Raw genomic sequence first — 109,324 nt, 5'->3', positions numbered from 1 at the left:
AATGAATAAATAAGTGACCCCCCTAGGAGGTCTCCAGAGCCATCCAATTGTAGAACTTGTCAGACTCTTAGAGACAGAGCTAACCAAACAAGGTAAAAGGACTCCCTTGAATCACCCGAACTGACAGTAAAAGCTGGGCCTGTAATTCCACCAGGGGTCCCCATTGCCAAGTGAGGAGACCCCTGCATGCAGGAAATTGAGCTGAATAAACGCTCTTTGCTTTTTCATACTATTTGAGTCTGGGGTATCATTCTCTGGCAATCTTGCATGTATGTATGTATGATGTATATATGATAACCAGAGATACTTAAATAGGAAAAAAAATGCCATTCTTCCATCAGGCACCTTACAAATTCTCAAATCGAGCTTGAAGATGTTATAGAACACACCAACCTTCAGCCCCTCTCAAGAATGAAGAGTAAAGAGAGGAACATTTTGTAACTGCCATATAGTCCAAGTGAACTTAGCCTGAATTACTCTTTAATCCCCTGAGTCTTCTTATTTTCAAGGACAGGATGAAGATGGACCAGAAGGCCCTTGTGACTAAACCAGCTAAAACTGGTTGGATCCAAGATGGCTACCTGAACTGTAATAAGCCTCAAATGTTTAGAAATGAGGAATGACTTGGGAGGCAGAGGCAGGCGGATTTCTGAGTTCAAGGCCAGCCTGGTCTACAGAGTGAGTTCCAGGACAGCCAGGATGGCATAGAGAAACCCTGTCTCAAAAAAAAAAAAAATTGTTAGAGATGGAAAAAAAAAATCTCATCCAAGCACATGTGGCTAAACTCCATAATCTGTAGGAGGTAAAACGTGCCTTGTTCTCAGCACCTTACTCCGAAATGGCTGAGTTTAGAGGTTGGAGAGATGTTTCAGCTGACGAACACATTCCTCTAGCAGGGGACCAGAGTTTCGGTCCCAACACCTATGGATAGCTTGTAACTGCTTGTAACTCCAGCTCCTGGAGATCTGACATCTCTTCTAAACACCAGCAGCACCGTCACTCACACGTGTGCGTACCTCCCCACCTCATGCACACATACTGAATTTTACACAGAGGGGACTAGTTTTGAGAATTAAAAAAAAACCATTAAAAATAAATAAATGTTAAGAAACGAAAATATTAAAAATAAATACATCTTTTAAATTACTTTAATAAAATAAAAGCCATTTGGCAGAGCACCCTTGCAACATGTAACAGAATGACTTCCCACATCGTTACTGAGGGAGAAAACCTAAATAAACCTAATGACTTCATGTACTCTTAACTGATTTAAAAATCACGAGTTTTATAGGTCACAAAGATGGACCAAAACATCCTTAGTCTCCCACTAACATTGCTTTTGATAACACCTCTGATGTGTGGATTGAGATGATAACAGTTGCCTAGGTTACCTTTCAACAACTCAAGGCTGTTTGTGCTGAAAATACCAAATGTTCACTTGGGCCCGCAAGCAAAAGCAGCTAAATGGGATGAAACACGCAGCCCTCAGTGTGTTCTGTCTCATCGGCTGGCCTAGCCAGTGGGTGAGAGTCTCCTTATGTAAACATACTGATCATTTGAGAAATGTTTGGTCCCAAACTCTAAATCAGGGTTAACCTGACCTAGGCCTCCTCAGCCTGTCTCTCTCTCCTTCAAAGGTTAAAGGTAACGACCAGACATCACAAATGAAAACACCAGACTCCAAAAGCGTCAACAAGAGGGAGCACTGGGTTCCTGGAAGATCTCTGCCCATTTCTAGAAAAGATACGAACACTCCTCATTTTTATCAGCATGTCTCGATCCCTCAGTATCTGTATCCCATGTTCCTGACCTGTCAACTCCCTAGAAATGACGATGACGATGATGAAGAAAAAGAAGAAGAAGAAGAAGAAGAAGAAGAAGAAGAAGAAGAAGAAGAAGAAGAAGAAGAAGAAGAAGATTTTATTGTATTTCTGAGAAAGAGTCTTACTGTGTAGGTCTGGCTCTTCTGGAGCTCACTATGTAGACCAGGCTACCCTTCAACTCCAGAGATCCACCTGCCTCTGCTTCCCAGTGCTGGGATTAAAAGTGTGCACCACTATACCCTGCTATGATTGACTTGTGAGCAAAGCTCGTGTTCCTCGATTCTTCAGCCACGGCCCTGACATTCATATCTCAGATACGATTTTTTTTCTGTGGGAAGAGTTTCTTGAAGGAGGGTGTCCTGGCCAGTTTTATGTCAACTAGATACAAGCTTTAATCAAAAGACAATGCTTCCATAAGATCCAGCTGTAAGGTGCTTTCTTAATTAGTGATTGATGGGAAGGCCCAGCCCGTTGTGGATGGTGCTATCTCTGGGCAGAACGCTTCTGGGTTCAATGAGAAAGCAGGCTGAGCCAGTCATGCGGAGCAGGCCAGTAAGGCTCCTGCCTCCAGGCTTCTGCCCTGTCTGAGTTTCTGTTCTGACTTCCTTCAGTGATGGACTATGATGTAGAAATGTAAGCCAAACAAACCTTTCCCTCCTCAAGTTGTTGTTGGTTTCTTTTTCTTTCTTTCTGGTCATGATGTTTAATCCAGCAACAATAACTCTAAGTAGGACAATGTCCACATGTCTTAACAATAGCTAACATACAGTTTTGGTGATTAGGAAAAACCTTAAAAGAATTTCTAAAGCACTCTGGCTCTCCCTCCCCCTCCCCCTCCCTCTCTAGTAAAATGAGACCAAAGGCTGGCTCCTGAGGTGCATAGGATGGGACTGTGGCTGACAATACAAAACCACAGGGTGAGGACAATCATGTGCAAAGAGTTCCTGCAAATTAGTCAATAGAGACAAGCAACCGAACAGGTGAAGGGCACAGATGAGCACATAAGGGGCTGGAGCGATGGCTCAATGGTTAAGAGCACCAACTGCTCTTCCAGAGGTCCTGAGTTCAAATCCCAGCAACCACGTGGTGGCTCACAACCATCTGTACTGAGATCTGACGCCCTCTTCTGGTGTTTCTGAAGACAGCAACAGTGTACTTACATATAACAATAAATAAATCTTTTAAAAAAGATGAACACATAAGAACTAGGTATGGTGGCACACATGCCTGTAATCACAGAGCTCAGGAGACTGAGGTCAGAGAGTTCTGAGTTTGAATCAAGGCTAGTGTAGTGGTTTGAATGAAAATGCCTCCCCCCACCCCGCACCCCATAGGCTCATATCCCCAGCAGTCAGAACTGTTTGAGAAGGATTAGGATGTGGGGCCTGTTGGGAGAATTTGTGTCACTGGGGTGGGAATTGAGGGCTTTAAACGTTTTCTCTCTGGCTCCTACATGTGGGTCCCAGAGGCGAGCTCTCAGCTGTTCTTGTTCCTCTGTGATGGACTCTACCTCCTGAAACCATAAGTCCAGCTAAATGTTCCCTTCTATAGGTTGCTGAAGGTGTTTTTTTTTATCACAGCAATAGAAAAGTAACCTAGACAACAGGAACACCTAGTGGTCCCTGAGATGAAGAAATATGAATGCTGTCCACCATACACACTTATCCCATTTCAGTAATCGTGGAGGCAGGAGTTGAAAAGTGATCATTGTTCTCATGCAGATGAAGTTAAACCCAAGCCGGGCAGTGGTGGCGCAGGCCTTTGATCCTAGCACTTGGGAGGTAGAGGCAGGTGAATCTCTGAGTTCAAGGCCTACAAAATGAGTTCCAGGACAGCCAGGGCTACACAAAGAAACCCTGTCTCAAAAAAAAAAAAAAAAAAAAAAAAAAAAAAATCAAAACCAAAACCAAATCAACCAACAAAACAAAAGGAATAAGTTAAATACAACAATACTTAGAGAGTATACATAGTATACAGCACTACTGTGTATATGATTGGCAATGGTATACTATTTATTTATTTATTTATTTGGCACTAAGGATCAATCTAGAACCCCACACATTCTAGTAACTCGCTTTTCTACTGACTAGCATCCCCCAGCCCTCGGAGGGGTAAGAACGGATACAATCTTCCTAAAGGACATTTCACCAATTCCTATCAATGTTTAAAACAGGCTTTGTCTTTCATCCAACACTCATTCATTTGTTTCTTCAACAATTTTTTTTTTCTGTTTGTTGGAGACAAGGTTTCTCTGTGTAGCCCTGGCTGTCCTGGAGCTCACTCTGTAGACCAGGCTGGCCTGGAACTCAGAAATCCACCTGACTCTGCCTCCCAAGTGCTGGGATTAAAGGCATGAGTCCCCACTGCCCGGCAACCAGTGGTCTTAATTACTGTGCAATCTCTTTAGACCCTACAACGCGTATTTTGTGCCATTTATTTAACCTTAGTGTCAAATGAATAAATAGATAAATAAATTAACAGCATGCCATTGCCAGTCATTTCCACAGTAGTGCTCTATGTTGTGGGTACTCTTTCAGTACTAAGTGCATTTAGCTTACTCCTTTTGTTTAGATTTGTTAGCTTTTTTGGGCGGGTGTTGTTTTTGTTTTTTGTTTTTTTTTGGTTTTTTTTTTTTTGTTTTTTGTTTTTTGAGACAGGGTTTCTCTGTGTAGCCCTGGCTGTCCTGGAACTCACTCTGTAGACCAGGCTTGCTTAGAACTTAGAGATCCACCTGTCTTAGGAGATGGAAACCAAACAATGAAGAAGAAGAAGAAGAAGAAGAAAAAGAAGAAGAAGAAGAAGAGGAGGAGGAGGAGGAGGAGGAGGAGGGGAGGAGGAGGTGAGGAGGAGGAGGAGGGGGGTAGGGAATGAATCCTTTCAGGGTGTTTGTTTTTAGACAGGGTCTTGCTGTACAGCTTTGAACTCACAGAGACCTACCTGTCTGCCTCCAGAGTGCTGGGATTAAAGGTGGGGCATCACTGTGATGCTATGCTCGGTTGTCAACTTGACCACATCTGGAATTAACTAACATCCAAGCAGTTGGGCACACCTGTGAGGGATCTTTTCTTAAATCATTTGAAGTGGGAAGACTTTTTTGTTACTTATTTTTGCTTTGTTTTACTTTTTGTTTCTTGATACAGAGTTTCTCTGTGTAGCCCTGGCTGTCCTAGAACTCACTCTGTAGACCAAGGCTAGCCTGAAGCTCAGAGATCCATCTGCCTCTGCCTCTACCTCCTATGTACTGGGATTAAAGGCCAGAAGACTCACTTTCAGTCTGGATCCTTTGAGGTGGGAAAATACAACTTTAATCTAGATCTTTTGTTGTGGGAAGAACCAACTTTAATCTGGGCCCCACTTCCTGCTGGAAACCTACATAAAGGACGTGGAAGGAGACTGCCTTTGCTCTTTGCCTGCTAGCTCTCACTTTGCTAGCAAGTCTGTTCCTTCGCTGGCATTAGAGCCTGCTTCTTTGGGATTTGGGCAAATACTGAAGACCAGCTGCAACATCCATCCTGAACTGAACAACTGCTAGATTCTTGGACCTTCCACTGATAGACAGCCATTGTTGGACTAGTTGGACCACAGTCTATAAGTCATTCTAATAAACTCCCTTCATGAATACATGCATGCATATGTACATACGTACATACATACACGCTACATTTCTTAAGTTCTGTTCCTTGTGAATTTGTATTTAAACACTAGAGATTGTCAGTCAATTAGAAGGTAGGCTGGCCCCTCCTTCCCTCATCCTTCTCTCCCCCTCCCCTCCGTTTTTCTTTTCTCCATTTCCTGAGACACAGAGTCTCATTCTTTTCTCCTGGTTGGCTTTCAGTTGCTGGGCAAACGTGCCCCTCCCACCTCAGCCTTCCAAGTTGCAGGGACTATGGGCACTCACCGCCAGATGTAAGTATGTTTCTGATAGTAATATGAGTTACAGAAAATTCACATCGTTGGTGGAGAGACAGCTCTGTGGGCAGGAATACATACTGCTTTTGCAGAAGACCCCAGTTTCATTCTCAGTTCCTATGGATGGCTTACAACCACCTACAATGCCAGCCTCAGGGGGATCTACCCTCTATTCATGTGTACATACCCATAGACAGACAGACAGACAGACAGACAGAAGACAGACAGACACACATATACACAAGTTAAAAATAAAAAAATCAAATAATTAAAATAAAAAAGAATATTCACACGATACGTTGGAGGAAAAGTCTCTTTAGCAAATAGTGCTGGACAGCCATGAGGACCTGAGTTCTGATTGCACCATCTGAGCTGGGCCTGGTCTTTCACATGCGGTAACACTAGAGCTATGGACACAGGAGGATCACGGGCTGCCAGACTTGTGTGTGTTTGGTGGTGGAGGTGGGGCAGGCAGTTAATCCCAGGGTCACTGAGAAATCTTGCTGCAAAGGAATAAGACAGAATACTGGAGGAGGACACCTGCTCTGGCCTCCGTGAGCTCATGGATGGATATACACCTCTAAACACATGTGAACATGCACCTCACATAGCAACCAAACAAAAATAAGTCACACGATGATTTAATCAAATTACAATACCTCTGCACAGCCTGATGTAGTGCCACACATCTTTAATCCCAGCAGTTAAGAGGCAGGGACAGGCCGGGCATGGTTGCGCACGCCTTTAATCCCAGCACTCTGGAGGCAGAGGCAGGTGGATTTCTGAGTCTACAAAGTGAGTTCCAGGACAGCCAGGGCTATACAGAGAAACCCTGTCTTGAAAAAAAAAATCAAACAAACAAACAACAACAAAAAATCAAACCAAACCAAACCAAACCAAACAAAACAACCAAACCAAACCAAACAAACAAACAAAAAAGAGGCAGGGACAGGTGGATCTCTGTGACTTTGAGGCCAGCCTGGTCTATGTAGCAAGTTCCAGTCCAGACAGGGCTATGAAATAAGGGGTTTCAAAAAAAGAAAGAAGGAAAAGCTTTTACACAGAAAGGAAACCAACAGAGTGTGATATTCACCTGATACCCATTTGACAGGAGGTTACTAGCAGGAACACACATATAAGACCCCCAAGCTGAGGGCTGGAGAGATGTCTCAGTTGTTAAGAGCACACTGATTATTTCTGAACCCGGACTACAAACACCTGTATTTCTAGTTCCAAGGGATCTACTGCCCTCTTCTGGTCTCTATGGGTACTGCATGCATGTGGTGCACAGACAGGCAGGAAAACACATAAATATTTTTCCTGCCAAACATTAGGCATAGAGTGAGGCCAAACTGAAGAGCTTCATCAGGTCCTTCCCCTTGGAGCTCGGGAAAGCCCACGGCAGAGGGAAAGGAAGAATTGTATGAGTCAGAGGGGTCAAGGACACCAGGAGAACATGGCCCACAGAATCAACTAAGTAAGTTCATAGGGACTCACAGAGACTGAAGTGACATTCAAGCAGCGTCTATGGGGCTGCACTGGGTCCTCTGCATATACACTATGGTTGTTAGCTTGGTGTTCTTGTGGGACTCCTAACAGTGGGAGAGGGGGGGTGTCTCTGACTCGTTAGCCTCCCTTTTCCTCCTGCTGGGTTTCCTTGCCAGCCTTGATATGAGGGTTTATGTCCAGTCTTATGTAACCTGTTATGCTGTGTTCAGCAGACATTTCTGGGAGGCCTGTTCTTTTCTGAAGGGAAATTTCAAAGGAGGAGTGAATATGGGGGAGAGGGGAGATGTGGAGGCCTGGGAGAAATGGCGGGAGGGGAGGCTGCAGTAGGAATATCCTGTATGAGAGAAGAGGAGGAGGAAGAGGTGGAGGAGGAGGAGGAGGAGGAGGAGGAGAAGAAGAAGAAGAAGAAGAAGAAGAAGAAGAAGAAGAAGAAGAAGAAGAAGAAAGAAGCCCAAGCTGAACAGACAGTTTTCAACAGCCAATAAATACCAGAATAGATGTTCAACCTCTTCAGCCATTAGGGTAGCACAAACTGAAAGACAGGAGCGGTGTCCTGAATGCCTGTAATTTCATCAGTAAGGTGACAGAGGCAGAAGGATCAAGGTCATCCTCGGAGTGGGAAGCTCAAGGGTAGCTTGAACTGTGTGAGTCTCTCTCTCTCTCTCTGTCTCTCTCTCTCTGTCTCTCTGTCTCTCTCTCACACACACACACCACCACCACCACCACCACCACCACCACCACCACCACCACCACCACTAGAACTTTACAACAGTGAAAATGTACTTCATCCTAGTCCATATAGTTATTATCAAGAAAACTACCCGTGCCAGCATGCCGGTGAGGAAGAGGAGGAAGGAAGGATGCAAGTGTCCCCTTAGACACTGCCAAGGAGTGTTAACTTAGTCCAGCCGTTCCTGAAATCCACACAGTGGTGTTTCAGAAAGTAACAACACAACTATTACGTGACTCAGCTATGCTACTCCTGAGCACCTGAGCACACACTGCTGAAAGCGGCAGGTGGCAGAAGAGCTGCCAGGAACCCATGTGCACCGTGGCACTGCTCACAGTAGCTAAGTCACAGCATCTAGGCTCATCAAGGAAGTATATTCAGCTGTGACGAAGAACAAAAGCATGTCACGTGCAGGAGTCAGAACTGAAGATCATCATGAAACCAGGCAGATCCTGAACACAGGGTCATGTGGGCTTAAATGTGTAGAATTTAGGATTCTTTTTTCAAGTTGTGAAAGTCACTGTAATAATTGGGAAGAGAAAGGGGGACCAGTGTGTAGGGAAAGCAAAAGTCAAGAGAAGGTGATCGTTGTGAATATAACTGAAGTAAGTTATTTACAGACATGGAAATGTGCCCATGAGAGCCGGGTGTGGCGGTACAAGCCCATAGGCCCAGAACTTGGAAAGCTGAGGAAAGAGCACGCTGGTGAGAGAGTCTAAAGCAGGATTCATAGTGAGATGCTGTCTGAGGTGTTGGAGCAGGCGGAGAGCTGGGTGTGGTGGTGGTGGTGATGAATCTTTTAATACCAGTACCCAACAAGCAGAAGCAGGGAGATTGTGTTAATCCCAGTAAACGAGAACAAAGATCATTACCCAAATTCTTTTAGTTGAGTTAAGCAAGCTCATATTAGCCCCACAAACTGCAAGGATAGGAGATTTTTCCAAGAGTTTTTGGTTATGTAGGAACTTGCCAGACCATTTCAAAATTATTTGGCAGAACATCTCATCAGGGTGGAGATTAGGGTATAGGGTGTGGAACATGTCAAATTTCAGAAAATAGGTCACGGCATGGTCAAACCCAAGTCTCATAGAAGACAGGATGAGCTTAGTTTGACCTTGTAATAAGATGGCTTTCAATCTTAAGATGGAGTCAGGCTGGTTCATCATTTGCTGCAAGCTTGAGGTCAGCCTGGCCTACATAGAGAGACCTTGTCTCAAAGTACCTCCAAAATAAAATCTCCTTTCTCCATGCCTCTGTCTCTGTCTCTCTCTGTCTGTCTCTGTCTCTGTCTCTGTCTCTCTCTCTCTCTCACACACACACACACACACACACACACACACAATTGAAATGGAAGAAAAAGTCAAAAATAAGGACCAGGATTTAGCTCACTTGGTCAAATGCCTACGGAGCATGCATAAGGCCCTGGGTTCCAGCCCTAGCACAGAGGGAACTGGGTGTGGTGGCACAGGCCTGGGATCCCAGTGCTTGGGAGGGAGAGCTAGGAGAGTCAGAAATTTGATGCCATCCTTAATTTTTATTTATTTATTTATTTATTTATTTGTTTATTTATTATATGTAAGTACACTGTAGCTATCTTCAGACACTCTAGAAGAGGGAGTCAGATCTCATTACAGATGGTTGTGAGCCACCATATGGTTGCTGGGACTTGAACTCAGGACCTTTGGAAGTGCAGTCAGTGCTCTTAACCACTGAGCCATATCCCCAGACCCCATCCTTAATTTCATAGGAAGTTACCTTCAAGGGGAGGTTACCTTGACTTTAAAAGTGTGTGTATGTGTATGTGTGTGTGTGTGTGTGTGTGTGTGTGTGTGTGTGATAGAGATTGGAAGAAAAACTTTTCTAAGAATGGCAACAAGCCTGTCGGCAAAATTGGAAGTCTGTGCAAAGGCCTTGGAATTGATGTTGCTGGAGGATAGAAAGAAGGCTAGTTTAGTCCAAGACTAGGAGAAGAAACAAAACAAAACAAAACCTCAAACATCTCTCCACCCCTAAAACAAAACAACAAAAGACCAGAGGAAGAAAGAAGTGCTTGTACAGCCTGAGGTCAGGTGGTATAGATTCTAGTCTGTGTAGGGAAATATTCTTATCTTTTTTTGTTTGTTTTTTTGAGACAGGGTTTCTCTGTGTAGCCCTGGCTGTCCTGGAGCTCACTTTGTAGACCAGGCTGGCCTTGAACTCAGAAATCTGCCTGCGTCTGCCTCCCAATATGCTGGGATTAAAGGCGTGTGCCACCACCACCCAGTTAATATTCTTATCTCTAGAAGCTACAGAAGGACTCTAAACTGGGAAGGACAAGCTTTCTTGGCTCCAATCTGTAATGTCAGCATTTGAACTTGTGAGCCTGAGGCAGGAATATTGCCACATCATGTCTGAGGCCAGCCTGTTAAAAAGCAAAAACAACAAAACAAAGAACTGGCTTATATCAGAAAAGCCCAATTCGGCTTTTGTGTGGTGTACAGACTGCAGAGGGAGGAAATAAGGCAATGCTGAGGCCTTTGAAAGTGATAGGTTAGCCGGGCGTGGTGGCGCACGCCTTTAATCCCAGCACTAGGGAGGCAGAGGCAGGTGGATTTCTGAGTTGGAGGTCAGCCTGGTCTACAAAGTGATTTCCAGAACAGCCAGGGCCCTGTCTCAAAAAACAAAACAACTGTGTATAGTAATGTAAATACACAAATGACTGTGGGTGTGTCTTGGGGACAGAGTGACACCTCTGCTACTTTGTGGCATGTGCACTGTTTGAGCTTGTTTTTCCATTGTTGGAAAAGCAGTTTAGAACGTTCCAGATTTCAGACTTGGGGTTGGCTCCTTAGATAGGATTACTAAGCCCAGGGAGAAGGTGACCAGAAGCCACGCTGGACTGAGATCTTTCAGACTCCCGCGCCTTTCCTGCAGACCACGTGTCCGGCCTGCGCAGCAACGCCTCCGCCCCGCCCTACAGCGCTCAGCCCGGGTTAGCAGTTTGCAAGCCGCCCCAACGCTGGCGCTCGCCCACATTGCGCATGCCCCCTCCTGCCGCAGGGCGCCAGCCCTCATTCATCCAGCCCAGCAGGCCGCAGCCCCCTCCTCAAGACCCCTCCCCGAGCGGCGTGCGTCGCACTTATGTTTGCGTCATCACGCCACGCCATTGCTCGAGCCTGTGAAGATGGCGGCGGCCGTTCTTAGTGGGGCCTCTGCGGGCTCCCCAGCTGGGGCTCCTGGCGGGCCCGGGGGTCTCTCTGCGGTGGGATCCGGCCCGCGTCTGCGTCTGCTGCTGTTAGAGAGCATTTCCGGGTTGTTACAGCCGCGAACGGCGTCCCCCGTGGCCCCTGTGCATCCCCCAATCCAGTGGGCCCCGCATTTGCCCGGGCTCATGTGCTTATTGAGGCTGCATGGGACGGCAGGTGGGGCGCAGGTAAGTCTGTGGCTCCCGCGGTCACCGTGGAAAGGCTGGTGAGGCGGCTGGGCACCGTGGTCCCGCCTTCCTGAAGCTGACACTGGAGCTGTGAGCTCGAGGAGAGCCGAGAGTGGAGAATAGAGCCACTTAACCATTGAGGACGCGATCCACAGACTTCATTACCTGCGCGTTCCCCAGAGCAGTATTAGGCCCCTTTTCTGTTAGGTCATTGATAAGCACAAAGCAATGAAGGGGCTCGGTTCCATCCCAGGTCCCCTGACTAGTTCAGTCCTCAGCGAAACTTCTTTTGGCGGCGTTTTCCCAGGGTAATTGAACACAAACATTTACTAGCTCTCAGCCAAGGGCCTACCCCTTCCTACTCGGCGCTCCAATTCCAGTCATAGTGGCGATGAGCAAAATGCCATAACACGAAACTAAATCTGGTATGAGTTTCCTAAACCGGTGTAGAGAGAGTATTTAGAGATTTCTCCAAAAGACCTGGAGTTTAAGATGAACAGGGGTTAGGTAGTGAAAGAAAATTAGAAGGGGTAGTTGAAACGTTAGAGGAACACTCGTGTAGGACGGGTTGGAAAATGAGGGCAATGTTTGGGTTCGGGGTTTAGGTGGTTAAAGAGAGTGGGTAGAGTTGAGGCTGGTGAGGTAGGCGGTAGACAATATGTTGTCTACCTGGTTAGGAGCCTGTGCACAAAATATTCACATGCGTTCAGTTCCTACAAGCTAGAAACCCAAGTGCCATCCTCGATATGTGGTTTCTTACACACTTCCATAAGCAGTCTGTGAAGTTCTGCCTTTTTTTTTTTTTTTTTTTTTTTCTTATGGAGGCAAAGTCTCACTATGTGGCTCTGGCTGGTCTGGAACTATGTAGACCAGGCTGGCCTAGAACTCCCCGAGATCCAGCTGCCTGTGGCTGGGCATCCGCCATCTTGTTCAGCTGTATGTGTGTTTATGTTAGTGGTTATGGGCCAAGGGTAGCAACGGTGCACACATCAAAGTCATAGGAACGTTTAGGTCCTAAGGTTCCTGTGTCAAGACAAGGTCTCTTGCCAGTGGTGGACTGTCTAGCCCGAGTGTTTATGTTGATGCTCTTTGGTTTTACCTTGTGTTTCTCAGTAGGGGACGCTGCGATTATAGATGCTTATACTACTATGGCTGGCTTTCGGATGGGCTCTGGAAGGCAGGATTGGGTGGCTTATATTCATTGTACTCCTCAGACAGTTGGGAATACTACAGTTAAATCTGCCCTCCTAATGGTCTTTTGTTTGTTTTGTGTGTTTTAGAAATCTCTCTGATTTTTTTTCAGTGACCTGAGTTTTTGTTGTGATGCACTTTTACTTCAGTAAGCCCTGCACACATGTGCACACGTGTTCCCCAATAGGCAGTTGGCACGTTTCTATAATGTTATGTCCTCTTCACGACTGCTGTGATCTACTGTGGCTATCACCTGGGCTTTGGGCAGCCACTTGTGCTGCTTTCTTCCTGGTGTTACCTTAGAGGTGTCTGCGGCCTCTCTGTCTCTCTGTCTCTTTCTCTCTGACATACATTTATGCCGCAAAGCAGAGAAAAGGGGAAAAAAGCAATTCCTAGTGAATAATGCACTTAGATTTATGTGATGCATTATGGGGGAGTAGCTGTTGACCACTCTGGCCGTTGAACGTGCGTTTTATTATCCTTTGTGTGTAGAGATCGTGGAAAAGCTGTATCACTAAGGAGCTGAGTGGGTCTTTTTGTTTCCCCTGGCAAATGCTGAATAAATGTGAACCTGTGGGGTTTTTTTGTTTCTATTTCTATTTTTTTAGGTTTATTCATTTTATGTATATTTTGCCTGAATGTAGTACACGCACAAACGTGTGTGTTTGTATACTTGGTGCCCATGGAGGTCAGAAGGGCATCAGATCCACTGGAACTGGAGTTGCAGATAAGTTTGAACCACTACCTGGGAGCTGGCAATTGAACCTGTGTCCTTTGCAAGAGCAACAAGTGTTCTAGCCTTTGTTTATGTATTCCTGGCTGGGATTATCTGTGCAGCCCTGGCTGTCCTGGAACTTGCTGTGTAGATCAGGCTGGCCCCTGCCTCTGCCTCCCAAATGCTAGAATTAAAGGCTTGTGCTATTACCAGCACCTGACTTCACCTGTGTTTTAATGTCCAGTCAGGTGAGTCAGGTGTGGGGTTCCCACTTGAGTCTGGTCCCTAGAACTCACTCGTGTCTTGGTTTAGGAGCATTTGGGTTGTCTAGCTATGGATGCTCAGCCCGTGTTGACCGTATGGATTGTTTGTGTCCACTTTCCTCCGTCTGGGAGGTAGGCTGCCAGCACCTAAAGCAATGCTTCTCCTGGAGTAGCCGACTACATGTGTACTGGACAGATGGATGGACACTCTCTACATGTGTACTGGACAGATGGATGGACACTCTCTGCCACCTGACTAAGGACTTTCTTTCTTTTCTTCTGTTTTGGTTTTTCAAGACAGGGTTTCTTTGTGTTAACAGAGCCCTGGTTATCTGGGACTTGCTTTGTGGACCAGGCTGGCCTCGAACTCATAGAGATCTTCCTGTCTTTGCTTCTGGATACTGAGATTAAAGGCATGCGGCACCACAAGCAGGCTTTTTTTTTTTTTTTTTAAATTTAGAAGTCACATTTATTTTGTATACGTACAGGTGTATGCATGCCTTCGTGCACAAGTGGAGGTCAGAGGACACCTTTGGGAGTCGATTATCCTAGGATGTGGGTTCTAGGAATCACGTGCAGGTTGTCAGGCTTGGTGGCATGTGTCTTTATGTGCTGACCCATGCCACTGGTTGTGGACTCTTGTTTTATTCAGTTGTGCCTTCCTTTATCTGAGCGGTACTGATGTGGGATTAGAAAGGAGGGATGATTTGTGGCCTTTGGAGATGTAGGTCTCCTGAGTGGAGTCTGGTGCTTGGGTTATGTGTAAAGGGGCTGACGAAGGAACTTGCTTCTGTGTGAGGGAGGGCTTGGAAGGAGGATAGGTTGAGTCTGTGTTGGTGTGTTCTTGCCTCTACGGAAGGCAGAACCAGGAGGAAGAGACTTGTTTCTTCTAAGTGACTAAAGAAGGGTTATGAATGATCTGTGTTCATTCAGCCGGTATTCCTGGAAGTCTTTATGCTAAGGAAGGTCTGCTGAGGTGAGCAAGCTTTATTGTTGAAATCTAGTAGATGAGTTGGGGTGTCCTCTTGTTAGCCCTGAAGTCCCCCTCCCCCTTACACCTGTGGGGCATGAGGGAGGAGGCCAGCAAGATAGAATTTGAGAAAACAGACTGACAGACAGACAGCTGATGGCCTTTTTGTACTGAGAAGGTGCGCCTTGAGAAAATCTTCTCGGGCGTGGGGGTTGGGGGGGGCAATGAGGGATTGGTGAATTTCTTGTGCATCTTTAGTGACCTTTGCCTCATTCGCTCCTGGTTTTTCCCTTCCACATCTAGAATCTTTCAGCTCTTGGGGCATTGGTGAATCTCAGTAATGCACATCTTGGCTCCATCAAAACTCGGTAAGTCATTATTCTTTAATCCCCTTTCTTCAGGGCGATGTGCCTTTAGAAAGTGGGTTGAGTCGGGCAGTGGTGATGCACGCCTTTAATCCTAGCACTTGGGAGGCAGAGGCAGGTGGATTTCTGAATTCAAGGCCAACCTGGTCTACAGAGTGAGTTCCAGGACAGCCAGGGGCAGTGTGTGTGTGGGGTGGGTTGAGCGTGTATTTGCCTATCCTTTGTCCCCACTCCATGGATTCAAGAGATTTTTTTCCATTCCAGGAGCTGCAGGGAGTTTTCTTTTTGTGAGCTCAGCATTTCCATCTCCTAGGTCTCCTGTTCCTACATGAGATTGGCCCTGCCTCCTTCTTTGCTTGCTACTCTACCTCTCTCTGAGTCTTCCATGTCTTGTGAGGTAGAAAAAAATAGGAAATCTGGGGATGGAGTCTTATGAACAACAATAAAAATACAAGGAAAGTAAAAGGACAGTCAGGAGGCTTCTGAAGTCTAGCCCACATCCTCGTCACCCTCTTCTTGCTTGTCAGGTTTGAAGGCCTGTGTCTGCTGTCCTTGTTGATAGGGGAGAGCCCCACAGAGTTATTCCAGCAACATTGTGTTTCTTGGCTTCGGAGCATCCAGCAGGTGCTGCAGGTAAGGCTTTGCTGTCCTCTGTCCTGCCTAGTGTGGGTCAGGCATGGACATTTAGCGTGGACACGAGCTCCGGGGCAGAATGGTTGAACACAGTTTTCTGCTTTGTGGACAGAGGAGGTTAAGCTTCCAATAGAGATCTTATAGTTTTACCTGTTAGCTTACTTTACTTCGTTTGCCCTTTCACTCTCAGCTTCACCTGGCTTCCTTACCCAAGGAGTGACAGCTCTGAAGTTCCTTCTGTAAGGGTGTGTGTGTGTGTATTGCTTTGTTAATCTTTTCAAGTTTTAGTCTCTCTCGAATATCTGCTGTGCTTTCTGTGCTTAGCTATTGCATAAGCACTTTCTGAGCACATTGGCAAGCTGTGTACTAAACTCAGAGGGGCTTGGAGTCCACTTGGATGACTCTTAAGTCTAATACAGGGGCTGGGATATTTTCTTATGAGCTAGGACTTTGCAGATATCAATTTAGAGTCATGAGCCATATGGCTTCCATTAAATGCTATTTTTATATCTTTAAAAGTGGGGGAAAAACCATTCTTAGTTTATGGGCAAAACCAGATATTCACATTACAGTTGGTAAATTCTGTTCTAATGGAAGTCACTTGAACTGATCATGATGTAACCAACTGTGGAGTGACACCTGTTACAGTAAATAGAGACTGAGACTCTGACCCTATCCAGGGTAGTGTGAGTTAGTGATTAGAGCCATCAGTTTACAAAATGCATTTCTATTCTGATCAATACTTACTTTGGCTGTAAAGTATTCTAAGAGTGTAAAAGCCCCACAGGGGAGGAAGCTGATCATTGGAAGAGCTGCAAACATGGCAGATTGGGGAGGTAAAGGTGGGGTTGGGAAGCTGGCTGGAGAAGAGCCAAGCCATGGATTTTTTTTTTTTTTAATAAGAATTTTGGCTTTTATTCTTTAAGTAGTGGGAGTTCATTAGAGGTTCTAAGTAGATTTTTTTTCCTGCGATAACACAGTGCCACAGATTGAGCAGTGCATAAAGAACAGTTTTGTCTGAGTCACGGCTCTGGAAGCTGGGAGTGAAAGTTAAAGGGGAGGCATCTCTTGAGGGTCTGCTTGCTCCATTATAACATGGTGGATGACATCAGTGGGAAATGGGGCTGGGGTGGGAATGAGTGTGTGCTAAGCCTCCTTCTTTAGCAGACCTACTCCTGCAGTAACTGTCTCTCTGACTTAGGGGATTAAGAGTCCAGTAGAGGGAATTTGGAGATTGTGCAAACCATAGTGGTGACAGTGAAGCAGTAGTGATGACATTATCACATTTGAGAATTTCTCTCTGGGTTCTGGGTAAAGAACCGGAATGGAGAGGCCTGAAGCAGAGGGACCAGATAGGTGGTATAAGAGAGCACTGGCAGTGGCCTGCAGGAGAACTGATGGGTAGGTGGGTTTGAGGGAGCCAAGTGAGCAGTCTCATGATTGATTGGCTTTTGGGAGAAGATATGACCAGCGTGATCTGTGGTCTTCAGAACATTGGAAGGCAGCCAAGGCTCAGGGAATAAAGGAAAACACTGAGTGTGGCCTGGAGTGTAGAGTAGCAACCCTTTCAGTAGACCTGAAGAGGACTTCTGTTGGTATATTTTACTAGGGAATTGATTACCAGTGCTTAGCCAGCAGTGAGGATGGGGGTGGGTTTTAGTGTGTGTCCTGGCCAGAACTGGGCTCTAAGCGCAAACTGTGCTGAAGCACTCTGTGGGAGGAGGAGTTTTCTGCAGAGTCTGAGTCTGACACAGAGCAAGCCAAGAAGATAACCAGGATTGAGAGTTGGATGGAATCTAAAGGAAGAGGGAGGAGTGAGTTAGATTGTGGGGTTGGATGGACTCCAGGGAGAGTACAGAAGGAACGAGGGAGGGGTGACTTGTGTTTATACTCAGTAGAGCTGGAATAAGACTGACTTGGAGTCATTTTCTGTAAAAGCAAACTTAGGAGCCAAGCTAGACTGGATTGGGAGCAGAGGGATGGACATGGTTAACAGCAGTTCTTGGGATTTGGGGGGTGGAGTTTGTATCGGCTCAAGAAAAGAATTTCTAAGATGGGAGCAAAGTAAGCTTGTGCCCATGCCAGTGAGAAGAGAAGAAAGGATAGTATTAAGCCCAGTGAAGGGGTCAGTTATGGACAGGAGGAGGGGTTTGTAAGCCAGGAAGAAGGGAGACTAATGAGAAAGAATGAGGGAGAATGGGGGTACTTAAAGATCTCAGGGCTTTGTTTTGCTTTGTTTTTTACCTACATTTTCAGGTTTGGGAGTTATAACCTAAAGTAGCCCCTGTCTTTGGCTTCAGTTTTCTCTGCCATAATAAAGGCAAGACCATGCAAGGTGGCACTGGTTGGGGAAGTTGGGATTTGCAAGTTCATTGGAGAAAGCTAGCTAAAAAGAAATGTAGGATTGCTGGACAGTGTCAAAAGCTTGTTTGTAGTCCATGGCCCCAACTATTCTTTCATTGTAAAATTAACGGATTGGTTAAGATGACTCAGTGGGTAAAGCCACTTGCTGCCAAGCCTGGCAACCTTAGTTCAGTCCTGGACATGATAGGAGGAAAAACTGGCTCCTGAAAGATGTCCTCTGACTTCTGTGCTTCTGCCTTCATAAACAAACAAACAAACAAACAAACAAACAAATGGGGAGGAGAAGAAGAAAAAAAAGTAAGTGATTTCTGAGATAGCCCAGGCTGTCCTCAAAGTCCTGTGCACAAGCCACCCTCTTGCCTTAGCCCTTTTGATAGCTAGGACTACAGGCATGACAATATGCTCGGCTGTTCACCTTTCTTAGTGAACATTCCTGTATGTGTTGTTGGCACATGGCTTCCTCTGGCTTAGAAGTAGGTATATGCCAAATTATTTTTTTTTTCCCTTAGGTTCTTCTGAATTTTCCAGAAAGTCCTGAAACCCCTGAGTTCCAGGGTGGGTGTATATCAAACTTGGAGAGATGAGGCAGAGAAATGCAGTATGGGAGAATAAAGATTATTGTAATCTCCTAAGCACTCAGATCTTTTAAGTGTGGCTTTGTTATTTTTTTTTCTTCAAACAAATTCCTGGGACCCAAATACATTCTTATTTTATAATTTATTCTTAATTTTTGAGGTTCTGGGGATGGAGCCCAGTGGCTCCTGTGTGCCAGGCGCTGGGTACTAGGATATAAATACGTCCTTTCTATAGACACCTAGGTTCCCTTTGTAGCCTCCTTATCCTCTTTCCTGTCTGTGGTAATGTGATGGTAACAGTGACATTTGCTGTGGTGTTTCCATTTATCTTCTCTGTCTGTCCGTCCATCCATCCATCCGATTAATGTGCATTGGTGTTTTGCTTACATGTATGTCTGTGTGAGGCTGTCTGATCTCCTGGAACTGGATTTATAGACAGTTGTGAGCTTCCATGTGAGTGCAGAGAATTGAACCCTCTAGAAGAGCAGCCAGTGCTCTTAATCACTGAGCCGTTTCTCTACCAAGCTGTGGTATTTCTTAAAAGCCCTGTGCTATTGTTACCTCCTGTCCCTCTTCTGGTGACAGTGAAGGTAAGGTTTGCAGCATGGGTGCTGTTTTTAGTCTCAGGACTCACCGTCCACCATGGAGCTGGCTGTGGCTGTCCTGAGGGATCTGCTCCGACATGCATCCCAGCTTCCTACCCTGTTTCGGGACATCTCCACCAACCACCTTCCTGGGCTTCTTACTTCCTTGCTGGGCCTCAGACCAGAGGTGAGACTTTGCAGTTCTGGTTCTTGCTTATACTGTTTGGATTAAAAAATGTTATGGGAACTGCTTAGGGAGTAGGTGTAAGGATAAGAGGATAGTGACTGCCTGGAGAAGGGGCCTTATGGGCTGAGGATGGGATAGAAGTATATGGGCTATTGGTGCTTGGCCTCTCCAGACGGAATTCTGTTTTTCCTACAGTGTGAACAATCAGCTTTGGAGGGAATGAAGGCTTGTGTGACCTATTTTCCTCGGGCCTGTGGCTCTCTAAAAGTAAGTACTTCTGAAACTTTTAAAACTCTCAACCTTAGAGTCCATCCCTGGCATTTCTAAGTTCTTATCACAACAAGCATGGTATAACAATACTACCATGGAATAGTATCATTTAGTCCTCACAGTGAAGATATTGACTTAAATTACCTACTCAAGATGAAGAGGGCTGGAGCTTTGTCTGTCTGATGCCAGACCTTTTGTCTAACCCGTAAACTTCTTTCCTCATCTCTCCCTCCCTTCTGGCACAGCCCATTCATTCATTCACTCATTCATTCATTTGTTTATTTACTTATTTATTTTGGTTTTTCGAGACAGGGTTTCTCTGTGTAGCCCTGGCTGTCCTGGAGCTCACTTTGTAGACCAGGCTGGCCTCGAACTCAGAAATCCGCCTGCCTCTGCCTCCCGAGTGCTGGGATTAAAGGCGTGCGCCACCACACCCGGCTCCTTTTATTTATTTTTAAATTTAGATTTTTTTAAGTTATGTGTGTAAGTGTTTTGCCTGCATATATCTCTTTGAGCCTTGTGTGCCCCTGGTGCCTGCAGAGGTCAAAGGTGTTGGATTCCTCTGGAACTGAAGCTAACAGATGGTTGGTTTGTGAGCTGCCATGTGGGTGCTGGGAATCAAACTTGAGGCCTCTGCAAGGGCAGCCAGTGTGCTTATGGAGGAACCATCTATCCAGCCGCTACCACCTTTGCTCCCTCTTTTTAATGACCCCCACTGAGCTACCCTCAGGCCCCACCCCTCAGCCCCTTTCTCTTTCGGTCTTGCCTATTTTGGCTCTCTAGATCTGACTTTGTTCCTGAAGCACCAGGAGTTTCCTTCAGGAAGAACGTGCTACAGAGGCTCATTACCTCCTCACCCCAATTTCTGGTTTTGTTTTTCGTGATTTTAGCTGTCTTTGTTCAGGCAGCAAAAATAGCATGGATTTGTCATGGGTAAGAGACTTGCCACCAAGCCTGACTTGTCTCTCCCTGCCAATCCTACTGATAGAAGATTTGTTCTTACACTGGCTAACCTGCACTCTTTTCCTGTCCTCATTGAGTCAAAAACTTTTTCACCTTTTCACTTAAAGGGAGTACTTTATGGCTTCTCTTTAGCCTGCCTGAATTGACATCACTTGAGATCACCGTAAAGTAAAGTAAAGGTTGTGTGAGTACAGGCCCTGTGCTGCTGTAACTGTTTGCTAATGGAGGGAGCAGCTAAGCTGCTGAGAGGGAGTGGTCTCACTCGAAAAGTCGTCAGTCTGTTATAATTGTTCTGCTTTATTATTAAGTTGTTAAATTCTTTCCGTACCCAGATTGTGAGGTAAACTTTATGATAGGTCAGTGTGTACACGAAAAGTATAGGCTGGGGTGGTGGTACACTCTCATGGCTGAAGCAAGAGTTTGGAGTTAGTGTAAATTGTATAGTGAGATTAAAAAAAAAACCCAAAACAAAATAAACATAAAATCTATTAGTATTTGGGATTATTTATGATTTCAACCATTTGCTGGAGATGTTGATACATATTCCTTGTGGATACGGGTGTTTGTGTCACTGTTGCCTCCAGTATGTGACGCCTCAAAGCAGGTAATTTTAGTGAACCTATGTGTACTGAGTCTTCATTTGCATATGGCTGCTCTTATCCACAGCTAATAGAAGTTATAAGTGGAGCTGAGTGTGGCGGCACACACCTTTAATCCCAGCACACGGGAGCCCATGGCAGGCAGATTTCTGAGTTTAAGGCCAGCCTGGTCTACAGAGTGAGTTCCAGGATAGCCAGGGCTACACAGAGAAACCCTGTCTCGAAAAACAAAACAAAATAAAACAAAAAGTTGTAAGTGGGCAGGACAGGATTTCTGTTTTTTGTTTTGTACTGTGGAGTGAACTCAGTCCAATCACTGAGTTCTATCCTTGGCTCCCTCAGAGTTAAAATTTAATTTTATAAAACAAAAATATCTGGAATCACAAACTTTCTGTTTGTATTAAGTTCTGTTTCAATTAAAGTGTTCCAAAACAGTTTATAAAGTATTGATAGGGCTGGCGAGATGCTTAGTAGATAAGGCGTAAGCCCGATGACTTGAGTTTGATTCCCTAGAACTTCTGCATAGTGGAAGTTGCAGATGATCAGTCACTGTGGCAGATCTGCTCCATCTGCTTGTGAGGTCAGCAGGGTCTTGGGTCAAGCAAGCTAGATCTAGGGAGCTGGTCTCTAGTAAGAAGTTATGGAAAGCAAGTATCAGGCTTGCTCACATCAAGGAACTAGAACGGAAGGGAGACCTGGAAACTCGGGGTGGCTGAACCCTGCTTCTGGTAGGAGCAAGTCTAACATATTTACAATGGCACCATTACGGTATAGAGTTAGAATTCACTATAGAGCTAGGTGGTGTTAATTCTTTGATTTGAATTTGTGGTGCGTGTAGCTGGTAGGGTAAGGTGTTCCCTTTAGACTTGGAAAGGAACAGTGAGCTCATCACTGACAGCCACAGTCCTCTCATGAGCATAGCTGTTTGCAGTTAAAATGAGAGATACACTACATTTTACTTACAGGTCACTGAAACTAATGGTGGCCTTTTCCCTATTACTATTCACACGTTCATGAGCTCCTTTTATTCTACCCCAAATAAATTGTGGACCTTAGGTTGAACACTTACTCTAGGCTCTCTCGTATCAGGCAGAGGTTTGCTGATAGACAGTGGAAACTCTGAGATTGATTGCCTTCGTTTTGCTGTCTAGCCTGTCCTTGTGACCCAGTCCTCTATCCATCCCCCTGGGTAGTGCATTCATTTTAGCTGGGCCTCATTTATGCTCATCATGCAGAGTTAGTCTGTAGGCAGTTCTGTTTTTCAGAACTGTCATTTTGACTTCAGAAAGAAAGGTGACTGTCACTTGCAAAAACTAGCAGAGGGAGCCCAGTTGTTTTTATGGCAGGAAGGAGGTTCTTTCTCCCAGTAAGGAGGCTTAGAACCAGAGCTCATGTGCTGGGTCTCTACCCCAGAAACATACTGTTAATGGCTGTCATCACCCCATGGATGCATCATGTCTATAGGAAAGTCAAACCTCAGGTAGAAGGACTGCTATGGACACTCGGCATTGTTCCATGGCCTCTTCCTTTCTCCCCTCCTCCAGGGAAAGCTGGCTTCCTTTTTCCTGTCTCGATTGGATTCCCTGAACCCTCAGCTCCAACAGGTAAAGGGAAGGGAGAGGCACTAAGTACGGGGATCTGGTCTGAGGCATCGTTTACAGCTTATTCTTAGCTGTTAATTGCACAGCATTTGGACCCTCTTTTCAATTTCTTCCTCCTAACACACACAATTACTGGCTTTCGTACTCTTAGGGATTCTGCCTCACTGTTACTTGAACTTGTTGAGCTTTGTTTTCTGGGCCATTAGTGGGGTGGGAGACCCATGGCCAAGCTAGTCCCTCTCTGACCAGCTTTCTGCCCTTCTGCAGCTGGCCTGCGAGTGTTACTCCAGGTTGCCCTCGTTAGGTGCTGGCTTTTCCCAGGGACTGAAGCACACAGAGAACTGGGAACAGGAGCTGCACAGCCTGCTGACCTCACTGCACAGCTTACTGGGGTCCCTGTTTGAGGAAACAGAGCCTGGTAGGGAACAGGGCTGTAGTCTGGAGATGGGTTGGAGAGCGTGGCAGGAGGGAACAAGTGTGGTCCACAGAGGCCGGGCAGTGGGTTTCTGGGTGACATGGATGAGAACATAAGTGGGTAATCTAGCATAAATGAAAGAGTGGGGGCTGGAGAGGGGTTCAGTGGTGAAGGACACTGGCTGTTCTTCCAGAGGACTGGGAATTGATTCTCAGCACCCACATGGCAGCTCGTACAAAGGGAAAAGGAGGGATGGGAGAAAGGCAGAGTGTATAGGTGGTTGTATTGCTGCCCAGCTCCTGTGCAGAGTGAAGGCCCTGGAATAGAGATGCTGCTTTCCCACTCAGAAGATGGTAACACCCATGTCCTCCTCCAGCTTCGGCAGAGGTTTTCAGGCCTGGCCCGTTGCCTGGGGCTCATGCTCAGGTGTGTGGCTATTGAAGGGAACGGGCTTGGGGCTGGAAGGTGCGGTGGGTGTGTGGAGTCAGCTAGGGTGACTGCTCTGAGGGTCTCTTTGTTCTGGTTCTCTAGCTCTGAGTTTGGGGCTCCTGTGTCCGTTCCTGTGCAGGAAATCCTGGACCTCATCTGCCGGATCCTTGGTATCAGTAGCAAGAATATTGTGAGTGGATTTTGCCTTCCTTTGCATTGTAGTCTTGCTTAAGACCCTGGCCACTTGGACAATACCCAGCTGTCATCTCTGAAAGTGTCCCTGAGGCATATGCAAGTGTCGTGGACTCCCTCACACAGGGTAGAGCCACCTGTGGTCAGGGCAGACAGTGCTGGTTGGGGATGAGCCAAGGCGTCGTTAAAGGGCTCACTCATGGTCAAGCTCTCCTACAGGATGGGAGATGGGAGATGGGCTTGGGTTGAGCTGGGCCAGGGAGTTGGTTCATGTTATATAATCTGATATACCTGCTATGTTTCTGTCTTTCTTTTCCATCTTACTGTTGCTGAATTTCCTCCAGAACTTGCTTGGAGATGGTCCCCTCAGGTTGCTGCTGCTGCCTTCTCTGCACCTTGAGGCCTTGGACTTGCTCTCTGCCCTGATCCTTGCGTAAGTAAACTTGGTCATGGTGTGGAGAAGGGAACGAACATACTGGAAATGAAGGCCACCGTTCCGTCCTCTGCCCCTAGGTGTGGAAGTCGACTTTTGCGTTTTGGTGCCCTGATCAGCCGGCTGCTTCCCCAGGTTCTCAATGCCTGGAGCACTGGGAGGGATACTCTAGCTCCAGGCCAGGAGAGGCCTTACAGGTGATTGTCCACGAGGGCGGATAGAGTGGAGAGGGTGGATGAGAACATCAGGGGCCCCGGGGCTCTGGCATGTCAGCTCTCGTTCATACCCTGCTTTCCTTATTCCTTCTCCAGCACCATTCGGACCAAAGTGTATGCTATCTTAGAGCTATGGGTGCAGGTTTGTGGGGCCTCAGCAGGTATGCTTCAGGGAGGAGCCTCTGGAGAAGCCTTGCTCACCCACCTGCTCAGTGACATCTCCCCTCCAGCTGATGCTCTTAAGGTTAGTGAGACCTTGGCTCCTGTTCCCCTGGCTCCTGTGCCTATTTCCTGACTGACTGTCCTGACTTCCTGTTTGCCTGTACATGTGACTGTGTTTCCTTTTACCACAAGCTATGCAGTACCAGGGGAAGCTCTGATGGAGGTTTGCAAAGTGGGAAGCCAAGTGCTCCTAAGAAGCTCAAGCTCGATATGGGGGAAGCTTTGGCTCCACCCAGCCAAAGGAAAGGAGATAGGAATGCCAACAGTGACGTGTGCGCAGCTGCACTGAGAGGTGGGTTGGTGTGAGCTGGTCAGCCAGTCGGCAGAGTAGAGCACATAGGCGCAGAGGCAGCCGTGCAACCTTGAGAGCATTCTGCCCTGCTTTTAGTTTGGGGATCTGGTAGTTTCTTCTGATCTTCCAAGATCTCAGTTTAATTTAGTCAAGCACTTTACATATGCGCTGTGTGTGGCAGGGACAGTATGAGCACTTGTGGGTGGGAATCCAGGGATCCATGCCAGTGGGGTTCATGTGCAGGGTAGAGCAGGATGCTGGTGGGGATTCCCTGCATCTAATGCATCTGCGAATGGAGCCAGAGTTAGTGGATGCCGTGATGTTAGGTGACTCTCCTTCGGGTAGTCTTACTACCTGCTATCTCTCTCATTGTCCAAGGTGAGGCCAGTCCTCCTCAGTGTATACATGTAGTAAATTACCAGCATTATCTATCATCCCCATTTTATACTGGGGGAAGAAACTGAGGGTAAATGCCTTGCCCAGGGTAGACAGTAACAGAACTGGATGCTCCCTGCTAGGCTGTGTGCCCTTGCCTTCCTGTCTGCCTTTGACACACCATTCTCTTCTCAGGCCTCAGTCGGACCATCCTTATGTGCGGGCCTCTCATCAAGGAGGAGACTCACAGGGTTAGTTAGTAGGGACCGATCCTGATGGAGGGGAGGGGCCACTGTTCTGTGCATTGGGAGTGTTTACCCCAAAGGTGGATCCACTGAAAGCTGGGAACGAGGCACTGGCTTTGAAGGTGATGTTTCTAGACTCACACTATTTTCTTTTCAGAGACTTCATGATCTAGTCCTGCCCCTGGTCATGAGTGTCCAGCAGGGTGAGGTCCTGGGCAGCTCTCCTTACAACAGTTCCTGCTGTCGCCTCGGGCTCTACCGCCTGCTGCTGGCTTTATTGCTGGCACCTTCCCCTCGGTGCCCTCCTCCTCTTGCCTGTGCCCTGAAAGCTTTCTCTCTTGGCCAATGGGAAGATAGTCTTGAGGTAATTGCTGACTTGAGTCAGATCTGATCCTGGGTTCTCTTGTTCTGATGCTTGCTTCGTGAGACCCTGTGTTCCTGACATTCTTGCCTCTCCTTCCTTCCTTTCTCAGGTCTCCTCTTTTTGCTCAGAAGCTCTGGTGACCTGTGCTGCTCTGACACACCCCCGAGTACCTCCTCTACAGAGCTCAGGCCCTGCCTGCCCCACTCCTGCCCCCGTCCCTCCTCCTGAGGCCCCATCTTCATTCAGGGCCCCGGCCTTCCATCCTCCAGGCCCCATGCCCTCCATAGGTGCTGTGCCATCCACAGGCCCATTACCCTCAGCAGGCCCCATTCCCACAGTAGGCTCTATGGCGTCCACAGGCCAAGTGCCCTCTCGCCCTGGACCTCCAGCAACAGCCAACCATTTAGGCCTCTCTGTCCCAGGCCTGGTATCTGTTCCACCCAGGCTCCTTCCTGGCCCTGAAAACCACCGTGCAGGCTCCGGTGAGGATCCTGTCCTTGCTCCTAGTGGGACCCCTCCGCCTAGCATACCTCCAGATGAAACTTTTGGGGGGAGAGTACCTAGGCCAGCCTTTGTCCACTACGATAAGGAGGAGGCATCTGATGTAGAGATCTCCTTGGAAAGCGACTCTGATGACAGTGTGGTGATTGTACCTGAGGGGCTTCCCTCCCTGCCACCTGCACCACCCTCAGGCACTCCTCCCCCTGCGGCTCCTGCCGGCCCACCAACAGCCTCACCTCCTGTGCCAGCTAAGGAGGATTCTGAAGAACTGCCTGCAACCCCAGGGCCTCCACCCCCACCCCCACCCCCACCCCCACCGGCCTCTGGTCCTGTGACACTTCCTCCACCCCAGCTGGTCCCTGAAGGGACTCCTGGAGGGGGAGGACCCACAGCCATGGAAGAAGATTTGACAGTTATTAATATCAACAGCAGTGATGAAGAGGAGGAGGAGGAAGAGGAAGAGGAGGAAGAAGATGAAGATGAGGAAGAAGAAGACTTTGAGGAAGAGGAAGAAGATGAAGAAGAATATTTTGAAGAGGAAGAAGAGGAAGAAGAGTTTGAGGAGGAATTTGAGGAGGAAGAAGGTGAATTAGAAGAGGAAGAAGAAGAGGAGGAAGAAGAGTTAGATGAGGTAGAAGATGTGGAGTTTGGTTCAGCAGGGGAGGTGGAAGAAGGTGGACCTCCACCCCCAACACTGCCACCTGCTCTGCCACCTTCAGACTCGCCCAAAGTACAGCCTGAGGCAGAACCTGAACCTGGGCTCTTATTGGAAGTTGAGGAGCCAGGGCCAGAGGAGGTGCCTGGGCCTGAGACTGCTCCTACCCTGGCCCCTGAAGTGCTCCCCTCCCAGGAGGAGGGGGAGCAGGAAGTGGGAAGCCCTGCAGCAGGGCCACCTCAGGAGCTTGTTGAAGAGTCCTCTGCTCCCCCTGCCCTGCTGGAAGAGGGGACTGAGGGTGGAGGTGACAAAGTGCCACCCCCACCGGAGACACCTGCAGAAGAAATGGAGACAGAAGCAGAAGTTCCAGCTCCTCAGGAAAAGGTGAGAGGATTAGCTGTGGAGGACCCTGCGTGAGGAGTGGAGCTGGCAAGGCAGCTCTGCTGGGGAACCGGTACTACAGTCAGGCTGTGTGTGTGTATAGATACATACATATCTATCAGGTTCTGTGTGTGTGTATAGATATATAGATATCTATCAGGTTCTGTGTGTGTGTATAGATACATAGATATCTATCAGGTTCTGTGTGTGTGTGTATAGATACATAGATATCTATCAGGTTCTGTGTGTGTGTATAGATACATAGATAACTATCAGGTTCTGTGTGTGTGTGTATAGATACATAGATATCTATCAGGTTCTGTGTGTGTGTGTGTGTATGTGTATAGATACATAGATATCTATCAGGTTCTGTGTGTGTGTGTGTGTATGTGTATAGATACATAGATATCTATCAGGTTCTCTGTGTGTGTGTATAGATACATAGATATCTATCAGGTTCTCTGTCTGTGTGTGTGTATATAGATACATAGATATCTATCAGGTTCTCTGTGTGTGTGTGTGTGTAGATACATAGATGAAATCTATCTCCAGTTGTTGGGGACCCACATGGAGACTGAGCTGCAAGTTTGTTATGGGGGCAGGGCACAAAGGAGAATGTGATGGGGAGGGACTCTGGGAGGGATAGAAATAAATAAATGTAAAGGGTCATGGTGAGGGCTGGGGGTTGCTCCAGTCTGACTTCTGTGTGTGACTTTGAATTTTGTGCCTTTGTCCCTAAAAGGAGCAAGATGATACAGCTGCCATGCTGGCTGATTTCATCGATTGTCCCCCTGACGATGAGAAGCCACCACCTGCTACAGAGCCTGACTCGTAGCCCCTTCTGCACCCCGTCACTTTGTATCCAATAAAGTTCTGTCTGTAGACCCTGTGCTGCTTTGGCTCTGCCACACTTCCCAGCCTCAAGCCTGAGTGAGTGCTGGACCTGCTGCACCCCCTCTGATGTCCCCACTGTTGTCTTCAGGGACCCGAGGAAGAGCCGCTGGCTAAGAGAAGCACTCAGCCAACTGCCTGTCACTAAGTTAGTGTTGGAGTTTTCAGTTCTTGTCCTCTGCTCTTTTCTGCAGGTGCTAGCTATGTAGCCCAGGCTGGCCATAAATCCAGTCTTGGGTAAACTTTCCTTGTTCCAGGGGCTGAAGTTGTAGATGTGCCCCCGCGCAAGCATGTCTGCTTTTCTAATGTTATGTCTGAGCGGAATTGCTGGTAGGTAAGGCTGCGGAGAGGTCTGTTTTGCTTTTGTTTTTGTTTTTGTAGTGCAAGGCTAGCATTTTAAGGGGGTTAACAGTTGAATTAATTGGTTGAAAAGTGAATAGGTTTAAGGATAAAATTCTCCCCTAGTTATTTTGAAAAATTTTAAGTTTTCAAAGAAATTGTAAATATATTCAGTATTTATTCAGATTTCTTTGTCTTTACATAGGTGCTATTTACAGGTAGGCATATATATACACACACATACACACAATCTTATGTGTTTGCATCTTTTATCTTTGATTCCGAGAGTAACTTATGGACATCATGGCCTTTCTCCCTTAGGTCGTTAATGTTATCTATTTAAGACTGAGAACTTAGTACTGGGGACTGGAGAGATGGCTCAGTAGTGAAAGCACTGACTGCTTCCTCCAAAGGATGCAGGCTCAGTGTTTAACAGCTACATGGCAGCCCATGGCTGTCTGAAACATTAGTTACATCTAACACTTCTAGGCTCAGTGGGCACCAGGCATACAAATGGTATACAAATATACATGCGTGGAAAATACCCGTACATATAAATTTAAAACACACACACACAGCGTTCCCCCCCCCCCCAATATTCATACAAACAAGCATGGACTGGAAACACACTCAGTTGGTAGACAATTTGCCTAGCATGCATGAAACACTGGGCTCAATACCAACACTATACGAGCACATTAGTAATGCCAGCACTCAGGTGGAGGATCAGAGGTAAAGTCACACTTTAAACTCATTGTGAGTTTGAGGCTACCCTGAGATACAGGAGACCCTATATCAACCCCCAACCCCAGACAGAAAAACAAAACCTGAACAATACTATCATCAGACCTAAGAAAAGCTCCACAACTCACTTGTCAGATGGCCCCTGACTTCAGAGCTTGACTATGTTAGATCAATAAGCTTTTCACCTCTAGTTCAGTATTCAATAAACTACGTGAGGACTTCAGCATTTGGGTATAATTCTAATTCTGGATGTTTATGCCCAACTGTCAGTGTGAATGTACTTTGGTGGGTGGGCCAAGCTACCGAGTGGGTGGATTAGCTGTCGTTAGTACAGTACTTTGAAGTGTATGATAGGCTTATTGGGGTGTAATTCCACTGTAAGGAAAGTTTGTATTGTCCAGGTGGTGGCAGTCTGATTTATTTGTAAGGTTTCATGCCTGTCATCCCTGAGAATCAAGAGTTTATTAGATGAAAATGGCCACGTAAGGGTCACTGATGGCAAGATTCCTAGTGACTGCTCTCCCAGAAAGACCTAGAAACTGCTCATAGGGTATCAACCATGGGAATAGACTAGACCAGGTCTTTTTCTATTATCCTGAATACATAACATAATAATAGGTAATATATTCACAATTCAAAGATCCAAAAAGGTCTGATTTTTGGTCTGGCTATAAGGTTGCCTCCCAGGAACAGAGTTTGTGTGTTCAGTGTTAATGTATTCTAGAGATAATTGTGTGTATTTGTAAGCAGTTTTGTATAAACATGCTTTTTTTTTTTTAATAGTAATATGACTAGGTCCCAGGCTGTCCCCTCTTGACACTTTCATTGTGTCTTACTGGTAAATACTCATAGTTACAAGTATGACATAGCCACTTCTCATAGTTATGTATAACATATAACAGCATCTTCTACCAATAATATGTGGGGTTTTTTGGGAAAAAACAAAGATTTACAGGAAGTCACAAAGATGGCACAGATGAGTGGAGGTGAGAAGGTCGCTGGTTCTGTCTACTAGATTATAACTGTTAAGATCATTGGTTTGATGGTGTTGCAGTAATGAACTCTGCTTTCCAGGATGGGGATAGACAGAAGTCTTTGCCCAGCCTTCATACTGTTAGAGATGTCTTGATATGGTCATTGACAGATAATAAAATGTATGTTAATGCAACGGGAAACTAAAGCAAGGAAAGGTGCTATGTAGTTCAGTATGGGAGTGGTGTGTGTGTGTGTGTGTGTGTGTGAGAGAGAGAGAGAGAGAGAGAGAGAAGAGAGAGGGAGACAGAGAGAGAGTTGGGGGCTGGGGTCAAGGTTTTAACTTGCTGTTCTGGGAACATTAATTTTCTGGGGAGGATACAAGTACAAAAGTTCAGAAACAGAAGCATTCCTGTGTTGTCAGAGGAAGTTAGTTTAAAAAGGTGGCTATGGGCTGGGAAGAGGCTGGGGCTGGGAAGAGGCTGGGGTGGGCTGGGCTGGGGTGGAAGCTGCTGGGGGGGTGTAGGCAGGTGTCTGATCCTGTGATTTATGTTTTAACATCCGTTTAATATATTTGGGGAATAGTTGAGGTGGAATAAGGGTAGTGGCAGAGATGCAAGTAATTCATTTAGGAGAGTTGATATTTCCCACCAGGGTTGGAGTCTGGGAACTTTTTAAAGGAACATTGATAGAAATTTGAAGTTCATTCCATTTTCTTTTCTTTTAAGATTTTATATATATATACATGTACATATACATATACATGTACATACATACATACATACATACATACATACATATATATGAATGAACCTCTGCTTGCTCTGGTTAACCCTGATCACTGTGATCAATTCTGCTTGCTCCAGCCCAAAGATTTATTTTATTATTATTATAAATAAGTACACTGTAGCTGTCTTCAGACAGCACCAGAAGAGGGCGTCAGATCTCATTGCAAATGGTTGTGAGCCACCATGAGGTTGCTGGGATTTGAACTCAGGACCTCTGGAAGAGCAGTCAGTGCTCTTCCATCTCTCCAGCCCTCATTCTACTTTCCACACAGAACTACTTCACTGTCCGACCTATCTAGGTGGATCATTTTGGTGCCCACATTAGTGGGCACATGAGCACACAGATGCTGGCTCATACTGTTTTCATGAGTTTACCAGCTGAGTTCCTGGAAATGGAGCTGCTGAGCGCTTCCTGGAGCTCTGCCAGCCTCTGCTTCCACGCAGGGTGAGCATGCTTAGTGTCATCTGTGCTTGTTATGGGGCAGGCACATCATGGAGCTTTAAACTTTTCTTTTTGTAGATGGGAACATTGACATTTCGGCACGCCTTTTTAAAAAGTTTGTCTTTTGACTGGTTGTATTTTCTGTTTGCCATGTTAAAATATTTTATCTAATTTTTTTTGTTGCTGAGGATTGAACCTGGGTCTTGTGCATACTAAACCATAAGTAAGTTCTCTGTCCCGGACTTACAGTTTATATGTTGACAAGACTTTTATAGCCCTGTTCCCCTCCTTCCCCTCTGTGTGTGTATATGTATGTGTGTTTTATTGAAACTAGGGTCTCACATGTTTGGCATGAGTTTTACAACTGTATCCCTAACCTGTAGGTATGTGCACGTGAGTGCTATGTGCACCTGAGTGCAGGTGCCTTCAGAGGCCAGAAGCGTAGGATGTTGTGCAGCTGGAGTTAAGCAGGGAGGTGAAGTGACCTCGGGAAGGGTAGTAAGTGCTCTTATCCACTCAGCTCTCTCCAGCCTGGCAGTATTTTAAAATCATTGGGTCAGACTATTAGATGGGCTTCATTTGTTTTCCCAAAGACTTCTTTGTAATAACTGCTTTGTGTGTGTGCATGTGTTTTTAATTTTGATTCACTTATGTGAGTACACTGTTGCTCTCTTCAGATGCACCAGAAGAGGGCATCGGGTTCCATGCAGATGGTTGTGAGCCACCATGTGGTTGCTGGGAATTGAACTCAGGACCTCTGGAAGAGCAGTCAGTGCTCTTAACTGCTGAGCCATCTCTCCAACTTCCATGTTCTTTTAATATGAGAACTTTTATGGTTTTAATTTTTTTGCTTTTAAAATATTTTACCCAGATGCTCTATTGGAAATCTGCCATGTTTTTCTATAGTCATGATTCCTATCTGGGTTTACCTTCTGTGTGTTGTTTCCATTGCTCTGACTGTATACACACGCTTGCCGTACCTTTATCGCGTATCTGAATGTCTGGTAGGAAGAGTAGTGCCTTTGCCTTGGTTTATGGAAAAAAAAGGATAATTGGTAAGGGCCAGAATGGGACAGTCATTGTCCAGACCAGTCCGGACATCTGGGTAGGCAGTGAAGAGAGTAATGAGTCTCCATGGCCCACATGGAGCTCTTCCTCAGGCTTCTGCCCAGTGAATGTTCAGAGAGCCAAATGGTTCAAATGTCAGTGAGCATTCTGAATGGGCTAACAAATCACCTCACCTGGAGGAGGTTTCTGTGCTGCATGGTTGTCAAAATCATTTGTTTCTAAGTCTTGTAAACTATGAGTCACAACGTTGGAAGTTAGAAAGACTGATCTTTAGATTTTTGGGGCATGTAAGGATTTAAAAAAAAAAAAAGCATGAGGGTGTAGTTTAATGCCAGATTTTGCCTAGCCTGTGGGAGACCTTTTGCTTGATTCCATAGTGCCACCAAACCGAAGAAAAACTGCGAATTTAGGGCCCTTCAGCTTCATCACCACAAGAGGAGGACATTTTATAGATGCGGAAGGTTCAGTGAAGGAGGTACAAGGAGGAGTTGGCTGGTGTTGGGGGTGGGACAGGGTTTGGAAATCTTGTGTGGGAGTTGGGGCCTTATTCCAGGAAGCATAAATTATTTTAAAATGTTCTTGAGGGGAAGTGACCTAATTGGATTTTCAGTGAGCCTTGGGAATCTGAGAGAGTCTTGGGAGGAAAGTCGGAGCTCAAGAGACCAAGCAGTCTAGGCAGGTCAGCTGCCCTGGCATTTAGTGTCTGGGATCAGCGGCCATGTGCTATGCACTTGTTTTAGCTACTCTTGACTCTTGCTGAAGGCTCCTGGGCCGAGCAATCTGGCTCCCTGTGTCTCCCCAGCAGATAGCCTCCCAGCCGAGGCACTCCCTAGAGATGGGGCTTTAGAGGGAAGGTTGTTGGAACCTGTAGATAATCCAGTTAAGCCGAAGTCCAAGAGAGCAGATTAAGGGGGAGTTGGGGGGGGGGAGGTGCTTACATTGCATCAGCAGTGCATCAGCGGGTTTGAGGCTTTGGGAAACATACAACATGTCTCTGGGCTCAGTACATTAATAACAGTACTTGAATGATCAATGCCTCTGGGTAGCAGCAGCTGAGTGTGTGGGCTCTGAAGCTCAGGAGAGAGCCCATGGTTGAAGATTTGGTGAAAGGATAAGTCACCCAGGGAACTGAACTGAAGAGAACTGATGTGAAATGGAACCCAGATAACATCACATTCAGGGGCATAAGGGGCCATTCAGGGAGAGCCAGGTGTCCCGAGAGGGTGGGGACCTAAGGAAGTAAACTAGGTAGGAGGCAGATGCTTCTGGCTAGCCTCATGTGACCATTGGGTATGTCCATGTCCCAGCCCTCCAGCTCTCAATGGTGGAGCATGAAGGGATAAGCTAGAGCTGGCTGGAAGGCAGACCATGCTCCCTCATCCTTTGTAAGCCAAGGAGTAATGTCCGGTCCCATCTGTGAGCCACAGGGTGCCATTCCTCTGATAGAATTCTACAGGGCCGAATTGGTTTTCAGCTCTTGTCCCTTGTCACTTTCCTACTTCTGGCCTTTACCTACCTGGACTCAAGTACAAATATGTTTTCAAATGCTGAATATTTGAATGGTCTGCTCAGTGAATTTCCCTAAAGACTAACTCATCTGTTACCCTGTGGATAGGGTGGTGTGCCAGTGTGCAGGGTGTTTTCTAGGAAGGTGCCCAGCAGGAAGGAGTCTTAGCCAGAAGGAAGTGTGCATGCCTTGGTGATCTGGAGTAAAGAGATTCTTTGAGGTTTTTTTTTGTTTTGGTGGTTGTTGTTGTTGTTTGAGACAGGGTTTCTCTGTGTAGCCCTGGCTGTCCTGGATCTCACTCTATAGACCAGGTTGGCCTTGAACTCAGAAATCTGCCTGCCTCTGCCTCCCAAGTGCTGGGATTAAAGACGTGCACACCACCGCCCGGCTCATTCTTTGAGTTTTAAAGTTTTATTTATTTCAATTTTATTTTTAAAAAGTTAGTTCTTATTTATGTGTGTGTGTGTGTGTGTGTATGTATGTATGTATGTATAGATAGATAGGGGTGCCATTGGAGGCCAGAAGAGGACATCACATCCCTGGGATACAAAGGTTGTGTATGGCTATGTGGGTGCTGGGATATGAACCTAAGTTCTCTGCAAGAACACCAAGTGTTCTTAATTACTGAACATCTCTCCACCCCCTTCTCCTGTGTGTACTCACATCCAAGCACACATGCATGCTGCTGTGGGGGGTCAGAGGACACTCTATGGGAGTCAGTTCTCTTCTGGGGATTGAACTTAAGGTGGTTCTGCCTGGTGGCAAGTGCCTTTACCTTCCTGAGCGTTCTTCCTCGCCCAAGTTCTTCATGATTTTGCTTGGTCCAAACTTGAGGTGTTCTAAGGTTTTCTTTTACTTGAATCTCACTTTACAGTGGATGTCCTTGGCAACTGTCATGTTTACCATATCTTTTTTTTTTTTTTTTTAAGATTTATTTATTTCATTTATATGAGACTGCGGCTGTCTTCAGACACACCAGAAGAGGGCATCGATCTCATTACAGATGGTTGTGAGCCACCATGTGGTTGCTGGGAATTGAACTCAGGACCCCTGGAAGAGCAGGGGCTGATTGCTGAGCCATCTCTCCAGCCCAGGTTTACCATATCTTGTTTGTCCAGCTTCCATTTGTTAGTTTAGAGCTTAAGCCACACATTTGAGTGTCAAGTACAAAGACTCTAAATCCGATTTCACTTTGATAGGCTTAGCCTATCAGCTAGGCTGGAGGGGACTTTCCTCTTTGATTCTGCCATATGTTTAACTGTCAGCCCCATGAGTCATTCATTCATTCTCAGGTTCCCTTCACAGAAACAGTCCTTCCTGCAGGCTCCACATGCTGTGTGCAGAAAGAGCTAACAAAGATGCCAATAGTCACTGCCTTCAAGCACCTGTAGGTCTTGGGAGGGAGAAAGGGAAGTGTAACTGCAGTCACCTACAGTCCTTAGGTGAGGCCAGGCATAGTTGGTGCACACCTTTCTTCTCTGCACTTGGGAGGCCCAAGGCAAGTGGATCTCTGAGAGTTCAAGGCCAGCTTGGGCTACAAAGGGAGTTCCAGGCCAGACAGAGTTGTTATGTTATGTGGTAAGTCAATCAATCTCTCTCTCTCAAAAAAAACAAAAAACCTTTTATGATTGGAAATCAAAAAAAGAGCCGGTAGTTGGGCATCAAAGAGTTGGGCACAGCGAGAAGATTGAAGGGCATCCAGAGTCTATCTGGTATTTCAGAGCTCAGGCACTCTGGTCAGAAGGAGAGAGTGCTCCACCAGTTTTAAATGGCTGGACCCAAGAACAGTATATATTTTCTTACTTATTTTGCTTAAAACAATAACAAAGAAACATTTTTGAAAGATGTGGTGGTGGTGCATGCCTTTAAACCCATCACTCAGGAGGCAGAGGCAACTCTGCCAACTCTGAGTTGGAGGACCCCTAGGACTACATGGACAAACTTGAAAAAACAAAAACCCCAATTTCTTTTGAGAATTTCATGCATGAGTACTTTATTTGCATAATTCCCTCCCCTCCCTGCTCCTCCATTATCTCCCAAGTTTATGACCTCCTCTGTAACCGTTATTGTTAACATTTTGACATTTACACTATTGTAGAATATGTCAACTGAAAATTTTATTTATCAGAAATCCCGACATCTGCAGAAAGGGTGACAGTGTACCAGATCCAGATCTGTTAACGGAGATTAAATACTAATCTGTTACAAGTGGACGTATCCTCTGTGGTAGTTGTGATGATACGATACTTAATCCCTCTTACACGCCTCCTTTCTCCCTTTTTCTTTTGAGACAGGGTCTCGCGTGCAGACCAGGCTGGTCTTGAAGGCAGAGATCTGCCTGGCTCTTCCTCCCCAGGAGTAAAGGCACATGCCACTACACAGTGCTCACTCCTACATTTTATTTTTATTTTTAAAATTTTTGTTTTGTTTTGTTTTTTTGAGCAGGGTAATTCCTTGGGAGAATGAAGTGAGAGGACTATAAAGTGAAGTCCAGCCTGGATAGCCCAAGAGACTCCTAAAGCCTTAGTTAAACACCCAAAGAATTGTCGCAATTGAAATCTTTCCAACTATCCCACTCCTTTGTTACTATTTTGTTATTGTTTTTGTTTCTTGGAAACAAGGTTTCTCTGTGTAACCCTGGTTGGCCTGGAACTGACTCTGTAGACCTTGAACTCATAAATCTGCCTGCCTCTGCCTCTTGAGTGCTGAGATTAAAGGCATGCGCCACTATGCCCAGCTACATGGGTGTCCTTTAATGCTGTTTGTGAACTTAAACTTTCTGTGTCGCCTCATGGCTTGTACTGAGTCCCATCCATGACATAAACTTCCTGACCCTGTTTCTCAGTATCAACTCTTTGGACTCCTGAGTCTAAAAAGACTGATCTCCACTGAGGGCACCTCTGGTAGCTCCTGCCAAGCTGCTAAAATTTATCATTGCCGTCTAGACTAGCAATTGTATTTTCTTTTCTCTAGTTAAAAACAAAAGGGGCAGGAGAGATGGTTCAGTGGTTAAGCACACTGACTACTTACTCTTCCAGAGGACCTGGGTTCTCAGCAACTGCACATCAGCTCACAAGCATTTGTAACTGTAACTCCAGTCCCAGGGATCCAACACCTAGTCTCTGTGGGCATAGCATGCATGTGCACAGACATACGTGCAGGCAAAACACCCATATACATAGAATGAATAAACATTTAAACAGTAGAACTGGGGAGATGGCTCAGTAAAAAGTGCTTGCCATGCAAACACGGGAGCTGGAGTTTAAACCCCAGAATCTATGTAAGAAAGCTGGTTGCAGGGGCTTCGAGGTGACTCTGGTTAAGACTGATGCATCCTCTTTCAGAAGATCCAGCACTCATGTAGGATGGCTTACACCCACCATAACTGAAGCTCTAGGGACATCTGATGCTTTGGGCAACTATTCCCATACATATCTACACACAAACCTATATATGTACCCATAATTAAAGAATAAAAGCTGCTGGGCGTTGGTGGCACACGCCTTTAATCCCAGCACTCGGGAGGCAGAGGCAGGCGGATTTCTGAGTTCGAGGCCAACCTGGTCTACAAAGTGAGTTTCAGGACAGCCAGGGCTACACAGAGAAACCTTGTCTCCAAAAACAAAAACAAAAAAGAATAAAAGCTGGTTGCACTTGTAACTCCAGCCCTGAGGAAGTAGAGGCAGAATCCTGGGCCCCCCTGGCTAGCCAGCCTCCTTTGTATAGTAAGCCAGTGAGAGACCTTGTCTCAAAAAACCTGGAGGAGCAGGCATGGTAGCATGCTTTTAATCCCAGCATCCAGGAGGCAGAGGCAGGTAGATCTTTCAAAGTCTAAGGGGGAGGGAAGAAGGAAGGAAGGAAAGGAGAGTGTGTTTAGCACATAATTCAGATTTATATATTCTAACTAAAAAGGTGCCTGCCAAACAATAGCACATGTGTCTGATAAAGATTAAGTTCAGGTTGTAGAATTTGGCAGACTGTCATGCTCCCACTGATTTAAGCCACATAATTGCCTGAAGACCGATGAAGGCAAAGCCCAGCTTCATTGCTTGTGTCTTACAGATCAGGCTGCACAGTGAAGACCACACAGTGGAGCACAGTGCGTTCATGTTTTGTTGTATGATCGAAGCAGATCCATGAAGACGTGAGCAGCAGAGCCAGTCTGGATTGCAGACTGAAGGAAAAGGACATCTCCTGTGTCACTGATTGGCGGTTCAGTAGAAAACTGAATCAGTTATAAAGCAGGATTTAAAACTGCCCCATTGCCAGGCAATGGTGGCGCATGCCTTTAATCCCAGCACTCGGGAGGCAGAGGCAGGCAGATTTCTGAGTTTGAGGCCAGCCTGGTCTACAGAGTGAATTCCAGGACACCCAGAGCTACACAGAGAAACCCTGTCTCAAAAACAAAAGCAAAAACAAAAACTGCCCTATTGTCCAATGACTTAAAATATCTTTACATTTTAATAATTTATATTTAATCCAAAGAAGAGTCATGTATTTGTGTGTGTCTGTGTGTTCTTTTGAGATGATCTCACAGTGGCCTGGAACACTGTGTAGAAAACCAGGCTGGCCATGAACTCACACAGATCTGCCTGTCTGGGACTGAAGATGTAACCCACCACGTTCAGCACACCCCCCCCCCCCTTGATGCTGCTTGGACACACACCTCTCCTATCCTTGTGGCTGGGATCTTGCTATCATCCAGGAACTCCCTTTGCCAAGGTCCTTGATCGCTTCCGCTTTTCCTGCTTCCTGGACCCTGTGTTCCTCTGTCTTGGTTTATTTTCTGTGTCATCGGGGCATCCCTTCCAGTGACTTCTTGAGAAAGGATGTGTAGGCGGCAGAATGGTCCAGTTCTCATTCTTACCAGAACATGGATACGGTCATGTCACATTTCCCTGGCAGGTGCAGGGGGGGTGCAGTCAGAAATTAATATCCCTCGAGAGCCTGTAGACGTCGGCTTGTTTTTCTAGTGTCCAGTGTTGTCAGTGAGAAGCCTGACCCCACTGTGACTAGGTTTTCATGTGGCCTGCTTTTTTTTTTTTTTTTTTGGATGCTTTTGGATCTTTTGTTGGTTATGGCAGTGTTCTGAGAGCTCCTTCTGTTGGCATCTGATGGGTTAATTCAATCAGAACTGATATTCTCAGTTCTCCAAATGTTTCTTACAGTTTTCTTCACCACCCCCGCTCACCCAGGAAATACCATCCCACCAGTGTTTTACATCTGGGGCACTCGTTGGTTTCTCTTACTGCTTCTCCCTTGTTTTCTGTTTATTTGTCCTTTTGGGGGGAAATCTTAATACTTTTTTCTGAGGCATCTTTTGAAATGCTAGCTTCTGCTATCACAATTTTATTGCAGAGAGGACGCAACTCTCTCTCTCTGGCGGTCTTCTCCCTCCTTCCCTTTGTCCCCATCTCTCCCTCCCCTTCTTGTTTCTGTAATATCCTCCTCTCTGCAATGTCCTCTTTTCTTATCTCTTCATGCTTTGATGGTAAGTTAAAGCCTTTCCCCCCACCTCCCACCTCTCCAAGGCCCTTTCTGCTTGCATTCTGTACTTCCAATTTCCTTGCCTCTTTCCTAATGTTTGCCTTTCATTTTTAAAGTAAGGCCAATGAGATGAGTGTGTGTATGTGTGTGTGTGTGTGTGTGTGTGTGTGTTGTCTGAACTTTTCTTTTTACATTTGTGTGTCTGTCTGCCTGTCTGTCTGTGACTTTGTGTCTGTGTGTGTTTTCCAGGCACAAGTCACTGTGCCTAGCTGAGGATATGTAACATCCATATCTATATGAACATGGATTCTCATTTCCCCAAAACACAAGGTTTCACTCTTAAGTCACATACCGCACAAATGATCTCCTTTGAGGTCTAGGTGAGGAGAGGGGAGGCTGTAGCCTTGCCTGTGAGCCCGAGCCTTGTTTGATTCAGCCAGGCGCTGTTCACATTCCTCCTGGAGGTTGCATGGAACCTTCTCTAGGGCCCTTTGGAGTAACAGTTCCTGGCTCTTTTTGGTTGCTTAGAGAACTGTTCCCCACACCCCATTCTTTCCATGATGACTACTGTTCAACCTATAAAATCTCTAACTTTTGTTGGGTGGGGGCTGGGAAAACATTGAAGGGTGACCTGGGGAAGCAGTCTACCCCCACACTTGACTTTACCCGGTTGCTTCACATACTGCTACCTCCACAGAGTGTAAGACCATTGGTCAGACAGCTCTGTGTGCAGCTGCCATATCTTGTGTTTGGAATCTGTCTCCTGCAAGCCAAGGGGCCTGTGGTTTATGTCAACACCTTTGCAATAAGAAGCAGGTTTGCTCCTCTCTCTACATTTTCTCTTGCTTCCTGTTTTTTTTTCTTCTGTATGCCTGTTCTAGTTATTTTGTGATAAGTCATCCTAAAATGTAATGACTTAAAAATTTCACAGTTATTTAATCATTGTCTTACAGTTCTGATGGTCCTGGGGCTCAGCTAAGTTCCCTCACCTGGGGACTCTCATGTTGCTGTGCTCACAGTAGCCAAGGGCACAGTCAACTCAGAGGGTTCCTACCTCACAGATCTGATGACTGATACTGGCATTAAACTGGGATCTTAAGTTAGTATTGTCAGCTGGAACGTTCATATGTTCCTGATAGAGAGTCTGTGTGTCCCCATTGCATGATGACTAGGAATGTCCTCATTCTAAGAGTGAACATAATAAGACAACAAGATAGAGGGGATTGCTGACTGACCCCAGAAATCACGTAGCATTCCTTCTGTTGTATACTGGCTGGAAGTCAAAAGGTCTTACTCGGGTAAGAAGGGGAGATAGAGCCTCCTCAGTGAGAGACGCATCGGCATCAGGTAAGGGGACACAGATGCTATATACGTGGTCATAGATGGAAAACGATCTGTCACAGTCCTGTCTCTGACCCCATCACATCCCTGCCACAGGCAAACTATGTGCAATTCCTTCTCAAAGTCATGGCCTGACTGGCATCAGTTTAAGGTCCAGGGCCTTGTCCAAGTGCAGGCAAGGATCTCTGGTGTGTCTGTTAGGTAAAACTCTTTCCTTCCTGTGAGTTCTCTATGGATTTTGGCTTCAGCTTTTGGGAATTCACTTATTTGTGATGTAAGGATGTGTGTGTGTGTGTGTGTGTGTGTGTGTGTGTGTGTGTGTGTGTGTGAGAGAGAGAGGGGGGGGGAATGGGTGCTCATGGCATACATGCAGAAGTCAGAGGCCAACCTTGTCACCCCTTGTCTTTCTGCCTTGTTTGAAATAGTCTATTCCCATTGCTGTGTAAGCCGGGATGAGTGGCCCAGCTTCTGGACACTCAGGGCAAGTGTCCTGCCTACTGTCTCCCAGGCCGCCTTTAGAACTTTAGTTTCTTCTTGGGGGCCATTTTTCTACTGTGATCATCAGCGACTAGTTCTCTTCCTGCGATTCTTGGGTACCGAAGTCCAAAGCATATTTTTGTCTTTGCACTGTTTCTGTTCCTTGCAGTTCAGAATAAACAATAACAAAAAGTCATTTGTACATATTATATGTCTCAGCTACAATTCAGTCTATCAGTTAAAACACTTTAACTTTGTGGTACCCTTTTCTAGTTTGGATTGGAGTTGTCTTTAAAAATGTTTTTTAAACAGGTGAGATAAGCACTCATGTTGTTCAGGCTGGCTCTTGTTATATAGCAGAAGCTAGCCTTGAACTCATGGTCCTTCTGCCTCTTTGAAAGTACTGGAAAAATATAGGCAAGCACCACCATGCCAGGCTCATTGGCCTTGCTTTTCCATAAGAGGCTTGGGTTTTGTCTGTTTCAAGCATCTTCTGGAAATGTCCTGAGGTTTAGCAAGCGACCTCACAGATTTGGACTTAATCTTTAGATCCTGTTTTCTAGAAATGCCCTGAGCGTTTTGTGTGCCCAGAGCTCATTTCCTAATTTTGTCACTACTTAATCCTGTAAGGAATATATAACATCTTAACTCATCCTTAACCTCTTGCATGTCATCACACTGAGAATCATATGGCAATGTGAATAGTGTGTCCTGAAATTTCTTTGGATCATTGAGTTTCCATGCTACTGCATAGTCCATGCTACTGCAGGGGACAGTAAGTGTCACTATTATGTCCTAATGCTACATACGTAACCATAATTGCCATTGAGAATGTAACTGTAGCTTTAATCTTTAGACTTATTATGTATATAAGTGTTTTATCTGCATGTATATGTGTGCATCATGTGTGTGCCTGGTGCCTATGGAGGTTGTTGGAAGCCCTGGAATTGGAGTGACAGATTGCTGTGAGCCACCGTGCTGGTGCTGGGAACTGAGCCCCAGTCTTCTGCAAGAGCAGCAAGTCCTCCTAACCACTGAGCTGCGGCCCTAATCCCATTATCTCTTAGGTTTCGACAACCCTTTCCTTTAAACCCTCAATGCAGCCTCTTCTAGTGCTAATTCTGCGATAAATTACTTCAGGAGTTAGGGGTTTAAAATATTAACAATTGTTATGTCAAATGGCTTTTGGGCTTACCAGGGGCAGCTGGGTACCAAGGGGAGTGCTTCTTGGTCAGTCTCTCAAGTGAGTATGGTTACCTGGTTACCTTGTGCCTGGAGCTAGTCTTGTCTTCCATGCTCACATCTAGTGCTGGAATGCTGACCATTGGCTGCAAAACTTACACATGTTCTTGGCATGAGGTGTGTTCTCCTGTAGTGTGGTAGCTAAGTTCCAGAAGGACAAGGAGATGTAGGTTAGGGTGGTACATGCCTACAATTCCAGCCCTTGGGGGCATGAGGCAGGAGGATCAAGGCCAGCCCTGGTTATATATGGAGTCTGAGGCTACAGGCAACCCTGTCTTAAACATATCAACAATGAAACAAAAACAATAAAAAAGCAAGGGGAAAAGTACGTGCAGAGTTTTGATGGCTTTGTTTTAGGAGGCTGCAAACCATTGCTTCTGATGTAGTCTACAGGTAGAGGGTGGCAAAAGAGTTCACGAAGGAACAAGGGGGTTGAGATCTATTCTAGTCAGTGGGAGGAGGAGACTCTGCAGGCGCTGGGAGATGGCTCAGTGACTGAGGCTCTTCTTGATGTACAAGTGTGAGGGTCTGAATCGGGATCTCCAGAACAGGTGCAGAGCTGTGCACATCTGTAATCGGTGCTTACTGTGAGGTGGGAGGTCACAGGCCACTCTCGGGAAGCTTCAAGGCCAGCCAGGCTGCGACATGCTGTGTCAACAAGACACAAACATTTTGCAAGGAGAGAACAGATCCCTGAGGTGGTCCTCTGACCGTCCCATGCTCACCATGGCATGCCCATATCTGCAGAGCCCTACCTAAGGATTAGATGAAAAGTCTGTGTGGGATGGGCCGTGTGAGGCCGCCATGTCTGGAATGTAGTCTTTCACGATGCCAGGCTTTTATTTTATTTTACTTTTTAAAGGTTTCTGTTTTGTGTGCCTGAGTGTTTTGCCTGCATGAGTGTGTGTGACACATGTATGCCCGGTGTCCACAGTGGTTGGAAGAGGCAAGAACAGCAGGCGCTCTGAACTGCTGAGCCATTTCTCCAGCTCCCAAAGAGATGTTTTACTCATGCTCCTCGCCATCCTTGTTACATTAAAACTAAGAAAAAGGGCTTGGAGTGTAGCTTAGTGGGTGGAGTGTGCGCCTAGCATGCCCTCGGTCTCCAGCACTATAAAAAAGTTTTTAAAAAACAATTATAAATTCTTACTCTCAAGATGCTATCAATGTATTTCTAGGACAAAGAAAAGCTTATATGTACCTAATTCATTAACTTACTCTAATTAAACTCTTTAATACAGTGTATTTTGATCATGTTTCCCCCCCTCAACTATGCTACCAGATTCTCCCCTATACCACTGTGCACTCACCCTCAAGTTTTCTCTTTTGAAAACAAAATCCCCCAAACCCCAAATCAAAACAAACAAAAACTCAATAAGACAAAAAAAAAGTCAAAATGCCCCAGTGTATGTCTGTGAGTGCACAGTGGTATCATTTTTCCTGTGTCTAGAAGATGCTGTGCTATTGGAGTCATCCTTCACCTCTGCCTCTACTGCATCTCACCCTCTGCCTCTTCTGCATAGATCCCTGAACTCTGAGTCGGGGTTTGATGAAGACGGTTCACTTAGGACTGGGTTCTCCAAAGTCTCTCACTCTGCTCGTTACCACACAGTTCATTTTTAAAGTGGTAAATATTAACTTTTTCCTAACTTCTTGTAAATTTGTTATGGTTGTTATAAAAAAATTCATCTTGTCATATTGGCATTTAATATAAAGTTTATGTTAATTAAACTTAAAAATAAATATTTAAAATACAATAAACAGCCTGGTCACAGAAGACACTATGTGGGGCCAGTTTGGTCATCTGATAATTGCCGTCTTAAGTGGAAACCTACATTTCAGGCTCCAGGAACCAGGAAAAGAAAATCTTTTGGGTAGAAGAATACCTAGTATCTCCCTCTATCTCGCCACTCCACACCAGGACATCACAGCTATGCAGGACTAAGTAGCAGAGTGCCTACAACTTGGAGATGTGCCCTGCACTGAGCAAGAGGGCTGGAGAAAATGGAGCTCTGTAAATTGGCAAGAGTAGGGAAATCCAGAACAGGAAAGAGCTGGAAAGAGGAACCTTGAATTGTGTGCATGAGTTTTTACAAGTCCGGGGCTAATCGCAGAGCTGTGCATGCAGAGAACATTCACACAGCAGCCGATGCCTTTGAAAGGCTGAATTACGACACCTACTGCAATCTTGGTTCCAGACCACGAGAAAGGAGTGTGCAGAGTAGATCTGCAGCAGTTCAGGCAAAGGTTTTGACACTGAAACCACAGAAAGCAAGATAGATGGTGACCTTGAATCTCACTGTTGTGTGGCTTCCCCCCACAGAATGGGGATAAATATCTAATCCCCTGAACCAGTACACCAACCAAATGAATCATTCCACTCAAGCTTGGGGAACGTGGGTAACTAAAAGGCAGATGCGTTTTCAAGAAGCACCTCAGCAGGGTGACAACTCACAAAGACCATGGTCTTTTTAAAGTTTGAAATGACATGCCTCTGTCTGTCTGTCATCTCTTCTCTGGATGAATCATGTGAGTGTTATTGAAGTCAGTTTTCTTCTTTCAACACGTGGGTCCTATATATCAAACTCTACATCAGGACTGGCACCTATACCCACTGAGCCTTCCAGCCTACTCAGAAATGCAGCTTTCTGACCACCTTGTCGGCATCTCAACTGAAGAGTCGTCACTCTCCAAGTGTTGTTCAGTAAGTTCTTAAGCTTTGGGGAGAGACCTCACGAACCTTGTAACATTCGGGAGCTCCTAACTGCAGATTTCCTTTACTTCTGGGCTTTTTAGGTTTCATTTACTTCCTGAGTTCTTATGAGCTTCCTTCCTCTCTCCAGGAGAGAGTATTATAGTTCGGAGGAACTAGGTCATGGGACCAGACAACAAAAAACAAAATCAACATTCTCCAGAAAATTTGATGGTGTTGAGAATCTCTCACTATAGCTTTCAAAATGTTCAGGGTCTGATTTAAATTACTTGTTATAAAAAGAATCTGGAAGATGGTTCTTATTCTCAAGAAAAAAGCAATTAACGGAAATCAGTCGTGAGGTGGCTTGGTAACTAGCATTGTTAGACAAAACAAAAGCAGCTCTTAAACTGTGTCCTATGAGGTAAAAATAATGGGTAGATGCTCTCAGCAGAGCTTCTGCTAAGAACTAAACGGGGAGTTTAGAGCAAAGAGGACAGCGTCTGGAATGGGATTTCTCCTGGATGACTTGGTCGGGAGATGGAGATGACAAAGGAGCCAGAGAACAAGGAGAAAAGAGTCACACTGATGAAAACAGGGAGAAATAAATTAGAAAGTGATGAACTGTGGTTCTGTGGTCCGTGGGGTAGGGTAAAATGTCTGACAACCACGTCGCTGAAGTCCCCCCAAGAGAGCAAAGTGTGTGCATGATGCTTGTTTGAAGAAAAATGGCAGAAACTTCCCAAATTAGCTTGGATTCAAAACATAGCTATAAACATGCTTGAATTCTGGTCTTCTATCATGCCTGTTTATTATTCTCATTTTCTGCTTCACTGCCTGCATTAGAGTTAAAGTATTTTAATATTACATTTTTAACCTTTCCTGCCTGTTTTTCAGAGAATGCCACAGGATTTATGGTAGATAGTCCACTTAGGATTAATGGTTTTCTCACTTAAATGGTAAAGCATTACCTCCATGTAGCACCCTTTGCTTCCTTTCGTTTTATCCTGTGTTTATGAATGTTTGCATATATACATGTCTGTGCACCATGTGTGTGCCTGGTGCCAAGGAGCCCAGAGGAGAGCAGTGGATCTCTTGGAATTGGAGGTAAAGATGGCTGTGAGCTGCCATGTGGGAGGTGTTGAGAACTGCTCAATCCTGGGTCATCTGGAAGAGAACCCACTGTTCCTAACCACTGAGCAATCTCCTCTCTGTCCTAGCAATACACTGAAAACTTCACCAGGCGACGTGCTGACTTCTGCTTTCTACTGCTAGTGCACACTTTAACTGTCTTGAGAGAGAGAGCTCAGTGCAGTGCCCAGGCACTTCCTCTTCTGCTGTTCTTTGTCTCTGTGACTGTGTCATCTTTAGGTAGCATTTTCCTTCAGCCTCAAGAAAATTCCTTTAGCACTTTTTATAAAACAGGTGTGATGGCAAAAATTCTCATTTATCTTTCGTCTAAAAATGCCTTGGACTTGGTGTGATGATGCACGCCTGTAATCTCAGTACTCTTGAGGCAGAGGCAGGAGGATAACAAGTTTGAGGGCAGCCTGAACTACATAACAAGGGAAGAGGAGAGGACAGGAAGGAGGGAGTAGGGAGAGTATTTTTTGTACCTGAATTATTTTTTTTCCTCTGTAAATAGAACTTCAAGTTCTTTTCTCAGTTTTTCCCACTTAAAGCGAGATTGGCATTTACTAAGAAAATGTTTTGGTGTAGATTGACACACAGCTCTTTAAATGCATTAAAGATGTCATTCAGTTGCTTTCTGCCTTCTTCATTCCCAGAGCGAAGACCACAGTCATTTAAGCAGTTCCTACCATACCTACAATCATGTGTCATATAACTCTTCTATATGTAACTGGAAGCTTTGTTCTCTTTTCTTCCTCTTCCTCTTCTTTCTCTTCCTCTTATTTTCTTCTTCCTCTTCTTCCTCCTCCTCCTCCTCCTCCTTGTCGTCTTCTTCTTCTTCTTCTTCTTCTTCTTCTTCTTCTTCTTCTTCTTCTTCTTCTTCTTCTTCTTCTTCTTCTTCTTCTTCTTCTTCTTCTCCTCCTCCTCCTCCTCCTCCTCCTCCTCCTCCCCCTTCTCTCTCTCTCTCTCTTTCTCTCTCTCTCTCTCTCTCTCTCTCTCTCTCTCTCTCTCTCTCTCTCAAGAGAGAGTTTCTTTGTGCAGCTTTGGTTGTCCTGGACCTTGCTCTGTAGACCATGCTGGCCTCAAACTCATAGAAATCCACTTGTCTCTGTCTCTGCCTCCTAAGTACTGAGATTAAAGCAGTGGGCCACCTCTGCCCAGCCTGAGGTTTATTTACTTAGTCTTTGGTTTCAATAATATACTTCTTTTCTGGCTTTATTACGTTTACCTGCCGGGGTATACACGTGCACATGGACACATGCACTCACACCAGTAAATGAATGTAAAAAGAGTTGAAACAGTTAAGCATTAACACACTATCCAATAAAACTGGAGTGGCCACATCAAATTTAGGCAAATTATTAGCCATGAAGCTGTGTTAACAGGAGTACAGACATGACAGCAAAGAAAAGGCCAGTCCAGAAAAAGTTACAGAAATTGTAGGTGCATATGTGTTTACAAAGGAGGACTCAAAACACACAAAAGGGAAAAGAATCTGAGATACAGATAGACAGAGGGACAGACAGATCCACAATAACATTTGAAAACTGCCAGTGCCCTCCCCACTGTCAGGAGTGGTAGGCAGAGGTCAACAAGGATGTAGCAAGTCGGAGCAGCACTAGAAAGCTTGGTCTAATTAGTACTGTAGCACAGGTCACTCAAACTGCGGGTGGTGTGATCTGCAACTGCCTACGGAAAACTCACCAACAGTCTATTCTGAGCCGTAATGCTTAACAAATTATAGTTAGCTGAAGTAACTGTCTCTCACCATAATGGGATAGAATAGAAATGAGCAGCAGAAAGATATCTGAAGACTCTTCAAAATATTAGGAAATTAAGCAATACATTTCTATCTCAAGGCTCAAAGAGGAAGTCTAATTGGAAATGAGAAATATTTTTAAATGAAGGGAAATGAAAATACACCTCTAGTTTTTTTTTTTTTTTTTTAGGGTACAGCCAAAGTGTTTAGTCACTAGCTGCTAGGAGCTGTAAGGGAGAACCAGCATTGGTGAGCAGTGGTTTCCATCCTGTGGGGTAACTGATTTCACCATGGAGAGCTGGTTTCCTGCACCAGTGTGATATCACCAACCACTATGCTGGGATGAGACATACAGAACAGATTCTCATGAGATGGCACAGGATAGGCTGGCTTCAGGACACCACTGCTTGTTGGAAAATTATAGATTAAATACTTAGATTAGAAAATGTGAAAACTTACATAAAATAGGATCTCTCACTTTTAGAAAAGAAAAAATAAAATTACGAGCAAAGTAAATCAAAAGCAAGAAGGGGGAAAGAAAGAGAAGGAACGAATGACCCTGGGACAAGATGATATGGAAAACCAGACAACCCAAGAGCTGGCTCAGGACCAAAGGTGAAATAATTAACATAAAAACACAAAGGCAGACATCCCTGTAGACACTACTCAATAGTAAATGGCTAGAACTTACTCAAAATAGGCTATTATGAACAATTTTATGCTCACAGATTTGACAACTTGGATGGGCTTGTATTGGAAGACACTACTAGAAAAAAAACAGAAAACTTGAGAAGTCCGGCATCTAGTAAAGAAATGGAGTCATGGCTGTGAGCCTTCTAACAAAGGAAACCCAAGGCACAGATGGGTTTTACTACCAAATATTAAAGAAAGGTGCTGTGTAGTGATGCTGTATAGTGGTGCTGTGTAGTGGTGCTGTGTAGTGATGCTGTGTAGTGGTGCTGTGTAGAGATGTTATGTAGTGGTGCTGTGTAGTGATGCTATATAGTGGTGCTGCGTAGTGGTGCTATGTAGTGGTGCTGTATATGACCTTGTGTTTTGTCTAAGGTTAAGTCTTTGAGACTAAAGAGTAGCCCATGGTACTCTGAAATATTAAAAACTTCCAAAGTTAACAGGCAATAAGAGTCCCTACTTTGTTGAGCCAATCATTACTGAGTTTAAGTGTATACCCTTTGGGCATTTAACTGTGTGCCTTGCAGACACAGTTTATGTTCATCATTGGTAGAGATTTTGCATATGAGGCAAGCTCTTAACACTAACCTGTATCCAAAGCCATCTTAGAGTTTTTATTGCTATAATAGAACACCATGTCTGTAAACAGCTTTGGGAGGAAAGTGTTTATTTAATCTTACAGCCATCATCTAGAGAAGTCAGGAAAGGAGCCTTGAGGAAGAAGCTGATGCAGAAGTCACAGATGAGTGCTGCTCACTGACTTCCTCAGCCTGCTTTCTTATAGCACCTAGGACCACCAGACTAGGGTTGGCACTGGCCATAATGAACTGGAGTATCTCACAACAATAATTAAGAAAAATTAAAGATAGGAATGCTGATCTGGTGGGAGCATTTTCTCAATTGAGGGTCTCTCTTCCTAAAGGACTCCAGCTTATATTAAGTTGACATAAAAGTAGCCATGACACAGCCACCACCTTTGGCTGTCTCTTCTTCCTCTTCCTCTTCCTCCTCCTCCTCTTTCTGCTCTTCTTCTTCTTCTTCTTCTTCTTCTTCTTCTTCTTCTTCTTCTTCTTCTTCTTCTTCTTCTTCTTCTTCTTCTTCTCTCATCCTCCTCCTTCTTCTCTTTCTTTTCTTCCTCTTTCTGCTCTTCTTCTTCTTCTTCTTCTTCTTCTTCTTCTTCTTCTTCTTCTTCTTCTTCTTCTTCTTCTTCTTCTTCTTCTTCTCCTCTCATCCTCCTCCTTCTTCTCTTTCTTTTCTTCCTCTTTCTGCTCTTCTTCTTCTTCTTCTTCTTCTTCTTCTTCTTCTTCTTCTTCTTCTTCTCCTCTCATCCTCCTCCTTCTTCTCTTTCTTTTCTTCCTCTTTCTGCTCTTCTTCTTCTTCTTCTTCTTCTTCTTCTTCTTCTTCTTCTTCTTCTTCTTCTCCTCCTCCTCCTCCTCCTCCTCCTCCTCCTCCTCCTCCTCCTCCTCTTCCTCCCCCCTCCCCTTCCTCCTCCTTCTTCTTCCTCCTCTTCATTTTCCTCCTCCTTCTTCTTCTCCTCCTTCTCCTCTTCTTAACTTAATTTTGTGACAGGGTCTCATTCCGTTGCCAAGGTTGGCCTTGAACTTTCTATGTAACCTGGGATGCTTTAAACTCAGAAATCCTCCTGCCTCAACCTGCTGAGCAATTTAGAGTGACAGCCTGTGACACCAGGCCTAATATTGATAGAGGCTTTAATGTTTATGGATATCTATCACTGTCTATGGAGAGAACATCGACAAACACACATGTTACCTAATGCTGATTTATTTTACAAGCATGTCCACAGAACATGAAAGAGTAAGGCTTCTTTAATATGTAAATATAAATGGCAAACTATAAAGCTTCTTATGTGTTCAATATTTAAATATCAATTGCAAACTTCATCAAGCTTTGCTAATTAGGGCTATGGCACAATTGTCTTAAAATAATTTAAAGCATTTAAGCTGTAATGACAAATTTAATATGATGGTTTTTCTTTCTTAGCATATATAAATTGTACAAAATAATGATTGTTATTATTGTTGTTGTTATTTTAGACAGGGTTTCACTCTGTATCCCTGACAAGCCTGTAACTCTAAGTAGATAAAGCTAGCTTCCAGCTCAGAGTTCACCTGTCTCTGCCTGGTGTGCATTGTTTTAAGCACTTTAAACAGTGCAGAAGCAGATGCACGATGACTTAAGTGCTCAGCCGCCACTCAGTGGTTCCATGCTTGCCTGGCAAGCACAGTGCATAAGCTACAGGGAAGCTTAAATCTACCAGACAGGGTGACACTCAGGAGACTGAGGCAGGAGGATCACAGTTTTTTGTTGTTGGTGGTTTTTTTGTTTTTGTTTTTGTTTTTTTAGGTCATCCTTGGATACACAGTGAGATCCTGTCTCTAAACAAACAAATCCTAAATGATACTTGTCTATTAAAACAATAACCATATGGGTTTCATTCATGGTTCCACTTGATTGCTTACTCTTGCTTTCCCTAGGAACAGACACTTTTAAGAGACAAGGCTTAAATGTATTGGCATGCTGAACCCAAACTTGTGGATTCCTGTGAGCCTTCTGCTAGTGCCATGGACTGGACTCAGTCGGCCACTCAACCCGCAGGAGAATCAGGGTCCTGGTATTCAGGTGGGCAAGAAGTCGGTGGGATGACAAACAGACACTGACATAGAGAGAGTGCTATATCTGAATGTAATTTCTCAAATTGAGCATCAGATTATAATACAGAAGAAAATAAGGAAGTTAGGCGACACATCAGCCAAGGTACACTGAGGTTACCAGATGCTTAATGACTCTATACACAAAACAGAGGAATGCATGCATAAAGACTGGCAGGAACTAAAACAACTGAGACAAAGTCAGCGCTATCTAAGGTCAGCTATATTCTTAGAAGCCAGGTGTGAAGTCTTTACACTCCAGGGGCAAGGGCTTTCACACCCAAGCCATAGTTCTAATTAGGGAGTTCTGCTAGTTAACCTCATGACTAATGCAATACTCTAGTTCCTCCTTAAACCACAGCCCAATCTTCTTCCTAAACCATTGTAAATTCCTGTATATGGGAATGACTTGGCTGTTATTCTAAGTGATTTTGTGGGGGGACTTTCTTCTATTAAGTAATGTAGTCTGCAATACATAACTATATAAGAATTCTAAACTTACTTTGCTAAGCTTGCCCTGAAATTTCTAATTCTATATAGTAGATAGTAATGACTGATTTCTTTCACTATCTCTGTTAAAATACTAGAGGCAATTCTGAATGTTACTGAATAAATAACATTCTTACTGAATTCCAAGTCCAGGGTTGGCTCAAGGACTACCTAGGACATTGGTGAAGGCCAGGAAGCAAAGTTCAATTTTGCTTAGGTATTTGACAAATCATTGCTTGGAGGCACGTATAATAAAACACCCATGGAAAGAGTTACAGAGACAAAGTTTGGAGCTGAGACAAAAGGATGGACCATCTAGAGACTGCCATATCCAGGGATCCATCACATAATCAGCCTCAAAACGCTGACTCCATTGCATACACTAGCAAGATTTTGCTGATAGGACCCTGATATAGCTGTCTCTAGTGAGACTACGCCAGGGCTTAGCAAACACATAAGTGGATGCTCACAGTCAGCTATTGGATGGATCACAGGGCCCCCAATGGAGGAGCTAGAGAAAATACCTAAGGAGCTAAAGGGATCTGCAACCCTATAGGTGGAACAACATTATGAACTAACTAGTACCCCGGAGCTCTTGACTCTAGCTGCATATGTATCAAAAGATGGCCTAGTCGGCCATCACTGGAAAGAGAGGCCCATTGGACTTGCAAACTTTATATGCCCCAATACAGGGGAACACCAGGGCCAAAAAGTGGGAGTGGGTGGGTAGGGGAGTGGAGGGGAGGGTATGGGGGACTTTTGGGATAGCGTTGGAAATGTAAATGAGGAAAATACCTAATTAAAAAAAATACTGATCCATTCACTGACTAACACAGGACAAGTTTGGAGCATTCGTACTATGTTGAGGCCGGCCAGCAGCCCACATGTCTGGGTTCTAGCCTGGGAGGCATCTTGGAATCTGGAAGAGAAGAGGGAAGTAAGCGGCACGAGAAAGAATGGAACCAAGACAGCAGTCTGATCAAGGTTCAATTTTACTATTCGGAGACACCATGTTATGAAGAATGGGGAGGGGCCCATTCCTGCCAAATCATCCTTGGAGTCCAGTTTCAGGTGACCACGTGTTGGCTCCGGAACAGCTAGGCGGCAGGCAGTAGCAGTGGGAGTGGCAGAACAATAGGGTGGCAAGCTCCACCCCCCCATGCTCTCTTGTGCTAACAGTCAAACCTGAGCAGCCAGATTTCAGGCTGGGGAGTGGGAGGTTACATCTCCTCCCTGTTGTTAATATAAAAAAGAAAAGGCTGGGCTGAGGCATAAAATTTATTTATGCTCTATAGTTCTGCCTGAATTATTAGGGCCTAATGAAGAAACCTGTCTCAGTGGGATTTCCTAACTTTTCTCATGGTAAACCCTTATTTGGTTAAGTCTGTCATTTCTATCCTAGTAAACATTTTGCAGACTAGCCCTGAGCTGTTGGCTCTGTCTTTTATAATGCTAATTAGTTACTGAATAGGTAACTTCCTTGTTGAATTCCTACTGAATTCCAGGTAGTCAGCTTACACGCTGGAACACTGGTGAAGACTAACTGTATCAGGATACAATTTTGAAAGGCACTATAGTAAGATAACCCTGAAGGAGAGTACGTGGATCCTCCTCAACAGCCTTGGATGACAGGCAGGGAACAGAGAGGATCAGGTGATGACCAGCTCCGTAGCACAAAGCCATTTGGCTTGTTAGGGTGGGAGGCTGTGAAGGGCTTGCCCTTTTCACAGTATGGTCTCCAACCTCTCTCCCCCTTTGAATTAAACTTAATAAGGCCACACTTAACTGAGGTGGTCAAATGATCTTCTCATCCTTGGATGAGTGGGCATTAACCATGGCTGGGGGAGCGTTGACCCGATTCCTCCCTTGGGTACTGTTACAACCCACAATCATGGCTCTTGGTATCTTTTGGGGAGGGGAGGCAAAGCCTTAGAAAGATATTTTTGGTTGTAACTGGAACTAGATACCAACTTCCATCCAAACCGGGTGTATTTCTCAGGGAACTCAGAAATGGTCAAGTTGGACCTTCCCCTGCAGTTTACCCATACTGTATTTGTATTATCAAGAACCAGCATGCACAGTTCTGAGTACTGTGCAGCTCCCAAGGGAGAATTGTCAACCTCAGATTCATCAAGGCCTCTACAAGAATTATGTCACTAGTAACACCACAATTTGTGGCTCTTAGGCTATATTAGGAGCTGGAGGTCACCTTCCTTATCCCTAATACCTCCACAGCCTGAGGAACCAAGGGGACCTTGCAATAGCAGCAAGGGTGGAAAACCGGAGACCAGCTAAGAGACTAAGACTGTCTTATCAGAATAAAAACCATATTCTTCTAATATCTGAAATTTCTGCCTTTCTAGCCCTAATAGTAAACCTTAATCTCAAATCAGACCAAAAGCCACAATATGTGCTGGAATGCCTTTAGAATGAAAATTAGTAGCTGCCACCTGCAAGCTCTTGGGGCCAGAGTCAGGCTGAAGGGTGTTGATTGACCTGCTTGAAAAACAAAAATCTTAGACAGTGAAAAGTAACATTACAAAGCTTCTTTTGGGGAAGTCCAGGTACTTTATTCAGTTGCAAATTAGCAAGGCTCAAGCTCAGTCTCTGGCCTCCTAGTGGGCCATCGAGCTCTATTTTCTTCTTTGTGAAAAAAACAAACAAACAAAACAAAACAAAACAAAACAAAAAAACACAGACCGAACCCCTACCCTAGATTAGAACTGGATCTGGATCCTTCTAATTATTAGTTAGTGGGTCCCTCTACTATATCATGGCATAAGAATTAGAAGCAACTGGATGCCAGTGGCGATCTGTTGTAGACTGACCTTTAATATCAGTTTGTAAAAAATTTAAAACAAATAAAGCAAAGGAAAGATGTGCCTTTGGTGACTTTGGGGATATAACTGCCCCTGTTTTGTCTAAAAAGGCCAGAGACTCTCTGGAAGTGGAGGCTGTGCTCTAAATTAACTTGCTAGGTAATTAAGAATTTTAGCTATCTACAATAGGAATCTCTAATATTGGACTAAATATTAGACCAATCCAAGATTGAGTTAGAATAACTGGTCACATTGAAGAAAAGAGAAAAATCATTATGACTCTATTAAATGACTAATCTTACTAAGTCAGAATATCTTGCGCGCGCTCGACTGGCCAGGAAGAACGACGCTGCAACAGGATCCTTCTGCACACGTTTATTGGGAGAGCTTGATTGTAGAGGCGAAAAGACCCTGAGCCCAGAACTGGTGCTGCTTACATAGGCCTAGGAGAGGCGTGTCTCACATCTGATTGGTTAACTTGTCTTGGCAAAAGAACCTTCACTGCCTATGTATGTGTGGTGGCCAGCAGTAGCCAACTGCCACTCTGCAACTGCCACTCTGCAACGGCTTCCCACAAGAATATACAGTCTCTGATGTTCTTTTGCCATAAAGTTAAAAGCCTTAAGCTAGTCCAAACTGGAAAAATGGCAAGCAAGGATGGGTCTAAAACATGTACCCAATTTAGTTTCCTAGTCACTTCAATCAGGGCACTGAGTCAACTCACCTGCCAGCTCGTCACACTAATTAACCATCATGGTTCTACAGCATTCTGTGGAAAGAACCTATGTTTTTCCTTTCCCTAATAAGGTAGCTGTTTAGGATCAAACCATAAGCCAATAAGTAGATCCTTTTAAGATACTATAAAATATTTATTAAATTCTTTGAGATCTAAATTTCAAAATTTGAAAATAAAAGTATGATTTAAATAGTGTACACGGGAATGTACTAAATAATATGCACAGGGATATAATTTCCCCCTTCTTTGTCTTTTAAGAAGTTAAAGCTATAAGGTTTCACAATATCTTGTCCTTAGAATTAATAACTTGTTGACAAAACATCTCAAATACTTGACTGTATTCATATAACAAGGGCAGTGATTAATTGCACTTTCAATTGTTTCTCTTAAGGAGCGGTTGTAACTAGAAAGCTTGAAAAGTTATTAATAGTCATATGTGCATAATTTATTTATTTGTTAACTAGAAATAAGAGTATTTATTTGTAGCAATTTATTTAGTAAAAGTCCTCAAGAATTAACACTATTATGTCGAAACAAGTAGTAACTGAGGACACTAAGAGGAAAGAATTATACATGCACAATTTTTAAGAATACTAAAATATTATCTTAAATCATAACTGTTTTGAATATACAAAGAATGAGGTTATATATATCCAACCTATCTTATATGTACAACCTATAGACTGCCTGAGATATAAATCTAGCCTGGCATTGTTTTAAGATGTCCAGGCAATCTAGAAAAATTTATTAAATGTCTAAAGACCACCTTTTTAAAAGGACAGCATTTTTTCTGAGTTGTATATGCATAAGTAATTGCAAATTTGAGAATTAATAGCATTTGAGGGACGAACAATCTTAAGCAATTGTGAGCTCTGAGATATAACATTGACTATTAATATATAAATTAAGGTTTGATTGTTCAGCATTTTAAAATACCATCTACAGCAGACAACTAGATTATCTGTGCTGAAACAGGGGGAAACTCAAAAGAATAAGCATGTGATCTAATTCATATGTACGTACTTCTCATATAGGGGTTGTTTTCAAACACAATAATTGGGATGTATGCATGCATGAATTTATAGAAGATACAAAAGCATACATAAAAACAATTTTTAACTTATCTTTGGGATATTGATTGTCAATCTATTTAAAATGATGGTATGTAATAGGTCAATTATTAATATTTTGTGATAACCAAATAAATTTCTGTATTGAACAAGGAACATACACTTAGTCAGGTTTTTAAGACACAGTTTTTGTTATAGGTTTTCTAAAAATACATGAATATATTTTACAATTCTTTATTAGTACCACAGTGATTCTTTTTTTTTTTTTTTTTTTTGTTTCACTTTAAGGTTTTTCTTTAATTATTATGTGCTATATTGATAGAGATATGATTTTTGTTTAATTATTCTATATTAATAGATGTATAAGGTTTTTTTAAGATTTATTTATTTATTTATTTATTTATTATATCTCAGTACACTGTAGCTGTCTTCAGACACACCAGAAGAGGGCGTCAGATCTCATTACAGATGGTTGTGAGCCACCATGTGGTTGCTGGGATTTGAACTCTGGACCTTCGGAAGAACAATCGGGTGCTCTTACCCCCTGAGCCATCTCACCAGCCCCACAGTGATTCTAATAGGACGTTGAAACTGTGTTTTGAGGTGAAAGCCACCTCAGCCTAGCCCACCCTCGGCCTTGTGGTGGCTCTGAGGTCTTGGGCCTGTCACCCACAGGGTACCTCGGAGGGGCCTGTATGTCTTAAGTCCTCTTCGGCCCTGGCCGCCTGCCACCCTGGCATGCAGAGTCATTCTGAAAAGGACTCTAGATTTTAACCTGCTGCTGAGCCCCACATCTCTGAAACAGAGGCGGAGGCGGTGTGCGCACACTGCGCCTGCTGCCGCAATGTCAAGTAGCAGCTCCGGTCCTGGCACTGGCGGCAGCACCAGCCCTGCTGTCGCAGCCACTTTTGTCACCACTGCCACCACCTCAGCCTTTCTCTCAGGCAGAAGAGGCTGAAGGCAGCCCATTCTGTTGTAGGCCAGAAAACCCACCCCGGGTCTTAGTGGGAACAATATGGCTAACCCGGTTGGGACATGTGGAGGCTCATGGGGCAAAGGTGAATTTGTCCCTCTCCTGAGTTCGCTGTAAAGCCACCTGCTTTTTGACGGCCTCTCACACCACTATAGCTCTGGGAAACTGTGTGTCTCAAGGCCCCGCCCCACAGCAGCCAGCAGCTAGCTGGCTTCACATGGGGCCAACGACCGGCTGGGAGGATGAGAAAAATGACTTTACAATAATGTTTTCTCTTGCCAAAGAATTGTTTTGGGCACAGCTAATATTTAATTACCATTGATTATAATTAATAGCAATTATAAAAGCTTTCTTTATTTTCTGTAAAGCCTTCTGTAGTAAACTAAAACCCTAAGTAATAAAAAGATATTGCCTCTGAATCTTTTGGGTGAGAGCAAGGATTTAAAGTAAACTTCTCTTGAGAGGCATTAGCTAATAAAATATTTTTTACTTAGAAACAATATATACTGAAAGATTAAAACTCTTGGCTTCTTGTATAGAAGCAGAAATGATAAAAACTTCTCACATAATGTAGATCAATATTTAGCCATAGTAGAGGCAAAATATTCCAGTTATTACAAACTCACTAGAAGTAAAACCTTTACAATAATTAAGATGCAAAGGAGAGAAAAAAAAAGGAACAAACTTTTGGATCTATAATAACTATATAAAAGGTAGGCAAGCTAGATTGTAATGCCTTGATAAATTTTACAGTCTGATTGATTCTTTATAAACTATGAATTTGAACTTTATTAAAACAGCATCTGGCTAGATCTGTAAAGGTGTTCTTTTAGCTAAAAGAATATCTCCTGGTTTGCAAGACAAAGGAAAGTCACACAAACTGAGCAGAAGCTGCTCTGAGCTTAGTTCTTCTTGCCATGAGGACAGATATTAGAATTACTAAGTTTCTTTTGCAACATTAATTTTGGGAAAGCAAAACCCGATTTTAAAACAATTTATCACTTTAGGAATCAACATTAAAACTTTACTAATACATTGCGAAATTTAGCCTGCTATGCCACGTGCTTGAAAAGACTCCTGAGTTGCCAATTTTAAGGCTAACGTTCTGTTACCAATGTAACAATTATTTAATCTTAACCAATAACTTATGAGCTGATTGTGAAAACATGCAGAGCACATTACACCTCTAAGACCAGTAAAAAACCAAACGAAGCAGTTACGTTTAGACCAATCAGAGAATATTAATTTTTCTAGCTACAATCATAGAATAAAAAGCACTTTATCATTTGTCAAACACATTAATCATGATTGCAGAGAACCCTCCAGGAAAAAAAACCATTTAGCAGCTTTTTTACCCCAAAACTAAGAGGCTGCAGACTCTCTTTTTTCCTATAAAGAACAGTTTCTCCAGCAGGGGCCCTCCTGCTGTGTGCCTGTTTCCTGGTTAAAGCATGTGGCCACTCTCGGTTTTGATGAACCACCAGATAAAGTTTTTAGCCATCTTTATTATCCAACATAAAACAGAACATTCATTCATTCAGACCGCTAGACACAAACACACATGAATTGACACGTGAACGGACTGGTGCACCAGACATTAGACAAAAACACAAAGAGGGCAGAGAACTTCTGCTGTAAGGCCCAGAGAGAACAAAGCAAGGCACCCTTGAAATTTCTCTCTGCTTCTGGGACATTTTCCTACCACCTGATGCAGTTTCTGACTGCGGTCATCCGCCTGATTATTAAATCCCTTTTATTAAACCCTTTCTTTTCTCATGCCTAAAAAAGCAGCTTCTGCAAGCTGCGGCTAACTGCCTGTTATGTTCTTAGCTCCTGATAATCTCACTGCTGAACCTAATGAATTTAGCGTGCAGGTTTAACGTCGTTTCAACTTAGCATTACCAACTTTCTCCGGTACGAACTTTCTTTAATTATTTTCTTCTTCCATGGAGCTCCAAACCAGCAGTGCTTCTTCCAAATGTCCTCTGCCATTTCTCAGCCCCACGTTGGGCGCCAATCTGTTGAGGCCAGCCAGGGGCCCACATGTCTGGGTTCTAGCCTGGGAGGCATCTTGGAATCTGGAAGAGAAGAGGGAACTGGGCGGCATGAGAAAGAATGGAACCAAGACATCAGTCTGATAAAGGTTCAATTTTACTATTCGGAGACACCATGTTATGAAGAATGGGGAGGGGCCCATTCCTGCCAAATCATCCTTGGAGTCCAGTTTCAGGTGACCACGTGTTGGCTCCGGAACAGCTAGGCGGCAGGCAGTAGCAGTGGGAGTGGCAGAACGATAGGGTGGCAAGCTCCACCCCCGATGCTCTCTTGTGCTAACAGTCAAACCTGAGCAGCCAGATTTCGGGGGTGGGGGGGAGGTTACAGTACTACAGGATGCCAAGGCTCCAGGAGACTAAGTTTTTGTGAAACTTTTGCTTCAGAACTTCGTCCAAGCTTTTGGGCCTGTCACACAGTTACCACCAGAGTAGGTGTGGCATGCTAGGAAGTCTAAGGTCACTGAAATATTTCCCTTAATATTTCTCTGTGTTATTGAAGTCTTTTCAGATCTATTCTACCCCCTTAAGGAATAGTGTTTAATATCATCTGACCTTGGTTCCACTGGGGCTCTAGGATCAGGCTCTCTTAGGAGACTGTTTTGTGGTTGGGGATCTGGTATTTTCAATAAATCTTCTGCTGCCTCAGTGTGTGTGTGTGTTAACTTCCACATAAACTTTTGGGTTTTACTCTATTTTCCCTCTGAAGTGATGTATTCCTTTCCATTTGTATGACCAGGGTAATAGGACCTCTCATTCTGTCATGGTGACGTATGTTATAGTGTCTTATTTTTTGAATATCACAAAATACAGCTATGAGCCTAGTTAACATTTTCTTTTTTTTCCCAGTTTTAAACACTCATCTTTATTGACAAAATAGGCTCCTCTTCAGCACACTCTCATATGTAAGCTTAAAGCCGTTTATTTTGGGGGTGGGGGGGTGGAAAACTTGCTAAAAACAAAGCAAATGTCTTTCAATATTCACAACCTTAAAATTATATCCAAGAAAACAAAGAATAAATAATTTTTTATAAAATAATTACTTCTCAAATAATGTTTCACAATAGATCTGCTCAATACATCGATCTGACTCATCTCAACTGTGCCGCCTTTCTTCTTTTTAAAATTCTGGCCTGGGACAAAACTACATGAAAGAAAGTACCATTAAATTAAGGGTTACTTTCCAAAAAACAATAGAAAAATCTTAAAAATATATTCACTTATATATAAAATATTAAGGCCTCTGCATGAGAATGGTTTAACATCTGGGGTACTGGCCCTTTCCTAACAGACCTATGACTCCACTTACCTCAAACTTCAGAATGAAAGGTTCTCAAGTGAAAAGTCCTTTTAATTTTGCCAATACATGAAATTACACATAAAATTACACTGCAAAGTAATATGTACTTAATAAATGATATATTGAAAAGTCTAACTTTTTGTCTGTGCTAATTTCAGTATGGACTTCAGATACAAGTATAGTTTATTTTTGCCATATTTCACAATCTTTTATTCTTATCACTACAGAAAATTTTAGGCTGCAATTGGTATGAAAGCATACGTGTGTATCCTGTGGCCTCAAGAAGCTTTTTTTTTTCTTTTAAAGTGCAAAGCACAATGCCTATGTGTCCACACTTCACTGCCAGTTTCTGAGTCACAGGTTGTAGGACAAACCTCACAGGTTATAAGAACTAAATGGGGCTTAGACTCAGACCCAGAACTTTGATTTTTGGAACCTGTATCTACTTTGTAAGTGTATGAAGAGTAATTTCTTAAGTAACAATAAAGAAATTCCCAATTAACTTGGAAATGACCATACCTATCTCATTAAACTGTCAACTCTTTTCTATCGGTGAACTGTCTTGTTTCCTTAAACATCATGAAAAGAGGAGGAAGAACCAGGTTCATTGTTAACAGAGAACCAAAACATAATCTTTCAAAGTAGTTCAACCTACTAAATGTGTCTTATCTATGGCTGTCTTTCTTAGAAAGTATATTCTTTGTCTTTCCTTCCTGAGGTGCATACACGTAAGTAAGTCATGAATAACTGCTAGGTAAGAGCTATGGGAATTAGGTGTAAGTATATTCCTTCTGTTTGTGATGCAAGTGACATATTCCTATAGCCTTTAAGCATGAACTGCCTTTGATGAGGGCCGAGCAAATGGGCAGGTGAGCACCAACGCAGCAGCTTTATGTACACAAGCTATGCCAACTCTGACACTGAACAGGAAGGTAAGACTTAGAACGTCTTCCATTCAGAAAACCACACCAACCTTACTTTTAAAATGGTGATAATTTAGGCTTTCCAACATCTATTAGGAGTATTCAGGGTGATCTTTGTAGCATCTAAGAAGCCAACAGCACTTCTGAAACTGCAGTGCTCAGCAGCACCTTGAAGACTCGCTGTTCACTCTGTGGCTCAGCGTCTCCTTTCTGACTGTGACTGGGATCTAGTTTATGACCACTGGTTATACTTTCTGCTGCCGTCTCTTTGCCAGTGTCCCTGTACATACCAGACAGAAAAGGCTGCCTGAAGTTGGGTTTTATGTTCACTCATCTACTCACTTTGGGCCCGTTCTAGTGACCATGCAGAAAGCCACTCAGCTCTTCCTCAGACTCAGGTCACTGTTAGTCACTAAGGGGGACAGAGATGTACTCTCTGACGCATCATCCTTCCGAAGGTTTAAAAAGGATTCTCAAGTTATCTGAAGGGTCTCTCTCAAGCCTTTATTTTCTTGTTCAAGTTGAAATATCCCGCTCCTGTTCCTTGCAACCCTGTTGCTCGTCAATTTCAATATCTTTTCTCATTACTGCTGCCATCTCGGTGATTTGGTCAACATGTGCTTGCAACTCCTTTGAGTGCTGCTCTATTAACTTCATTATTATACCTGGGTCATCTTTCTTGCTGGCCATGAGCAGTCTGAACATCTGCTCTCGGTACTTGCTCATTATCAGTTCCAGGGCAGACTGGTGCTCTTCCAGGGATGTCCGCAGTTCTTTGTTCTCTTGTTGTTAATTCTCTGATTTGTCTGTTTTCTTGTTGGATTCCCATAACTAGTGTGGATCGTGGCTGATATCTTGCTACTTCATTAAGTTCTTGGATTTCTTCCTGATACTGCTTCATCGCTTCCACTCGCTTGCTGAGGGCAGTGGTCTGCTCGATGAGAGACTCCGCTGCATCATCATGATCTCTCAATCTTTCAACAAGGGCTTTAGCGACAGCAAGTGCTTTCTCAATGGTGCAGCTCATTTCTCAGTTCCCGGCAGGACCTCAGGGAGAGCATGGAGAGAGGGAGCCCGGCTCAGGGGCTCGCCCACCCGTGTTATTCCACTCTGCTTCAGTTCCCCCCCTCCCCAGGGCGATGACCACCCGCAAGGTGGAGTGCCCAGGGAGTGGTCTCTGAGCCCTTGCTGCGCCTGGTCAGCGAGCAGACGCACAGCCCTGCTCACACAGTGGCAGGATAGATGGGCAGCCCATCGGGGCGGACCAGAACGCCCCAGAACCTCTGCGACCCACAGCCGCCTAGTTAACTCTTCTGATAGCTGATGGGGATGCACCAGAATCTTCTGAGGAAGGAGGGCTGGTTCTGCACATTGGTCTTCCTCACAGAGCAGTTGACTACCTCAGAATCTTAGGACTGCCTTTTTTTCTCAGTAAGGGTGTTGAAGCAGCAATGCTGGCTGTTTAGAACACGGTCCTCCTAGGTTATCATATGTGAGAGCACATGTGCCCTCCAGTCCTTCTGGGTTTTGGACGTCTTCCAATATTTTCCAGATCTAGTTGGCTCACATACAGGTCTTATCTATTTACCAACGGAAATAAGTGTGTTGGTCTCTATAAACAACCGCAAATTTAGATGGAATGTAATAATACTCCCTTTTAATTAAAACCTTATAAAGATGCCAAAGGCCCTAAATAGTCACTCACTGTTTTATTAAAATACCTTTTAAAAAGATTTACTTAGTTTATGTGTATGACTGTATGACTGTATGTATGTATGTATGTATGACTGTATGTATGTATGCATGTATACTATGTGTGTGCTTGGTGCCTGAGGAGGTCAGAAAGAATATTCAGTCCCCTGGAAATGGGATCTTTGGATGGTTGTGGTTGTGAGGCACACTTTGGGTGCTGAGAACTGAACTCAGGTCCTCTGGAAGTGCAACAACTACTCTTAACTATTGAGCCATCTCTCTAGCCTCTTGGAGGACCTTTTTGTTGTGAGCCTAGCCTTTAACAGCTAAGTCACCTCCAGTCCCACAATACCCTGTTGTGAAGGCTTACGATAACTTTCCATTTTGAATGTTATTGTGAGTTGAGGCCTTTCACAAGCTAATTCCAGCAGACATACTTGCTGTCTACCTCCCAGTTCTTTATCCCAGCCTTCTTGCTTGTGACAAGCAGCCTGTGGTTGAGTGTCTGTTCTTGTTCTGCATTCAGAGTTGATTCCTGTCAATGGTGAAAGAATTATGGTGCTTCAGTTTCTCTTTTTCACTTACTGGGTTCAGTCTGTGCTCTCAGTTTTGGCTAAAACAAACAAACAAACAAACAAACAACAACAAAACCTCGATAACATGAGCATTGTCAGAGTGAGTGAAGTTGAGTATGTGGAGGGAGGAGCCCCAGGATGTGTGCTTGTCCCAGGAACTCTTGTCACTCTGCTGAATGATGACTTTCTTACTTGGGGTCTCCTCAAAAGAGATACTTGCCCGGCAGCTACCTACTTCACCTGTGACCAAAGTTACCTTTCTCGGAATCATTGTTTCAAATAAATCATGTAGCTGTCTTCGCTTTGTCTTCTATGCACACTGTTCTTAGCCTTTCTGTCTCCATGTGCCACGCACTCCGGTCAGAGTCAGCTTGACAGGCTGTGAAGCCTAAAACCCACTCACAAGGCAGAGAGTTTCAAGGAAGCTCTCCTCTTGGAGTTTTGGCGTTCTCTTACTCATACTCTATTCCCGAGTTAGTCTGGTGTATGGATATACGAGCTCTCTTTTAATATTTTATTATAAATGCCTTTTAAGATTATATTCTGTTATAGTTAAGCCTCCACATTGTTCCAAGGTCCCAGAAGCCTGCAAGCTTGAAATCTGAGCTTAAAATCCAGCAAGAATGCAGAAAGGAAGTTACCTATTCAGTTACTAATAAGCATTACAATAGACAGAGCCAGTGGCTCAGCTGGTCTGCAGAAAGAGCCAGGGAATCTCACTGAGATAGAAATCTTCAGTACAGGCTACATTACATATTAAAAGCAAGTTGGTATATTCTCCTGACAAATGGAGATTCTCCAGATACTTAAAAGTTACATTCATGTAAGAATTTAGCAAGGCCTAGGAAATTAGGGGGGTTGTGATATTGCATTATTCATGAGGCCTGCCAAGAGCAGAAACCCCTGGTGCTGGCCTTCACGAGGTTCAAAGGTATAACACTAGAGTGTGAAATCCTTGCCTGTCACTAAGCTGATCTTAGGCAGGACTGCTTTATCTTTACTGTAAACATTTACCTGGTTCTTGTAAATCCTTTTGAAGTCATTCCTTTGTTTTGTACCTGGTAACTTCAATGTACCTTGCCTGCTGTGACTTCCGACCCTTGTATTTTCTGTACTATAAAAAGTTTGATGCTCGACCTGACAAATACATTCAGATTCTACACAACCTCTCCTGTGTGCATCTGTCTGTTATTTCCTCCAACTCTTTGCCCACCTGTGACCAGAGACCCATTCTACGCAGACAAAGGGGCCCAGAGGGTCTGCGACATCCATGGCTCCGCCTCAGGTTCCTTGTTGCTCGCCTGTGGGGACTGTGATCCATGCTCTTTCTGAGTAAACTCTTTGGAGAACTGCTTTCTCTGTTCCTCACTTTAGATCAACAAGAAGCTGCTAGGTAGTTTCTGAAGCAGCTTTCCTGGCACAGGAAAGAATGGCCCCTCTCTCACTGGCTGGTGACAGGTCTGTGTGGGATTCCTGGGAGGGTAGCAGCCTTTTTACTCCCTGTGGACAAAGTTAAGGAGGAAAGCGATTGGCCCAAGACTTTAAGAGTGGAGCAGGCGGGGCTGGAGGGACTTAGTGGTTAAAAGCACTGGCTGCTCTTGCAAAGAATCAAGGTATGGTTACCAACCATCCATGACTCTTGTTCCTGGGAAACCGTTGCCCTCCTCTGACCTCCCCAGGCACCAGGCACATGGGCAGGAAGTGCACAGAAAGGTAAAACAGCCAGACACAAAAGCTATAAATAAATCTAAAGTAAAATAAAGACATGACAGAATAAAAACTGGAAAAGCCAGAGCACACTGTAAACTAAGGCTACAGGTACCCTTTGCAACCTTGGTGCTTGAGTATCCAGTTGGGTTGCTGACCTAAATAGCCCACCACACAGGTGGCAGGTTCCTAACATATTTTTTTTCTCTATTGCAACAGAAAGGATTCGAATTTATATACATAATCAATTTCAAACGAGCTTAATCGCTATTGTGGTTTTTCCACCTAGAACACCAAGTGTTGTCAATGGCGGTCTCAGGGTCAGACGTCTTGCTCTTTCAGCCCTGCCTCTGATCTGCTGGACAAGCATCCTTACCTTAGAAGCAACAGAATGTTTCAGGCTTAGCCTGTATTTTTATTCACTGTCGGACCCAGAGTCAGCTTCACTCAAAGGGTCCAGTTTGTTTTTGTAGGGCAGAGCAACATTTTAGGAGAAAATCAAGACCGTGAAGCTGGTGTGGGCTAGAAGAACACGCGGCTGGCAACAGTAAGCCCGAGAAGGGCTGATTTTCCTAGAGTGTGAGTTGTCTTACAAACCTTTCAGAAATAGATGGATACTCAATGGGAAAGTGGGGCAGCCAGTCAGAGAAAACAATATATAAAAAAATCCTACTAGATTATCTAAGGTAAAAATGGTTATCACACACCAATGAGAAGAGTAAGGGAGAACAGATATTCGTACACTGTACACTGATAGAACCACAAATCAGCACAGCTTTCTTTTTTTTTCTTCAATTTTTTATTAGGTATTTTCTTCATTTACATTTCAAATGCTATCCTGAAAGCCCCTGTACCCCCTGCCCCTGCTCCCCTACCCACCCACTCCCACTTCTTGGCCCTGGTGTTCCCCTGTACTGGGGCTCAGCACAGCTTTCTAAAGCAGGCAACTATACTTCCTCATATGTGAGTCCTTTGCCTGTTTGCACATGTCTCATGCTCACAGGGGTAAGATGGGATTAGATTCCCTGGAACTGGAGTTCACGGATGGTTGTGAGGCCACTGTGTAAGTGCCAGGACCCAAACCACGTCCATGCTACAAAGTAAGTGTTATCTTTCCAGCCAACGGTGGGGATTCCTTACTTTTGGTCAAAATTACACATGCATTTACCTTATAAATTGCATTTCTAGTATTTTTTTTTTTTTTTACCATTTACATCTTTACCTGTGAGAAGTAGTAGATTTATTGCTATAAGCAAAAATTGTTACAGGAGATTGCTGATAACTTGAATATCTATTTATAAGGAGCTGGTAGACTATGTTACAGCAAAACAACAGCAACCTTCAAAGTTAAGGGAGATCCATGTTCGTTACTGTGGACCGATTTCCTGATCTATGTTAAATGTGGGGGGTGCAGAGCAGGGGGTGTATGGATTATGTCACCCTGTGTGTGACAGAGACAGACATGGTGTTACAGCAAGGGCTGTTCTTACCCAAGAGGAGTCCAGGATGAGCCTTTTATGAATATGATTTTTTTAATTGAGCCACACAGAGAGATCTATCCAGGGATACACACTGTTGTGACTACCAATCTAGAAGACGCCCTGCGCCAAGTGAGCTGGGGTGAAGGTAAAAATCACAAGCTTGGTACCTCCTGTTGAAATAGTTGTGATGCCCATTAGCAAGCAGGACAGGATAGGAACGTTTAAGAAGAATAGGGCACATTTGTGTCACCATGGCATTTCTGTTTGATTCGGGAGCAGAGAGCCTTGCATTTACAGAAACAGAACAATTCAGGTTAGCGAACGTTCCAGTAAGTACCATACGTGCCTGAGAGTAATGCTGACCTCAGTTCCACCGGCGGTCGGGTCAGGGCTTAGCAAATATGTGATTCTTATTTCAATGGAAGGGGTGTGTTAGCTTGGGGATGTGCACAGAACTGACTCATAGTGGAGATTGCCATTCACCAGACACATTTTCATTGTCTTTGTTTAATTCAGTTTATAACACTCCATGCCAGAATGGCACCAAAGGTCATTTTATTACTCTTATTAGTCACATGGACTGAGAGTCTTTGTGGTCCCATGTCTCCCTAGAGGAAGGATGTATGTACAGTTGCATTCAGCTCAGTGGGTTCCAGGTGTAGCAACAGTTAACAATAAACGAATAAGCCCTGCTGGATGCGGTCTTGGCCTAGGAGGCGCTCCTGTGAGCCGGTGATACTGACACAAGGATGATCAGGGTCCAGCATTAGCCAGGCATCAGCAGAAGCGCTTCTGGGGTAGGCGGTAGAAGCTGGTTGTCTCTGGGTGGGGTGTAGAAGGCACTTCACTGAGAAGCTAGAGTCTCCTCAGGATTTGGAAGGATGAGTAGGGTGGACCCCGAGTACATGATTCTTCAGCAAATAACATGGAGTCTTTGGTGGTGGCTCTGGGGAGCAAGGGGCTTCAGCAGGAGTGCAGTGTGGGGAAGGGAGAAAATCAGGTTTCCGAGGGCTTTGAAGGCCAGGTAATTTGGGGTTTTATTATGCAGACATCGGGAGATATCTGGATGCTTTGAAACTCACAGGGATGAGCCCAGAGCCTGCCTCAGGATGGGCAAAGTGTACAGAGCTGGTAGAATTAATCGGGTGGCTAAAATGTGCCGCCTTTAAATGCTGCACAGCACCTGCAACCTTAAGATTATCCCTGGGCATGGGAAAACCCATCTGTGATGCGCGCACTGGAGAGTGGATGTATGTGCGTGTGAGAGTGTGTGTGTGTGTGTGTGTGTGTGTGTGTGTGTGTGAGAGAGAGAGAGAGAGAGAGAGAGAGAGAGAGAGAGAGAGAGAGAGAGAGAGAGAGAGTGAGCGCGCGTGGAGGAAGGTGTGACGGGGGCAGAAGGGACTGGACCAGATGTTGATTCTTTCTTGCATGTTTTCTTTTCAAATCCCCATCTACTTCTCCCTCCTGTTCTCCTCTCACCAAGATGATTTTTGAGAGTTCAGCTTTGCCCAGAGCCCCGCCTTTTTTGGGCTGGAACGAGGCCCCCAGCAAGTGCTGGGGGCCCCAGTAAGTGACAGAGGCGGGGTTAATTGCCACCTACAGCTCAACCCTAAACTAGACTTCTGAAGGGGCGGGGCCTCGGCTTTCTTATTTAGCCCGTCTACCCCTCTTGATTCTCAGAAGGGAGAAAACTTCATCTGCAAGATGGGTGTCTACCGCATCCGCGTCTCCACCGGGGACTCCGTGTACGCGGGCTCCAACAACGAGGTCTACCTGTGGTTGATCGGACAGCATGGGGAGGCATCTCTCGGGAAGCTGTTCCGACCCTGTCGGAACTCGGTGAGCTGCGCAGAGCTCTGGCTGTCCCGGGAGGCGGCAGGGTGAGGGGCTGGGGGCGGGGGCGGGGGCAAAGTCAAAGAAATCCCTAGGAACCCTGATGCGTGGCCCCTGAACTCTGAGGAAGGAGCTCACAGCCTCGGAAAGCGGAAAGGGTGCACAGAGGCATTCGGTGAGCGCTCAGTAACAGTTGCTGCCTCCTGGCCTCATTGAGTGGGATATTTCTGTGCGTCCCTCACTTCACAGAACTCTGCGGTACAGTAGTAGTGCCAGTATCAGCAGTGTCAGCTGCCCGAATGTCTCTAATTTTTTAAAGCTTAAGATTTACCATCTTCTCTCGTTCCTACTGTAGAACAGTCTGCCTGATAAAGCCTCCCAGTGTCTCCAGCTTCTTCCCTACGAACTGCCAAGCCTCTGGCTTACTCTCGGTCCCTCGGGACCTGGTCCTGTTTGGCTCCCAGTCCCCACGGCTCTCTGGGCCCTAGCTTCATGAAGGCGCTGGGGGCCCTAGCTTCATGAAGGCGCTGGTCCTTTCAGCCTCTACGCTCTCCATGGACTCTGCCTCGTGTCTTCTCTGATTTCATTCTCTCTCACCAACCCCGCCTCTCCAAATCCAGGTTTCTCCCTGGAGACCATCCTGTAGAAACCCTGGCTCAGGCCAAATGGAATTCCCATGGGTTCTCTGCCTTAGTGGGGTCTCCCATTTGACCCGTTCCTCACTGGGCCTCTGGCAGAGTTTCCAGAATTCCCCTTCCTCTAGTCCTCCCCCCACCCCCCGGGGAGGAAGGAGTGTACTTTCCCATCGTCCATCGTCCATCCTTAACCCTCTCACTCTTGGTTGAGGTGACAACCCTGAGTGGTGTCATGGAGCCTCTTTTCATCACTTTTCCTGTGGCCCAGTGGAAGCAGAACTCAGCCTGAGCACCCCATTCTGCGCCCCTGTGCTTATCTGCAGGAGGCAGAATTCAAGGTGGATGTGTCAGAATACCTTGGGCCACTGCTGTTTGTGAGAGTGCAGAAATGGCATTATCTCAAAGAGGACGCCTGGTTCTGCAACTGGATTTCTGTGAAGGGCCCCGGAGACCAGGGATCGGAGTACACGTTCCCCTGTTACCGATGGGTTCAGGGCACCAGCATCCTGAACCTCCCTGAGGGCACTGGTGAGCAGAGGGGTGGGGTGTGTGTGTGTGAAGAGGCATAGGGGGAACGGAGCCTCAGTTGTGTGAGGAAGGGGAGGCAGCGTGTGGGAGCTGGAGCCTGGAAGCTGGGCTGTTTGTTTGGTGTTTTAAATGAGTTGTCAAAGAAAGAGTAGCTGAAGCTGGCCCAGATGTCACGGAGGCTTCAGGGAGGGACATGAAGATGCATGCACAGAGGACAGCCAGGGCTGCCTGAAGAGGTACAGCCAGCTGGAAGGGGGTAGAGAAGCTCACAGAAGACATCCAGAGTGTCTCCCTCCTCGGCTTCTAGGCTGCACCGTGGTTGAAGACTCTCAAGGCCTGTTCAGGAACCACAGGGAGGAGGAACTGGAAGAAAGGAGGAGTCTGTACAGGTGAGGCTGACCCAGGGGACCCATGGCGAGCTGCCTCTGCAGTGCCCGTGCCTGATGTCACTTCTGCCCTCAGGTGGGGCAACTGGAAGGATGGCACAATCCTGAACGTGGCGGCGACCAGTATCTCTGACCTCCCTGTAGACCAGCGATTTCGAGAGGACAAAAGACTTGAATTTGAAGCTTCACAGGTTCTGGGGTGAGGGCAAGAGTGCCCGGCTTGAGGGTGGGTGTGTGCTGGTCTCGTCTATGGTACCTTTGGCTGTAATGTTTGGTTCTAAGTATAACTGTCACATCCTTTGCCCCATTCTTCCCTGAAGGACAATGGACACCGTTATTAACTTCCCTAAAAACACTGTGACCTGCTGGAAAAGCCTAGATGACTTCAACTATGTTTTCAAGAGTGGCCACACCAAGATGGCTGGTAAGTACACCTACCCCCAAATTACTCTTACCCCAAAACTCTTCCCAATGCAAGGAGATCGAGAAAGCCGGGTTGAGGGTGGGTGGGTCAGAGGCTTTTGTCTGACATCTCTGGTAGTCTGGGTCAAGTAGGGATGTTTTGGTGGGTGTTGGAAGGACCAGGAAGTTGGATCTTAGACACGTCCTCCTCCTATCCCTAGAGCGGGTTCGAAACTCCTGGAAAGAGGATGCTTTCTTTGGGTACCAGTTTCTCAATGGTGCTAACCCCATGGTGCTGAAGCGGTCTACTTGTCTCCCTGCCCGCCTGGTATTCCCTCCGGGGATGGAGAAGCTACAGGCCCAGCTGGATGAGGAGCTCAAGGTATGGGCATCAAAGCACCAGGAAGGCCAAGCAGGGAAGTGGAGGCAGGAGCCGGTGTTGGGTGTACTGGGTGTACTGGGTGTTGGGTGTACTGGGTGTTGGGTGTACTGGGTGTTGGGTGTACTGGGTGTTGGGTGTACTGGGTGTTGGGTGTACTGGGTGTTGGGTGTACTGGGTGTTGGGTGTACTGTGCTCAGATTTACTGTGAATTCCTGCTGGTTGTCAAGAGAGGATCCAGACAAATCCTAGACTGATGTAGAAAAATGTAGTACCGTGGCTTTCCCAGCACAGGAGAGGAGTATATGGTTGAAGAGAGGAGCCTTATTGGGGTGGCCAGTAGAGATGTGACGTTGTCCTGGAGGCCATGGGTCCAGAGAGGTACAGGGTGAGAGAATCCAAGGCAGGGCTGGGGCTAATTAGGAACCAAGCTGGGACAATGACAAGATTCATGGGGCCAGATAGACTTGCATCTAAATCCTGGTTTTGCTGGGTGATTTTAAGTGCACTATCTCATTTCTCTGATCTGTTTCTTTAGGGTAATAGACCAGTGGAAAATCACCCTGCCCCTGGTCTGTCCCTGAACTCGGGACTTGGAAATCTCCACCCCTATTATTCAAGGTTCACAGTCAAGCAATACTTCTAGGCTCTCTGTACTGTTTCACTAGCTCACTGCGCATGCTCCACTCGCTGGCTGCACATGCTCCAAAGACCCTGTAAAAGCCCGCCCCTCCACTCAGCTCGCTGCTTTCTCTGTTCCTGTTCAGAGGCCACCGCCGTTCTGTCACCCCAATAAATCTCATGTGTGAGGTTTGTTGCATGGTGTGACTTTGGGGTATTCCTTGGCTCCCGATTGCCAAGATACCCTGATTCTGGGAAACCCTTTCGGTTTCCTTTCCTGTAATCTGGAGTAATTTAGACGGAGCATATAAGGTTAGGTGTGGTAACGCCAGGTAGAGCTACCTGCTGCCAAGCATAACAATCTTAGTTGATCCCTGGGACCTGTGTGGTAAAAGGAGGGAGCTACTTCCCATACGTTGTCTTCTGATCATCACCCGATGTCATGGCAAACATGTGTCCACATATATGCATATACACGAACATACACACCCACCCAGCAAACAAACAAATGCAATAAAAAAGTAAGAAGAAAAAAAGGAAGAAGAATGAGGAGACTTTGATGAGGTAGAGGACAAACACTGCCAGGTGGCTGATGGAGACAGGTCGTCTCTCTTCTTTCTTGTCTCCTTGTCGGGCACTCAGGGTGGGAGAAGACCATGCTGACAGAAGCCCTTGATTTCTCTCCCTATGCAGAAAGGCACTCTGTTTGAAGCGGATTTCTTCCTTCTGGATGGGATCAAGGCCAATGTCATCCTTTGTAGTCAGCAGTACCTGGCTGCCCCCCTCGTCATGCTGAAGCTGCAGCCCGATGGGCAACTCTTGCCTATAGCCATCCAGGTGAGAGGACCAGGGGTTGTACCCCAGGGTGGCCTCCTCCGCCGAGCCTGTGGTTCAAGTTCTCTCCCGTTTCCCCCACAGTGGCGTTGCCCTAAGGTACCGAGGAGGCACTAGAGGAGGACACGGGCAGGCTTTGACTTTAAGGGTTTTGTGGCTTTACTGGAGAGACAGACTAATCGGCATGTATAAGCTCCAATGCCAAGGACAGAGCCAGTTCAGGGGGGATCCTGGGAGCAGTGTCGGGAGGATGGGTGGGATCTGTCCCCAGAGAAAGATACTTTAGGTGAAGAGGCTGAGGTGGAGGAGCCAGGAGATTTCTGTGGCTTGCTGGAGGCGCAGCGTGAGCAGCTCCTCTCCAGAGTCAGTGTTAGAATGGATAGCCGGGGCTTACTGATGCCGGGTTGCTAAGGTTTCAGGGGATGGTGGGCTCTCCGTGAGTAGTAAGTAGCCATGGAGCTGGAGAGGAGGGAGAGCAGAGGGAGAATCTACTGGCCTGGAGTGGAGTCAGGAAAAGTGGGACTCAGGCAGGTTTCTTCAGACACAGGGCAAGTGCAGAGGGGTAGGCACCCAGGTAGGCTTTGGTCCTGCCAGTTTTGAAGTAATGGGGACACATACAAAATCCTCTATTAGTTGAAACCCAGAGCCTCAGATCTTTGTGGAGAGGTGATGTTGAAAGATGAGAGAGAGCCCAAGATGGCTGCACACGTGTGGGATGGAGGAAGTAGGGATCGCTGAGCCGTTGCCACGAAGATCTCCATCCAGCCCTTTCTTCACACTGTTGTTTTACTCCAGCTCGAACTGCCCAAAACTGGGTCTACCCCACCGCCGATTTTCACGCCCTTGGATCCCCCAATGGACTGGCTCCTGGCCAAATGCTGGGTCCGAAGCTCAGACTTACAGCTTCATGAGCTACAGGCTCATCTTCTGAGGGGACACTTGGTGGCTGAGGTCTTTGCTGTGGCCACCATGAGGTGCCTGCCTTCCGTGCACCCTGTTTTTAAGGTAACACCTTATTCGGTTTTTTTTTGTTTGTTTGTTTTTTGTTTTTTGTGTTTTTTTTTGTTCTGTCTACATCTCTTGGCTTGCTACACACTCTTGCCTCTGAGACGGTCTCTCAGTGGCATCTCAGGCAGGGTTCAGGATGATGAGAAGAGATGAGATGAACAACGGAGAGAGAAAGGGAGTGTGACCTGCTGTCCTCTACATTGTCAGCAATGGCACTAATCCCCAAGGGGGCATATACAGGTGATTCCTCAGCAAAGGGTGTAAAGATTCTAATCTTATGTACAGAACATAGATATACATACAGTACCAGAGTAGGTGCACGTGACTTAAAGAGGGGACCATGCAAATTACACAACGGATTCCTTACAGCAGTCTTTGGGGAGTTCTGAAACGATGACCTAGAGCAACAAGAGTGACCTGGTTTACTCTAGTCAATCAGAGCAAAGAGTTCATCCATCGAAATTGGTATTGGATGTCTCTACACAGACCTAGTCTAGATGCCTGTGTTAACATCTAGTTTTGGGGGATTTTTTTTTTATCTCCAGTAAGAGGAAAAAAAAAACAAACAAAGCAAAACAAAAATAACAACAGAAACCCCAGTAGTGATTATACTCGACATGTTGGCTGTGGTGAGATCTTAGAGAATCACAACAGTGCCATGTGAGTTTCTTTTGGGTGATCAAGAAAGACTGTTGAAAAGACAACACAGGGAATGAAAGAGATTGTCAGAAGGCAGTGATTTGACTCTTGTGGCCCCAGTCAGGCAGAAAACCAGCACTTATCAGAATCGAGGGCCACAGAGCCTCACGGCCACGTTTTCCCTTGGAGTGAGCTTCGCTTCTCCCTTGTCAAACCTGCTTGCTACAGGGACCTGTCATAGAGTCCTTCTGACTTACCCATCCCTTTTCTTCTCCTAGCTTCTAGTTCCTCACCTACTCTACACCATGGAAATCAATGTCCGGGCCAGGAGCGACCTGATCTCAGAGAGAGGCTTTTTTGACAAGGTATGGGGATAGAAGTGGGCTCTAGGTTCACTCTGTCCTCTCCCTTCAGGGCAGCTTGATTAGAGTGAAAACCACCTGCCCTTGGTCCTTTAGGTGATGAGCACAGGTGGAGGAGGCCACCTGGATCTTCTCAAGCAAGCTGGAGCCTTCCTGACCTACAGCTCATTGTGTCCCCCTGATGACTTGGCTGAGCGAGGACTCCTGGATATTGACACTTGCTTCTATGCTAAAGATGCCCTGCAGCTCTGGCAAGTCATGAATCGGTGAGGTCAACAGAGCCGCAGGACGGGTTTGTGTGCCGGTGTGGGTGGAGAAGACCAGGAGAATAGGAGGTCTGTTCCTTGGCTTGGTTGGGTGTGGACACTATGACTCAGCCACATGGAGCAGGGAGCAGAGGGCCTCAGCTTGCCCTGACCCTTTGGTGACAGGTACGTGGTGGGAATGTTCGATCTCTACTACAAGACCGACCAAGCTGTTCAGGATGACTATGAACTGCAGAGCTGGTGTCAAGAGATCACTGAGATTGGGTTGCAAGGTGCCCAGGACAGAGGTAATAAGAATCCCTGGCCTGAGAACTAAGACCTGAGTTCTGAGACGTCTCCAGAACCCTCTGTGCTTCCATGGACTCTCCCAGAAGCATTTAAATCTTCATGAAAACTCTCAAAAGTTTTTTCTGTCATCCCTTTGACAATGATCCCTGAGCCTTGGGGATGGGGTATGTATGACATAGGTGCCAGGGCTCCTCTCGTCCCTCACCATCCCCGCTCTCATACCAGCTTACACAAGGTCCTGGGAGGTCCTTCTCGCCTCTCCCTCTCCTCTCCAGGCCTCCCGTCTAGTGGTTCTGGTGACGTCACACGCTAACCGTTCACACCTCTCGTAGGCTTCCCCACCTCCCTCCAGTCCCGGGCTCAGGCTTGCCACTTCATCACCATGTGCATCTTCACATGCACTGCGCAGCACTCTTCCATCCATCTTGGCCAGGTACTTCCCAGAGGGAGGCAGCTGGGAATTTGGGGAGTACAGTGGGGGAGGGGAATGTGAGCATGGGGGCCAAGGGCGAGCCTTGACCCTAGATCACTGTCTCTCCAGCTGGATTGGTTCTACTGGGTTCCTAATGCACCCTGCACCATGCGGCTGCCACCACCTAAAACCAAGGACGCGACGATGGAGAAGCTGATGGCGACGCTGCCCAATCCTAATCAGTCTACTCTCCAGATAAATGTCGTTTGGCTCCTGGGCAGACGCCAGGCTGTTATGGTGAGAGTCAATCAATCATTCAGGGTCCAGAGGAAACTCTGCACCCCAAAACTGGCGGAGGTCACAGGCTTAGGCTGTTTTCCCACCTGCCTTCCAGGTGCCCCTGGGCCAGCATTCAGAGGAACACTTCCCAAACCCTGAGGCCAAAGCTGTGCTGAAGAAGTTCAGAGAGGAGCTGGCTGCCTTGGATAAGGAAATTGAGATTCGTAACAAGAGCTTGGACATACCTTATGAGTACCTGCGGCCCAGCCTGGTAGAAAACAGCGTGGCCATATGACCATCCCCCCTCTCGATTTGTTATTTAATCAAGACCACTCAAGTGCATCCCTGTGCTTGAGCCCCGCCCTCTGCCAGTGTGGAACCCTTTTCCAAGAGCCCGCTTTCCATAGTCTGCTGTAGTGAACACATTTTGCTTTGGATGCGTTACCCAGAGTGCCACTTTTCATTCATCCTTTCTGCTTTTCCTTCCCCATAGGGTAAATAATAGCCATGCTTGGGAAAAGCACCCCGGGAACACAAAAGGGTGATAATATACATTGTTACACATCGTCTATGAATCAAATAGATCTCAAGCCTTAATAGAGTCTAATAGCAACAATAAAAGATGTTTTGGGCTAGTGATAGAAAAGAACAGGGACCTAATTATTTTAAATAAAATGTTGCAAAGATTATAGAGCATCCAGATATTCTCTCTCTCTACCTGGGCAGGATTTGGGGGGGAAAAGTGTAACTATAACAATTGCCAAGATATTGGAATTCTCAGGGTTTTCATTTTACGAACCATTTAGAAAATATAAATGGAAGGAAACTGGTCAAACTTTTAAAAATGTTTCTGACTGGAGATATTTGGTCTCAAGGATTAAGAGACATATTTATCAGCCATCTTTCATTTGCCAGTTGGGAAGCTCCAAACTGTGTAACAAGTCTGGAAACCTCGTGATTCTCTTAGTACAGCCCAACTTGAGAACGTCAAACTCGGGCACCAGGCTGACATTTTGGAAGAGTAAACTTGGGGGTTTTCTTTCTTCCTACGACAATCTCTGGGGATTTAAAAACAAACAAAGGACAAAGTGTTCCCTTAAGAAAACAAAACTGCTTGACCTAGATCTTAATTCTACGGAAGACATGTTTGAGGTTTGGTCTGATCTGTGTATGCCTGTGTGTGGCTTGGGATGAACCCCAAGGCCCTGGCCTGCTAGGTCAGAGCACTACCACTGGACATCACCTTCAGCCTTTGGTCCGAGTCTTGAAAGACTAGGAAAGACCTTAGGGTTGGGGCTAGAATGTGATGTTAGAATCTGTAAAAATCTTCAAAGGCAGGAGAACTCCCTGTAGTTTCCATAGCAGAACTAAAGAGTCTGCTGAGGGGAGGGGGCAGTAGGGGTGTGGGGGACACGGTGCTAGGAGAACCTGTGGGAAGGGAACCTAGGACCATAAGACCAGAAAAGTGGACGATCTTTATGAAGCAGCCACTAGAGGATCTTCAGTAAGGGCATAGGAGGGTCCTGGATGCCACCCTACAGAAATGCTAGCTTTTCATCCGATAGGGTGGGTTGCCTCAGAAGCCATCCCCTCACTGGTCCTTGCTCCTCAGAAACCATGCCTTTTTCCTTGGAAGCTTCTATCTCCCTAGAGCCCAGGCCCATCTCCTTGGAGGCTGTGCCCTGCTCCTTAGGGGCCACACTGTTCTTCTGGGGCCACCACATCTTTCTTGGCTTTTTGATGGGTGCTCTTACATCCGCACAGGTTTTCTCCTCAGTCTCTGACAGAGGACAGCTCAGATCTTCTTGCTTTCTGGAAATGAATGTGGCAGACCCTTGGGTTTATTACAGACTTATTTGAAAGATGAAAACCAAGAGGCCTGGTCTTCACTGGGGCTGATGCTGCATGTCGGGTCCCTAAGGTCCAGTGCTTGCTGTGCGGAGAATGAGGTCATCACAGGTTATAAGCTGCATTACATGTTTGTATGCAAACAATTTCTTGCCACAGATATAATCTGACAAATATCTATCTATCTATCTATCTATCTATCTATCTATCTATCTATCTATCTATCTATCTATGTTTCTCTCTTTCTCTTTAACAGAATCTCATAATGGAGCCCTAAGCTGGCCTTGAGCTTGAGAGTCTCCTGCTTCGACCTCCCAAATACTGGGCTCACAGCTGGGCACCACCATTCTAAAGTTAATACATATATTGTCTTACAACAAGCCATTAGGAATCAGTAAAGCCAGGCATGATGGTGCACACCTTTAATCTCAGCTCTTTAGGGAGCCAGAGGTAGGTGATCCCTGTGAGTTCAAGGCCAGCTAGGGCTACACAGTAAGATCCTGTCTCAAAACACACACACACACACACACACACACACACACACACACACACACACACACACAGAGTAAGCATAGTCTGACAATTGCTGGAAGTGAGGAGACAGTAATTATCTTTTGTCAGAATGGCTTAATGGAGATTCTTGCAAACAAACAATTCTGAAATAACACACAGGGTAAGTTTACACTTGCCAAGAAGGAAGCTTCACTCCAACCTGGTTCTTGTTTGTACTCTTAGGTAAATCTAGAAAATAGACCCTCGAGTTTTGTTCCTTCTGATGCTTGGTCCTTCTAGGCCACTGTCTCTGTCACAGGCCTTAAGACTGTGGCCTCATGATAAAGTGAGTTTCAAGAATGAGGCAAGGACAGAGCCAACAGTGGCTTGTGATGCTCTGAGGTTACCGTAGCACTAGTGTGCTGGTTAGCTTTGGTCAACTTGACACAAGCTCCAGTCATCTGGGAAGAGGGAACTTCAGTTGAAAAAAAAAATGTCTCTATCAGATTGCCTGGAGGCAAGGCTGTTGGGAAGATTTTGATTAAAGACTGATGCGAGAGACAGCCTGAGGTGAGTGGTGACACCATAGGAAGGTAGACCTGGAGTGTATGAAAATCAGGCTGAGCAAGCCATGAGGAGCAAGCCAGTAAGCAGTGCCCCTCCATGGCTTCTGCTACAGTTCCTGCCTCCACATTCCTGACTTGCTTTCCTTCAGTGATGGACTGTGTGACCCAGAGTATAGAAATGGAATAAACCCTCCCCCACCCAAGTTGCCTTTTTTCTTTCTTTTTAAATCACAGCAATAGAAAGCAGCTAAGAGAAACAGACATGGAGAAGGAGCGAAGGATGAACCCAATGCTTTCAGACTGGCTTTGCCGGGGAAAGGGACTTCTAATTTTAAGCTTTTAAAATTGAAACTGAATCCACAATCCAAAAAGTGGATTGTACTTTTGACTTGTCTTTCTGTACTGTTTTCTGGAATCCATCACGGTTTCCAGAAAATGAGCATCCATCCCTGGGGATTCCTGTGTCCTTTGCAGCCCTCCCCCATCCCCCCACCCCCCCACCCCGATCCCCAGGCAACCAAGAATCTGTGGCTTGATAAACTCATTTGCATAGTACAGAGCTTTATTTAAGTGGATTCCTGCAGGAACAATCTCCTTGTCTGGTGTCCCTCACTTGGCGTGATGAGTTTCAGATGCACTGTGCCGCTGTCTGTGGTAGGTTGATTCTTACAGCGGAACCGTTATTATTCCTGCAGCCTGCACAGACAGCCGCGTTTGCTCTTCCCCGAGTTCCAGGACTCTCCTTTCTCCCTAAATGTTCTTACACATTAGGTATGATAGCGAATGGAAGTATGCAGAGTGAAACCTTTGGTTCTAGGTCTTGAAGGGAAAAACCCTTTCGTCTTTTATCCTTAATACGTCGGTTGTCATTTTGGTAATTTTTTTACTATTAGTTTAGCTTCCTTTTAACCGATATGTTGAAGGTCATTTAATGAGTGGACTTGGGTTGAGATGTTCAGTTTTCTTCGCCCCTCTCTTTATGTCACCCTCTCCTTCCCCCCCCCCCCCCCCAGTTTACCTTCCTTTCCCTGATTGATCAGCTTTGCTCGTGCAGAGTTGAAATAGCATAGATTCAGAGTTAGACTGTCTTGATTCTCCCGCCCTCCACGTGGCAAACTTGTGTGGTACATGGCCTGTGTGTGTCCGGAAGGCCAAGGAAAGAAGACACGTGTGCTGTCCCATCATTGTCAGCTCTACCCTCTGTCACTGACACTGGAGTTAGGGGGGCAGCCAAGGGAACCCCAGTGACTCTCCTGCACAGGAAGGACCGGGGTGGGTGCCATGCCCAGATTTTTATGTAGGTGCTGCGGTCCACACTAAGGTCTTCATGCTTGTCCAGTAAGTGGTTCCAGGCCACTGAGCCATCTCTGCAGCCACAGCTTGAACATTATTTGAAAAATCAGCATGCTGATTTTAATTCATTTGGGTGTACAGCTAGGAGTTCTGTGGCTGAATAAATACAGCAAGTATGTTTGTGATGGTTTGTATATGTGTGACCCAGGGAGTGGCACTATTAGTAGGTGTGGCCTTGTTAGAATAGGTGTGTCACTGTGGGTGTGGGCTTAAGACCCTCACCTTATGTGCTTGGAAGTCGGTCTTCCACTAGTAGCCTTCAGATGAAGATGTAGAACTCTCAGCTCCTCCTGCACCGGGCCTGCCTGGATGCTGACATGTGTCTGCCTTGATGATAATGGACTGAACCTCTGAGCCTGTAAGCCAGCCTCAATTAAATGTTGTCCTTATGAGTTGCCTTGGTCATGGTGTCTGTTGACAGCAGTAAAACTCTAACTAAGGCAATGTTCTTAAAGATTTATTTTTTAAAATTTATTCTTCTTTCATATATTACATCCCTACTGCAGTTTCCCCTCCCTCCCCCGCTTCCATTCCCTTTCCCCCACCTTCCCTCTCCCCCAGAGCCACTCATCCTCCATTTCCCTTCATAAAGGGCAGGCATCCCAGGGCTATCAACCAAACATGGCATATCAAGTTGCAACAAGACTAGGTACATCCCTTCATATTAAGGCTGGACAAGAATAACCCACTATGAGGAAATGGGTCTGAAAAGCAGGCAAAATAATCAGACATGCCCTCTCCCACTCTGAGTCCCACAAGAACACCAAGCCACACAACCATAACATATATGCAGAAGATCTAAGTCAGACCCATGAGCCAGGAAAGACCTGAAGTGAAGGAAAACTTCCCCAAGTGCTGAAGGCAAAGAATGGATGGGATGGGACTGGCCTTACGGGGGCGCTCCCGAGCAGGCAGCTTGTCTTTGGGGATAGGCGGCCCTTTCATTCAGATTTCTAGCTATGGCCACGACCTCCACAGGCTAATAAACATGAAAGAGAGGCGACAAACGGAACAAAAAATTGGCATGACTTTAAAGATTGTTCAGAGCAGGTTTTCTCCTTCCTCCCATTCACAAAATTCCCAGCAGCCAGATGCTGCCCCAAACCCCAAAGAATGCTTCGTCACTGGAAAGGACAAAGCACCTGAGAAAGTGTGGGCATCTCTGCCTCAGAGTACCGCTCCCTCCCTCTAGTAATGGTTCTATGGTTCTTCAGCATCCACTGTCTTCCTGAAGTGGGAACACAGCTCATGGAAAGTACCAAGGGCTGCAGGGAGCGATGGGAAGCCAGCCTAGTCCCCAGGCACTGCTGGCAGGAGGACAAAATGGCGGTCTTTTTTTATTTTTTATTTATTTTTTAAGGCTAGTCGTATTGATGAAGATTGAACATTGCATGGCGCGATGTCTCACTGCTAATTAGGAATGCACAATACATTTATGTATTTCCTGGGAGACATACACGTGGAGGGTCCCCCAGCTACTGAGATGGCAGTCAGTAGCATCAGTCCGTGGTGTGCTTGATGAAGAGAATACTCTGCAGTCATGAGGGCGGGAGGGCAATTACAGGTAACAGCGCAAATCAGCTCTACATAGTCGTGTTCCGTGAAAGAGACCAGGTGCAGAAGCACGCCGTGCTGTGATTCTACTTATGAATGGTGCAAACAGGGCACGGAGAATGCGTGATGTCGATAGTCAAAACAGATCATGTCTCGGTGTGACGGGACACTGTCACAAGCAAGGCCTCTTGGGACACTGGCTACTTTGCTTTTTAAAGTCTAGGTGCAGACTGAATGGGTGCGTTCAGTTCGGGAAAGCCATTAAGTTGTACAGTATTGAACGAGTACTATGTATCTAACTTATACTTCAAGAAACAAAAACTAGGGCTGGAGAGATGGCTCAGTGGTTAAGAGCACTGACTGCTCTTCCAGAGGTCCTGAGTTCAAATCCCAGCAACCACACGGTGGCTCACAACCACCCATAATGAGATCTGATGCCCTCTTCTAGTGTGTCTGAAGACAGCTATAGTATTCTCATATACATAAAAAAAAAATCAGTAAATAAATCTTAAAAGAATGGTTGACAAAAAGATCTTCTTAAAAAAAAGAAACAAAAACTAATTTTCATTTTCATTAGTAATTTCATTTTGGGAGTAAAAGGGTTGTATTAATGTCTGTATTCATCTGTTTTCTGTGGCTGTGGTGGAATACACGAGGCTGAATACTTTATATGTAAGGAGGTTTGTGAAGGTCATTGCTTTGGTGAGGGCCTCATGGTAAGTCATAAGAATTGGGGAAGTGGGGGAGGTCACATGGTGGGGCAGGAACCAGAGCGTGGGAAGGGGCCAGAAAGAAGACCAGGTATGATACTTTACCAACCCAGCATCTCCTAACATTGCCACCTTGAGGACCAAACCTTCTACCCATGACCTCCTGGGAGCACAGACCATATCCAAGCCATAACGATGAAATTAAGGAAAAGACCCATTTGTAAAATCATCATCAAGAAAAAAAAATCAATTTATACTTAAGAGGAGATTCTATTTTTGTTGTTGTTGTTGTTGTTATGTATGTGTGTGTGTGTGTGTGTGTGTGTGTGTGTAAGAGAGAGAGAGAGAGAGAGAGAGAGAGAGAGAGAGAGAGAGAGAGAGACCCTCATGTACGCTAATGTTTGCAGAAGCCGTGGGTCCCCTAGAGCTGGAGTTGCAGGTGGTGTCAGCTACCTGCTGTGGGTGCTGGAATATGAACTCAGGTCCTCTGGAAGGGTAGCGAGTACTCTCCATCACTGAGCCATCTGCCCTGCCCAGGCGATGCTATTTTAAAACTTTCACTAAAAATAATTTGTTTTGGGGGCAGTGAGATGGTTCAGCAGGGCAGCCCTGCCAAGCCTGAGTGGAGCCCACATGGTGGAAGGTGAGAACTGGCTCACACACGGTGTCTTATCTCCACACAGACTCGCTGGTACCTGCACATGTGTTCTCCCTCCCCTCCCCACTCCTCTTCACCCTTCACTCCCTCCCCCCCTCACAAACACACACACACACACACACACACACACACACACACACACAGAGTTTAAAATTACCTTTTTGTCTGTGTTTGTGTGTGGAATGTGTATGCTTGCATGTGTGTGTGTGTGTGTGTGTGTGTGTGTGTGTGTGTGTGTGTGTGCGCGCGCGCGTGCGTGTGCGCACACATGCCTGTGAAGGCAGAGGCTGATGTTGGGAGTTTTTCTCTATTGTTTTCCATCTTATCCATGGAACCCAGAGCTTGCTGATTCACCTCGTCTGACCAACTAGTTTGCTTAAGGGACCCCCATCATCTCCCCCCCCCATCTGCCTTTTGAGCGCTAGAATTACAGGTGGGCAGCCACACACATCCAGCTTTTATGTGGGTTCTGGGGATCTGAACTCTGGTCTGAGAGCACTCATGGCCTTATCTGCTGTGCCCTAAAAAGATTGTGTCTCAACATGAGAACATTTTTCGAGATAAGATCTTGTGTATCCCAGGCTAGTCTCAACTCATGATGCAATTGAAGATGACTCTGAACTCTTCTCACCTCCTGAATGCTGGAATTATACATGTGTGTGCCATGCTGGCCTTGGGGGAACATATATCTCATAGGCCAGGGTCTTAGTTTCTTTTCTTGTTGCTGTGTTAAATGCTCTGATAAAAGCAACTTAAGGAAGGAAGGGTTTAGCTCACAGTTTAAGGTCCAGTTCATGGTTAGGGAGGAAAGACAGCAGAAGCTTGGAGCAGTTGGTCACATTATGTCTGCAGTTAGGAAGAAGACAGCCATGAGTAAATGTGCTCTGTGCACTCTCTCCATTTATACAGTGCAGAGTCCCAGCCCAGGGAATGGTGCCCCCACAGTGGGCGGATCTTTCCACCTCATCTCAGCCAATCGCAGGGTTTCATACACAGAAAGCCTCTCCTGGGTAATACTAGATCTCATCAAGTTGGCTACTGAAATTAACCCTCACAGTCAGGCTTCTCAACCTTTTCCCTAATAGGGAACAGTAAACAGCTACAAAGAATCAGCCTTTGAGCAGAAAGTAACTTTCCTTGAAGTTATCTGAGAAGAGCTGTTCTACATTCCGATGCTGGCTTTCGTCTAAAGTATGGGACAAGTTTCCGGCATCCTGTGAGGAGCAGGGAGATTTGACTGCAGTTTGGCCGAGCCAATAATGATTCACAACAGCTAAGAGATGGAGTCACCGTACCAGGCTTAAGAAGAGCAGTATCTTTCCACTGAGGAAAGTGGATGGCACTGGGGACATCGCATTGGCTCCCTAAGACACCACACATTCCCTCTCACATTGGGTGCTAAGCATTGACCTAGGGAGGGCGATGGGTGGAGGACTAAGCAGAGGTTGAATAGCGAGTGCTGAAACAGAAGGATCATAGCAAGAATAAATGCTAGTCCTCCCCAACACCATGGGAGGACTAACCCACAGTGGCTTATTATACATTTTATAAATAATTAGAAGAGAAGCACTTGGGGGTGTGAACAGAAGGTAACAATGAGCTTAAGGAGATGTGAATGCTAACTACCTTGATTTGATCATTACACATTTCATACATATATCATATTATTGGAGTAAACCACTTTAGCATATGTGACCAAAGAAGTAAGTAGTTAAGCATAAAATGTTTAGCTCCGATTGCTGGGTGAACACAAACAGCTCATGGTTTAAGATTTACAAGACAAAGAATAGGAGTGTGGAGGGTCTGTGTCGGGCTTTGTCTCACTGAACAAGTTTTATCTAAGTCATAGGGAGGAGTGGTCCTTTGCAGCCAGCCCGTTCCTGAATACAGAATGGATGGGAGACAGTTCTTTAACTAGCATGTTCTCCCGGATCACAGGGGTAGAGGAAAGTTCAACGTGGTCATACTGCCCCCATTTTAAGATGAACGAATACTGTTTGTCATCAGATAATGCAGAGGCAACTGTGAACCTCTTGAAGGGGAGAGGAGGGGCCTGAGAAATTGTCTCGTCGGGTTGACATTCCTGGAGAACTAATTGCCCGTCCTGTTAAGCTTGCTGTCAGATTGATACCTGTAGGAAGATACTGGAAAAGAACTTATTAAGAGGGTTGCCTGGAAAAACAAAGAATAATGAATAGAGGCTGGAGACAAATTAGTGGATCTCAGGAAATGGGGACTGGAGCACCCCCAGAACAGAGGACTGGGGGTGTGGGGCATTCATACCATCCCATGGTGGTGAATAGCAATGGCAATCTGACAGATTTCTCAATTTGGGATCTTAATTTTATGACCTAAACATTTTAAAATACATTTTAAAATTTTATGCATGAGTGTTTTACTTGCTTCTCTGTATGTGCACCACATACATGCCTGGTGCCTAGGAGGGTTAGGAGAGAGAGTTGTATTCCCTGGAACTGGAGTTATAGATGGCTGTGAGCTGCCATGTGGGTCCTGGAAACTGGACTTAGAGCCTCTCAAAAGCAACAAGTCCTCTTAACCTCTGAGCCATCTCTCCAGCCTCCTGAATTTTATTATAACGGCACAGACATTAGCAGACGGCTCAAAAGAAGCTTTCTTTTATGACTGTGAGTGCCCCCGAGAGAAGCAAGAATCGTAATTGATGCAGATGGCTGGGGAAGGCTATGTTGTTGGAGTTATTTTATTTATTATTTTATTATGTGTATGGAGGTTTTGCCCGTGTGTATGTCTCCAAACCATATGAGTGTCTGGTGCCTGTAGAGGCCAGAGAGACCTGTCAGACAGCCTAGAACTGGAATTACAAACAATTGTAGGTGGCCATGTGGGTGCTGGAAACGAAACTTGGTTCCTCTGGAAGAGCAGCCAGTGCTCTTAGCCCCTGTTGCAGGAGTCTTGGTAGGATATACAAAGTATGGACGAGCCTGTGAGGTTCCTGAGTATCCCACATGGGGGCAGCATTGAGCTGGAAAGCGAACAGTCCATAGCTGTGTTTAAGCCCTTAAATTTAGTCTTAGTTATCTGGGCTTTATTTTGTTCTATCCTATAAAAAGATTATTAGTAAGACTATCAGAGAGACACAGTGTTATGTAAATCAAAGAAACAGGCACGTTTAAAATTGCATTCTTGGACATGAGTATTTCAAGAATTCGAGGGTAGAGCGGGGCAGTGGTGGCTCACGCCTTTAATACCAGCACTTGTGAGGCAGAGGCAGGCGGATTTCTGTAGTCTGAGGCCAGCCTGGTCTACAGAGTGAGTTCCAGGACAGCCCGGGCTATACAGAGAAACCTTATCCTGAAAAAAAAAAAAAAAAAAAAAAAAAAAGAAAAAAAAGAAAAAAAAGAATGCGAGGGTGGAAGTGCCTGTCTCCAGTGTCAGGTGCTTGCTTATATAGGCGAGTGAATGGACACTTCAGAACCCTGCGTGGAGTACACATCCTCCAAATAGATTGCTTCTGAAAGACCCTTAAAAGAGCCCCTCACTCAGGCCTCGGGATAATAGATGACCCCCAAGAACTCACAAGAGACCAAGCTTGATGCAAACCACATGAGGCTTTATTCGGGGAAAGCCAGAGCTCTGGGGACAACTCATATCCCACGCAGGGGTAGAGGAGTCACATTTTTTAATAGGCCCTCAGTGGGGAAAGGAGAAGGGGGGTAGTAGGGGATTTTCAGATCTAAACAATGTAAAATGATTGATTTCTCAGGAAATGGGTATGGGAGGGAAACAAGGAAAGAGTCTAATGCAGGTGCAGTAACTCTGGATTGGCCCCAGCTGTGGTTGCTGGGGAGATTTTCTGACTCTATCTTAGCAACCAATATCACAAACACCTGGCAGTGAGGTGCAGCAGTGGGCACATACCTGGGTTCAAGGAACAGTCAGAACATTGGCAGACACATGGGTTCAATGAGCGGCCAGAGCATTGTGCACCTCTATTTTTCTAAATCAGTGAAGCTACTTCTACTAACAATGAAATCTATTTTGCCAATTTCAGGGCTTCTGTGACCTTTCATATTTTCTCAGGATCTTTCACTTTCTGTTGCTGTGATAAAACTCGGACCGAAACCAACTTGGGGAGGAAAGTTTGTTTTAGATTGTTGTTTACAGTCCCTTCGGTTACCAGGAACTGAAGCGGAGCTCAAGGAAGAATGCGGCTTTATTGTTTTGCTCTGGGACTAACACTCGACTACCTTTCTCATCAGCCCTGACCCACCTGCCTGTTTGTCACCGCTCACTCACAGTGGACTGGGCCCTCCTGCATCAATTATCAATTAAAAACCATGTCCAAAGCCAATCGGATGGAAGCAAGTCTCAACGGAGGCTCCCTTTACCTAGTAAGTTAGTTCTCATAGGAGGTAAGGTTAGGGATAAACTATGCAAAAGAATTCGATACCTTTTGGGGTTGGGAATAGATAGATGGAGGAGTTACCATAGGGGTAGCTTGACCAGAGAAGGATGAAGAGATAGCACACGCAGAGAGTCATGGGAGGCTGCTGCAATGGGGAGAGTGAAATTGACACAAACGTGTTGTGGGCTGGGAGGACGAATCCGTGGCAGAGTGTGTGCTGCCTGGTGTGCTCCAGAGCCTCGGTCCTAACACCAGCACTGCTACGTGGGGCTACAGCTATATCATCTACATTTATATCATCTATTACTATACTATCTAAACTATCTAAGTCATCTATATCTACACATATGTATGTATGTGTGTGTGTGTCTTTATATATAGAGAGAGAGTAAGAGAGGGGGAACTGTTGGAGGGTATAGAAAGGGACAGTGTAGAAAAGAGCTGGGGGGAGGGTGAAAAACAGATGAGGAAATGCTCTGGCGGGGGGGTTAGGGCATAGTAAGGAGTGTGAACGAACTTAATTGAGGTTTCTACTTATGTTATACATGGACTTCACACCTTCTGTTGATATCCCTTATAGGGATACCGTGGTCTAACATGGGAGTCGGGGGTGGGGTGGGGCAGTCTGCAGGCTCATCAGGGCTGGGACAAAAGCTCCAATAGACCATGGAGGATTGGGATCCCTAATAATTTTTCCTTTTTTTTTCTTCTTCAAATTTTAGTTTTTTAAAATAAATTATTTTTATTATTTTTAAAAATTCTTCTCTCATATATTACATCCTGACTGCAGTTTCCCCTCTGTCCACTCCTCCCAGTCCCCTGCCCTCCATTCTTTTCTAGAACCACTCCTCTGATTCTCTTCAAAAAACAAAAGCAAAAGCAAACAAAAAACCAAAACCAAAACAAAACAAAAAACCTCAAGCAGGCCTCCCAGGGATAGAAATTAACCATGGTATAACAAGTTACAAGAGGACTAGGCATGAACCCTCATGCCCTGTGTAGGTCTGAGCTAGGTGCCCTCCAGATTTTAGTTTTGTTTATTGGCTTGCTCTGCCAGAGGTGCTGCCGCCTCTCGTCGCCCAGGGTGGGAGTTCCGAAAGAAGAGGTGAAGGATGATGTAAGGGCTGAGGTTTCGGTCAGTGATGGCTGAAGGACAGACTCAGCTTTCCTTCCGGATAGAAATGGTTTTGTGAAGACTGAATTTGGCAAAGGAACTAAAACGGCCAAGTGGCCCTCGCAGTGTCTCAGTGGTTTGGGAACTTTGAGTGGATGAAGCAGTTGTATCATTTCCGTCTGGCCTTTGCGTCTTCAAGGGCTTTGAGATCTTTACATTTCCTCAGTGAGGGCATCAGCTGGTAAGGTGAGTACACTTAATTTCTAGTCCATTGCCCTGGGATTAGAACAGATAATTGCTGAGGTCATATGTTAACTAATGACTTTCTTCTAGCCTGGGATCTTACTTATTGGCCTTTATTTCTAGTAGCCAGAGCTTGTTTAAGGAATCAGGTGTTGAGGGACTGGAGAGATAGTTCAGAATTTAAGACCACTTACTTCGAATTCACTGTGGCTTGGCCAGCAAACACCTGCAACTCCATTCCGAAGGACCCAGAGCCTCCTCTGGGCTCTGAGAGCTCACAGCGGACACTACACACACATACACACACACACTGACACAATAAACACATACACACACACACACAAACACACAGACACAGAAACACACAGAGATATACACAAACACACATATAGACATAAGCACGCACACACAGACATACACATTTATGCACACACAGAGATACAAACATACACACACACAGAGAGACATAAACACACACTCATACAGAGACATACATACAAATACACAGACACAAACACATACAAACACAGAAACACACACACACACACTCACACATACTTTTAAAAGCTAGGTCTCAAGACAGCCACCTATTTCTCGTTTGAACTAGTGTCCCAGGATGAATCACAAATCAAAGAGCGTATGTAAGTCACTAAAGTCACAGAATACTCAGAAAATATGTCTGCTATCTGTGTGGATGTTCAATTCCCCACAGCTAAACGGCAGGTCTTCGCAAGAGCCTCAAGTTCTAGGTGAGTGGATTTTGCAGGCGGGGCTCATGCTCTATGGGCTGATGAGGGCTGAGGGTGGAGTCTTCTTGGGAACCTTCTGGGTACAGAAGTATCAACAATTAACTTAGAAGATGAGATCTAGAGCTACACGGGGAATTTCAGCCAGATCAGACAGGGAAGGAGCGTGGGTACTTGCAACATAATTGGGGTTTGTTTCAAGTCCAAGAGAACTGTGAAGATTATGCCTTCGATAAAGATGATGGAAAGAGTAGATAAATTAAAAAAAAAAAACTCATAAAAGAAGGCTTGGGAAATCCTTCCACCAATCAGGGGAAGGCTTTGGTCCTGATGTGGCACATAAACATGCAGAGTGCGACACAGTGCGAATCCAGTTGTGTCTTGAACCAAACGTGCTGATACTGTGCTTAGGAGCGCGGAGGGAAGCCTTGCGCTGTGGGTCCAGGGTAAGGATGAGCTATCAGGAAACCTCCAGCTTGCCATCTTTTTTTCTTTTTCTTTTTCTTGATTGCTTTTTGTGTGTGTTGGGATCTCATGTAGCTCAGGCTAGCCTTGAACTTGCTGTGTTGTTGAGACCTTGAACTCCTGGTTGCCCCTCACTCCCAAGTGCTGGGATTTCAGGCATACGCCTCCCAAGTATCTCGGCTTCCACTTTCCTGAGAGAGACTCTTTAAAGTACGTCCTCTCTCACAGTTTGGAGTTTTGAACATTGGGGCATGGGGCAGAAGAAGGGGAGCTTCTAAAAGCCCCAGTACAGCTATAGAGAGTAGCCTCACTAAAAGGGTCAGACACTTGCTTAGCCTCAGTCTACGAAGAGGAATGCCATGGTGGAGAAATTAGGACTTTGGGGGTGCCGTATTATTTTTGATAATGGGTAAACAAGGATGGCCTCACACATCTGGATCAAAGTTCTCTATTCAGGGGCCACGTTGAAGCCAACAACACTGTACTTTATCTCCCTCATGTCTAAGTCAGATCTTCTCAGTACTGGGCATGGGCCACTGAGTTACCAGGTGGACAGACAAGGCCGTCTGCACCCTGACTGATCATTCAGTTATAAGGTGAGAGCAGACCCTACCCAGTTCCTTCATTAGACACTTAAAAGATTAGTGATGTTCCATGGGTAGGACGTGGATGGATCCAGCATGGACGACGTCCCTGTGCGCATGACCGCTGTTCCTTCCAGTCCCCGCTCCATTTCCTCAAGTCTACGTTTTTCTTCCCATGTGGAGATCACAAAACCTTAGGTCCCCCTCTTGTGTTAATGTGTCCTAATCTTGTTTTGATCTGGAGGAGTTTTCTATGGCCTAATTGTGGGACTGTGATGGGCAGCCTATTTTGGTTGAGTGGGGCTTGCTCTGGAGACCCAGTAGAGAACTCTACAAGGGATGGAAAAGCGAGCCATGTTCCCAGAGCCAGGTGCCTGACACCACAGAGCCCCCAACTCCATAATTCTGTGACTATCAGTCACACAATGTCCCAAGCTTCTGGCTAGACTCCACCCCTATAGTTACCTGACTATAGCCAGGTATGCTCCTCCCCACAGTTACCTGGCAACAGCAAGATAGCCCAGCCCACTATAAGAGGAACTGTTTGATCCCTCCTAGCTCTCTCTAAGCTCTCACCTTTCTTACTCTCTAGCTCTTCTTTTCTCTCTCCCTTCTCCCCTCTCTCTACGTGGCCATGGCTGGTCTCTCTCTCTCTCTCTCTCTCTCTCTCTCTCTCTCTCTCTCTCTCTCTCTCTCTCTGTCTCTCTACCTTCTCTCGTTCTCCCTGCGTTTCTACAATAAAGCTCTAAAACCATAGACTGTCTCTGATCATCAAGGCCCGCCGTGCTTGAACGATGGGATAGACTTTCCCCTAAGGAACTGCATCTAACCTTCCGCCAGAAAGCCTTCCTGTGCTCCAGCCATTGACAGGACCAAGGACTCTGACCTGCGTGGGAACCATCCAGCACCCCCTCTCCCCTGCCCTCTCCTCCCTTCAGCCCCAGGGCTGATGAGCCGCCCTGGTCCCCCATTATGTTCTCAGCTCCTCCGCGGTATCCAGTGTGGAATGCTGGAGGCTGGGAACCTGGTGCCTAGGACTGCCCCTTGTCCACCAACCAGCCGAGCTGCGGTCAGTGGCTTCACACAGCCAGACACCCACCCGGGGCCGTGTGGAAAGCATGCGGCAGTCCTCCCTCATCTGCCTGCCCAGAGCACCGGAACTCTGGTGGGACGCGGGTTCTCTCCCACTCCCCTCTTTCCCCCACACCCACCGCCTTGCACCTAATGTTTTGAAATGAGTATGAGGTGGGCATTCCAAAGACCACCTGGAGAAGCTTCATGCTTGATTCATAATTCCCATTTTCTAACTGGCAATAATAGGTACAGATAACTGGTGTCTTTTCCTCCTAGAAAAGAACTTCACTGTGGGCTCAATACTACCATGTCTCATGGTAGTCATGTCTATGTCTCTAAGGTATGAAGAAAAAGATCTAAATAAATAGCTAGAGCCAATGTGCTTAGGCCTGCATCACTGATAGCCAGTGAAGATCAAACCATCTTCTCTGTGATGTTTGTCTGTGAGAGGGAGGGGTGCACAGGAGATCAGAACACAGTTCAGCATGAGTCAAGGTTTAAAATCTAATGGCCAGAACTGAGCTGGGGAGAGTTTAGGTTTGTTACCGCAGGGGATGGAAGCTCCCTGCACCTCTGCCAAGTCAGGTCTATTGTTTTGGCCTCAGAGCCTGGGGTGTGGGGGAGAGTAAAGGACTGGAGGGCAATTCAGTCCTGAAACACTGCCCTCCCCTTCTCAGGGGTGGGGTCCCACAGAAATGTTTTGTAAAAGTGCTCCGTAAGAGAACAGGTCACTGTTTCTGGCCCTCTGTCCCGACATGTGTGGAGATAAGACTTGGAGCGGGTTTTGAGAGCAAGCTCCCTAATACTGACAGCTCCCACCCAGCTCCTGCTGCTGCCACGATTCTCAGTTCTCCCAGTTCAGCTTCCCGGGTCTGGGCACCAATCCTCATTAAAGCTCACAACCATTTTGTTATTTGGCCCCAGTGGTTTCACAAAACTGATTATAATACAAGAGAATTTGTCTTAGCAGGTTACATGAATCCCGCTCTCCTCTGCCTTCAGATGGACAAATGTGAGTTGAAATTTCCCTCTCCTGATGCGTCCAAGAATCATAAAATCGACAGTGCAGGTCTCCAAATCTTGTCTTTAGTGGTCATGTAGGCGAGTGCTCCACTCAGCTGCCTTTCGAATGGGAGAGGGGGAAGGGTTCCTCTATTCCTAGAGGGATCTGAGAGCAGGTTTCCTTGGGACTGGGAATGTGTACAAAAGAAATATTACAAACATTATTTTGTGTGTGTCTCTGTCCTAATTGGCTTTTCTGTTGCTGTGATCAAACCCTGGCCAAGAGCGAGCTGGGGTAAAGGGCTTCATTTCTTCTCGTACGTTATAGTCTGTCATCCAGGGAAGCCAGTCCTCGAGCTCAAGACAGGAAGCTTGAGGCAGGAACCATAGCGCAGAGCATGGAGAAGCATTCCTTGTTTACTGGCTTGCTCCTTGTGGCTTGTGCCATCAGCTTTCCTATAGAGTCCAGGTTCATCTGCCTAGGGGATGCACCGCCCATAATAGGCTGGGTTCTTCCAAAGTCATCATTAATCAAAAAATTGTCACACAGCCTTGCCTACAGTCAGGCTATGGAGGCAAGTCTTCCATTGAGCCTACCTCTTCCCAGGAGACTCTAGTTTGGGTCAAGCTGACAATAGCAGCCAACACACTCTTCAAACCCATCGTCTACCCGTATGTGCGCCTCTCTTTCCTGGGGGAAAGGTTGAGAGTTATATTAAGGGGCTCTTGTGCTCTCTGACTTCTATCTGGGTTTGCTCAGCCGGGTGGGGGTGGGGCTCCAGCAGATCTTAGGGGAGCAGGGGAAGTAAGCTACTGCACAGTCTCTAGCTTCCTTCCTAGAAGGCCATGAAAGGCTGAGTGGGGCTGGAGAGAATGCTCAGTGGTTAAGAGCACTGGCTGCTCTTCCAGAGGACATGGGTTCAATTCTCAGCACTGTCGCATCGGCTCACAACCACTGTGACTCCAGCTCTGGGGAATCCAATGTCCTCATCTGGCTTTCATGATCACTTCATGCTACATACATGTCAGCAAAACACCTGTACATATAAAGTGAGATATAAAATGATGATATAAAATAATAATTATAAATAAAGATGGAAATAAGATAAAAATAAAGTAGATACTGGTCCTCTGCTCACTTTTAATAAAGTAGGTTAATTCATGAAAGCTGAGAATCAGGCTCAGGACAATGGGGTGAGATGAAGTCTTACACGCATTCACGACCGGCCAGGAAAGACGCAGCAAACCGGAATCTTCTGCGGCAAAGCTTTATTGCTTACATCTTCAGGAGCCAGAGAGCAAGAAAGCAAGAGAAAGAACAAGAGCAAGAAAGCAAGAGCAAGAGAGAGAAAAAGCAAGAACAAGAGAGAGAAAAAGCAAGAACAAGAGAGAGAAAAAGCAAGAACAAGAGAGAGAAAAAGCATGGCAAAACCCCGTCCCTTTTAAGGAGAATTATTCTCCGCCTAGGACGTATTACTCCCTGATTGGCTGCAGCCCATCGGCTCAGTTGTCATCACGAGAAAGGCAGAACACATGGCGGGAAAACTGCCCCTGCACGTGTGCAGATTATGTTTACTACTTAGAACACAGCTGTCAGCGCCATCTTATAATGGCAAATGTGAGGGTGGCTCCCCACAATGAAGTATGGAAAAAGACTGGCCAATGGGTACTACAAAACAAATTCTAGAAGCAAGAATTTCTGGAGTAATATAAACCCTCTGGGGTGACTATAGGTAATAATTACGTACTGTACACTCTAGAAAGCAAAGAGAGAAGATTTTTTTCAAAAAGTTTTATTGTAACTAAATGGCAAATGTTTGAGAAAATAAATGTTTAACCTGATTTAAACAAAGTGTACATGCATCAAAATGGTATTTCATTAATATAATATGTATAACTTTTGTGTGCCAACTAAAAAATAAAGAGGTATATATATGTGTGTGTATATATATATACATACATATATATACACACACACACATAGGAGGCATATATATGTGTGTATATATACACATACATAGGAGGGAGGGAGGGAGAGAGGGAGGGAGAATACAAAGCAAGTGCTGGCATTGCCTAATGCTATCAGCCAACCATATCTCACTGGGGCAAGCAGTTCCTACAGATAACACTGTCCTGTTGAGACAGACAACCACAGGAGAAAGAAGCCATTGTGTGACCTTCTCATCCCTGAGCCTCTCTGCCCACCCCTATAAGCCCTGATCAGCTCCCTGCCCTGCAGACCTTCCATCCCCTAAGGCAAGAGTCTGCCACTCAGCTGCATCTCTAATAAACACAGTTAGTTCCTTGTTCTGCACTCCCAAACCCAACAAAAAGAACTTTGAGAGGACTTCAGAATTTATTTTATTTGTCATTATTGTGTGTGCACGATGCGTGTGTGTGCATGGTGTGTGTGTGTGTGTGTGTGTGTGTGTGTGTGTGTGTGTGTTTGGGCATGGAGTGTGTGTGTGGGTTCATGGGTGGGTATGGCATGGTTTGCATGTGGAGGTTGGAGGATAACTTTTGTGAATCAGTTTTCTTCATCTACTAGGTGCTGAGTCAAACTCAGGTCCTCGAGCTGTGTGCTAAGGCATGCTTTCCTGCGGAGCCATCTTTTTGGCCCTAGAATGGACTTTGAGATGAGAATTACAAAATAAGTGATTTTATTGAAATGAGATTATGTTACCAAACAATGAAAAATATTTGATTTGATCCAAAGAGCCATTGAGCAAAGCACTAGTCAAAGGGACTGGGGGTTCCGAGGAAAGGGACCCAGCTCCTGTCTATACGTCATCTCTTGAGACCTGTCTCTACATGAATCAGTCATTTCTCCCATGTATCTGTAACTTGGACTCAGTCCTGTTAGGAGTTCAGTCTTGTATTTGCTTTTGTTGGAAGCACACTTTGAGGTAACGTAGGCAGCAAGGGGAGTTTTGTTGGAAGAACTTGTGGGCATCTCTTGGAACCCAAGTGGGTCTCACAGAACCTGGAAAACCCCCCAGGAGCTGGTGGTTTCTCTCCCTTCTCCTTCCAGTTGCTGTCCTTGGGAAAGGGGGATGACACAGGCAGAAGGGACAATACACTGTGCTCAATACTGCGGGTAATGAAGCCTAAGCCGTGGCAGACGGATGGGTGACTCAAATGTAAGAAATGAAAGTTCAGAGTCAGGGTAGGAATTTGAGTTAGTCACCTCCCGAAGACCTCCACCTCTGAGCATCGATGAGGTGGAGAACACAGGAGCTCTTGAGGATCGTTCCATGTCCAGACCCTCGGGCTAACCTTTTGGGGTACTTACCGTGTTATCTCCTCCAAAAAGACTGACACATGTGCCTTCAGCATGCCAAATGCACATAGCAAGGAGAGAGTGTGACATTTCAGTGCCTGCCTGGTAAACTGTATGCCTGCTAAGAACAGTTGTTTGAGGCTGGGGAAGAGGGCCACAGGAGGCCCTACATTTCAACCCTCAAGACCCACAAAGTAAGCTAGGCATGGCTTTGAGTGCCTGTGACCCCAGCACACGCAGGGAGTAGCGATGAGCAGGTCCTGAGATCTCACTGGCCAGTCAGCCTAGACAGAATGGTGAACTCCTGGGCCAGTGAGAGGCTTTGTCTCAAGGAAATAAGGTAGGGATCAATAGAGAAAGATACTCCCAAAAGTTCTTCTCTGGTCTACACACACACACACACACACACACACACACACACACCCCATGAGAAAGAACACAGGACTCTGGAGCCTGTCATGGAAAAACTGCAATTCCGGGCAGCCTGGGCTAAATGGAGTATAATGAGAACATGTATCAATGGGGGGATACGTGAACTATGATTATTGTAAAATTGTGCAACCCATAAACAAATATTAGCACTGGGATGGTAGCATAGCTATATTTTTAAAATTAGAATCAAATAGAATATTCTCTGACTATATAAGCAAGATGCATTTAAAAAGCCCTGCCATGATACTGATGCGAAGTAGCCAAGATAACTGTTTAAAAAATAAAAAGCCAGGCATGGTGGCACAAGCCTTTAATTCCAGCACCCAGGGGCAGAGGCAGAGGCAGAGGCAGAGGCAGAGGCAGAGGCAGAGGCAGAGGCAGAGGCAGAGGCAGAGGCAGAGGCAGAGGCAGAGGCAGAGGCAGAGGCAGAGGCAGAGGCAGAGGCAGAGGCAGATGGATCTCTCTGAGTTCAAGACCAGCCTGGTCTACAGAGTGAGTTCCAGGACAACCAGGGCTGTCTCAGCTCTCCTGGGAAGGGCGAGTGCAGGACCACAACTGGGCTCACAGAGACCTGGGGACCTGGGACTCTGCAGGGGTCCTGGAGTGAAAGGAACACAAGAAAGGGGTTGGGCCTGTCTCCAAAAACAAACAACAAGAAAGGCTGAGGGAAAACTGGTAAAGAACTAGACAAGTTGCATTTAGTGTTTGTTCTGCAAGATCCTTCAAGCACCCGCTCCACTATAAACTAATGGCAAGTCCGTGTCCTCCCCCCCCCCCCCCCCCCGTTTGTCTGAGAAAGTACATCTATACTTTTAGATTCAGGTCTCAGTCGCATGTTTTTTTGTTTTGTTTTGTTTTGTTTTGTTGTTTTTGTTTTTGTTTTTGTTTTTTTCGAGACAGGGTTTCTCTGTGAAGCCCTGGCTATCCTGGCACTCACTTTGTAGACCAGGCTGGCCTCGAACTCAGAAATCCGCCTGCCTCTGCCTCCCGAGTGCTGGGATTAAAGGCGTGCACCACGCCCGGCTCTCAGCCGCATGTTTTGACGGACTCTTCGACCACGAGGCAAGGGATCAGTTAGTTAAGTAGTTAGCTCTTAAGCAAAATCCATTGTGGATTCAGGGACTTTTGTCCACAGGAGCACAGGAGCACCTGGACAGAGGCAGGAGTGTCACAGGACAGAGAGGTATACCCCTGTACTCGCTCTGAGGAGGAAGGGGGGCCGAACTCTGGGAGATGTGGTGGGAAGACTTAGTCCTGAAGAGAGTCCTCTCTCCTGTTCCTTTCCCTGTCCCCTTCCCTGCAGTTTGTCCACAGTATGGGTGCTCAGCCTAAAGCTTTGTCTTCAAAGATCAGGTTTCAGGGAGGTCCAATGGAAACTTCCAGACTATAGGGAAATTCCAAACTCCCTCCTCGGGCTCTCCAGTTTGAACAATGAACACCTCTACTGCACCTGTCCTCAACAAAAACAACAACAAAACTCTTTGGTCCTTGCCAAGATGCTAAGCTCACTTCCACGGAAAAGCGCGCCCCACCCAAAGCCTTTCTACTGCTGTCATCACTGCCTGCTGCGCTTTTTTTTTCCACTAAAATTGGGTGGGCGTGAGACTTAGCTAGCTGATGTGCTTAGCTCAGGGCTGGGCATGAAGCCCTTGCCAAGAAAACAAGGTAGGGATGCATTTTTGGAAACTGCTGGCAAACCATCTAGAGACAGTGAAGGTGAGAATCAGATACCTGCTCCTTAGTTGGGGAGGGACCTGAGTGGGCGGGGGCAATTCAAATACACCAAACTCTGGTCTAGGTGTGACTCTCTGGAGGCAGCCTCTCAGATCCTCTTAAGAGCAGTTTCCCCCCAGGTCCCTCTAGAGGATCAGCCGAGATGGTCAAGTACAAGATCCTCGTAGCCACTGGAGACTCGGTTTTTGCGGGCTCCGCCAACCTGGTGCATCTGTGGCTGGTGGGCGAGCATGGAGAGGCGGACCTTGGGAAGCAGCTGCGGCCACTGCTGGGAAGGGTGAGTGCCGGCCACTACGTGGGGCTCTCGCGGAGAACCGGGGATCTGAGACTCTGCAGGGGTTCTGGGAACTGTGGGGAGGGGAGGAAGCCTGATCCCAGAGAACCACTGAGAAGGTGATCCGGGAGTGATAGCAGGCGCAGGTGGGCTGGCTGCGAGAAAAGGGGACAGAGAAAGGAATAGGAGAGAGGGGCTGGGCAGAAAGAGGGGGCGGGGATGAGACAACACTGGGGAGCGCTGCAGGTGCACAGAGGAGCCTGGAGCCCAGCAGAGCGCCCCGCTCCTTCCTCGACGCCACTCGGTTCAGGTCTCTTTCCTTGAGTGCTTCTTAGAAGGGCAATTGGAGCCAAAGCCAAGCTTCTCCGAGGGCTCACTGACACTGCTGCCCACACGGAGGACCCCAGACTTGCTTAGGAGCTGTGTCCTATCCCACAGAAGACAGAGCTGGAGGTCGACGTCCCCTTGCATCTAGGGCGCCTCCTGGCGGTGAAGCTGCGCAAACAGAAAGGCCTATTGGATTCTGACTGGTTCTGCAAGAGCATCACTGTGCAGGGCCCTGGGACCCAAGGAGAAGCCTTTTTCCCCTGCTACAGTTGGGTGCAGGGCAAGGAGACTATCTGCCTAACCGAGGGCACTGGTGAGGACTCTGGCGGTGCCGCTGAAGGATGCAGGAGGTCGTTGGGCTTGTTATGAAATAAATTACAGAAAAGATTAGAGATAGAGGGGAGCGGGGGAGACGAGAAAGGATGAGATGGAGGGCACAGAGCGGTGCCCTAAGAGGACACACTTTTGTGTCTGCTTCTTCCAGCCCTGAAGGTAACTGATGACACTCAGAACCTGTTTAGGAAGTATCGAGAGCAGGAGCTGGAGAACAGAAGGAATGTGTATCGGTGAGTTCAAGAAAACTGTCGATCGCCCTCTAGAGCCTCCAAACCCACTGTCTCACGTAAGGCTCCGTATCTGTTCCCCAGGTGGGGCTCCTGGAAGGAGGGATTAATCCTGCCTATAGCAGGGAGTACTGAACGGGACCTCCCCCGGAACCAGAGATTCATGAAGGATAAGGATTTAGATTTTTCCCTCTCTCTGGTCAAAGAGTGAGTACTTGGTTGAGTTTGCGCAGTTTCGCCTTAAGCTGTAAGGTGGGCTCTTTCTTGATCTTCTTGCACGGTGTTCTTTGCACAGGTTGAAGAACTTTGCTATTAAGGGGACTCTAGATTTTGTAAGTCGTGTACAAAAGCTGGAAGATTACCAGAAAGTATTCCCACATACAAAGACTGCTCTGCCTGGTCAGTGACCACAATTTCCTAAAGTCTCTTTAATCAGAATTCCAACCCAGCTATCCGAGAGAACTGGGGAGAGAGGGCAGGAGATGATGGGTTGGCTGGAGGGCACGTTTAGAGCTCACACTGTGTTCTCAACGGATGTCTTCAGAGCGGGTCCGTGGTTCCTGGAAGGAAGATGCTCTCTTTGGGTACCAGTTCCTCAACGGTGCAAACCCCATGCTCCTGAGGCGGTCCATGCGCCTTCCAGCCCGGCTGGTCCTGCCTCCAGGGATGGAAGACGTACAGACCCAGCTGGAGAAGGAGCTCAAGGTGCTGAGCTGCCTCTGTTTAGCTTATGCACCCAACCCCATCCCCATGGTTCTGACCGATTTCTTTCCCTTTCCTTGCTTCCTTCCCCCCCACCTCTCCTTGTGTGACTCCATCATCAATACCCTCCTTTATCTGCATTTAGGATTTCTTTTCTTAGATCATTTTTTAAGGTTAGCATACAAAATGGTGACAGGTTTCATCATCACTTGGAGTTTCTCAACTTTGGAGCTATGCCATGGTTGTGACCTATATAATTCTTTCTTTTAGGGTGTTCCCCTGTATAGTAATGTCCTAGTAATATCTCCTGCCTCTTACCTATTAGATGTCAGTAGTACATCTTTTGTGACAACCAAAAATATTGCCAAATGGTGGCGGGCTGTGTGAGGGGGGTGGAGCAGAATTACCTGTGGCTGAAATTTGTAACTGATGTAGTCTTAGCTCCTTCACCCTTTAACAGGGAGGAGAGCCTCAGGGAGGCTCAAGCACCAACCCGTACACCCAGGGCATCAGTTCTGGGGAGATCAGTTGCTTAGTATAAAATTGTTGGGCGGTAGAGAGAGGAGGACCCCCTTTGGCAAAGCGAATGAAAGGAGGGATCTGATCTGACCCAGCCTCTTCATCTGCGCATGCGCCCTGTTCCCACAGGCTGGATCTCTGTTCGAAGTTGATTTCTCCCTGCTGGATGGAGTCAAACCTAACATCATCATTTTTAAGCAGCAATATGTGACAGCCCCTTTGGTCATGCTGAAACTACAGCCCGATGGGAGGCTCTTACCCATGGTCATCCAGGTGCGAGGAACCACGAATCTTTCCTAACACCGACCCTCGTTAGGGTGTTAGACCCATCGGTCCTCAGCTCCCGCCCTCTCTCTGTCTTCTGGTCTAGCTCCAGCCACCACGACACGGATGTCCCCCGCCTCTGCTCTTCTTGCCCTCAGATCCCCCCATGGCCTGGCTCTTGGCCAAGATCTGGGTCCGAAGCTCTGACTTCCAACTGCACCAGTTACAGTCACATCTGCTGAGGGGACACCTCATGGCCGAGGTTATTTCTGTGGCCACAATGAGGAGTTTACCCAGCCTGCACCCCATATACAAGGTATGTCAGGGTGTCTTTCACTGGGCATCTGCTGTCCGAAGTTCACACTTGTCAGGAAGCATCCACTCGGGATCTGCTCTTGGCATATAAGGCAAAGCAGCTGTCTTAGTTTCGCTGTACGAGCATACAGAGGCCCACCCAGAAACTCTGCTACGGAAACCCTGAAGGAATGCTCTTGCTATGGGCTAGGGACAGAGTGAGAATACGGTTTACACAGGAGTTGCAATTTACAATGATGGGGTTGTCTGATGGGTAGGGAAGTGGGGGGATATTTCAGAAGGAGGGCTCTGTAGTGGTGAGGGAGGAAAGAGGTGTGGGTTATGTTGAATAGTAGGTATTATTGAAATATTACAAAGTGATTAGCTTGTTAACAGGAAGTGGGAGAAGATGAGAAAGATTTGGAGAGAGAACCCAGAGCCACGCTCTGACCGTATCCTTGTAGACATCTCTTGAATGCATCAGTGGAGGATGGTGACACATGAGAAGGGGGGTTGGAGGTTTGGATTCCAGTTAGCTGGAGAGAAAAGTAGCTGAGCTCATTACACTGGAGGAAATTCTCTAAGCATGGCACCACGGTAGCACATTGAGCCTGAGACAGAATTCTAGTCAGCCCCACCCTGTATAAAGAGGTAGAAGGAGCAATAGAGAGGGGACATCCAGTGAGGTGGGGGAGGGACAAAAAAGTGAGTCTGTGGCACCAGAGAAGAAAGTGTTTGAAGAGAGGCCGGTTTCCTCCCTCTGGGAAGGGGCTAGCTTTCCTCTCTCTGTCAGCATAGTTGGAGCGGAGGATACTTTGTTAATACCGACCAACATCATTGGTTACCTTGTTGACAAGGCTGTCTTGGGGAAGCAGAGATGCTGGAAGTCTGGTTGTGGGCTGAGTGGGACCTGTGAGTTGAGGAGATAGAGATCCCTTGGGAAGCTCTCTGAGAGGGAGAAGTGAAAGATCTGGTCCTTCTGGAAAGAAAGGGAAGGGAAGGGAGGTGGGGTCAAGGAAGAATTTTCTTCTGCGGGGCATTACATACTTAGAAAGGGAAGAAGAAAACGAGAGGGAGAGGGCGAGTGGGGGGGTGAGTGAGAGAGAGAGAGAGAGAGAGAGAGAGAGAGAGCACTTGTCAAGGCAAATGGGAGAGGAGCTTATAGCCAGGGCTCCCACCGGATTCTGTGGTTTGAGGTCAATGACTGCTGGAATTACGATAGCAAACACAAAATTATGCAAATAAGTAGTAAAACCCTGACCCTTTGACCTTGGAGGACTTTGGGAAGATATTTCTCTCTCCCTTCTTTCTCATCACAGGGTGTCTCATTCCCTATGCCCTATGGACCCTGTCATTTCTGGGGTTTGACTGTGTCTCATTTCTTTTCCTCACAATCAGCTCCTTGCCCCCCACTTTCGATACACCATGGAGATCAACACCCTGGCACGGAATAATCTTGTCTCCGAATGGGGAATTTTTGACCTGGTATGGAAAAGGGATGGGTGAAGAGGGAGGTTCAATGTTGGAAGTGTCTCAAAGGTGTTCCCTTCACATAGTTTTCTCCCAAACTCAGCTCTACACGGGAGGGCTGTCCTTCTCTCGCCTCATACTTGAATGGCCTGTACACCCTGATCTCCCCACTCTGTTATCTGGCTTGCTTGACCCTGGTTTGTCCTCAGGTGGTGAGCACGGGGAGCGGAGGCCATGTGGACATTCTCCAGAGAGCCACGTCGTGTTTGACCTACCGCTCCTTTTGCCCTCCGGATGACTTGGCTGACCGTGGACTCGTGGGGGTGAAATCTTCTCTGTATGCCCAGGATGCCCTCAGGCTGTGGGAGATCATCAGTCGGTGAGAGCAACAGAGGTGGGGGTCGCTGGGGGGGGGGCAGCCGGTCTCAAAAGCCCTTGCCTGGTCTGAGGCTGAGTGCTGTCTTCTCTGGGGAACAGGTATGTGGAAAGGATGGTTGAGCTTTTCTACAGGAGTGACACCGATGTGAAGGAGGACCCGGAGCTGCAGGTCTGGTGCCGCGAGGTCACTGAGGTTGGACTGCTTGGAGCCCAGGACCGAGGGTAAGGCACAGGGTCCTCCTTGCACCGTTGCCCACACATCTGTTAACAGTCCACATCTGGTTCTATGAACTACTTCCCTGGGTGTCGCCCGGGCCTCCAGAAGCCCTAATGATCATTCCTGGGCTCTGTAGCTCCTTTGCCTTCTCATCCTCCCACAGAATTCTCTCTCCTCATGCGCATGGAGCCAGAACTGTTGTCTCTCTTGGATATTTATTTCTCCTTATCCATCCCTACCCTTTCTGGTAGCTCCATGGCCCATCCTTTATACATCAGTTTTATTTATTTGTTTTTATTAATTGCTACTTTTTATGTTTTGGGAATCTTTCTTTCCTTCTTTTTCCCTCTCTGGAAACCCTCCTTGCTTTCCTTCAAATCCACGACCCCCTCTTCATTAATTGTTACACACATATATGTCTATGCATGCACACACAAACACAATCTATTCTTAAATATATAAATACACCCTGCTCAGCCTGTTACATATTTCTGGCTTTCGGGGCTGCCCATTTGGATGACCGGTTGGTGTGCTCTTCCCTGGGGAAGGCTGTTTCTCCATCTCTCAGCGTTCCTTAGGTGCCTTTGTGTGGGGTTGAGGCCTCTGGTTTTTCCCCTGCCATTTAGCATGTCCATTGTCCTCCTTGGTCAGCCCTTGTTTAGGAAGCCATATTGGTGAGACCTTATGGGTGTAGTTTCTGGCATTACTAGGAGACACAGTCTCACACAAACTCTCTGAGCCTCTGGCTCTTACAATCTTTCTGCTCCTTCTTCGGAAAGATCCCCAAGCCTCAGGTTGGGAGTTGTATTTATAGATATATCCGTTGGGACTGGGCTCCACAACTCTGCATTTTGATTGGTTGTGGTTTCCCATAATGGTCTCCATTACACATCAGTTTTTGAGTGCACACTGCCTGTGAGCCATAGGACCAGACCAGACCAGGCCATGACCAGAACAAGGCCTTTGTGTATCTCCAGATATTTTTGCCTGCTTGAGATCTGCCTCCTATGCAGGTCTCGACTCTTCCTCTCTTTATTTTGCCCAGGTTCCCCCTGTCCTTAGAGTCCCGGGCTGAGCTGTGCCGCTTTGTCGCTATGTGCATCTTCACGTGCACTGGTCAGCACGCATCTACACATCTGGGTCAGGTAATCTGTGTAATTGCTTCCCCGGGCTTCTGGGATGAAGGAGATGGGGAGAAACACCAAGTGTCTGGGCAGTCAGCCTGAATTTCTGAGTAACTCTGCTACCTGTAGCTGGACTGGTATGCCTGGATCCCAAATGGCCCATGCACCATGCGGAAGCCCCCACCCATCTCCAAGGATGTGACAGAGAGGGACATTGTGGACTCGTTGCCTTGCCTTCAGCAGGCACGGATGCAGATAACAGTCACCAAGTTCCTTGGCAGACGCCAGCCTGTCATGGTGAGGCACAGATGCCTGGGTCCTGACTTGGGGGTTGGGGAAGACACCTTGACCTCGGGGCCGTATTCTTGCCTGAGAGAGACCCAATGTCCTGAGCCATTTTGCTTTCTCTCTCCTAGGTGGCCCTGGGGCAGCATAAAGAGGAGTATTTCTCAGGCCCCAGGCCCCGGGATGTGCTGAAGCAATTCCAGGAGGAGCTGGCTATCATGGACAAGGAGATTGAGGTCCGGAATGCAAGCCTGGACCTGCCCTATGAGTACCTCCGACCCAGCCTGGTGGAAAACAGTGTGACCATCTGAGAGGCCTTGCCCATCTCAGCCCCAGAGGAGGCTGCTGTCTCTGTGTGTGTGCACAGTCTTGTCCTCCTTGGCCACACCCTCTGGTGAATAGACAGCTTCGCACCACACAGCCCTGGGGAATGCACAGCGATTATCCCTGTTGTGTTTTAGCTGCCCCAACTCTATGATATGTGCTTGTTTAGTCTTGAATCCCTAGTACCCACTTCTCTTCCCCAAAAGATATGGTTTATACATTAATAAAACAAAAATCTCTCCCTTAAAGGTTTCCTTAAACTGTACATACACTCACGACATTGTCGTGGCTGCCTGGACCCAGTGGAGCTGATGATCATGGCTTTTAACACTGGATTTTAACTTTAGACTCCTCTAAATCTTCAGTTAACACACCCCTCTGGCTGCCTGCCCTGAAGTCACACTTCCCAGCTAAGCATCCAACTGCCACGATCTCTTCTCAGACTGTATCTCACTCCTCAGCCCCTACCCAAGACCCTTGATAAGGCTTCCTCTTCATTTCTCTCTTTTCTGCCAACACCAAAACAAACCTTCCAGCCCAGAGTCCCAGGTACTGAAGAAAGCTGGCAAGCACATTCCCAGCAGGAGAGAAGAGCAAAGGGCTTCCACATGGCGAGAAAGACGTCTCCCTGTCACTGTTAGTGGGTGACAAAAGCCTTTGCTTTAGCAAAGACAACCCTATTAGAACTGATAAACAAGTGTAGCCAGGTTGCAGCACACAGGTTTGCAAATCCGTGGCACCTGATTATCAGTAGTCAATTCTCCGGAAATGAAGCAAACAGAGTAATCTCTTTTCCAAAGATAAACTTCCCTGAGACACCTGTACAGGTGAAAGTGGCCGCCACTGAGGAATATTAAAGAGGACATGACAAAATAGAAAGATATCCCAGAAAAATCACCATCATTAAAAACACCCATACTACAAAGAGCATTTTGCAGATTCGAAGCAGTCTTTATTAAAAAATATTAATTCATATTGACATTATTCCCAAAATTAGAAAAAACAATTATAAAACTCTCAAAACAAAAATAAAACCAACAATTCTAAAAATTCTCTTGTGGCATCACAAAAACAAAACCAAACCAGAAGCAACTCTGAATATACAAAATAAACTACAGTTAAAAAAAAGAAAGCAGGAGCCATTACATGGACTTCATAGTATATACTATGAATCTATAGTAGTCAGAAAAGCATAGTACTGACATCAAAACAGGCATGTAGGCCACTGGGATAGAACACAGAGGCTGGGAATAAACCCACACAGCACAGCTAACTGCTTTAGACAAAGTGTGGATACAGCATTAGGGAGAGGACATCCTCTCTAACAAATGGAACTTGAAAAATGGGCTGTCCACATGCAGAACTCTCTCTAACCAGCTAGAAAGATAACTCAAAGTAGAGTCAAGTTTAGTGCCACAGCTCAAACCAAGAACTACTAGAACAAGACATAAAGGAAGTATTCAAGATGCTGGAACTGACAAGCGTCGTTCTCTCCAAGCTCACAGAATTCGTGTGTGTGTGTGTGTGTTCTTTGTGTGTGTGTGTGAATGAAGGTGCTCCCTGCACAAGTCCAGCAACCTCAGTTCAACCCTTAGGACCCAAGCAAAGGTGTAAGGAGAGAACCAACCATACATAGCATAGCTATCCTCTGACCTCGGCTTGAATGCTGTGGCATGTGCATCCACAAATACAATCAACACAAACATTTTAATTAAAAAGTAGTAAGTACTCAGGGCTGGAGCGATGGCTCCGTGGTTAAGAGCACCGACTGTTCTTCCAGCTGTCCTGAGTTCAGTTCCCAGCAACCACATGGTGGCCATCTATAAGAGGGTCTGGTGCCCTCTTCTGGCATGCGGGTGTACATGCAGCAGAGCACTCATACATTAAATAAAGAAATAAAATATTTTTTAAAAGTAAGTACTGGTGTAAAAGAAAGAAAAAGGCACTTTTCAATGCATCGGTGGTAGCTCCACACCCACACCCACACAGGCAGCCCGAGTTAACCTTAGTAGGTCACATAACAAAGCCAAAAGGAAAAGAGAATGTAGGAGAAGGAGTTGTTGGGAGGGAGGTTTATGGGATGGAAGAGAGCAGGGAAGCACTGTATTATACATGTCTGAAACTGTCAAAGAATAAATTAAAATAAAAATCTAAAGTAGAATTATTGCATGTTATACCAATGCTACCACTCAGCATAGATGTGAAAGAAAGGGATCCTTATAGCGAAGAGACATCTGAAGTCACCTGTCTATCTTGGCAGTATTTGTAATGGCCAAGAACCAGAAAGGATGCAAAGGCTCGTCCACTGATGGATGGATGGACAGATGGACAGATGGACGAGACATGGTGCCCAAGTAAGATGGGAGAGTGTGAGCTGTGAAAAGAGGCGAAGTCCATTGACTTACAGCAGCAAAACAGGCTAGAAGGAGAGAGCATTCTGCTAAGAAATGGAGTGAGCCAGGCACACAGGGAAAAGGAGACTGTGTGACCTCATCATCCCTGCAGGAAAAAGAGAGTAGATCTTATGACAATCCAGCGCAGAGCAGTGGTCACCAGCTGCTGGGAGAACGAAAGGAAAGGTGAACCGGGAAGATTGGTCCATGAGCAGGAAGTTGCCGGCTAGTTTTGTCAAAGTCCAGGCTCAGTGAGAGATGCTAGCTCAAAAAGTAGGGTGGCGAGGGATTTCAGAAGACACTTGGTGTAAACCTCTGCCTCCACACATGTGCACACAACTTGTGTATGCAACTGCATGCACACACAGACCTAAAACTATGAAATAGCTCCATGAAAACAGGAAAGCGTTCATGACATTGGTCTGTGCAAAGACTTCTGGGATATGATGCTGAAAGGTCATAAGGGCAACAGACATGAAGATGGGCAAACGGGATTACATCAAACCAGAGGAGATGTGAACTCACAACCCACAGGCTAGGGAAGTAGCTGCAGTCCTGGCCAGTTCAGCAGTACAGCTCAGCGATGTTGACTGTATTCGAGATGGTTGCAGTAAGTCTACAGAACCCTACAATCTTGCAAAAACGGAAATGGAACAGTGACATCCTTTCTCCTAGACCTGGGCATCATCATTTCCTATTCTTTTTGTGATTGGCTTATTTCACTTAGCAGAATGTCTTTGTGGAGTTTCTTCGGTGTTCATTTGTGTAGACAGATGTGAAAGTATTTCCTTCTTATAGATGTGGAATGATAATCCATTTGTGTGTTTATTACCAGTGAGTAGGATGGGGCTATTTGTTTGTTTTTTGTTTTCTGTTTTTTAGAGACAGGGTTTCTCTGTGTAGCCCTAGCTGTCCTGGAACTAACTCTATAGACCAGGCTGGCCTTGAACTCACAGAGATTCACCTGCCTCTGTCTTCCCAGTGCTAGAATTAAAGGCATGTGCCACCACTGCCTGGCAAGAATGGGATTCTTTTGCTCTATTTGGATGGAAACCTGGTGTTGGCAGTAAGTGGTTCATGCAGTGTTGGTAGCCCTGGGCCCTGGAGTGCTAGGCAGCTGGCAGACAGGCATATAGCACCAAATCCTGGAAACGAGAGACTCTGAATTCCAGGCATTAGAAACTAGAGGCTTACAATTCAAAATATTGAGCTTAGACATTTTCTGTTCTAGGCTCCAGTTACTAATGGCCTGGCATTTAACAGCCAGAGAGCTGTCGCTCCAAGCAGCCCCTTGGACAACTGTAGTCAAATGCAAGCATGGCGCTTCTTAGCTTTGCAGCCCTGGGTGAGACGTGGACGTTGAGATTTTCAGTTCCTTTTGCAGCTGGCATGTTGCCTTCCAGATCTAGGGTGCTGTGTCCTTGGCTCTTTACAGTGGCTAAAGTCTTGTTGTCAGCCCTGTGGCAATAGGGCCCTTGGCCCATGGTGATGGCTATGCTTGGTTGTCAAGTTGACTACATCTGGAATTAACTAAAACCCACTTGCTGGGTACAGCTGTGAGGATTTTTTTCCTTAATTAAATATTTTGTGGTGGAAAGATCCATCATTAGGGGCTGGAAAGATGGCTCAGCGGTTAAGAGTA

General features: G+C 45.9%; 3 protein-coding genes and 1 pseudogene across 6 annotated transcripts; 3 read left to right on the top strand and 1 right to left on the bottom strand.

Annotated features, from left to right (window-relative positions):
• The first annotated feature begins 11,115 nt into the window (after positions 1-11,115).
• Positions 11,116-28,266, top strand: Pelp1 (proline, glutamic acid and leucine rich protein 1). The gene is made up of 17 exons (NM_029231.4): positions 11,116-11,383; positions 14,826-14,890; positions 15,415-15,520; positions 19,081-19,230; positions 19,426-19,497; positions 22,607-22,666; positions 22,931-23,081; positions 23,375-23,504; positions 23,610-23,697; positions 24,044-24,132; positions 24,213-24,329; positions 24,444-24,591; positions 24,702-24,861; positions 25,432-25,487; positions 25,639-25,845; positions 25,955-27,385; positions 28,125-28,266. Exons 1-17 carry the CDS (start codon positions 11,135-11,137, stop codon positions 28,215-28,217), a joined length of 3,372 nt encoding a protein of 1,123 aa, NP_083507.3. The 5' UTR covers positions 11,116-11,134; the 3' UTR covers positions 28,218-28,266.
• A 2,342-nt stretch (positions 28,267-30,608) lies between these two features.
• Positions 30,609-77,000, top strand: Alox15 (arachidonate 15-lipoxygenase). Of its 2 annotated transcripts, XM_006532036.4 has the most exons (15): positions 30,609-45,384; positions 69,118-69,276; positions 70,229-70,433; positions 70,741-70,822; positions 70,896-71,018; positions 71,140-71,243; positions 71,443-71,603; positions 72,915-73,058; positions 73,851-74,060; positions 74,981-75,067; positions 75,161-75,330; positions 75,496-75,617; positions 75,951-76,051; positions 76,160-76,327; positions 76,425-77,000. In XM_006532036.4, exons 1-15 carry the CDS (start codon positions 45,319-45,321, stop codon positions 76,602-76,604), a joined length of 2,082 nt encoding a protein of 693 aa, XP_006532099.1. In that variant the 5' UTR covers positions 30,609-45,318; the 3' UTR covers positions 76,605-77,000. The 2 variants fall into 2 exon arrangements, with proteins under 2 accessions (XP_006532099.1, NP_033790.3); NM_009660.3 differs by lacking the exon at positions 30,609-45,384 and having other exon boundaries at positions 69,116-69,276.
• Gm12312 (predicted gene 12312) lies at positions 60,605-63,282 on the bottom strand (annotated as a pseudogene).
• A 21,426-nt stretch (positions 77,001-98,426) lies between the features above and the next one.
• Positions 98,427-105,537, top strand: Alox12e (arachidonate lipoxygenase, epidermal). Of its 3 annotated transcripts, none has more exons than XM_006532035.3 (15): positions 98,427-98,530; positions 98,668-98,825; positions 99,264-99,462; positions 99,634-99,715; positions 99,797-99,919; positions 100,008-100,111; positions 100,257-100,417; positions 101,063-101,206; positions 101,304-101,513; positions 102,890-102,976; positions 103,171-103,340; positions 103,439-103,561; positions 104,602-104,701; positions 104,810-104,977; positions 105,097-105,537. In XM_006532035.3, the coding sequence occupies exons 1-15, from the start codon at positions 98,455-98,457 to the stop codon at positions 105,274-105,276; spliced, it is 2,085 nt and encodes a 694-aa protein (XP_006532098.1). In that variant the 5' UTR covers positions 98,427-98,454; the 3' UTR covers positions 105,277-105,537. The 3 variants fall into 3 exon arrangements, with proteins under 3 accessions (XP_006532098.1, XP_006532097.1, NP_663717.1); XM_006532034.4 differs by having other exon boundaries at positions 99,261-99,462; NM_145684.2 differs by lacking the exon at positions 98,427-98,530 and having other exon boundaries at positions 98,617-98,825; positions 99,261-99,462.
• The last annotated feature ends 3,787 nt before the right edge of the window (positions 105,538-109,324 follow it).

Source organism: Mus musculus, chromosome 11, assembly GCF_000001635.26.
Source record: "Mus musculus strain C57BL/6J chromosome 11, GRCm38.p6 C57BL/6J".
NCBI classification, from domain to species: domain Eukaryota; kingdom Metazoa; phylum Chordata; class Mammalia; order Rodentia; family Muridae; genus Mus; species Mus musculus.
This window is presented reverse-complemented; position numbering and strand designations above follow the sequence as displayed.

Excerpts from the sequence above, each read along its gene's own strand:
- Pelp1 (NM_029231.4), top strand. The coding sequence starts at position 11,135 with ATGGCGGCGGCCGTTCTTAGTGGGGCCTCTGCGGGCTCCCCAGCTGGG. Across the intron at positions 23,698-24,043 it reads GTATCAGTAGCAAGAATATT|AACTTGCTTGGAGATGGTCC; the intron begins GTGAGTGGATTT and ends AATTTCCTCCAG. Across the intron at positions 25,846-25,954 it reads AATGGGAAGATAGTCTTGAG|GTCTCCTCTTTTTGCTCAGA; the intron begins GTAATTGCTGAC and ends TTCCTTTCTCAG.
- Alox12e (XM_006532034.4), top strand. The coding sequence starts at position 98,455 with ATGAAGCCCTTGCCAAGAAAACAAGGTAGGGATGCATTTTTGGAAACT. Across the intron at positions 100,112-100,256 it reads TACAAAGACTGCTCTGCCTG|AGCGGGTCCGTGGTTCCTGG; the intron begins GTCAGTGACCAC and ends GGATGTCTTCAG. Across the intron at positions 103,341-103,438 it reads CTGTGGGAGATCATCAGTCG|GTATGTGGAAAGGATGGTTG; the intron begins GTGAGAGCAACA and ends TCTGGGGAACAG.
- Alox15 (XM_006532036.4), top strand. The coding sequence starts at position 45,319 with ATGCAGCTTTCTGACCACCTTGTCGGCATCTCAACTGAAGAGTCGTCA. Across the intron at positions 70,823-70,895 it reads GAAAGGAGGAGTCTGTACAG|GTGGGGCAACTGGAAGGATG; the intron begins GTGAGGCTGACC and ends TTCTGCCCTCAG. Across the intron at positions 71,019-71,139 it reads GAAGCTTCACAGGTTCTGGG|GACAATGGACACCGTTATTA; the intron begins GTGAGGGCAAGA and ends TCTTCCCTGAAG.